This window comes from Erinaceus europaeus, chromosome 1 (genome assembly GCF_950295315.1).
Source record: "Erinaceus europaeus chromosome 1, mEriEur2.1, whole genome shotgun sequence".
In the NCBI taxonomy this organism is placed as follows: domain Eukaryota; kingdom Metazoa; phylum Chordata; class Mammalia; order Eulipotyphla; family Erinaceidae; genus Erinaceus; species Erinaceus europaeus.
The window spans coordinates 20021487-20165665 of NC_080162.1; the positions used below are offsets into that span (position 1 = coordinate 20021487).

At 41.1% G+C, this 144179-nt stretch overlaps 1 protein-coding gene and 1 long non-coding RNA gene across 5 annotated transcripts; one reads left to right on the plus strand and one right to left on the minus strand.

Annotated features, from left to right (window-relative positions):
- Window positions 1-3668: 3668 nt before the first annotated feature.
- TET1 (tet methylcytosine dioxygenase 1) lies at window positions 3669-119161 on the plus strand. 4 transcript variants are annotated; one of them, XM_060196037.1, is made up of 13 exons: window positions 3670-3840; window positions 18536-20554; window positions 37262-37315; window positions 69195-71526; window positions 80816-80906; window positions 81458-81551; window positions 85226-85437; window positions 93742-93892; window positions 94201-94287; window positions 100060-100149; window positions 105126-105263; window positions 109135-109483; window positions 118506-119161. In XM_060196037.1, the coding sequence occupies exons 2-13, from the start codon at window positions 18659-18661 to the stop codon at window positions 119159-119161; spliced, it is 6150 nt and encodes a 2049-aa protein (XP_060052020.1). In that variant the 5' UTR covers window positions 3670-3840; window positions 18536-18658. The 4 variants fall into 4 exon arrangements, with proteins under 4 accessions (XP_016044084.1, XP_060052020.1, XP_060052191.1 ...); XM_016188598.2 differs by lacking the exon at window positions 94201-94287 and having other exon boundaries at window positions 3669-3840; XM_060196208.1 differs by lacking the exons at window positions 3670-3840; window positions 18536-20554 and adding an exon at window positions 36533-36710.
- On the minus strand, window positions 32855-34819 carry LOC132540345 (uncharacterized). The gene is made up of 2 exons (XR_009551503.1): window positions 34753-34819; window positions 32855-34592 (listed from the first exon to the last, which is right to left on the minus strand). It is a non-coding gene; the product is annotated as an uncharacterized LOC132540345 (long non-coding RNA).
- Window positions 119162-144179: the final 25018 nt, after the last annotated feature.

Sequence of the window (144179 nt, forward strand, 5' to 3'; positions counted from 1 at the left end):
ACTGGATTCTCAACCATGAGCTCCCTAGTTCAATCCCTGGCAGCACATGTACCAGAGTGATACCTGGTTCTTTCTCTCTCTCTCCCCTCCTATCTTTCTCATGAATAAATAAATTGTTAAAAAAAAAAAAGTGGGAGTCCCGCAGTAGCCCAGCAGGTTAAGCGCACCTGGCACAAAGCACAAGGACCTGTATAAGGATCACAGTTCGAGCCCCCGGCTCCCCACCTGCAGGGGAGTGACTTCACAGGCGGTGAAGCAGGTCTGTAGGTGTCTATCTTTCTGTCCCCCTTCTCTCTCCATTTCTCTCTGTCATATCCAACAAGGACGACATCAACAATAACTACAGCAATAAAACAAGGGAAACAAAAGGGAATAAATAAATATTAAAACTATGGTGGTTATCTGTTATCTTTGGGAAGTGGGAGGATAGGAATGTAGAACCTTGGTGATGAGTATTGTAACCGGCTATTAATCACAAATAAAAATCAAGAAAAAAAATCAGACACAATTCTTGTCATTTTATTTTGTTTTAAAGTTATGGCTTCCTTTAAATATTTATTGAGGGAGTAACCAAAGCACTCCAAAAAAAAAAAAATTATTGAGGCGGTTGGGCAGTAGTGCTGTGGGTTAAGTGCATGTGGCACAAAGCACAAGGACTGGCCTAAGGATCCAGGTTTGATCCCCTGGCTCCCCACCTGCAGGGGAGTCGCTTCACAGGCAGTGAAGCAGGTCTGCAGGTGTCTATCTTTCTCTCCCCCTCTCTGTCTTCCTCTCCTCTCTCCATTTCTCTCTGTCCTATCCAACAAGGACGACATCAACAACAACAACAATAGTAACTACAACAACAAACAAAGTCAATAAAAGGGAAAATAAATACTAATGAAAAATAAAAAATATTTATTGAGAGAAAATGGGGGAATGGAGAACCACAACATTACTCTGATACACATACTACTTAAGATCAAACTAGGGACCCCTTACTTCAAAGTCCAACACTTTATTCATTGTGCCACCTCTCAGGCTTCACCAATTTTTCCATTTTGTTGTTATTGTTGGTGTTGCTGGGTAGGACACAGAGAAATTGAGAGAGGAGGGGAAGTCAGAGACGGGGAGAGAAAGATAGAAAGATAGACACCTACATATTTGCTTACTGCTTGTGAAGAGAGATGCTCCCTGGGAGGTGGGGAGCCTGGGGCATGAAGTGGGATCCTTATCCTTGCTTTTCGAGTCATGTGCATTTAACCCATTGTACCACTGCCTGACCCCCTCTTCACATATTAATTTTTTTTATTATCTTTATGTATTTATTGGATAGAGACAGCCAGAAATCAAGAGGAAGGGGGAGATAGAGAGGGAGTGAGGTCTAGGAGGTGGCACAGTGTTTAAAGTATTAGACTATTAAGCATGAGTTCAATCCCTAGCACCCAGAGTGATGTCTCATTCTTTCTCTCTCTCATCCTGTCTTTCTCATTAATAAATAAATGAATATATATATATATATATATATATATATATATATATATATTTGTACCACTGCTTTAAGTCTCACAAAGCTTTCCTCTTTGTAGTTGGGGACTGGGGACTTGAACTCAGGTCCTTGCACATTGTATTATGTGTGCTCAAGCAGCTGTTCCACCACCAGCCCTAGACTTCACACATTTCTTTCTTGTGTTGCCTTGCCTTACCTTGCTTTGCTTTAGGATTTAGTTTACTTAAGTCGAGAGAGAGAGAGAGAGAGAGAGAGAGAGAGAGAGATCAGAATACTTATGGTCGTGAGGAGAAAAAGTCCTATTGCCTTACTCACTAGGCCATAATGTTACATTTCTCTCTTCTCCCATCCAAGTACTAATCAGGCCGGAACATTTCTCTCTTCTATCAAGGTATTTAATCTAACTTAGCAATGAAAACACTGCAATGCAGTCATTAGCTTTTTGTGCTTGCCAACTTGGAATTTTTTGCTTTAGGGTATAAGGCAAATTTCATTCATTTCAGTAGCCTGAACCCAACCTCAAGAATAAATTTGAATGCATCACTCAGTGAGATGGGTGGTCAGCTTGTAAGTCTTTCTTAAAAGAACAATCTGGTTTCACTTAATAAAGCAAGGATAACAAAGAAAATCCATGTATATATGGAATTAGAGTGATATATAAGGCAATAAGAAACAGAATCCTTCTCAGGTGGAGTTTGACCTGGGAGATGATGGTTCTTTGAACAGCATTTTCCTTACCATTGTGACCTTATCAGTGATCTGAGTCCCTGTCTGTGTAATGACTGACAACCATAAAACATTTATTTAGGGAGAAAGACAGATGCTCCAAACAGTCTTAATTTTGGTTTAATGTTCCTGTTGAGTCTTCCCAACACTGGTATTTCCCTTCTTCTCCCTCCCATCTTTCCTCTTCTTTCCTTCCCCAGACCACTCACTGCTCAGCTTTCCCTTATGGAGGCGCAGGTGATTGAACCTGAGAACTTTGGTGCTTCAGGCATGAAAGTTTGTGGTCCCCCCCCCCATAACCATTACACAGCCTCCCCAACTTGCATTTTATTTCTTTTCTTTAAATTTTTTATATTTATTTATTTTCCCTTTTGTTGCCCTTGTTGTTTTTCATTGTTGTTGTAATTATTGTTGTTGTTATTGATGTTGTCATTGTTGGATAGGACAGAGAGAAGTGGAGAGGAGGGGAAGACAGAGAGGGGGAGAGAAAGACAGACACCTGCAGACCTGCTTCACTGCTTGTGAAGGGATTCCCCCTACAGATGGGGAGCCAGGGGCTGGAACCAGGACCCATAAGCCAGTCCTTGCACTTCCCACCAAGTGTGCTTAACCTGATGCGCTACTATCTGATTCCCTTTTCTTTCTTTCTTTTCTTTTCTTTTTTTAAACAATTGATTTATTTATTCATGAGAAAGGTAGGAGGAGAGAAAGAACCAGACATCACTCTGGTACATGTGCTACCGAGGATTAAACTCAGGATCAGAATCCAATGCTTTATCACTGTGCCACCTCTCAGACCAGGGACCACCGTACTTTATTACTTTATTAATAAAGTGAATATTACCACGGCAGGGGTGGGTGGATGGGGGTTCAAGGCTAAATAATTAACAAAATGTTTTAAGGACCTTTGCAGACAGACATAAAAGCTTGAATCATTGGAGCACATCGAACATCTGCTTGGTCTTGAGTACAATATTCTGATTTGTAGTCAGCGCGTTATCCATTGCAGCACTGGCCCTGCACACTGAGTACAATATTCTATTGCTCGTGATCCAGAAACTGTTCAGGCTGTCATTTCTGACCCAGCCAGCCCTCACCCTTTAGTATCTATAAACATTCAATTCAGAAATCCCCCCCACCAAAAAAAAGCCTTTTTCTTAGTCCAAGAGCTTCTTGGTAAGACGATCTTGACATTCCTCTCCCACTCCGAAAAACTCTACATGAGTAAAAATAATAATAAGTAAAAAATTAAAGAAAATGAGGAGGCCAAGGGTGAGGAGGAGGGGTCGCGAGGGAGAGTCCTACTCCAATTTGGGGAATCCAGTTCACGTTTTGCTTGTAGCTCAGCGGTGCGGGGTCCCGACCAAGCGAAGCCCTAGTTTCACCCCCCAGGTCGGTCCCCGGGCGATGCTGCTACTCCGGGGGGCCGACCCGGCGGGCAGTGGCGGCGCGGTGCGATCCGGAGACGCTTTGTGCGCGCAGCCGCCGGTCCCGTAGCTCCAGGGTCTGCCCCCCGGGCCGCCCCCTGCCCTGCCCCAGTCATGAAACTCTACCTGCCTCTCCACCGACCTTTGGGAAGCTGCAGCCCGTCCCGGGGGCTGGAGCCCTGACAGTGCGGGGAGCCGGTAGGTGACCTCCCCTGGCCGGCCCGCGCCTCTCCCTCACGCCCGGGTCCGAGCTGCAAAGTTGTGGGGATGAGCTGCAGTTGCAAAGTTTGTCCGAGTCTTGAGTCCGGGTGTGTGTCTGTGTGTGTGTGTGGGGGGAGCACGCACCGCACTGGGGTCCCGAGCCCGCCGGGGGTGGGGCAATCGGAAAGGGGGTGCACTCGGCTCAACTGGACGCGGGTCTGCGCCTGGTCCGGAGGGTCCCCGAGGGTCGCCCGGGGTGGGGGTATCTCCTTCCCCGCTCGGGCCGGGGGTCCCTCCAGGCGCTTTTGTTGTGGGTGGTAAACAATGCCCGGGACCGGAGGAGTCCGGCCGGGTGGGAGCTGGGGCTGCACGGGCGGCGGGGAGAGTGTGGCCTGGAGAGCGGTGCGCGGTGCGCGGGCCGGCGCCCCGTCCTAGGTGAGCCCCGGTGCGGGCCCCGTGGGGAGCGCGGAGAGTGGGGGCCGCCTCGCTGTCAAGCGCACCCCCAGACTGCTCTCCAGCGCACCCCGACTGCTCTCCAGCGCACCCCCAGACTGCTCTCCAGCGCACCCCCAGACCTGCTCGCCAGCACGCTGGCTGGGAAAGCCCCCGCGCCTTCTGCTCTCCGCCTTTCAGGGCAGGGCACCGAGGCTCTGGGGGGCGAAACTTGGGGAGAGAGGGAGTCTTGCCAGAGGTTGGCCTGGGGCTGCACGGGGCAGGGGCACACGGGGAAAGAGTTCGTGTTCTGTCAACATGGCTTTTAAAGGGCTCTGGGAAGCGCCGCCCGGTCGCCGTGCACCGGAGTTGCGATGGCTCGGCTCCCCTCGGGCGGGGTCCCGGAGCGCTCGGGGCTGGGGGTGGGGGGCCGGGGCCGGGGCCGCCGCCACTTCACGTGTCGGGGACGGAACCAGCCAGATCTCTGCGTTTTTCTCCTTGTATTTCCTTCCTTCCGCCCTCCCTCCCTCTCTTCCTTCTTTCCTCCCTACCTCTCTCCCTCTCTTCCTTCTTTCCTCCCTCTCCTTCAGCCCCCATCCCCCTACCGGATTCCTCCTGTAGTCAGGAGAGCTATGCACATTCCAACAGTTTTTCTTTTCCTTTTCCCCCTTTTTTCTTTATTTTTCCTATTCTTTATTATTATTATTTTTCTTTTCGTTTTCTCCTCCTCTTCCTCCTCCTCCTTTTTACAAAAAGTAGTCAGGAAGATGCTGCGGCTCCAGCAACCTTTCCCGGTGAATGGGAAACCCACTTCGAGCCTTTCCAACCCAGTGAAAGTTAATGGGTCATCAAGAGAACATTTTGCTTGAACTGGGAATCTTCCTCCTCCCCCTCCCCGTCCCCAAGTCTTGTCTTCCCAAATTAACATTTTGCTTGGGTCTCTCGAATGCTTCCTCCCCTCCACCCACGTTCCAATCTCCGCCATAAAATGACCTGCGAAATATGTCATGTAAAGTTCACTTTATGAAGAAAACTGCTCAACGTATTGAGCGAGAAGATGAGGGTACCAAGCTTAGTGTCGGCGTCAGGGTATCACAACCTCTGGGCAGACCTGAACCGAAATGTGCTCACCCTGCCCCCCCATATAAACTAATATTAAAACGATACTTTTTTTTTTTTAATAAACCAGATTACTGTTCAGTTATAAGGCGGGGCTGGAAGGGGTGAACCTGGGTCTTTGTAGCCTCAGGCTGAAAGTCTGTGTGTGTAACCATTACGCTGTACACCCACCACCCTAACCCTTTTTTAGGCCTCAGAGTGCTGGAAAGAATATGGAAACGACCTTTGCCTACCAGTTGAAGCAAAAGTTATTCAGGGCATTTTAGGAATTTATGACTACAATTAAATGATGAGGGTCATAGAGATAGGTATGAAAATTATAACTGCTTAGAGATTAGTCAATATTGTTTCCTAGAACGAAAAATACTGAAATAACATAATTTAGGCCACGTAATCAGTTTTATAAGTATTTGCTTATACGGGTTAAAAACCAAGTCCATTCCCCCCTCAATTAAGGGATCATAATTAGGTCACTTGTCAACCTCTGACAGTCTTTAAGACCATGCTACAATTTAAATTAATCTTCAGAATCAAAGTAGACAAGAGGTGGCATACTCCAGTGAGTGGCCCCTTTTCTTTGCAAAGATTAGTAGCTTGCAACTCTGGGACCACCACTTATCATTTTAATGAGTATTAACTATCGCTCACTGCTCAGTCTTCAAGAATTGATAGTCCTGAGGGTGGGATCACCTTTGTCCCTGTCCTTTGTTTTCCTTCCTCCTCCAATCTTCTTTATCTGGTTTGTCCCGCCCTTCCCCCCACTCTCTTCAGCGTTAGTAACCCCCCCCCCAATTTCTCTTTACCCAACCCCCAAGGTCTATCTACCTTTAGTCTTTAGCATTTGGGTTCCTTTTTTCTTTTTGACTGTTTAGTTTTGTTAATATATATTTCTCTCCTTTCTTCTGTCTTTCAGATAGTTTCCTTTTTCTGTTTCCTAGACCCAAATATTTGATATTGCTCTTGCTTTTTGAAGAGTCAATCTCCATTTAACATTTTTTTTTAAATCACTTTTAGGCTTTTTTTTTCTTTTTTCTTTTTAACTCTCTGCAGGGCAGCAGGGGTGTTTTACATATGGAAGGAGGCTTTGACTAAATCTGCTGGCGTTCTAGTGTTTCCCAGAACTGCCTTTCCACGTCTGGAGGTTCTCTCAGACTTCCTGAGTGGTAGACAACCATCTAGGAGCAGCAAGCAGCCCACCGACCTCCCCTTCCCTTAGAATTTAGTTGCTGGAGGAAACTGAGCCAGGTGGTACTTTTAAAAAGAAATGTTTTAAGTCTTGAATTTCCTAGTCAAGCATATTCTTCAGTCCTAAGGAGCTGAATGGAATGACTAGGAAATCAGAAGTTTTTTCTCTCTCTCTCTCTCTCTCTCTTTTTTTTTTTTTTTTTTTTGTAAATATCACCTTTTTTTAGGGGGGAAGGGAGGGAAAGGGCACTGCTGTAGTTGGAAGGATCTGGGTCCTATTTTTATTTATTTATTTATTTTTACCAGAGAACTGCTTAGCTCTGGCTTATAGTGAGTGCTGGGGATTGAACCTGGGACCTATGGTACCTTGGACATGAAAGTCCTTTTTCATAACCATTATGCTATCTCTCCACCCTTAGGTAAAAATTTAAATGGATATTTGGGCCAGGTGGTTCAATCAGTTCAGCCACTTTCTGCCTGGGAGACTTTAGAAGATGCAGAATGAGGCATGCTAATTGGAGCACACTCTGGCACTATCAGATTTTTTCTTTACAGACAACGGGTGATGTTTAGGAAATAACTTTCCATTTTCTAGAAAGGATGAGTCAATAATTATAAGAAAGACTCTTTGTAAGAAAGTGTAAGCAAGGTCAAATAATATTGAGGCCAAATTTTTGATTTTACTCATTGGTCAGGTTAGTTAGAAAAGTGTGTGAATAATTAGCAAATCCTTACCTGGCCTTGGTTAGCATATCTACCCTGTAACCTGCACCTCCCACTTCTTCAATCTGTCTTGGCCCACCCTCACTTCTTGGGGGGTGAGGAAGGGGAGGGTGGTGATAGCCAAGGCTTCACTACTTCAGAATGACTCTTAGAGATAGAGGCAGAGTGAGAGGAAAAACACCTGGCACCATAATTTATGCAAATGACCCTCATACCTATTTTGAATTCCTAGGTCCAATCTCCAGCACCACCATATATAATCCAGAGATGAGCAGTGCTCTGGTAAGAGGGTGGAGGCAGGCAGAGAGAAAGAGAGAGACAAAGGGACACCACAGGACCAAAAATTTGTCCTTGGGGGCTGGGCTCAAATCTCAGTCACAGGCATATTAACTTTTTTTTTTTTCTTTACAAGACCACTGCTCAGTTCTGGCTTATGGTGGTATGGGGGATTGAACCTGGGCACATGATAAGAGTTTTTTTTTTTTTTTAAATATATGTATATATATTATATTTATTTATTCCCTTGTGTTGCCCTTGCTTTTATTGTTATTATTGTTGTTGTTATTGATGTCATCATTGGCAGTGAAGTGGGTTTGCAGGTGTCTTATCTTTCTCTCCGTCTTCCCCTCCTTTCTCAATTTTTCTCTGTCCTATCCAACAACACCAATAACAAAGATGGAAAAAGATGACCTCCAGGACTACTGGACTCCACACAAAGACATTTTAAGGAAAAAAACAAAAACTATGATTGAGTTCTTGGTGTCCTTTGGTAAAGATATTTGTTAAATATGAATATTCTTATGCAACACTTTAAAATGCATATGTATGTATGTATGTATTTATTTTTAAATTTATTTCTTTATTGGGGAATTCATGTTTTACATTCAACAGTAAATACAATAGTTTGTACATGCATAACATCCCCCAGTTTCCCATTTAACAATACAATCCCCACTATGTCATTTATCATCCTTCGCATATGTATTTATTAATGAGAAAAATAACAGGAGTCCTCCAGGAGGTGTTGCAGTGGATAAAGCACTAAACTCTCAAGCATGAGGTCCCGAGTTCAATCCCCGGCAGCACATGTACCAGAGTGATGGCTGGTTCTTTTTCTCTTATCTTTCTCATGAATAAATAAACTCTTAAAGAAGAAAGGCGGGAGTCGTGCTGTAGCACATCAGGTTAAGTGCACGTGGAGCAGAGTAAGGATCCTTGTTCCAGTCCCCCCCCCCCCTTGCAGGGAAGTCGCTTCACAAGCTGTGAAGCAGGTCTGCAGGTGTCTGTCTTTCTCTCCCCCTCTCTGTCTTCCCCTCCTCCATTTCTCACTGTCCTATCCAACAACGATGACATCAATCACAATAATAATAACTACAACAACAATAAAAAAGGGCAATATAAAGGAAAAAAATAAATATTAAAAAAAGAAAAGAAAAAGGGGGCCGGGTGGTGGCACACCTGTTTAAGTGCACATGTTACAATGTTACCCAGGTTCCAGTCTTGTTCCCCGCCTGTAGGGGGAAAGCTTTGCAAGCTTTGCAGTGCTGCAAGTCTCTCCCTCTCCCTCTCCCTCTCCCTCTCCCTCTCCCTCTCCCTCTCCCTCTCCCTCTCCCTTTCCCTCTCAATTTTTGCCTGTCTTTATCAAATAAATAAAGATTTAAAAAAGAAGAAGAAAAACAAGAGGAGAGAGAAAGAAGCAGACATTACTCTGGTACATGTGCTGCCAGGGATTGACCTGGAAAAGTCAATGCTTTAGCCACTCCACCACCACAATTTTTTTTTTTATATATATAGAATCAGAAAAGAAAAAAAGAATTTATAGGCTGACATCATCAATTAAATGCACAAGACCCCTATTCCTGGGCCTGCTGTATGTTTACTGATAGGGACACTTCTTTCCTCTGCTCTCATCTCACTGCACAGCTATTTCTCCAGCACTTGGACTATTCAAGTAGGGTAATAGAAGAAAAATGACTTTGAGAAATATCGAGCTGTGTTTTCTTTTCTTTTAAAAAAAATTAAAAAAAATATTTATTTTCCCTTTTGTTGCCCTTGATTTTTATTCTTGTAGTTAATATTGTTGTTGTTATTGATGTCATTTTTGTTGGATAGGACAGAGAAATGGGGAGAGAAGAGGAAGACAGAGGGGGAGAGAAAGGTAGACAGACACCTGCAGACCTGCTTCACCACTTGTGAAGTGACTTCCCTGCAGGTGGGGAGCCAGGGGCTCGAACCTGGATCCTTACGCTGGTCCTTGCCCTTTGCACCACCTGAGCTTAACCTGCTGCGTTACTGCCGGACCCCCTTAATTTAATTTTTAAAATTTTATTATATTTTATTTTGTTTTTTTAACCAGAGCACTACTCAGCTCTGGCTTTTGGTTGTGTGGGGACCTGAACCTGAGATTCTGAAGCATCAGGAATGATGAGAGTCTTTCGGTATAACCATTCTGCTTCTCCCCAGCTTAAGGTTTATTTATTGTGATCGGAGAGATGGCACGGTGGATAAAGCATTAGATTCTCAACCATTAGGTCTTAAATTCAATCCCTGGCAGCACATGTACCAAAGTGGTATCTGGTTCTCTCTCTCGCCTATCTTTCTCATTAATAAATGAATAAAATCCTTTAGAATTATTTATTTATTTTTTAAATTTTAAAAAATATTTATTTTTCCTTGTTGTTGCCCTTGTTGTTTTTCATTGTTGTTGTAGTTATTATTCTTGTTGTTGTTGCTGTCATCGATGTTAGAGAGGACAGAGAGAAATGGAGAGAGGAGGGGAAGACAGAGAGGAGAGAAAGATAGACACCTGCAGACCTGCTTCACTGCCTGTGAAGCCACTGCCCTGAAGGTGGCGAGCCGGGGGCTCAAACCGGGATCCTTACACAGGTCTTTGCGCTTTGCGCCACACGCTCTTAACCCGCTGCCCTACTGCCCGACTCCCATGAATTATTTATTACCTGGAGCCAGGAGGTGGCGTAGCGGGTTAAGCACACATGGTGGAAAGCACATGGACCGGCATCAGGATGCCAGTTCGAGCCCCTGCCTCCCCACCTGCAGGGCCTAAGCTTCACAGGCAGTGACTCACGTCTGTAGGTGTCTTTCTCTCCCCCTTTCTTTCTTCCCCTCCTCTTTGGATTTCTCTCTGTCCTATCCAACAACGACAGCAATAACAACAATAACAAGGATGACCATAAATAAGGGCTAATCTTCTCTGTATCTTTCCAATTTTAGTATATGTACTGCTGAAGTGAGCACAGGTTTCCTGTTCTTTATCCCTGTGGGAGTGTGGACCAAAATTGTTCTCCTCCTCCTCCTTCCCAGAGCACTGCTCAACTCTGGCTTATGGTGGTTTGGGGGATTGAACCTGGAACTTTGGAATCTCAGACTCTGTTGGATAATGGATAACCATTATGCTATCTACACGCCCCCCCCCTTCCCCCCTGCTCTGGGTCAAAATTCTTTATGGGGTACAGAACTTGGCTGATCTGGCCTCTGTAACTGCTTCTCTGCTGAGCATGGATACTGGCAGTTCTATCCATACCCCAGCCTGTTTCTTTATTCTCTTTATTATTATTATTATTATTATTTTTTATTGTTGTAGTTATTGATGTCGTCATTGTTGGATAGGACAGAGGACAGAGAGAAATGGAGAGAGGAGGGGAAGACAAAGAGGGGGAGAGAAAGACAGACACCTGCAGACCTGCTTCACTGCTTGTGAAGTGACTCCTCTGCAGGTGGGAACCGGGGGCTCTAACCGGTATCCTTACGTAGGTCCTGGCGCCTCGCGCCACGTGGGCTTAACCCGCAGCGCTACCGACCGACTCCCACCAGCCGGTTTCTATCTATCCCTCATGAGATAAGGCTCTGGGGTGTTTTTTTTTTTTTTAATTCTGTGCATTGAAAAGTTTGAGACCTTCAATTTTTCCCCTCATTTAATTAGTGATTTATATGACTACAAGTTAATAAAAGTGTACATAAACACCATTTCCACCACCAAAAGACTGTCCCATCCCATCTTCCCCACCCCTCCCAGTGAAGCCTAACATCCACCATCAATCAACCCAGAGATTTTTACTTTGGTGCCCTACTCCAAACTCAGTCAAATGCTGCTTTGAGTTTCCCTTTCTGTTCTTCTTCTCAACTTCTGAAGTATTTTATTTTATTTTATTTTAATGAGAGATATATAGAGCAAGATATAGAGAGACCAGATCTCTGCTCAGCTCTGGTGTATGGTGGTGCTGGAGGTAGGACCTGGGACCCTGTGGCCTCAGGCATGAGTCCTTTGCATAACCATTATGCTGTCTCCCAACTCATCATTTATTAATGATGGGGGGAGGGGCAGAGAGAATCAGATCTTGAGTCTGGCACTTGTGGTCCTGGGGATCAAACTCAAGATGTCACACTTACAAATCTTGTACTCTACAACTGGGGTGCTACATTGAACCTGCTAAGTAAAATGGACTGCGTTGCCACCACCTGTGAGTTATTCAGTATATAAACATATGTTCACATTTATTCCCTTCAGGGCTATCTCTCGGGCTCAGTGCTTGCACTAGGAATCCCTTGCTTCTGGTGACCATCTTTTCCCCCATCGTTGCTGTTATTGTTTTTGGATAGGACAGAGAAATTGAGAGAGGAGGGGAAGACAGAGAGGGGGAAAGATAGACACCTGCAGACCTGCTTCATAGCCTGTGAAGCGACTACCCTACAGGTGGGGAGCAGGGGGGCTTGAACCGGGATCCCTCAGCGGGTCCTTGTGCTTTGCGCCACATGCGCTTAACCCACTGCGCTAAAGCCCGACTCCCATTTTTTCCTTTCCTTTCCTTTTCTTTCCTTTCCTTTCCTTTTCTTTTTTTTTCATATATTTTACTTATTTATTGGATAGAGACAGCTAGAAATCGAGAGGGAAGGTGGTGATAGGGAGAGACACAGAGACACCTGCAGCTCTGCTTCACCGCTTGCAAAGCTTTCCCCCTGCAGGCGTGGACTGGGGGTTCAAACCCAGGTCCTTGCTCACTGCAACACGTGCGCTCAACCAGGTGCGCCACCACCCAGCCCCCATTTTTTTCTTTTCTTTCCTTTCTTTTTTTCTTCCTTCCTTCCTTTTTTTTTTTTTTTTTAAAGAATTTATTTATTCATTCATGAGAGAGATGGGAGGAGAGAAAGAACCAGACTTCACTCTGGTACACGTGCTGCTGGGGATAGAACTCCGGACCTCATGGTTGAGAATCCAATGCTTTGTCCACTGTGCCACCTCCCGGACCACCTTCCTTTTTTTTTTTTTTTTTAAAGATTTTATTTATTTATTCATGAGAAAGATAGGAGAGAGAGAAAGAACGAGTTCTCTCTCTCGTACATGTGCCACTGGGGTTTGAATTCCGCACCTCTCGCTTGAGAGTCCAGTGCTTTATCCAGCGCGCCACCTTCCGGACCACCAGCATATTTCTTTTATTTAAAGCAAAACCTGGCAGGGGTGGTAGACAGTTTAATGGTTATGCAAATAGACCCTCTTGGCTGAGGCTCAAAAGTCTCATAAGCCAGAACTGAGCAGTGCTGTAGTAAAGCAACAATGAAAACATTTATTTATGAAAGCGAAAACCAAAGCATTATTCTAGAATTTGTGACCTGATGCTTTAGAGAGTCCAGTGCTTTATCTACTACACCACCTTGCAGCTACTATTATTACTTTAAAATTGTTATTTTACCAGAACATGGTTCAGTTCTACCTATTGGTGGTGCCTGTGATTAAAGCTGACAATTTATTGTCCTCTGGAAGATGGCATAGTGTATAATGGTTTGGACTCTTCAAATCTCAGGTCCAGAGATCAATTCCTAGCATCACATCTGCCAGAGTGATGTTTTTGTTCTCTCTTTTCTCATTAATAAGTAAATAAAATTGTTATAGAAAGATTACTTAAATTTTTTATCTATGGGGAAAATGATTTACTTATTTTTATAAATTTATTTATTTATTTATTATTGACTAGAGACAGAGAGAAATTAAGAGGGGATGGGGAAGTAGAGAAGGAGAGGGACAGAGAGATACCTGGAGCCCTCCTTCACCATCCATGACATTTTCCCTTGCAGGTGGGGACCAGGGGCTTAAACCTGGGTTCTTGTGAACCATAATGAGTGTGCTTAACTAGGTGCACCACCGCCTGGTCACTTAAATGATTTATTTATTTATTTTGATGAGAGACAAAGGAAGAGAGCAGAGTGAGACTAGAACACTGCTTATGGTTGTGTTGGGGATTAATCCTGGGACCTCTGACCCTCAAGTTTGAGTGTTGCATTACCACTGTGTTATCCCCCTGTGTTATATATATATTTTTTTTCTTTATTTTTTTTCTTTCAACTGCTCTCCTCCCAGGCCAGCTCAGCCCAACCCAGGGAACAACTCAGTTTATCACAAAACAAGGTTACATTTTATCAGTGGAGCCAGCGATAATGAAAATTAGGATACTGTGAGAGCTTATTTTGTTTCTGATTGTCTCGACTTCTTTGGCTGGGTGTACAAATTGGTTTCTCTCCTGCAGTTGAAGCTTTTCAGGGGTCATTGGCCTCTTTCAGAATCTCATAAAAAAGGTTCTTACCATTTAAAAAGGCCTCATCTTCTCAATCTATGTTTCTCATACCTTTTCAATTTCCTTGTCAGGCTCCTTTTTTTAGGAGATAAGGTTTGAATGATAAACATTATCTTAATTACAAGTCTGAATTTCTAATGCACTTCAATTAAAAAATGTAAAAGAGTTTAGAAGAGGCAGATCAATTTTAAAACTGTTTTCAAAAGCAGATCCCATGACCCCCTCTGGTATATACAGATTACTTGCCTACATAGATTAATTTGAATTTTTGTGGCTGACTGCAATACCTAGATTATATGCATCTGATAATTTTTTTAGCAGTGTGATCTTAATATAAGAGATAAATAATGCTCATACTGTTATTGTTGAATTTCTAGACAATGGAATGAATTGCTTATCATTTATTATTAAATGAAAGAAATCTTAAATATTTCTTTATTTATTTATTCCCTTTTGTTGCCCTTGTTGTTTCTTTTTGTTGTTGTAGTTACTATTGTTGTTGTTATTGGATAGGACAGAGAGAAGTGGAGAGAGGAGGGGAAGGCAGAGGGGGAGAAAGATAGACACCTGCAGACCTGCTTCACCACCTGTGAAGCAACTCCTTTGCAGGTGGGGAGCTGGAGGCTCGAACCGGGATCCTTCCACCGGTCCTTGCTCTTTGCCACCTGCGCTTAACCCAATGCACTACCACCCGACTCCCATATGAAAGAAATCTTATGAAGAGAAATGACCAGTGGTCTAGCAGATAGTGCAGAGGATAAAGCATTGGACTTTCAAGTGTGAGGTCCTGATCTCAGACCTTGGCAATAAATGTACCTGAGTGATGATTGGCTCTTTCTTTCTCTTCTGTTCTTTCTCATTAATAAATAAAATCTTAAAGAAAAAAATCAAGGTTGGGGAGATGCTATAACAGCTCTGCAAAAAGACTTTCATTCCTGAGGCATTAAAGGTCTCAGGTTCCATCCTCAGCACCACAGTAAACCAGAGTTGAGCAGTTCTCTGATTGCAAAACAAAGCAAGACCAACCAATCAACCAAGCAAAAAAACCACAATGATTTTTGGCAGAACTATACTATTGTTAAAAAGGTATTTTTTATAGTTGATATTTCCATTTATTATTATTTGCCTCCAGGGTTATTGCTGGGCATCAGTGCCTGCATCATGAATCCACTGCTCCTGGAGGCTATTTTTTCCCTTTTGATGTCTTTGTTGTTGGATAGGACAGAGAGAAATGTAGAGAGGAGGGGAAGATAAAGAGGGGGAGAGAAAAATAGACACCTGCAGACCTGCTTCACCGCCTGTGAAGTGACTCCCCTGCAGGTGGCGAACGGGGGGCTGGAACTGAGATCTTTACTTCGGTCCTTGCGCTTTGCGCCATGTGTGCTGAATCCGCTGTGCTACCGCCCGACCCCTATTATTTTTTTAAATTAGAGGATTAATGTTTTACATTTGACAGTAAACACGATAGTTTGTACATGTAACATTTGTCCATATAGCAATACAACCCATGTTCCAGTACCTGAACCCCCCCTTCAAAATTTTTTGTTAATAAGAGAAATAGAGGGAGAGGGTCTCAGCGGTGGTACACCTGATTAAGTGCACACATTACAATGAGCAAGCCCCTGGTCCCCACTTGAAGGTGAGAAAACTTCATAAATGGTAAAGCGAGTCTGGAGGTGTCTCGTCTTTCTCCCTCCCTGTCTCCCTCTACCCTCTAAATTCTTCCTTCCTTCCTTCCTTCCTTCCTTCCTTCCTTCCTTCCTTCTTTCCTTTCTTCCTTTCTTTTTTTTTATATTTACTTACTTATTTATTCCCTTTTGTTGCCCTTGTTGTCTTATTGTTGTAGTTATGATTGATGTCCTTGTTGTTGGATAGCACAGAGAGAAATGGAGAGAGGAGGGGAAGACAGAGAGGGGGAGAGAAAGATAGACACCTGCAGACCTGCTTCACCGCCTGTGAAGCGACTCCCCTGCAGGTGGGGAGCCGGGGCTCTACCAGGGATCCTTATTCCGGTCCTTGTGCTTCGAGCCACATGCGCTAGGTCAGCACTCTTATACATGCTATTACATCTAAGTATATAATTTTTCATCATAATCACGATTGTAGTTATGTTTCCAAGCTGGAAACTGAAGGTCTTTCCCTGTCCTATCCAACAACGATGACATCAAAAACAACAGTAATAACTACAACAATAAAAAAAGGGCAACAAAAGGGAATAAATAAATAAAAAAATATTAAAAATAATTTTAAATAAAAAAGGTTTATCTAGGGAGTTGGGCTGTAGCACAGCGGGTTAAGCGCAGGTGGCGCGAAGCACAAGGACCGGCATAAGGATCCCGGTTGGAACCCCGGCTCCCCACCTGCAGGGGAGTCGCTTCACAGGCGGTGAAGCAGGTCTGCAGGTGTCTATCTTTCTCTCCTCCACTCTGTCTTCCCCTCCTCTCTCCATTTCTCTCTGTCCTATCCAACAACAACAACAATAAAACAACAAGGGCAACAAAAGGGAATAAATAAATAAAATAAATATTTAAAAAAATTTTTAAAAATGTAAAAAAAAAAGGTTTATCTAAAAAAATAATAAGAAGAGGGAGTTGGGCGGTATCACAGCGGGTTAAGCGCACGTGGTGCCAAGCGCAAGGATGGGCGTAAGGATCCCGGTTCAAGCCCCCAGCTCCCCACCTGCAGGGGAGTCGCTTCCCGGGTCTGCAGGTGTCTCTCTTTCTCTTCCCCTCTCTGTTTTCCCCTCCTCTCTCCATTTCTCTCTGTCCTATCTAACAATGACGACATCAATAACAACAACAAAAATAACTACAACAATAAAACAAGGGGATAAATAAGTAAATAAATAAATAAGCAGAAACATTTAAAAAATAATAATAAGAAGAAGAATTAGGTTGCTGGTAAGAAATTGTAAAAATGGTGGGAAGGACTTTTGGGGAGGCTGTTGACACTTTGGTGGGAACACACATGAAGAGGTATGAATTGTACCCCTAAGATAGCCTTGTCAATCAGTGCTTCAGTAAACAAGCAAGTCACAGAATAAAGGGATTATATTATTTTGGAAAAGATGTTTTTTCCATATCTAGGACCTTGCACATTTGCCACTTCACTTCTCTAAGACTGTTTTTCATTCAGAGAGTGAAAGATGCAGAGAGGGAAGACACCACAGTACCAAAATGTCCTCACGTGTCACAGCACCTCCCATGTGCTGCCAGACTTCTGATGTGGTGTCCTGCCCATTGGAAAGAATATGTCTGACCAGCGCGGGACAGAGTTTCTTACTGTGTTTATGGTAGAAGCATAGAAGTTGAGAGGGGAAGGGCAGTTCAGGAGGGAAAATAGAAAAACACGGAGGCCAGGTGGTGGCACACTTAGTTAAGCGCACAAACTACAGTGCACAAGGACCAGGGTTCAAGTCTCCGATCCCCACCTGTAAGGGGAAAGATTCATGAGTGGTGAAGCAGGGCTGCAGGTGTCTCTTTCTCTCTCTATTTCCCCCTCCCCTCTCAATTATTCTCTGTCTTTTTTTTCTAATAAATAAGTAATTTTAAAAAAGCATGTCAAAACAAATATTATAAGGGGCCAGTGGATGGTGCACCTGGTTAAGCACACACCATGGTGCATAAGGACCCAGATTCAAGCCGCTGGTCCCCACCTGCAGGGGGAAAGCTTCATGAGTGGTGACTTAGGGCTGCATTAGAATTAGAGCATTAGAATTAGAATTAGATAAAGTAAAAAATTTTACATTGTCTCAATTGCCACAGACTATATAATTTTTAAAATTATCTTCATTTATTGGAAAGAGCCAGAAATCGAGAAGGAAGGGATGATAGAGAGGGAGAGAGACCAAAAGACATCTACGGTCTCACCTCACCATTCATGAAGCTTTCCTCCTGCAGGTAGGGACCAACGTGGGTCCTTGTTCACTGTAACACGTGCGCTCAAGGAGGTACAGCGGCAGCCGGCCCTCTGCACAGATTATATAGAACTTGACTGCAGACCAGTTTTTTTGCCTGTGCTTTCTTGCAACTCCAACAACCTCTCAACTGTTTAAAGAATCTTCACCCAGTCTGTTGTCACATTTTTTTATATGCAATTTTTCTATAGTCTTGATGGGATGTTTTGTATAATGAATTTTCTTCTTTTAATCTATGTATCTGTCATCTATCGATTCTTCTTTGCTTCCGTCCTTTCTCTCTCTCTGTATTTTTGTTTTTGTTTTTTGCCTCCAGGGTTATCGCTGTGGCTCGATGCCTGCACTAGAATCCACTGTTCCTGGAGGTTGTTTTCCCCCACTTTGTTGCCCTTGTTGTTATTGTTATTGCTGTTGTGTTGCTGGATAGGACAGAGAGAAATGGAGAGAGAAGGGGAAGATAGAGAGGGGGTGACACCTGCAGACCCGCTTCATCACTTGTGAAGCCACACCCCTGCAGGTGGGGAGCCAGTGGCTCAAACCAGGATCCTTACACTGGTCCTTTCTTCACACCATCTATGCTTAATCAGCTGTGCTACTGCCCGACCCCCCTGGGTTTAAAATATATTTAAGTATTTTTATACCTATTATATTTTTAATGCCTAAAACATGGTCTATTTGAAATGAGAGAATGTATAGGAAAAAGACTCACTTCCTTTATTTGTTTATTTTTCAGAATCAAACCTTTGTACAACCTAGCTCAACCATGGTATATCCAGATTCTCCTCAGAAGTGAGACTTTCCAAAGGACCCATGACTCTGTTCCTCACACCTTTTCATTTTTTCATACCCTCTAACTATGTCTCGATCCCGTCATGCAAAGCCTTCCAAATTGTTCAGGAGGGAAGAACTAGACAAAAAGAAAACCAGCCAATTGAAGAAGACATCCAAGTTGGTCAACAAGAATGTATCAGTGAAGACTGTGGACCCTGGAAAATTAAAGCAGTTAGTTCATGAGAGGAATGTTCAGAAGAAAGTAGAGCCCAAATCACCTGTGCCTGTCAGAGGCCTCCTGACAAGAGCTGGGGCAGCACGGATGAATTTGGATAAGACTGAGGTTCTTTGTCAGAACCCCGAGTCCTTAACTTGCAATGGGTTTACAATGTCTCTCCGAAGCACCTCTCTTAGCAGGCGACTGTCCCAACCTCCAGTGATCACAGCCAAACCCAAGAAAGTCCCACCTCCTAAGAATTTAGAAAAGCATCTTGAGTGTCATTCTAAGGTAATTACTGATATAGGAGGACCAGAAAATGATTCAGTCTTCGTGCAAGACCTTTCAGTCCCTCCTCATGAAAAGAATCTTACTGGTACACAAAAGGCACCTTCAATTACAGGTGAAAGTGAAGAGACCACCCATTCTAGTTTTCAAAGGGATGAGGATTCCAAAATAAATACCCCCACTCACAGCAGCCCAGTGGCCGAGGTCTTTTCTGGGTCATTGGAAGGAATGCACAACAGTGAAGGACAATTCTCTAAAGAGACGTTAAATGAGATCAGCAAGCCCCAGAGGATGTTTACTCAGGATACCATATGTGCTTCTTTGCTCCAACGAGCAGCCCTCAAGGTTACCTCTGAAGAAAACCCCAACATTCAGTTAGAAGATTTAGGTTCAAGAGTAGAATCTCTTAAGCTATCTGATCCTTACCTGGATCCCATCAAAAGTGAACATAATTGCTACCCCACCTCTAGCTTTAAGAAGGTCATGCCTGAAATGGACCTTAAAAACTGTTTCACTATTGGTGGGTCAATATATCCTACCTCATTAATAAAACTAATCTTGTCAGGACCAGTACAAGAAACCCTTGGTGCTAAATCAGATCAGCAAGCGATCCTTAAAGTTACGTCAGATCAACAGGAGACTGCACATACCACTCCTGTCCTAGGACAGGCCTTTACTGCTGTGCCACCTCAGTGGCAAGTTCCTGGTGCTAATCTAGTTCTTGGAGAGGCTCTGGGTGAGACTCCAGGGCCACCAGAGATTCCTGGTACAACTGTAGCTCAAGGACAGGTCTTTGGTGCTATCTTAGATCAACACATCCTTGGTGTGGGTGCTGGTATTGTCTCAGACCCACCTGTGTTTCTTTCTGCTCCTCCAAATCCACTTGCTACCTTTAATGCTTTGACACAGTGGCCTGACGCCCAGGGCGCTGTTTCATATGGACTTGAGGCCCAGGGTGCTATGCAGGTTTTGCCCTTTGACTCAAGTCATAATCCTCAACTGTCATTAAACTCAGAGATGAGTTTGGTACCTCCAGCAATAACCATTAGCAATAAAGAGAAAGAGGAGCAGGTCACTGGCAGCTTTCTACCAGCGAATGCTCCGGGGTTCACAATAGCCCCTGAGAGAGGACTTCACCATACTTCACAGGGCATTGTCCAACTCTCCCACACTGGCCTCAGCAAGTTGGAAGGAGGGAGCAGCCAAGTCAGCCTGGCCAACATGGTTGGCACTGATACCACTGCAGTGACTACACCAGTGTCACTTGCCACTGCTGTCTCTTCTTCCTGTACAACTTTGTTACCCGCTTTGGAAAAGAAGAAAAGAAAGCGGTGTGGGGTCTGCGGGCCTTGCCAGCAGAAGACCAACTGTGGTGAATGTACCTACTGCATAAACAGAAAGAACAGTCATCAGATCTGTAAGAAGAGGAAATGTGAAGAACTGAAAAAGAAGCCATCAGCCACTATGCCTTTGGAGGTAAGTAAATGCTCAAAGTTCCGGAGGCTTGGTAGATGGATTGTAGTGGAAATACTTTGTTTCCCTGGGCCTGGTGGTGGCACATCTGACTGAGCACAAGGACCTGGGTTTGAGGCCCCAGTCCCCACCTGCAGGGGGAGAGCTTCACGAGTGGTGAAGCGGGGCTGTTGGTGTCACTCTGTCTCTCTCCCTCTTTATCTTCCCCTTCCTCTCCATTTCTAGCTGTCTCTGTCTAATAAATAAATAAAGAAAATAATTTTAAAAAAAGAAACAATTGGGGTGTCGGGCTGTAGCGCAGCGGGTTAAGCGCAGGTGGCGCTAAGCTCAAGGACCGGCGTCAGGATCCCGGTTCGAACCCCGGCTCCCCACCTGTAGGCAGGTCCCTTCACAGGCGGTGAAGCAGGTCTGCAGGTGTCTGTCTTTCTCTCCCCCTCTCTGTCTTCCCCTCCTCTCTCCATTTCTCTCTGTCCTATCCAACAACGACATCAATAATAACTACAACAATAAAACAACAAGGGCAACAAAAGGAAATAAATAAAATAAAATAAATTAAAAAAAATAAATAAAAAAGAAACAATTTCTTTCACTGACATATTCTACTTCCCTGAAATGCTGATTGAGATTATCTATTAAGTGGCCTGGGAGGTGCTACAGTGCATAAAGCACTGAACTTTCTCTTCTTTTTTTTTTTTTCTACCAGAGCACTGCTCAGCTTGGGTTTATGTGGGACAGGGCATTGAATCTGGGACATCAGAGCCTGTGGCATAACCATTATGCTATCTACCCCTGCCCAGGCATTGGACTATCAAGCATGAGGTTCTGAGTTCAATCCCCTGCAGCACTTCCTAGGCCATAATTTTTTGCTCATCACTTTGTTTATAATACCACAACTAGGGAACAAATGTACTCTAAAAGAGGTGAATTTTTAAAAAAATTATCTTTTATTGTTGCCCTGGTTGTTTTTTTACTGTTGTTGTTACTGACCTGGTTGCGTGCCTGTTTTGCCATTTTCTTGACCCACGTATAAGCCACAGTAGACCACGTGGGTACTAAAGCACTGGGAGGTGTTAGTGCTGTAGTGTGCCTTCCCTTCTCTGGCTCTTTCTACTTCTTTTTATCTTTCTTTTTAAATATTTATTAATTCCCTTTTGTTGCCCTTGTTGTTTTATTGTTGTAGTTATTCTTATTGTTGTTATTGATGTCGTTGTTGGATAGGACAGAGAGAAATGGAGAGAGGAGGGGAAGACAGAGAGGGGAAGAGAAAGACATCTGCAGACCTGCTTCACTGCTTGTGAAGGGTCTCCTCTGCAGGTGGGGAGCCGGGGGCTCAAACTGGGATTCTTATGGTGGTCCTTGCGCTTTGTGCCACGTGCGCTTAACCTCCTGTGCTACCCCCTGATTCCCTCTCTGTCTCTTTCTAACTTTTCTTAACCCTTTTGTTTCCCCTTTTAAAAAAATATTTATTTACTCCCTTTTGTTGCCCTTTTTTTTTTTCTTTCTTTATTTATTTAAGAAAGGATTAATTAACAAAACCATAGGGTAGGAGGGGTACAGTTCCACACATTTCCCACCGCCCAATCTCCATATCCCACCCCCTCCCCCGATAGCTTTCCCATTCTCTATCCCTCTGGGAGCATGGACCCAGGGTCATTGTGGGTTGCAGAAGGTAGAAGGTCTGGCTTCTGTAACTGCTTCCCCGCTGAACATGGGCGTTGACTGGTCGGTCCATACTCCCAGTCTGCCTCTCTTTTTCCCTAGTAGGGTGGGTCTCTGGGGAAGCTGAGCTCCAGGACATATTGGTGGGGTCTTCAATCCAGGGAAGTCTGGCCGGCATCCTGATGACACCTGGAACCTGGTGACTGAAAAGAGAGTTAACATACAAAGCCAAACAAATTGTTGAGCAATCATGGACCCAAAGCTTGGAAAAGTGGAGAGGAAGTATTAGGGAGGTACTCACTGCAAACTCTAGTGTACTTCTGCTTTCTTACTTTGGTGCCATACTCCAAACTCAGTCAATTTCTGCTTTGCGTTTCTACTTTTTTTTTTTACATGCATAACATTCCCCAGATTCCCATTTAACAATACAACCCCCACTATTTCATTCATCATTTTTCATGGACCTGTATTCTCCCCACCCACCCACCCACCCCAGAGTCTTTTACTTTGGTGTAATACTCCAATTCCATTTCAGGTTCGACTTGTGTTTTCTTTTCTAATCTTGTTTTTCAACTTCGGCCTGAGAGTGAGATCATCCCTATTCATCCTTCTGTTTCTGACTTATTTCACTCAACATGAACTTTTCTTTTTTTTTAATAATTACTTTCCCTTTTGTTGCCCTTGTTTTATTGTTGCTGTTGATGTCGTCATTGTCAGATAGGACAGAGAGAAATGGAGAGAGGAGAGGAAGACAGAGATGGGAAGAGAAGGATAGACACCTGCAGACATGCTTCACCGCTTGCGAGTTGGCTCCCCTGCAGGTGGGGAGCCGGGGCTTGAACTGGGATCTTACGCTGGTCCCTGCGGTTTGCGCCATGTACGCTTAACCCGCTGCACTACTGCCGGGCTCCCGCCCTTGTTATTCTATTGTTGTAGTTATTATTGTTGTTGTTGATGTCATCATTGTTGGATAGGACTGAGAGAAATGGAGAGAGGAGGGGAAGACAGAGAGGGGGAGAGAAAGACAGACACCTGCAGACCTGCCCCACTGCTTGGGAAGCTTTCCCCCTGCAGGTGGGGAGCAGGGGCTTGAACCTGGGTCCTTGCATACTGTAATGTATGCACTTAACCAGGTGTGCCACTGCCTGGACCCTCGCACAGGGAGTTTCTAACTCTATACCTAACACATCCAAATCTTTTCAAACTGTATTATCTCGGGAGTCGGGCAGCAGCGCAGCGGGTTAAGCGCAAGTGGTGCAAAAGTGCGAGGACCGGCATAAGGATCTGGGTTCAAGCCCCCAGGTCCTCACCTGCAGGGGTGTCGCTTCACAAGCGTGAAGCAAGTCTGCAGGTGTCTGTCTTTCTCTCCTCTCTCCATTTCTCTCTGTCCTATCCAACAACGATGACATCAATGATAAGTACAATAAAACAACAAGGGCAACAAAAGGGAATAAATAATAAATAAAAATATTTTTTAAAAAGCAACGTGTATTATCTCATTTCCAAAAAATTTCTGCTTCTTCAAACTTGAAGTTTTTGATACAGTATATATATACCAAAGCACTGTTCAGCCCTGGTGTATGGTGGTGCTGGGGATTGAACTTGGGATATCTAATGCTTTCAGCATGAGGGTTTGTTATATAAACTGCTATACTATCTCCCTTACTTCAAGTATTTATGTGACTTTAAAAAAATATTTATTTATTCATTCCCCTTTGTTGCCCTTGTTTTAATGTAGTTATTATTGTTGTTGTTGATGTCATCGTTGTTGGATAGGACAGAGAGAAATGGAGAGAGGAGGGGAAGACAGAGACGGGAAGAGAAAGACAGACACCTGCAGACCTGCTGCACCGCCTGTGAACTAAGCGACTCTCCTGCAGGTGGGGAACCAGGGGCCTGAACCGGGATCCTTTCGCTGGTCCTGGCTAAGTTCACACATTACCGTGCACAAGGATCCCGGTTCAAGTCCCTGTCCCCACCTGCAGGCAGAAAGGTTCACAAGTGGTGAAGCAAGGTTTCGGGTGTCTCTCTCCTCTATCTCCCCCAACCTGCTCCCCACCTGTAGGTCTATCTTTCTCTCCCCCTTTCTCAATTTCTCTCTCTCTCTATCCAATAATAAATAAATAAATATTAAAAAGAAAAATAAAAAAAAGAGGAGAGACACATAAAAGAGACAGCTGCAGCACTGCTTCACAGCTAGTGTTGCTTCCCCCCTGCAGGTGAGGACCGGGTGCTCGAACCTGGGACCTCCTGCATGGTAGGTAACGTGCACTTTATCAGGTGTGCCACTGTGTGCCTTCACTCTAGCTCAGTTTTTAATTAATTAATTAATTAATTTTTATTTATAAAATGGTAATATTGTCAAGACCATAGGATAAGATGGGTGCAACTCTACACAGTTCCCACCACCAGAACGCCGTATCCCATCCCCTCTCCTGTGAGCTTTCCTATTCTAAAAAGGTAGAATGGTGAGACACTGTATCTCCAAAACTTCCTCTAATGCAGTGGGATCTGGGTTGCATGCGCGGCAAAGTAAGCCCACCATTCAGGTGAGCTATTTTTCTGGTCTGCTTTTATAGGTTTCCACTTTCTTTTTCTTAAGATTTTTTATTTTATTATGTTATTATTAGAATTTTAATTTATTTATTCCCTTTTGTTGCCCTTGTTGTTTTTATTGTAGTTATAATTGTTGTCATCGTTGTTGGATAGGACAGAGAGAAATGGAGAGAGGAGGGGAAGACAGAGAGGGAGAGAAAGTCGCTTGTGAAGCGACTCCCCTGCAGATGGGAAGCCGGGAGCTCAAACCCTGATCATTACGCTGGTCCTTGAGCTTTGAGCCACCTGTGCTTAACCTGTTGCGCTACCATCTGACTCCATTACTATTATTATTATTATTATTACCTCCAGGGTTATTGCTGGGGCCCAGTGCCTACACCATGAATCCACTGCTCCTGGAGGCCATTTTCCCCTCTTTTGTTGCCCTTGTTGTTGTAGCCTTGTTATAGTTATTTTGTCGTTGACGTCGTTTGTTGTCGGATAGGACAGAGAGAAATAGAGAGCCAGGAGCTTGAACTGGGATCCTTATGCCGGTCCTTGTGCTTTGGGCCACTTGTGCTTAACCTGCTGCGCTACCACCGGACCCCCTTATTGTTTATTTGCCTCCAGGGTTATCGTTGGGACTCAGTGCCTGCACCACGAATGCACTGCTCCTGGAGGCTATTTTTTCCCCTCTTGTTGCCTTTGTTTATCGTTTCTGCTATTATTATTGTTGTTAGTAGTATCGTTGTTATTGTTGTTGGATAGGACAGAGAGAAATGGAGAGAGGATGGGAAGACAGAGGGGGAGAGAAAGACAGACACCTGCAGACCTGCTTCACCACCTGTGAAGCGACTGCCCTGCAGGTGGGGAGTCGGAGGCTCAAACCGGCATCCTTACGCTGGACCTTGCACTTTGTGCTATGTGCGCTTAACCTGCTGCGCTACTGCCTGGCTCCCCACATCACTGTTTTTTAAACTTGAAATGAATGGAACTGGGGATTATCCTTATGTTTAACTTAAAAACTGGTGCAGTGTGTTTTGATACATACCCCACATCATGTAGTCTTAGGTGTGAAAATAGGCCTATTTGTTCATTTATTATTAAGAGGAATGAGAGAATGAGGATCATGCAGAATGAGAGGATCAAAGGACTCAATTTTGAAATATGGTGGTGCCAGGTATTGAACTTGTAGCTTCCAAGGTCTCCGGCACATACATGCTGAACTGGCTCTCCGACCCAAAATGAATCTATCTGTAAACCTGAGACAGTCACATCCATGGAGCAGAGATGCGATGAAGAAAGGGTCTGACATAGTTCTTGCTTCCTAGAGGGTCATTTATATGTGGTTATGGTTACATCCCTGAGGAGATTTACATAGTAATTTGATACTTTCAGCTATTTATCTTTTGCTACTTGAGTCACATTCATTGGAGGGAGTAGCCGAAGTCCGCACTAGTAGCCGGTGTAACCATTTTGCAGTAACTGCAAAAGAATTTTTCCTCCTGGAGGATTAAATTGTATTATGAATGAATTGGTCTCACGGTTCCCATGTGACATTGAATTGTGGTTGTAGTTTCAGTGTCACAGTCATTTTCCTGCCCTTATATAATGAGAGGGCTTTGGCATTTCTATTGTTTTCTAGAAATTTTCTCTCTATGGGTTATTTTTGTATTTCACATGCAAGACCATTTTGTGGTGAGATTTCCATTTAAGGGCCAAAAAGTAGAATCCAGGCAGGACAAAGTGCGAGGACAAGCCAGCAGAAGACCACAGTTGTTTCAAATGTGAACTTTCTAATGGAGCTAGCAAAGTTTAGGTTTTGAGAAAAAACTTGCAGGTGTGTTTATTTATTTATTGTACTAGCTCCTTCTACTCTTGCTGGAATGACTTGTTTGGGACTTAATATAGAGTTATTAGGCAACACAAAAATTGCTTTTATTTATTCACCTATTTCCATTCCCTAAGGAACAAAAATCTAAAAAACTGAAAAAACAAAGAGAGAGAGAGAGAGAGATTAAGTGTTTAGTGTCTAGGAGGTAGATAGCAGGACCTAACTCATATAAGGCAGGGCCCATTCTTTTTTGTTTGCTTCCAGTGTTATCTCTGGGGCTCAGTAGCTGCACTACAAATCCACTGCTCCTGAAGGCTGTTTTCCCCCATTTTGTTGTTGTTATTGCTATTATTGTTGTGGGATAGGATAGAGAGAAACTGAGAGAGGAGGGGAAGAGACGGGGAGAGAAAGACACATGCAGACCTGCTTCACCACTCATGAAGCGACTCACCTGTAGGTGGGGAGCTGGGGGCTCCAACTGGGCTTTTTTTTTTTTTAATTTCATCTGCACATCATAAAAATCTCTCTCTAAATAAATAATAATGGAATAAAAATAATACCATTAATATCCTGAGAAGTAGTGTAGTATATAAAGTGTTAGATTCTTTAGTGTGAGGTCTTGCCTTTAGTCCCAGGCCTCTCATGTGCCACAGTGATGCTCTGCTCTGGGTCTCGCTTCCTCTCTCTCTAGTGCTTCAGGCATGAATGTCTTTTTTGGATAACCTTTGTGCTAGCTCCCCAGCCCTCATCCTTAGTAAATTAGAAACAACTTTTTTTATGCTGTAATTAACTTTTTTTCTTTATTGGGGAGATTAATGGTTTACAATTGATAGTAAAATACAGTAGCTTGTACATGTGTCACATTTCTCAGTTTTCCACATAATAATCTATCCCCATAGATAGATAATTGATTCCTTCAACTGTTGCTTGTCTGAGAAGGTTTTTATGTCTCCATCTAGTTTGAATGACAGTCTAGCAGGATACAGTAATCTTGGTTGAAAACTTTTCTCATTGTGCACTGGATAGATATCTTGCCATTCCCTTCTGGCCTGTAGTGTTTGTGTAGAGAAAACTGTTGCTAATCTTATGGGTTTCCTCTGTAGGTGACTCTTTGTTTTTCTCTTGCAGCCTTCAGGATCCTTTCTTTATCCTTATTCCTTTTCATTCTAAATATGATGTGTGTTGGTATCTTTAAGTCTGGGTTCATTCTGTTTGGGACCCTCTGGGCTTCTTGAACCATTATTTCCTTTATGTTGTCTAGATTAAAGAAGTTCTCATCTATTATGTCCTGTAGAATGCTTTCTTAGGGAGTTGGGCGGTAGTGGAGTGGGTTAAGTGCAGGTGGTGCAAAGCACAAGGACCAGCATAAGGATCCTGGTTTGAGTCCCTGGCTCCCCACCTGCAGGAGAGTTGCTTATTTCACAAGTGGTGAAGCAGGTCTGCAGGTGTCTATCTTTCTCTCTTCCCATCTCTGTCTTCCCCTCCTCTCTCCATTTCTCTTTGTCCTATCCAACAACGATGACATCAAGAACAACAACAATAACTACAACAACAAAACAACAAGGGCAACAAAGGGGAATAAATAAATAAATTTTAAAAAAAAGAATGCTTTCTTCCCGGCAGAGGGTAGATAGCATAATGGTTATGCAAACAGACTCTCATGTCTGAGGCTCCCCACACCACCATAAACCAGAGCTCCTGTGACTAATTCCTTAGCTAGTGTTTGGATGTTTATCTTATTCTTCTGTGTTTCTACCTTTGGGGGGGCTTTTAGTTGGACTTTTGTCCTGGTTCATTTCTCCATTATTCCTCCATGGTTAAACCATTATACATTATTATGAGGTCCTTCTCTTAATAATTTTCAGTCCACTGATCACTTACCTGGATTGACTTGTGTCTAGGTAAGGTACTTTAAGAGTTCACAGTTGTGGAAATTAACAGTTGTTTCAATGTTATCTCAATCCCTGAGTTGAAGCACAGTGGCTATTAATGCCTCTTATTTATTTATTTATTTTCCCTTTGCCTTTTTTTTAAATTTATTTTTTATTTAAGAAAGGATAAATTAACAAAACCATAGGATAGGAGGGGTACAACTCCACACAGTTCCCACCACCCAATCTCCATATCCCATCCCCTCCCCTGATAGCTTTCCCATTCTCTATGCCTCTGGGAGCATGGACCCAGGGTCATTGTGGGTTGCAGAAGGTGGAAGGTCTGGCTTCTGTAATTGCTTCCCCACTGAACATGGACTTTGACTGGTTGGTCCATACTCCCAGTCTGCCTCTCTTTCCCTAGTAGGGTGGGTCTCTGCGGAAGTGGAGCTCCAGGACACATTGGTGGGGTCTTCAGTCCAGGGAAGCCTGGCCGGCATCCTGATGGCATCTGGAACCTGGTGACTGAAAAGAGAGTTAACATACAAAGCCAAACAAATTGTTGAACAATCATGGACGCAAAGGTTGGTTGGAATAGTGGAGAGGAAGTGTTGGGGGAGTACTCACTGCAAACTCTAGTGTACTGCTTTCAGGTATATATTTTGCACTAGTTTATGGATACGTGTGAACATATGCTCTCTCTCACAGAACCTGGTCTATATCTAGGTTTTGGGACTTTGTTAGAAAGTGAACCACCTGGGATGGAATTAGAGAATACTATGAAAGGAAAGGTCTCACCCAAGTAATGAAGCTGAAGGGTTGTCATTCCACACCTGACGTCTCTGGACACAGTCTGAGCTGAAGCATGTTGAGGTGGCAATTGTTGCATTGATTAGGTTGCGATTGGCAGATACAATATTATTTGATATGGATTGGGAGAGGCATGCGGGAAAGTGGGCCCTATCCAAGGGTTCCAGAACTGGGGGAAATATAGGCTCTATAGTGGAGATGTGAGGTTCCTGCTGTCTTAGGGTTCAAAAAGACAATGGATAGTTATTGTTATCATCACATTATTTGGTAATTGGGTTAACTTTGAAAATTCCTTTTGTTAGGGTTTGCTGTATAGTACCCAGTATCTTGTATATAGCTGTGCCACCGGTTGCTTCTGATCTACTTGGTCTAGGCTTTTGAGAGAGTCTGCATATCAAATACACAGCCTATATATTAAAAAGACTCAGTCTGTGTTTTTTTTTAACTTTATTTATTTATTTATTTATTTAAGAAAGTATTAATTAACAAAACCATAGGGTAGGAGGGGTACAGTTCCACACAATTCCCACCACCAATTCTCCATATCCCACCCCCTCCCCTGATAGCTTTCCCATTCTCTATCCCTCTGGGAGCATGGACCCAGGGTCATTGTGGGTTGCAGAAGGTAGAAGGTCTGGCTTCTGTAATTGCTTCCCCGCTGAACATGGGCGTTGTCAGTCTGTGTTTTAAAAACTTCATACAATTAATTTTCCCCCTCTCATATTAATGAACTAGTGATTTATATGACTACTCTTTACTAGGAGTGTAAACACCCATTCCCACCACCAAAAGACTGTGTCCCATCCCACCCACCCACCCACCCCCCACCGGCCCAGGAAGCCGTATGTCTACCCCTCATCACAGGGTTTTTACTTTGGTGCCCTACTTTCAATTTAGTCAGATCCTGCTTTTAGTTTCCCTTTCAGATCTTCTTTCTCAACTTCTGTTGATGAATGGGATCATCCCATTTATCTTTGTGACTTAGCTCACTTAACATAATTCCTTCTAGCTCTGTCCAAGATGGGTCAGAGAAGGTGGGTTCATTGTTCTTGATAGCTGTATAGTATTCCATTGTGTATATATACCACAGCTTTCTCAGCCTTTTTTTTTTTTTTTTTTTACCAGAGCACCGATCAGCTTTGGCTTATGGTAGTGCGGGGGATTGAACCTGTGACTTCAGAGCCTCAGGCAAGACAGTCTGTTTGCATAACCATTATGCTATCTATCCCTGCCCTGGTCTTTTTTTTTTTTTATTGTTGTTGTAGTTATTATTGTTACTGTTTTTTTGTTTTTTTTCCTTTCACCAGAGCAGTGCTCAGCTCTGTCTTATGGTGGTGGTGGTGGGGGGGGATTGAACCTGGGACTTTGGAGCCTCAGGCATTAGAATCTCTTTGCATAACTATTATGGTATCTACCCCTGCCCATTATGCTATCTTCCACCCCTCCCCCATTGTTGCTGTTATTAATGTTCTTGGATAGGACAGAGAGAAATGGAGAGATGAGGGGAAGACAGAGAAGGGGGAGAAAGATAGACACCTGTAGACCTGCTTCACAGCCTGTGAAGCGACTCACCTGCGGTTGTTGATCCAGGGGCTGCAACCAGGATCCTTACCGAGGTCCTTGTGCTTAGCCAAGTATGCTTAACCCACTATGTTATTGCCTGACTCCCAAAATCCTCTTTTGTTCTTTTTCTTCCCTGCAGGATATGGTAGCCTGATGGCTTTTTACCTATAAGTAGGTTTTTTAGCTTAGTCGCTCACGCCTGACCAAGAGATAAAGCAGAGTGGGGGAGAGATTGCATAGTGGTTATGCAAGTAGACTCTCACACCCCAAAGATCCAAAGCTCCAGGCTCAATTCAACTTCTCTGCCAAGCTAGGCAGCACTGCCAGGCCCTGTTAGCTTCTAAACAAGTCCTGTTTATAGCCTGTAGGTCCTGAGGCAATTTTTCACCATGCTCTCACCAGGAGAACAATGTGGAAAGGCTCCCACTGTACAGTCCCATCGCTAGACCATAGTGTAGATCTTCTCCTGAGTTTCCTGGTCAGTTTTCTCTGCCTCCTGATGTCAGCACAGGGCTTCCCGACTGCTGCCCCAGCCTCCGAGGGCAGTTGCAATTGGAGACTCACAATCGCATTTGGTGAGTCATATGGGAGTCCTCTCCTCCCTTCAGTAGTCTTTTTGTTGGTAAAACGGACTGCAGGTGGCTCCTCAACTGGCAAACTGCCCGACTGTTACCAGCCACTCAGGAGTAGATATGGGCGTTAGCCCCAGGAATCTCTCCTTAGGCTCCTCTCTGTCCATGAGCCATATGTGTTTTCACTCACTGGTGATTTGGTGGGTTCCCAACATAGTCCTGGTCTCGTCTTGTGGTAGTCTGAGGTGATCTTTGATATTCCTTGTTCTTTACAGAAGTTTCTCAGCTGGGTAGAGCTGGAGGTCTGGGCAGAGTTGTGGTCTCTGGATGCTCTGGGATTTGGTGGTTTCCCAAAGTAGTTGTAGGCCTATATTATTGCGGTCCCAGGTGCTCTCCTTTGGTTTTCTTTTCCTTTCCTTTCCTTCTTTTTAAAAATTTTCTTTTTTTAAAATTTATATATTTTCCTTTTTATTGCCCTTTTTTATTGTTGTAGTTATTATTGTTGTTGTTGCTGCTGTCTTCATTGTTGGATAGGACAGAGAGAAATGGAGAGAGGAGGGAAAGACTGGGAGGGGGAGAGAAAGATAGACACCTGTAGATCTGCTTCTCCTGCAGGTGTGTGTGTGGGGGCTGGAACCGGGATCCTTAGCCAGGTCCTTGCACTTTGTGCCACATGTGCTTGACCCACTGCGCTACTGCCTGACTCCTTCCTTCCTTCCTTCCTTCCTTCCTTCCTTCCTTCCTTCCTTCCTTCCTTCCTTCCTTCCTTTCTTCCTTTCTTTCTTTCTTTCTTTTTTTTCTAAAGTTAGCTACTAACTTGAGAAAGTTTGCCAGAGGGGGTGGAGTGGATATTAGAGAACTGGCTCTGTAGGGGGCAATAGGGTTAAGATAAGCCTCAGAGAAGGAAGTCAGGGAAGGAAGCTAGGGAAAGGCTGTACTAGTGGATCAGGCATCCCATAGCCAGACCCAAAAAGCTCTCCAGTGTTTTAGCCTTTCAGGTTCTTGTGTCTCATAAAAGACACAATCCAATTAATTTTAAGATCACCGTTACAGTTGTGAAAAGAATGGATATCTTTTTATTATTCTTATTCCTATTGTTTGAGGGTTCACAAAAAAGATAATACTTAGCACAGGTGGCCCAAAGCGCAAGGACCAGTGCAAGATCCCGGGTCAAGCCCCCAGCTCCCAACCTGCAGGGGAGTCGCTTCACAAGTGGTGAAGCAGGTCTGCAGGTGTCTATCTTTCCCCCTCTGCCCTCCCCTCCTCTCTCCATGTCTCTCTGTCCTGTCCAACAACGACATCAATGATGACTACAACAATAAAACAGCAAAGGCAACAAAAGGGAATAAATAAATAATAAAGAAAAATTCAACAAAAAATACTTGGAATATCTTTTTTATTCTTAAAATTTATTTATTTATTTATTTATTTATTTATTTATTTATTGCCTCCAGGGTTATTGCTGGGGCTCAGTACCTGCACCATGAATCCACTGCTCCTGGAGGCTATTTTTTCCCCCTTTTGTTGCCCTGCTTGTTTTATCATTGTTGTAGTTATTATTATTGTTTTTATTGCTGTCGTTGTTGTTGGACAGGACAGAGATATAGAGAGAAGAGGGGAAGATAGAGAGGAGGAGAGAAAGACACCTGCAGACCTGCTTCACCGCTTGTGAAGCGACTCCCCTGCAGGTGGGGAGCTGGGGGCTGGAACGGGGATCCTTATGCAGGTCCTTGCGCCCCGCGCCATGTGCGCTTAACCCGCTGCGCTACCGCCCGACTCCCGAATATCTTTTTTTTAAAGTTTCTTAAAATTTTTTTTTTATTATCTGTATTTATTGGATAGAGTCAGTCAGAAATCAAGAGGGAAGGTGGAGATAGATAGGGAGGCAGAGAGACAACTGCAGCCGTGCTTCACCACTTATGAAGCTTTCTCTATGCAGTTGGGGACCAGGGGCTTGAACCTGGGTCCTTGCATAGTGTAACATGTGCGCTCAATCAGGTGCACCACCACCTGGCCCGTCTTTCTTTTTTTCTTTCTTTATCTTTCTTTCTTTCTCTTCTTTTTCTTCTCTTCCTCCTCCTCCTCCTTTTTTTTTTTTTTTTTTTTTTTAACCAGAACACTGCTCAGCTCTGATTTATGGTGATGTGTGGAGGATCGAACCTGGGACTATGGATCGATCCTCAGGAATGGGACTCTGCATAGCCAGTATACTATCTACACCTCCACCCTGGACTATTTTTTTTAAATCGTTTTTTTGTGGTTGTTATTATTATTATTGTTGTTGTTGTTGATGTTGTTGTTGAAGTGACGCCCCCACAGGTGGGGAGCCAGGGGCTGGATCCGGGATCCTTACGCAGGGTCTTGTGCTGCGCCATGTGCGATTAGCCCACTGTGCTAAGCTCAACCCCAGTACATGGTACTTTTAAAATACACTTCAAGAAAATATTATTATTGTGGTTTGGGAGGTGGTGCAGTAGATAAAGCACTGGATTCTCAAGCATGAGGTCCTGAGTTCAGTCCTGGGCCCCTCAGTAATAACTGGTTCTTTCTCTTCCTTTCCTCCTATTTTTCTCATTAATAAATAAATAAAATCTTTTAAAAATTCTTCAGTTTTGTTGCTTACCAAATCCAGTACACTTACCTTTTTTTTGTTTTTATTTATTTATTTATTTTAAGAATTTGTTTATTTATTCATGGGAACGATAGGCAGAGGGAGAAAGAGCCAGATAGCACTTAGGCACATGTGCTGTTTGGGATGAAACTCAGGACTTCACGCTTGAGAATCCAGTGCTTTACCCACTGCGCCACCTCCTGGACCACTGTTTTTATTTTTATTATTTTTATTACCTATTATTATTATTTTTTTCTATTCGTGGTTATGGCTTATTACACTATAAGATTTCAGAGGTAGGGCTGGGGAGATAGCAGAATAGTTACCCAAGCAGTAATCACCATACCTCTCACAGTTTTTTCCTCCTACCATAGCACTGCTCAGCTCTGGCTTATGGTGGTGCAGGGGGTTGAACCTGGGCCTCTGGAGCCGAGGCGTGAGAGTCTCTTTGCATAACCATTATGCTATCTGCCCTGCCCTTTCATAAAGTCATTGAGTAGTCATGGTTTGGCTACTTTTTAAATTTTTTGGCAAGTTCATGTTATCTATATTCCACAGTTTAGTGAAACCATCTGGTAGATATCTTCTTCTTTTTTTTTTTTTTTTTTGCTTTACCAGAACACTGTTCAGCTCTGGCTTATGGTGGTGCAGGGGATTGAACCTAGGGCTTTGGAGCCTCAGGCATGAGAGTCTGTTTGCATAACCATTATGCTATCTACCCTCTGCCCAGGTAGATATCTTTTTACCTCTTTACTTCACTGAGCATGATCGCCTCTGGTTCCATCCATTTAGTTCTGTATCTTTTTTTTCTTTAAACCAAAGCACTGCTTAGCTTATGGTGGTAAGGGGATTGAACCTAGGGCTTCAGAGTGTCAGGCATTCTCAGTCCCTGCAGAATCATTATGCTATCTACCCACCCCCATATCATTTTAAGTATAGGGCAGTGTTCCATTGATTGTATATTCCATGACTTCTCTATCTAGTCACCCATTGATAGGCAGTTAGGTTTTTTTACACCTAACATTTTGAATATGATTTAATTCAAAGCAAACAGCTGTTATCTTCAAATAGTGCAATTTCCCCCTTAAGAGCTTAAATTTTCAAATCTTGTATGTGCTGCTGTTTTCTGCCCATTTCATGGTTCATAGAATTCTTAGATAGAGTGTGCTCAATGTTCTTATACTTGCTCTTATATATGTGGGTAGGACAGAATCCACTGGTTTTGATACAAAATAGCCTTGCTAATATTTGTTAAGAATTCTGAGAGTGATTGGATAAACGAGAGGGAGTTTCAAGTGGGAAAAAAACGTATGTTGGAGGTCCTCTTCCAATAAGTAGAGTCTGCTTTTGTGGCAAACCCAAGACCAGGAAAGGGTGATGAAAGCCAGACCTCCCAGCTCTCCTGACTTGTGGTTGTGGGAATGTTCTGAATACAACTGCAAGTGGATAAACCATCTTTGGCTGAACAATTAGGGCAACCCCCCCTGATAGCCACCCCCAAATATGTTGTTGAAGCTTTCTTCCTGCAAGGATGGAATTGGGGCTATCTTCTCAAGATCTGTGCAGCTGTCAAGGTGGTTATAATGGAGATGTGTTTGGCCTCAGTACTGTATTTTGGCAGTGACCTTGAGACATGCTAGCTCACAGCTGCTACTCTTGTCTCACTCTGCTGCTGCCATTGCCAGGGGACTAAACGTGGAGAGCCAGACTTTTCTGGCTCTGTTTTTCTGAGGGTCTGGCAAGTTCTAACCATGGTCTCCTGCTCTTCCAGGACCCCCACACTTGGCAGGAGGACAGGCTGGGTGTATGAATGTGGATGACTGCTTGTTCAACCACTGATAGTCACTCGGTAGTGTGTGGCTCTGATCACCAGCCTGGTGCATAAAGAGGCTCTGCTCTAATGGGCTCTGTGGAGATGCTCAGTGTCTGTTGATTTCGTGGAGATAAAAGAGCCAAAGTTGTTCCTTAAGTCCCAGAGGGACAAGTCTTTCTTCTAAAGAGAAAGGATTTCCTTGGGAAATAAAGGTTGTCAGAAATGTTCAGAGCAAGAGAGAAATCTTCCTCCTTCCTCCTTCCTTCCTTCCTTCCTTCCTTCCTTCCTTCCTTCCTTCCTTCCTTCCTTCCTTCCTTCTCTAGGCACTTTAGGCAAGTGTATTTTTCAACCCCCTCCCCCCTTGTACTTGTTCTGTCCTTAATCCTTGTAAGTGACTTTATTTATTTATTTTAAAAAATCTGCCTTTGTCATTGGACATTTATTGACAGAAATCAAACTGCTGTGTTTCTGGGCAAAGTGCCTGCTGCAAAGAGGTGTGGTTCCCGAGGAATGTGACACACAGCCCAACAGCTGAGCCTACACTGTCCTCACATAACCTCCCTGCCTTCAATATCACCAATATTTAGTCTTGCCTTATAAAGTAAAAATGCACAATACCTTCCAGAGTTTCAGCAAGCCCAGATGCCCCCCTCAGCTCAATTATATCTCCTGTACGTTGGAGGCAGGGCTGCTCCCCCCTCCCCCTCCCAGACCTGCCCTGGGAGCAGTCAAGAGGTTACTAATCAGGGAGAACATCGCCATCGATCCCCGATGGTGCCGACCTGGAGGATTTGTGTGCATTGTTTTTGCTGAAGCCTCCTGTGATTTCGGCGCGACCAGATCCTCTACAACGAACTCCATGTCGCAGCTTGTGGCTGCCTGTGTCCTGTGGTGAGAGCTGAGCCGCACAGGAGATCCTTTGTCTAGGAAGGCTAGGCAGAGAAGATCACTTTGGAGTTGCTAAGCTCTGCATTGCCATTGGCTGCACTCTTTGTGGGGCTGTTTTTGCAAAAGGCATGCCCAGCACGTCTACAGTGCTGGCAGGCCAGGGCTGCCTTTAAACACCATGATAATAATACCAAAAAGCAGTTTGCAGAACTGTTCCACTGTAGAGGCTTCCTCTGCAGAAGCAAGCAAGATGGCTACCTCGTGGGCTTCGCTGTGAAGAATGCAGAGGCTAATTAAGACAGACTTTAAGGGGGAACAAGGGTATTTCCCTACTTCATCTTCATGCAAGTCTTTTTTTTTTTTTTCCCCCAGTGACTTTTAAAGTATACATTTTACAGAAGCTCTTTAGGCTGTACCTGAAAAACATGTTGATGATTTAAAATGATATAGCTAGTTTTACAGAGAAATAACCAAAACAATTTTTGGAGGGTGGGAGCTAAAAAAAAATTTTTTAAACGGAGGCTTATTTTGCAATTTCATTTTTTTTTTTTTAGGTTATAAAAGAAAACAAGAGGCCCCAGAGGGAAAAGAAGCCTAAAGTTTTAAAGGTAATCAGCTGTTGATTAAATAATATTTATTTTTTTCATTTTATATAGTATTTTTTTCTGTCACATAGGGGTAGATTTGAAGTATAGTGGGTGTGAATTAGCCCCAATTTTCAGTAGCTAAATGAATTTTTACCAAATGAAAGTGTTTTTTCTTTTTTATGTACTGCATTATGTGACTAGTAGTATCTTTATTTTCAACTCCACTCAAGTGTGCAGAAAGAAGAAGTTTATATGCAAAATGTGCTTTTTCTTCGTTTTCCTTTTTCCTTTTTTTTTTTTTTACTAGTTCCCTTTATAGCATCTGCATTTATGTCTTGCACCAGTGTATAAACTTAGGTTCATAAGGGGGAAAATGCACGATTTGAAGTTGACAGCTATGCTTCTTTGTGATTCTAATAGACCTTCTATTAAATCCTAATGTAAAATGTGTATTTTTTTTCTTTCCAAAGGAATTGGTCCTTAGAGACTTATTTCAACTTAAAGTGTTTGAGTGATTGAAATTTTGCAGCCAGACAATAATTGCTTACTTCAAAATTCTCACAACATCTTTGATTTTTGGCATTCATAGAGCTGAGGAATATATATGCTTTCTTTATTTTCAGTAGTTTGCCTAGTGACTAACAACCTAATTCACTTACTTACAAACTAGCAATCTGTTAAGAGCTTTGCACAATATTTAGAGGGGTTAATTTAAAAACATATGATATTAGTAAAAGTTCAAGGCCATCTTCAGTTTGGCAATTAGGTACTTATGTGTTCCTGATTTCAAGTGCTATGTTGCTGTCAGAAATGTAAACAACTGAGCAGGCAGCCTTTTAAATTCAGACGACACATTAAGCATCAAAACTACTGGTCTTCAAAATTGTATTGTGTATATAATATCAAATGTTTATGTTTTTGTTTTTTTCTTTATGAGGGGATTAATGGCTTACAGTTGACAGTAAAATACAGCCATTGGTACATGTGTAAAATTTCTCAGTTTTCCACATACCAATTCAACCTCCTCTAAGTACTCCTCTGCTATCATGCTCCAGGACCTGAACCCTCCCCACTACCCCAGAGTCTTTTACTTTGTTGCAATACAATTTTTTGTAAAAATTATCTTCTTCATTTATGTATTGGATAGAGAGCGGTAGAGACAGAGAGACACCTGCAACACTGCTTCACCACTTGCAAAGCTTTCTTCCTGCAGGTGGGGACTGGGGCCTGAACTTGATGTAAATAGCTCTCAAATTTGGGAAAGGATCAGGTTGTGGGGGGGGTCTTAAAAGAGTATAGTATGGCTTAGACAAACTATTATAGACTAGGCTTGATAATGAAATAACCACCCATTTTTGCTAGGAATTAGAATTTGGTTTGGTTTAATTTTATGTTTATTTTGTTGGTCTGTGAGTGCCCTTTTCTAAAATAAATTTTGGAAGTAAATATACTGTGTGTTGTTATTTGAATCATGACTTTTTTTTTAAAAAAAGTTTATTTTAATGAGAAAAAGATACGCAAACATATAGGCAAACAAGAGCAAGAGAAAGAACAGAACAGAGTACTGTTGAACCTGAGAGCTTAGAGCCTCAGACATAAAGGTTTCTTCACATAATCTTTATGTTGTTTCACGCAGCCGATGGCTGTGTATGTGTGTGTGTATTTATATTAGTGTGTGTCATTGGTGATTAAATTTCATGTGTTACTGCAAGCAGAAGAAAATAGCTGCTCATTAGGGGCCAGGTGGTGGCACACCTGGTTGAGCGCACATGTTATAGTGCACAAGGACCTTGGTTCAAGCCCCCAGTCCTCACCTGTAGAAAATAGGTGCTCATTTCCCTTTATAGTTAGGGGTTGTCGTAGCTCCTAGAAGGATCTTTGTGGTTGTTGTTGTTCTGATATATTTTCCTTATCTAGTAGAGCTCCCCTCACACCATGCAGGAGTCTTCTGGTTCAGAGACCTCATACCACTTGGGAGCATCATGTCTGTGGAGGAAGCTCTGTGGATGGTGGAACAATCCTGTGATGTCTCTCCTTTGTTTCTCTCTCACACTCTCTTTTTTTAATATTTATTTATCTATTTTCTCTTTTGTTGCCCTTGTTGTTTTTATTGTTGTAGTTATTATTGATGTCATCGTTGTTGGATAGGACAGAGAAATGGAGAGAGGAGGGGAAGACAGAGAGGGGGACAGAAAGTTAGACACCTGCAGACCTGCTTCACCGCTTGCGAAGCAACTCCCCTGCAGGTGGGGACCCGGGGGCTTGAACCGGGATCCTTAGCCAGTCCTTGCTCTTAGGGCCACATATGCTTAACCCGCTGCGCTACCGCCCGACTCCCGTTTCTCTCTCTCTTTTTAATTAAGAAAGAAAAATACAAGTCCAGGAATGGTAAAATAGTGTTAGGATATTATTTTGCAGTACGAATACTAAAGTACTTTCAGATTTGAGCTTAATCTGTGTAAAACACAGCTAGACTACTGTATAACCTTAAATTAAGAGATATTAAGCCAGGGGGTGGGCGGTAGCACAGTGGGTTAAGCGCACGTGGCTCAAAGCGCAAGGACCTGTATAAGGATCCTGGTTTGAGCCCCGGCACCCCACCTGCAAGGGAGTTGCCTCACAGGCTGTGAAGCAGGTCTGCAGATGTCTGTTTTTCTCTCCCCCTCTCTGCCTTCTCCTCTCTCCATTTCTCTCTGTCGTATCCAACAACGAATGACATCAACAACAACAATAATAACCACAACAAGGCTACAACAACAAAGGCAACAAAAGAGGGAAAAATGGCCTCTAGGGTCAGTGGATTCATGGTGCAAGCACTGAGCCCCAGCAATAACACTGGAGGCAAAAAAAGAAAAAAAAGAGAGAGAGAGATTAAGCCAAATCCATGGTTGAGGCAAGAGGGTGGGACAAACAGTATAACATTTATTTTAAAGTTCTGTGTGAGGACTGAACATTTCATCATTTCATCAATAGACCCGGTGCTAAAGAAAAAGAAAAAAAGAAAAAAAAAAAAGAAAATGCATCATGACCTTTATCAACACCCAAAATAAAGAAATAAAATATTTAAAACACCAACAAAAAGGTAATAAAAATGGATGTAAGAATGAAATGTCTTCCTTTAAATTTTGAACCCGCTGCTAACTACTGAATCCAGTGGTGGGCTGAAATTTTCAAGTGTTTTTTTTGGGTTGGATGGTAGCTCATAGGGTTATGCAAACATATTACCGTGGACAAGGGCCCTGGCTCCCCGCCTGTGGGGACAGTACACCAGCGGGGAAGCAAGTACTTCACGTGTCTGTCTCTCCCTCTATCTCACCCACCACTCTCAGTTTCTCTCTGTCCTATAAGAAATACAAACAGAGGGAGTCGGGCTGTAGCTCAGCGGGTTAAGCGCAGGTGGCGCAAAGCACAAGGACCGGCATTAGGATCCCGGTTCGAGCCCCCGGCTCCCCACCTGCAGGGGAGTCGCTTCACAGGCGGTGAAGCAGGTCTGCAGGTGTCTATCTTTCTCTCTGCCTCTCTGTCTTGCCCTCCTCTCTCCATTTCTCTCTGTCCTAACAACGACAACATCAATAACAATAATAACTACAACAACAATGAAAAACAACAAGGACAACAAAAGAGAAAATAAATTAAAAAATATTAAAAAAAAAAAAAAGAAATAGAGACAGAAAAAAAAAATGGAAAGAATGAGCGCCATGAGTGATAGATTTGTAATGCCAGCACAAAGTCCCAGCAGAATCCCTGATGGTGGGGGGTGGTTGTCTTGGGGCAGGGTTGGGAGATATGTGTATATATTTTAGGTGGGGGAGACAGCGTAATGGTTTTGAAAAGAGACTTATGCCTGAGGCTCCAAAGTCTCAGGCACAACCCTCCCAGAAGCCAGATGAACAGTGCTCTAGTTTAAAATAATTTTAGATTTATTTTTGAATATTTGTTTTATTTATTAATGTGTGGGTGGGTGGGAACCAGAGTATCACTCTGGCATATGAGATGCCAGAAATAGGTCTCAGGACCTCAAGCCTGATGGTCCAACATTTGTCCCCAAAGCACTACCATTTCTTTTCTTTTCTTTTCTCTTCTGTTCTTTTCTTTTTCTTTCTTTTCTCTTCTTTCTTAATTTTTTTAAATATTTATTTTATTTATTTATTCCCTTTTGTTGCCCTTGTTGTTTTATTGTTGTAGTTATTATTGTTGTTGTCCTTGTTGGATAGGACAGAGAGAAATGGAGAGAGGAGGGGAAGACAGAGAGGAGGAGAGAAAGACAGACACCTGCAGACCTGCTTCACCGCCTGTGAAGCGACTCCCCTGCAGGTGGGGAGCCGGGGTTCGAACCGGGATTCTTATGCCGGTCCTTGTGCTTTGCGCCACCTGCGTTTAGCCCGCTGCACTACAGCCCAACTCCCCTCTTAATTTTTTTTAACAATTCATTTATTCGAGAGACAGACAGGCAGAGAGAGAGAAAGAACCAGACATCACTCTGGTACACGTGCTGCTGGAGATTGAACTCAATGACCTCATGGTTGAGAATCCATTGCTTTATCCACTGCGCCACCTCCCAGACCACAGCACTCCCATTTCTTTCCCCTTTCTCTACCCCTTCTCATTTATTTATTTATTTTCCCTTTGTTGCCCTTGTTGTCTTATTATTGTTGTAGTGATGATTGTTGTTCTTATTGATGTTGTCATTGTTAGGACAGAGAGAAATGGAGAGAGGAGGGGAAGACAGAAATGGGGAGAGAAAGATAGACACTTGCAGACTTGCTTCACCACCTGTGAAGTAATTCCCCTGCAGGTGGGGAGTGGGGGCTCGAACCTGGATCCTTACGCTGGTCCTTGCACTTTGTGCCACATGCGCTTAACCCGTTGTGCTACCACCCGACTCCCATCTACCCCTTCTGTTATCCCGTCTTGGTGCCATTTCCCTTCTCTTTTTCCCTTCCTTTCTTCTCCTTTTTTAAAAAAAATTTAAAAACATTTATTTCTTTACTCCCTTCTGTTGCCCTTGTTGTTTTATTGTTGTAGTTTTTATTGTTGTTGTTATTGATGTCATCATTGTTGGATAGGACAGAGAGAAATGGAGACAGGAGGGGAAGACAAAGAGGGGAAGAGAAAGACAGACACCTGCAGACCTGCTTCACTGCTTGTGAAGTGACTCCCCTGCAGGTAGGGAGCGCGGGGCTCGAACTGGGATCCTTATTCTGGTCCTTGCACTTTGCGCCACCTGCGCTTAACCTACTGTGCTACCACCTGACTCCCCCTTCTCTTTTTTAAAAAAGGCACCCATGTCCACTGTGCTATAATTGTTTCCTGACCTTTTGAGTAAGGTAGATGTGTGAAATAATTTCAGGTCCTGGTTCAGAAATTATACTCCTCCCACACTTCCTCCCTTGTGGTGAAGGGCCTCCAGCAGTGCCTCCCACATTGTCGGGTTTGTGCTCTGCCAAGTGGGCTACCTTCTAGCCTTGATGCATGTTTTCAAACGAGAACTAAGTCACCAGGGATATAGTCCAAGTGTTTCTTCAAAGGTTCTGCATGCTCAGAACTCAAGAGTTCAGGCTCCATTTTGCCACTGCGGTAAATAAAGAGCTGAGCACTGCCCTGGTGTCTCTCCCAGAAAAGTCAATGTAGGGATGAGGGGTAGTTCATATAGTAGGGAACATAATTTACTGTGTGCAAAGCTCCAGGTTCAGGGTGTGTGTTGGGGGGAGATAGCATAATGGTTATGCAGAGACTTTCATGCCTGAGGCTCCAAAGTCCCAGGCTTAATCCCCTGCACCACCATAAACAAAACAAAACAAAACAAAACAAAACAAAACCCTCCTGGTTCAAACCCCCAGACCAAAAGAGGACACCAAGTAAAGGGCAAGTTTCATAATCAGTGCTGTGGTATCTGCTCTCTTTCATCCTCTTTTTTTGGGCCTTACGCTCTAAATATAGAGAATGAATTCACATATGAATCCTATTCGTCCTGATTTGCACGCCGCACTGACTTTCAGAATACTTAGTGTTGTCATTGTCAGAGACACAGTATAAGACTCACTAAATATTCTTCACTGGACATTTTTATTTTTAGAAACATTTAAATTTATTTACTAATTATTTAGTGAGTAGAAAGAGAAATTGAGAGGAAACAGGGAGCCAGATGGGAGGGAGGGAGAGAGACAGTTTATGAATTGGGGGGTGGGTAAATAGCATAATGGTTATGCAAAGAGACTGTCATGCCTGAGGCTCCAAATTCCCAGGTTTAGTCACCTGTACCACCATAAGCCAGAGCTGATCATAAGCCAGAGCTCTGGAGAGAGAGAGAGAGAGAGAGAGAGAGAGAGAGAGAGAGAGAGAGAGATATGGAGGAAACCTGCAGCATTGCTTCACTGCTCATGGTTTCCCATTTTCATGTGGGTACTGGGATCTTGAACCTGAGTCCTTGTGTGTTGTTCTCATTTAGCAGCGACAGCACCCCAGTAAACCTCATTGGTTTGACAAAGCTCCTTGTGCTCAACTAAGTGGACCACTGCTACACCTCCAACATTATTATTAACATTCAATAATTTCTCCCCCTCCTTCAATAGTTACTTTTTTTTTTTGCCTCCAGGGTTATCACTGGGGCTTGGTGCCTGCACTACAAATCCATTGCTCCTGGAGGCTATTTTTTACCTTTTGTTGTCCTTGTTGTTTATCATTGTTATTGTTGCTGTTATTATTATTGGATAAGACAGAGAAAGGAGAGGAAGACGGGAGAGAAAGAGACACCTACAGACCTGCTTCACCACCTGTGAAGCGACCCCCCCTGTAGGTGGGGAGCAGGGGGATCGAACCGGGATCCTCACGCTGGTCCTTGTGCTTTGCGCCATATGCGCTTAACCCATTGCGCCACTACGCGGTCCCCATTAATTACTTTTAAAGTTCTGTTCATTTATTAGAAAACCAGAGCATCATTTCGCCACATGTGGTCTCAGGGGTCGAACTGGGGTCCCATGCCTACAAATCTGATGTTCCACTTATTGCACAACTTCCTGCACTGCTCAACAAATATTGTAACTAATTAAAAAGTTTTTTATGCAACAGGGGCCTCAGACAATTTGTCTTTTTCAGGCCTAGCCGCCACCCACACACCCCACCAACCCCCACACACTTTAACATGGTGGATTTTGAATCTGGGCTTTGCACATGGCAATGCAGGCATATGCCACACAGTAATCTATTTCTCCACAGCTCTATCCACTGTACCATCTCCCGACCTCCTGCAGGTGAGGAGCTGGGTATTTGAACTGTGATCTTTACGACATTCTTTGCGCTTTGCGCCATGCGCTCTTTTTTTTTTTTTTTAATATTTTTATTTATTCCCTTTTGTTGTTATTGATGTCGTTGTTGTTAGATAGGGCAGAGAAATGGAGAGAGAAGGGGAAGACAGAGAGGGGAGAGAAAGATAGACACCTACAGACCTGCTTCACCACTTGTGAAGTGACTCCCCTACAGGTGTGGAGCTGGGGGCTCGAACTGGGATCCTTACGAGGGTCCTTGCGTCGCACCACGTGCGCTTAACCCGATGCGCTACCGCCCGACCCCACACCGTGTGGTCTTAACCTGCTGAGCTGTCGCCGCAGCCCCCAATGTATTCCTTTTAAAGCACTATAAATTAGATACAGTTGAGCTACTTTGTTTACTTTATAAATCCATCAAGCTACAGGAAAGGAAAATAAGTTACTAAAATATTTTTTTCTCTCAGCTTATTTATTTATAACTTTGTTTCAGTTAGTGAAATAAATCTTCCTAAAGAGAAACTTTTCTTAACTCTGGTTATATTGTAACATTCCATAAATTATGCAAAATCAACATGTTGCAAATATAAGTGATCAGATACCAGGCTTGTCTATTGTTGGGGGTGGGGACAATTTGATAGAATGCTTGGAAAAGTGAATTTCAAGGAATCCCAGACTTATGAATATAATGTGTGTGCGTGGGGGGTGGCATGTGACAGAGGCTATGAATGGGGAGGATATCCACAGTGGAATACTAGCTTAAATACACGTCATAGACTCTGAATAACTTCAAGATTCAACACGTTTCTTGTTTCCTTCATTATGTCTTGAGTTGGCAAGAACTGTCAAAGATCTGTGCTCATCCATCAGTGTTTATTCACACGATCAAAGTAACACATGGGATTTATGGTTTGCATACCCAGAAATTACAATACAGTATTTTGCCCAGAAATGATTAGACTGATTTCATGGCTGTGTTCTTCATAGCCAGTTCTCACAGTCAAATTATTCATTTTTCATTGGAGCACTTACAGTTCCATCAACTCAAGACTCATGGCCATTCTGTTACTTTGAGGAATGACCCTAAGACAGAGGAAGAGTGAAGCAGGATGAATGTGAAAAGTTACATGCGGGCTAAAAAAAAAAAATTAAAAAAGAATAAAAGAAAGTCTGCTGAATTAAAATCTTGAGTTCTTAAAAGAACTTGAGCTTTATTTATTTATTTATTCATTGGATAGAGACAGATAAACTGAGATGAAAGGGAGATCAAGAGGGAGAGAGACAGACAGATACCTGCAGACCTGCTTCATCACACATGAGGCTTTTCCCGCTGCAGGTGGGGGGGGGACCAGGCACTTGATCTTCAGTCCTTATGCACCGTAATGTGAGCGCTTAACTTGCTGCACCACTGCTTGGTCCCCAGAATGTAAGATTTTTATCTTTTCTCCTACTGCTTCTCTGATGTGTTTTGACAGTGTTTGTTTATTACTGATTTTTCTGAATTCTACCTTTACATGCATGTCTCTTCATGTACTGCCTATTATATATTCTCAATAGTTGGTTACTACTAAGAGCCAGATACGCAATTATTTTATTAATTATTTTAATTTTATTAATTATATTAATGTTATTAATTATTTTCTTATTTTATGACTTATAGAGACCTAAATTGAGAAGGAAAAGAGAACTTGGGGGTAGACACCTATAGGACTGCTTTGTCACTCATGAAGCTTCCCCCCTGCAAGTAGGGACCAGGGGCTTGAACCCAGGTCCTTGTGCACTGCACTGTATGCGTGCTGCCTGATGCAGCTGAGCTGTGCTCTGGCTTAAAAAACAAAAAAAGAAGATTTAAGGACAAGATTTAGCCACCATACTAGCTTATACTATGGTATCTTTTATGACTTGTTCTGATGCTATATATACCAATAGTTACATACACTGATAACTTACCTTCTTCCTGTTTGAAATAAATAGTTCTTTTCTGCTTGTGATAATTTTTACAAGAAGGGTTGGGGTGATAACACAGTGGTTTAGGAAACAGACTCTCATGCCTGATACTAGCAACCCCCAGGTCCTTTCCCTGTTCACTAACATAAGCCAAAGCTGAGCAATGCACTAGTCTTAAAATATATATTAATTATAATAATATACTGTCTAGGTGGTGTAGTAAATAGGTGTATATAGGTGGTGTAGTAAATAATGAGGTCCTCAGCTCAATCCCTGTCATCATATGTGTCAGAATGATATTCTGATTTTTACCTATCTTGTTAATATATATATATATATATATATATATATATATATATATATATATAAAACTTAAAAAAAATATTTATTCCCTTTTGTTGTCCTTGTTGTTTTATTGTTGTAGTTATTATTGATGTCATTGTTGTTGGATAGGACAGAGAGAAATTATTGATGTCATTGTTGTTGGATAGGACAGAGAGAAGTGGAGAGAGGAGGGGAAGACAGAGAGGGGGAGAGAAAGATAGTCACCTGCAGACCTGCTTCACCGCCTATGAATCTTTGTCTTTTTGTTTGTTCTGCAAGTTCATATATATCTGTTCTCTAGATTCCACATGAGTGACACCATCGAGTAGTTCAATCTCATTTTTTTTTTCCCTAGGGTTACCACTTGGTCTCTGTGTATGTACTGCAAATCCACTGCTCCTGGAGGCCATTTTTTCGATTCTGTTGCCCTTGTTATTGCTGTTGTTATTGTTGGATAGGACAGAGAGAAATCGAGAGAGAAGAGGAAGACAGACCTGCTTCACTGCTTGTGAAGTGGTCGCCCGTGGGGGGTGTGTGAAGTGCGATTCTTATGCTGGTCCTTGCACTTTATGCTTAACCCCCGGCGCAACTGCTCAACCCCTTTCTCTCATCTCTTTATTTGTTCCACTGAGCTAGTTACTTCCATTTAAATCTGTTTTGTCCCAAAGGACTTTGATCACAGAGTTGTATTCCATGGAATATATATACCCCATAACTTCTTTATCCTGTAACCTGTCAATGGGAATTTTGGCTATGCACACTTTCTGGCTATTTTGAGTAACGCATAAAGGTGTCTATGTTCCTTTCAATTATTGTTATAGTGTCCTTTGGATAAATGCCTGAGAGTGATATTGCTGATCATTAGGTAATTCCATATCTATTTTTTTTCAAATTATTCTCATTGTTTTTAATAGAAGAGAGATACAGAGACACAGAGCTAGGCAGAGGCACTGAAGTCCTACTGCACTGTGGCTGATGGTGGTTCTGGGAATTGAACCTGGGCCCCGAGAGCCTCAGGCAGGAGAGTCTTTGCAGAACCATCACACTGTCTCCCCAGCTTTATTATTATTATTTAACTTAAAAAATTATCTTTGTTTATTGGATAGAGACAGCCAGAAATCAAGGGGGAAGGGGGAAATAGAAAGGGAGAGAGACAGAGACACCTACAACGCTGCTTACACTTGTGAAGCTTTCCCCCTGCAGGTGGGGACCGGGGACTTGAACCTGGTCCTTGTCTACTGTAACGTCTACTCAACCAGGTGCACCACACAAGCCCCTTATTATTTTTATCATCGTCATCATCATCATCATCATCATTTCCTCAGAACCTGCTCAGTTCTGGCCAATGGTGGTTTTGGGGATTGAACCTGAACCTCAGATTCTTCCAAAGGGGTTACACCTGTTTCTATTCCCACCAGCAGTGAAGTAAGAGTTCTATTTTTTTTTTCTTCCACCTCTCCAACAACTGGCACTTCTTTTATTCTAGACGTAAGCCATTCTCTCAGGTGTGAGATGCAATCTCAGTGTAGTTTATTTTATTTTATTTATTTATTTTTTATTATTTATTTTCCCTTTTGTTGCCCTTGGTGTTTTTTTTATTGTTGTTGTAATTACTATTATTGTTGTTGTTGATGTTATTGTTGTTGGATAGGACAGAGAGAAATGGAGAGAGGAGGGGAAGACAGAGAGGGGAAAAGAGAGACACCTACAGACCTGCTTCACCATCTGTGAAGCGATTCACCTGCAGGTGGGGAGTGGGGGGGCTCGAACCGGGATCCTTACGCTGGTCCTTAGGCTTCATGCCACGTGCGCTTAACCCGCTGTGCTACTGCCCGACTCCCCCATCTCAGTGTAGTTTTAATTTGTACATCTCAAATGATAAATGAAGTGGAGTGTTTTCTTCATGTCTATTTCTTCATTAGAAAGCTGTTTCTTGGGGCCAGGTGGTGGTGCACCTGGCCCAGTGCTCACATTACAGTGCACAAGGACCTAGATTCAAGCCCCTTGTCCCCACCTCCTGTGGGAAATCTTCAAGAGTGGTAAAACAGGTCTGCAGGTGTCTCTCTCTCTCTCTCTCTCTCTCCCCCCCATCCTAAATTTCTCTCTGTCTCTATCCAATAATAAATGAATATATTTTAAAAAATGAAATAATGGTGGGGGTAGATAGCATAATGGTTATGAAAACAAACTTTCATGCCTGAGGCTCCGAGGTCCCAGGTTTAATCCCCCACACTACCTTCAGCCAGAGTTGAGCAGTGCTCTGGTAAAATAAATAAATAAATAAACAGGTGGGGAGCTGGGGGCTCAAACCGGCATCCTCACGCCTGTCCTTGCACTTCGTGCCACATGTGCTTAACCTGCTTTGCTACCGCCTGGCCCTCTTGTCTTGCAGTTCTTTATAGATGTTTGACACTTAGTCACTTGTCTAATGTATGATTGCAAGTATCTTCTCATTTACTCAACTTCTGGTTATTCTTGTGTATTTTGCTTTAAATGTGCAGAGGCTTTTTAGTTTGATGTAGTCCCAGTGATTGACTCTTGTTTTAATTTCCCATGCCCATGGGGTTGAGTCTCCAAATCCCTCTTTGATGTGAAGATCCTGCAATGTTTCACTGATTATTTTCTTCGGTAAATTTATACATTCTTGTCTAACACTCAGATCTTTGCTCCCTTTTGATTTGAATTTGGTGTATGGTGCTATTAAGTGGTGGTATATATTTCAATTTCCTATATTGGGCTATTCAGTTTTCCCAGCACTATTTTTTTTTAATATTTATTTATTGCCTTTTGTTGCCCTTGTTGTTTTTATTGTTGTAGTTATTATTGTTGTTGTCATTGTTGGATAGGACAGAGAGAAATGGAGAGAGGAGGGGAAGACAGAGAGGGGGAGAGAAAGATAGACACCTGCAGACCTGCTTCACCGCCTGTGAAGGGACTCCCCTGCAGGTGGGGAGCCCCCAGCACTATTTTTTTGAAGAGAACTTGAAAGAGTTATTTGTTTGTTTATTTATTTATTTATTTATTGCCATCAGGGTTATTGCTGGGGTTTAGTGGGTGCCGGCACTATGAGTCCACTACTGGTGACCATTTTTCCTTTCCTTTTTTTCTTTCTTTAAAAAATTTGGGGGGTCTAGCGGTAGCGCAGCGAGTTAAGCACACGTGGTGCGGAGCGCAGGGACTGGTTTAAGGATCCCGATTTGAGCCCCGGCTCCCCACCTGCAGGGGCATCTCTTCACAGGTGGTGAAGCAGGTCTGCAGGTGTCTGTCTTTCTCTCCCCCTCTCTGTCTTCTCCTCTCTCCATTTCTCTCTGTCCTATCCAATAACGAACGATATCAACATCGACAACAACAATAATAACCACAACAAGGGCAACAAAAGGGGGCAAAAAAAATTTGATAGAACAGAGAGCAATTGAGGGGGGATGGGGAATGTAGACAGAGAGATAAATACCTGCAGACGTGCTTCACCACTCATGAAGCATCCTCCACTTCAGGTGTGGTTTGCAGACTCAAACTCTGTCCTTGTGCAGGTCCTTCCACATAACAGTATGTGTGTTTAACCAGGTGTGCCACCATCTGGCCCCTAGAAGTATTTATTTATATGAAAGAGAGAGAGGGAGAGGCGAAAGGAAGGAGGGAGAGAGAGAAGAGAATCCAGAGTAGTTTTCCAGAACTTGCCGTGTGAGGGGTCAAGCCTGGAGCCTCTTCTTTCAAGACCAGCACTCTACCTGCTAGAAACTTTTTTTTTTAATTTGAAAAGTCTGCTAAATTTATATAAAACGGTGCCAGTTTGCATTCTCACTAGCACCGGCTGAGAGATCCAATTTCTCTACACCCTGAACAGTACTTGCTTCTGTGTCTTGTTGTTTTCCTCCTGGTGGGAATCACAGATGGTTAATGACACTAAGATTTTCTTCATGTCTATTTGCTATTTCCTTAAGTTACTGTTGTAGGCTCTTTCTACTTTTATTTTCCTTTAGAAGTTTTATTCATTTTCACAAGAGAGAGAAAACTGCACTGCAGCACTGGGGTATAGCAGTGCTGCAGGTCTCTCTCCTTGCTGTTTTTTTTTTTTTTTCCTCAATTTTATTTTGGGTAGGACAGAGAGAACTTGAGAGGACGAGGGGAAGATAGCGAGGGAGAAAGAAAGAGAGAGAGAGAGAGAGAGAGAGATCGGCAGGTGGGGAACCAGGTGCTCCATCCAGGATCCTTGCGCTTAGTATTATGTGTGCTTAATCTGGTGTGCCACTGTCCAGCCCCTGATTTTTTATTTTTTCAATTTTACAGAGCATTCTTTATGGGTGTGCTGGGGATTGAATCTGGGATCTCAGGGCTTCAGGCATGAAAATTATTTGCATAACCATTTTGCTATGTCCCCAGCCCTCAATCAGCTCAACCTTTTGTTTACTTGCTACCAGGGTTCTTACTGAGGCTTAGTGCCAACATGCATTGGTACCACCAGCCCTTTTTTTCTTTCCACCCTTTTAGATGAGACACAGTGAAACTGAGAGAGGAGGCAAAGACAGAGAGGGAGAGAGTAAGACACCTGCAGATCTGCTCTACCGCTTGTGAAGTAGTGTGGGGAGCAGGGCTTGTACCCAGGTCCTGGTGTCTGATAACATGTGCTCATCTCAGTACACCACTGCCCAACTCCACCAGCTCCATTTTTTCCAAATGGTTTTTACTAATGTGAACGTTTCACTATTTTAAACGTAGCCATTGAGTCAGTATTTTTTTGTGGTCTGACAATTATGAATGAAGTCACTCCAACTTCTTATTTTCTGTCAAATGCAGAGGTGGGAGTAGTTAGAACACTCACCCTGGAAAGCCCCTTCTTTGTCATGTCTCAGGTTCCAGTCCTTGACCCTCACAGCACTGAGAGGAGCTTTAGTGGTCTAGTCTGTCTGCCTCTTTGTCTCTTATCTGAGAAAAAGGGAAAAGTGAAGCTCTAGTGAAGCTCTACACACACATACACACACACACACACACACACACACACACACACACACACGTTTGGGAAGTGCTTCTTCTGGCAGTACGGGGGATTTAACCTGAGACTTCAGAGCCTCAGACATGACCATTAGTTATAAAACCATTAAACCATCACTCTGGCTTTCCTACTAATTTTAGCATCTATAAGTTATTCTTTTTTTTAAAATAATTTATTTCTTTATTGAGGAATTAATGCTTTACATTCAACAGTAAATACAATAGTTTGAACATGCATAACATTCCCCAGATTCCCATTTAACAATACAACCCCCACTATTTCATTCATCATTTTTCATGGACCTCTATTCTCTCCACCCACCCACCCACCCCAGAGTCTTTTACTTTGGTGTAATATTCCAATTCCATTTCAGGTTCGACTTGTGTTTTCTTTTCTGGTCTTGTTTTTCAACTTCGGCCTGAGAGTGAGATCATCCCATATTCATCCTTCTGTTTCTGACTTATTTCACTCAACATGATTTTTTCAAGGTCCATCCAAGATCGGCTGAAAACGGTGAAGTCACCAGTTTTTACAGCTGAGTAGTATTCCATTGTGTATATAGACCACAACTTGCTCAGCCACTCATCTGTTGTTGGACACCTGGGTTGCTTCCAGGTTTTGGCTATTACAAATTGTGCCGCCAAGAACATATGTGTACACAGATCTTTTTGGATGGATGTGTTGGGTTCCTTAGGATATATCCCCAGGAGGGGAATTGCAGGGTTATAGGGTAGGTCCATTTCTAGCCTTCAGAGAGTTCTCCAGACTGTTCTCCACAGAGGTTGGACCAATTGACATTCCCACCAGCAGTGCAGGAGGGTTCCTTTGACCCCACACCCTCTCCAGCATTTGCTGCTGTTACCTTTTCTGATATATGACATTCTCACAGGAGTGAATTGATATCTCATTGTTGTCTTGATTTGCATTTCTCTGACAATCAGAGACTTGGAGCATTTTTTCATGTGTTTCTCAGCCTTTTGGATCTCTTCTGTGGTGAATATTCTGTCCAAGTCCTCCCCCCATTTTTGGATGGGGTTATTTGTTGTCTTGTTGTTGAGTCTGGCAAGCTCTTTATATATGTTGGTTATTAAACTCTTATCTGATGTATGACATGTAAAGATCTTCTCCCATTCTGTGAGGGGTCTCTTGGTTTGGGTAGTGGTTTCTTTTGCTGTGAAGAAGCTTTTTAATTTGATGTAGTCCCATAGGTTTATACTTGCCTTAGTCTTCCTTGTAATTGGATTCATTTCATTGAAAATGTCTTTAAAATTTATGCGGAAAAAAGTTCTGCCAATATTTTCCTCTAAGTATCTGATAGTTTGTGGTCTAACATCCAAGTCCTTGATCCACTTGGAATTTACTTTTGTATTTGGTGAAATACAGTGATTCAGTTTCATTCTTCTGCATGTTTCAACCCATTGTTTCCAACACCATTTGTTGAAGAGACTCTGCTTTCCTCATTGAATAGTCTGGGCCCCTTTGTCAAAAATTAGATGTCCATACGTGTGGGGCCTCATTTCTGGGCTCTCAATTCTATTCCACTGGTCAGTGTGTCTGTTCATGTTCCAGTACCAAGCAGTTTTGATGACAATGGCCCTATAATACAGTTTGAGATCTGGGAGTGTGATGCCTCCGGTTCTGTTCTTTTTTCTCAAGATTGTTTTGGCAATTCTAGGTCTTTTCTGGTTCCAGATAAACATTTGTAGCATTTATTCTATTCTCCTAAAAAATGTGCTTGGGATCTTGATGGGGATAGCATTAAATTTGTAGATGGCTCTGGGTAATATATTCATTCTGATGATGTTAATTCTTCCAACCCAACCCATGAACATGGAATATCTTTCCACTTCTTTGTGTCTTTTTCAATTTCTTTGAGTAGTGACTCATAATTTTCAGTATACAAGTCTTTCACTTCTTTGGTTAGGTTTACTCCTAGATATTTTATTGTTTTTGTTGCTATAGAAAAAGGAACTGATTTCTGGATTTCAATTTCTTCTAACTTAGTGTTTGCATAGAGGAATGCCACTGACTTTTGAATGTTAATTTTATAGCCTGACACCTTACTGTATTGCCTGATGATTTCCAAAAGCTTCTTGCTGGATTCCTTAGGTTTTTCCATGTATACTATCATGTCATCTGCAAATAAGGAGAGTTTGACTTCTTCTCTTCCAATCTGTATCCCTTGAATTCCTTGCTCCTGCCTGATTGCTATGGCAAGAACTTCCAACACTATGTTGAATAGTAATGGTGATAGTGGGCAGCCCTGTCTAGTACCTGATCTGAGGGGAAATGCTTCCAGTTTTTCACCATTGAGTATGATGTTGGCTGTAGGTTTGCTATATAGAGACTCCACTATCTTCAGGAATTTTCCATCTATTCCCATTTTTTGTAGTGTTTTGATCATAAAGGGATGTTGTATTTTGTCAAGGCTTTCTCTGCATCTATTGATATGACCATGTGGTTTTTGGTCTTGCTTTTGTTGATGTGGTGGATCACATTGATTGATTTACTTATATTAAACCAACCTTGCATGCCTGGGATAAACCCCACTTGGTCATGATGAACAATCTTTTTGATATACTGCTATATCCGGTTGGCTAGAATTTTGTTCAATATTTTCGCATCTATGTTCATTAGAGATATTGGTCTGTAGTTTTCTTTTTTGGTTGTGTCCCTGTCTGCTTTTGGTATCAGGGTGATGTTGGCTTCATAGAAGCTGGCAGGGAGTATTCCAGTGTCTTCAATCTTCTGGAAGACTTTTAAAAGTAGAGGTATTAGTTCTTCTTTGAAAGTTTTGTAGAATTCATTTGTAAAACCATCTGGTCCAGGACTTTTATTTTTGGGGAGATTTTTGATAACTGTTTCAATTTCATTAGCTGTGATGGGCCTGTTCATGTTATCCACTTCCTCTTTACTTAGTTTTGGAAGTTGGTAGGTATCTAGGAAATCATTCATTTCTTCCAGGTTCTCTAGCTTGGTGGCATATAGTTGTTCATAGAAGCCTCGCATGATATGTTGAATTTCTGCAGTGTCTGTTGTGATATCTCCTCTTTCATTTACTATCCGATTTATTTGGGTCTTCTCCCTTTTTTGTTTTGTGAGTCTGGCTAAAGGTTTGTCCATTTTGTTTACTCTTTCGAAGAACCAACATTTACTTTCGTTGATCTTTTGTATGGTTTTCCTGTTCTCAATGCTATTTATTTCTGCCCTAACTTTAGTGATTTCTGTCCTTCTGGTTGCTTTCTATAAGTTATTCTTACCTTTCATAATTTTTATGTTTTATTAATTTTTATTACATTATTTTTGTTATCATCAAGGTTTCACTACTCTAGGCTGAAAATTTTTCCGCTTTTTTTTGTGTTTTGTTCTTTCTTTTTTTTAATTTTTAGTTTTAGAATTTATTTATTTAAAATTTTTTATATTTATTTTTGTTGCCCTTGTTTTATTTTTGTAGTTATTATTGTTATTATTGATGCCATTGTTGTTGGATAGGACAGAGAGAAATGGAGAGAGGAGGGGAAGACAGAGAGGGGGTGAGAATGACAGACACCTGCAGACCTGCCCCACTGCTTGTGAAGCAAGCGAGTCTCCTGAAGGTGGGGAGCCGGGGGCTCGAACTGGGATCCTTATCTCGGTCCTTTTGATTTCAGCCACGTGTGCTTAACCTGCTGTGCTACCACCCGACTTCCTTATTTATTTATTAATAAGAAAGATAGGAGAAAGAACCAAACATCACTCTGGTACATGTGCTGCTGGGGATTGAACTCAAGACCTCATGCCTGAGAATCCAATGTTTTACCCCTGAGCTACCTCCCAGACCACTGTTGTTTCTTTTTTCACTAGAGCACTTCTTAACTCTGGCTCATTGTGGTACTGGGGATTGAACCTGGGACAACAAAGCTGTAAGCATGAGAATCTTGTTGCGTAACCATTATGCTATCTCTCCCACCTACTCTACTCCATAGCTTTTTTTTTTTTTAAGATTTTATTTATTTATTAGTGAGGAAGATAGGAAGAGAGAGAGAAAGAACCAGACATCACTCTGGTGTATGTGCTGCTGGGGATTGAACTTTGGGACTTCATGCTTGAGAGTCCAGTATCTTTCCACTGAGCCATCTCCCGGACCACCTCCATAGTTTATTGCTCGGGCTTGATCCCTGCATGAACCAATGCTTCCTGGAGACGCCTTCTATCCTTCTCTCTTTCCTTTTCTCTTCCTTTCTTTACATTTTTTATTATCTTTATTTATTTATTGGATAGAGACAGAAATTGAGAGGGAAGGGAGGGATAGAGAGGGTAAGAGACAGAGAGATACCTGCAGTACTGCTTCACCACTTGTCAAGCTTTCCCCCTGCAGGTGGGAACTGGGGGCTCGAACCTGGGTCCTTGCTTATTGTAACATGTGCGCTCAACCAGGTGGCCCGCCACCCTTCCCTTCTGTTTTTCCATAGAGGTTGTGAAACTGTTCAAAATAGGAGAGACACAACAGCACAGTTCCATGGCTTTCCCTGTGCTGGTGCTTCTATGTCCTGAGTAGAGGATTGAACTCTGGTCCTTGTGGATGGCACTATGCCCTGTATCTGGTGGACTATATCCCAGCCCCCAACACTATTATATTTGTGTACTATAACCTATAAACCTGGTAATTAAAGAGTTAAGAAAAATTTGCCATGCTAGATTCTAAGAGTTAAAGACTGCTTCTTGGGAAGCAGAAAGAATCAAGGTAAGGTGGGTAATTAAGCAAAGGTTTATGAATCATTAGTAGAGTTAGTGCAGAGGTAGTTTATATTTGGCATAAGATGGACTCCATACCCTTGAAGACCTCATTTAACCTTGAGATTCTCTCATCGGCTTAACCAGAAAACACAGATGGCCACTTCATAACTTACTTAACTACTAAGCTAGTGTAGTTAGGATTTCATATCAGAGCCATTTAGCTCTGGTTTATCTTGTCACATGAATAATAAAATTCAGCCAACACTGTAGGCAAATGACAAATGTAAATATTCTTAAAAAAAAACAAAAAAACCCTAGGCCTGAAAGAAGTTGCCACTTTCATGTAGCTGCATTCCTACTTCTTTGAAATAAATATGTTTAGCTCAAGGTGATTTCTTTAAATTTTTTTTAAATGTTTTTGTTTTTATTATTTATCTATTACTGAATAGATGCAGAGGGAAATTGAGAGGGGAAAGTCACAAATAGACACCTGCAGCCCTGTCTAACCACTCATGATTCTTTACCCCTGCAGGTGGTGACCAGGGTTTGAGTATAGGTCCTTGCTCACTGTAATATGTACAGTTAACCAGGTACAACACCGTCTGGCCCCTATAACTTTTGATACTATATATAGAAGACTATTGCATTTGCTGCTGTAGTCATTTTGTTGTACAAAATACACTTAAAAAAAGTTTTTATATTTAATTATTCCCTTTTGTTTCCCTTGTTTTATTGTTGTACTTATTATTGATGTTGTTGTTGGATAGGATAGAGAGAAATGGAGAGAGGAGGGGAAGACAGAGGGGGAGAGAAAGACAGACTCCTGCAGATCTGCTTCACCGCCTGTGAATCAACTCCCCTTAACCCGACTCCCCTTAACCCACTTTGCTACTGCCCGATTCCCACACTTTTTTCTCTTTTGCTTGTAGGGTTATTGCTCACCTCAGTGCCTGCACTTGAATCCAGTGCTCCTGGAGGCCATTTTTCCCTTTTGTTGGCCTTGTTGTTTATCTTTGTTGTTATGTTTTTATTTATTTTTATTTATTTTTTACCTTTTTAAATTGTTTTTAAATTTTTTAACCAGATGAAACATTCTCTACCATTGTTGATCCAAGTTGAGGGCAAGGCCCTATGGGGGCCCACAAATGGGTCTATTGTGTTGTTCCTGATAGAAATGACCAGTAAAAATGGAGAGAGAGATTTATTCACAGTCTAGGCTCATCATGTATGTCTCTTTGGGAATCTCAGGACTCCCTGATTAGGTCCCCAGAATTTTTCCCCCCTTTAAGTAGCTTTTAATATGGGTCATTTTTGAGTTTGTATGTGGCAAGGACAACTCATTCTGTCATTGTTTACCATTTTTAATCCAGCTTTTAGTTCCTCTGATTGCTTTTTCCCAAGCTGATGTATTTGAATCAGTTTTGCAAGTAAAATTCCAAGAGACCTTGTAGGAATTACTTCATTATTAATGTCCAAATGTGTAACATCTGCTGGGACTTCTTCCTGCACAGAGCCTTGTGTTTTCAAAACTAGTACTAGATTCTTTGGTTGTTGTCTCATTTGTTAGCGGTATTAAAATGATTTTACAACAAGGCACAAAAGTCCACCTACAGCTTTCAGAAAAGTGCAAAATAGAGGTTCTTTAGAATCTGCTTGTAATGTGTGATTCATAAAAGGGAGGTGAGAAAACACAAAACCAGTGTTCACAGTTTGGAAAACCATTTCCTACTGAAAGCCTAACACTGGTCTTTGGTAGTTTAGATGTTCATCCTCAGTTGTTTGACATAACAGTTGGATGATTTTCTGTTTCAGTAAGTATCAAATCTTTTGAGACCTGTGTGATTCTAAATTTTGTCCTTTTTTCCGAGTTGTGTTTTTATTCTTTTGTTCCTCTCTCTCTCTCTCTTTCTCTCTCTCTCATCACCAGCTCTGTAGCTAAGTTGTCTCTCAGTCACTACGGAATTATCCACTTCCTGCAGCCTTTTTTTTTTCTTTCTATTTTATTTGACAAGGTTGACAGAAACTGAGAGGTGAGGGGAGATAGAGAGAGATTGGAGAGAGAAAGATAGATACTGGTGAAGCAGCCCCATGCAGTGCGGAGTGGCAGCTTAAGCCCAGGTCCTTGCACATGGTGATCTGTGTGTTTAACCGGGTGATCTCCTGTCTGACCCCCAACCTTATTTTTCTTTATTGGAATTATTCCTTTATATTTAAGATATTATTCAGGAGTCAAACTATATTACAGTTTCAGAGTTGAATTAAAAAAAAAAAATTTTATTAGGGGGGATTAATGGTTTATAGTCGGATTTGAATTTTTTTATTGCTGTCAAGGGGATACTGGTAGGAACAGGCAACATGTGGTGTTCTCACCTTTATAGATGTAATCGGATGTAAATTTGAGTATTTATTAATGATTTAATTAACAATTTTTTAAAAATATTTTTTTATTTATTGGATAGAGACAGCCAGAAACTGACAGGGAAGGGGGAGATAGAGAGACAGAGAGACACCTGCAGCACTGCTTTACCACTCGTGAACCTTTCCCTCTGCAAGTGAGGACAGGGGGCTCAAATCTGGGTCCTTGTACATTGCAACATGTGAGCTCAAGCAGGGGCACCACCACCCAGCCCCCTATGCTTTTATTTTTATTTATTCATTTATTTATTTATTTATTTATTGCAGTGGATTCTTTTTTTTTTTAAATAAAGGATACATTAACAAAACCATAGAGTAAGAAGGGTACAATTCCCATAACCCGATCTCCATATCCCATCCCCTCCCCTGATAGCCTTCCCATTCTCTATCCCTCCGGGAGTATGGATCCCGGGTCTTTGTGGGATGCAGAGGGTGGAAGGTCTGGCTTCTGTAATTGCTTCCCTGCTGAACATGGGCATTGACTGGTCGATCCATACTCCCAGTCTGCCTCTCTCTTTCCCTTGTAGGTTAGGGCTCTGAGGAACCTGGTGGCTGAAAAGAGAGTTAACATAAAAAGCCAAACAAATTGTTGAACAGTTATGGACCTAAAGGCTGGAATAGAGCAGATGAAGTGTTGGGGGTACTCCCTGCAGACTCTTGTGTACTTTTGCCCTAGTTTATGGATACGTGTGAACATATGCTCTATCTCAGGAGACCTGCTCTATATCTAGGTTTTGGGACTTTGTTAGGAAGTGAAACACCTGGAATGGAATTAGAGAATACTATGAAAGGAAAGGTCTTACCCGAGTAATGAAGCTGAAAGGTTGTCATTCCACACCTGAAGTCTCTAGACACAGTCTGAAGTGAAGCATGCTGAGTTGGCACTTGTTGCGTTGAGTAGGTTGCGATCTGCAGATGCAATATTATTTGATTTGAATTGAGAGCAGCATGCAGAAAAGTGGGCTCCACCCTAAGGTTCCAGGACTGGGGGAAATATAGGCTCTATAGTGGAAATCTGAGGTTCCTGTTGTCTTAGGGTTCAAGAAGACAATGGATAGTTATTGTTATCATCACATTATTTGGTAATTGGGTTAACTTTGTAAAGTCCCTTTGTTAGGGTTTGGGGTATAATACCCAGCATCTTGTATATAGCTGTGCTACCGGTTGCTTCTGTTCTCCCTGGTCTAGGCTTTTGAGAGAGTCAATATATCAAAGACTCAGCCTATGTGTTAAAAAGACTCTGTGTTTTAAGAAGTTCTAGACATATGATCAATTTTTCCCATCTCATTAATTAGTGGTTTATATAATGTTTACACTTTAATAGGATTGTACATAAACACCACTCCCACCACCAAAAGACTGTGTCCCATCCCCACCCCCCACCTGCCCCCCCACCCCCCGCTGTGCCGGGAAGCCCAATGGCCACCCTCCCTTTCACCACAGTGTTTTTACATTGGTTCCCTGTCTTTTATTTTTATATGTGGCACTTTGCACTATGAAATGCAAGATACCTTGATAACACATGTGACTGTGTTGTATCTCCAATGATATGAATCCAAACACTTGTTTTAATTATCTGTTCTTTAGCTCTAATTTTATTTGTTCTTCTCAAGGAATATCCTTCTGTATATTTAAATATTTTTATTGTTAAACAAGAATATACATATAGAAGTGTTTTATATTGGGGGCTGGGTGGTCAAGCACCTGGTAGAATGGAAACATTACAGTGAACAAGGAGCTGGGTACTCGGCTGGAGAGATAGCATAATAATCATGCACAAGACTTTGATGCCTAAGGTTCACAAGTCCCAGGTTTTTATTTTGCCTCCAGGGTTATTGTTGGGGCTCGGTTCCTGCACTACGAATCCACTGCTCCTGGAGGCTATTTCTTCCCTTTTGTTGCCCATCTTTGTTGTTATTGCTGTCTTTTTTGTTGGGTAGAACTGAGAAATCCAGAGAAGAGAGGAAGACAGAATGGGGGAGAGAAAGAGATACACCTGCAGACCTGCTTCACCACCTGTGAAGTGACCCCCCTGTAGGTGGGGAACCTGAGGGCAGAACCTGGATCCTTACACTGGTCTTGGCTTCTTGCCATGTGCATTTAACAAGCTGCACTACTGCCCAGCCCTCAAGTCCCAGGTTCTGTTCCCAGAACCACCATAATCCAGAACTGAGCAGTGTTCTGGTCTCTCTTTATCTTTCTGTTTATATATATCTCTCTTTCAGTACATAGGAAATTAAATGGGGGTGGGGTGGGGTGGGGGTGAGGGCCAGGTGGTAGCGCAGCGGGTTAAGCACACATGGTGCAAAGCACAAGGACTGGCATAAGGATCCCGGTTGGAGCCCCCCTGGCTCCCCATCTGCAGGGGGGGGTCACTCCACTGGCAGTGAAGCAGGTCTGCAGGGGTCTGTCTTTCATCCTCTCTGCCTTCCCACTCTCTCTCAATTTTTCTCTGTCCTATCTAGCATCAGCCACAACAACAACAAGGGCAACAAAATGTAGGGGGAATGACTTCTAGGAGGAGTGGGTAACAAAATGTAGGGGGAATGACCTCTGGGAGCAGCAGGTTCGTAATACAGGCCCGGAGCCCCAGCGATAACCCTGGAGGCAGAAAGAAAGAAAGAAAGAAAGAAAGAAAGAAAGAAAGAAAGAAAGAAAGAAAGAAAGAAAGGGAGAGAGAAAGAAAGGGAGAGAGAAAGAAAGAAAGAAAGAAAGGGAGAGAGAGAGAAAGAAAGAAAGAAAGAAAGGGAGAGAGAGAGAAAGAAAGGGAGAGAGAGAGAGAGAGGGAAAGAAAAAAAGGGAGGGAGAGAGAGAGAGAGAGAGAGAGAAAGAAAGGAATTGGGAGTTGTGGTGCTGGCATACTCTGTTGGGCACCTGTTACTGTGTGCAAGGCCCTAGGTTGAGCCTGCATTCCCCACCTGCTGGGGAGAAGTTTCAGAAGAGGTGAAGCAGGTCTGCAAGTGCCTATCTCCCTCCCCTCCACCCTCTCTATCTTTTCATCTTATATTTATTTATTTTCCCTTTCGTTGCCCTCGCTTTTTTTTTTGTTGTTGTTGTTGTAATTATTGTTGTTATTTATGTCTTCGTTGTTAGGACAGAAAGAAATGGAGAGAGGAGGGGAAGACAGAGAGGGGGAGAGAAAGATGGACACCTGCAGATCTACTTCACCACCTGTGAAGGGACTCGCCTGCAGATGGGGAGCCTGGGGCTTGAAATAGTTATGTCGGTCCTTGTGCTCTGCGCCACTTGAGCTTAACCTGTTGCACTACTGACCAACTCCCCATCCCCCCCCCTCTCTCTCTCTTTTAAAATTTCTTTATCGGGAATTGTTTTACATTTGACAGTAAATACAATAGTTTTTTAAAAATATTTATTTTATTTATTTATTCCCTTTTGTTGCCCTTGTTGTTTTATTGTTATAGTTGTTGTTGCTATTGATATCATTGTTGTTGAATAGGACAGAGAGAAATGAAGAGAGGAGGGGAAGACAGAGAGGGGGAGAGAAATTTAGCCAGAGTTTTATTTTCAACCACAATGAATAATGTATGATATGTCGTACTTCTTTTTAAGAATAATAATATATGACATGTTGTACTTCTTTTTAATGTGAGAAATACAGAGAAAAAGACTTGGAGGTCAGGTTGGGGAGTGCTGAAGCCAACAACCCCAGAGTGCTGCTCTGCTCTAGCTCATGATGGTACTTGGTATTGAGCCTGGGACCTTAGGCATGAGAGCTTTTTTCAGAATTGAAGTTTTTTTTAACCCTGTCCTTTCACGTGCATTCTAAAAGGTGTTCACCTTCTGCCCCATTTTTCCTTTCTTTTTATTTAAGGTATTTAAAAAAAAATTATCTTTATTTATTGGATAGAAACAGCCAGAAATTGAGAGGGAAGGAGGAGATAGACAGAGAGACACCTGCAGCCCTGCTTCACCACTCGCAAAGCTTTCCCCCTGCAGGTGGGGGCTAGGGTCTTGAACCTGGGTCGTTTCACACTGTAACATGTCACTCAACCAGGTGTACCACCACCTGGCCCCCCATTTTTCCTTTCTTTTTCTCTCTCTCTAGTTGATAAGCATTGGACTCTCAAGCATGACTTCCTGAGTTTGATCCTCGGCAGAACATGTACCAGAGTGATATATAGTTCTCTCTCTCTGTCTCTCTCTGTATCACTCTCTCTCTCTCTCCCCCCCTCCTTCCCTCCCTCCCTCCCTCTATCTCCCTCCTTCTATCCCACTCACTAATAAATAAACTATTAAAAAAAAAGATGAATAGTTATTTGCAGGTTTTATGGGAATAGGAAATGAGGAAATAGGCTAGAGGACATTGTCAATTAAAGTTGCTACCTTACAGGAGTCGGGCAGTAGCGCAGCAGGTTAAGCGCAGGTGGTGCAAAGCATAAGGACCGGCATAAGGATCCCAGTTCAAGCCCCCGGCTCCCCATCTGCAGGGGTGTCGCTTCACAGGCAGTGAAGCTGGTCTGCAGGTGTCTTTCTGTCTCTCTCTCTCTGTGTCTTCCCCTCCTCTCTCCATTTCTGTCTGTCCTATCCAACAAGGACAACATCAATAATTACAATAATAAAACAACAAGGGCAACAAAGGGAAAATAAATATTTAAAAAAATTAAGTTGCTACCTTACGAAAGACTGTGCTTCTGAAAATTGCCTAATGAATGCTCTTAGTGAGACTGGCATAGCTCTGTCCAGGTATATTGTGGTTACAGGAGATAGTCTATAAAATTTTCCAGTCTTAAAAATAAAGGAACTGCTTGTTGTACTGAAGAATATGAATTCTATTCTGGGGATTAGTGGTTCCTTGGCTTCATTACCCAGCTGCTCTTTGATTTAAGGAATGGGGTTGTGGCTATGTTAGAATCTGTGGTTTTTTAGACTCTTTTAGGGCAATGTGGATTGTTTAGACAGGTGTGCTTACTTTGCAGCCTACAGATAGGATATTTACATTTAAAATGAATTTCTTAAAATAACTGCATTGTCTTTTGTTGAAAACTTGGGCACGGTTGCTAATAATTGAGCTAGTGATTTTCTTTCCCATTAAATACTTTAAATTTAACAACCAATGCAAAGTAAACCCTTTTCCTATCCATATAGCTTTATTTTGGTATTTGATTACATTTTACTCTGACCTTTGAGAATCTGGCATCATGATAAAAATGTGCTACGTGGTAACAGACAATGATTTTCATAGACCGTGAGTATCAGCAATAAGTCAGTTTTTAAAATTAATTAGATGAGTGGTACAGTCACATATTTTGAGATATACCTGCACCTGCTTTTTAAATATTTATTAATTTTTTTACTATTATCTATAAGAGAGAGAGAAAAAAAACCAATAATCTCTCAAACACCTGTGATGTCAGGGAGCAAACTTGAGATCTCTTGCTCTCGAGTCCTATGGTTAGTTTATCGACTGAGCCATGTCTCTCTCTCTCTCTCACACACACACACACACACACATTTTATGAGCACACTGCTCAATTCTGGCTTATGTGAGCATGGTGGTCCTGGGGATTGAACCTGGGACCTTGGGATTAGGCACAAAAGTCTTTCTGCATGATCTTTATGCTCTCTCCCCAATACAGTAGAAATAGAGTATCAGAGACCGAACATCGCTTGCTTGGTAGGGTGTGTGCTTTGCAATGAACATGGTTTCTGGTTTGTGTTCTAACCTTGGCACCATGGCAGGTCTAGCACAGTGGTATCACTCACTCTCTTTCTGTTAATATCCCAAATAAATAAATGGTCTGGGAGTAATGGGGTTACACTCATGCCAGGCTCCTGTACAGCTCCAAAAAGAAATGTGTTTTGAAAATCTAGTTCACCCATTTTTTTTTCTTAATATAAAAATAAATATATGGTTCGGGGATATAGGCTAATGGTTATGCAAACAGACTCCCTAGTTCAGTCCCCTGCCCCTCCATAAACCTGAGCTTAGTTAGGTGTGCTCTGGGGGAAAAATAACAGTAAAAATAAATATACGTCCTGTGGCTGGAGAGAAGATCCAATATAGACCAGAACTTTCACTGCGACACTCTGTGTTTCATCTGGGACACTGCATATGCCAGAGTGGTGTTGTGGTTTACTTTATCCTTAAGTAAATATTCTCCTTTAACTTTTCTCATAAAATTGTTATTTTTTTTTTTTTTTTCACTAGGATTATCACTGGGGCTTGGTGTTGGCACTACTCCCTGTGGTCTTTTTTTTTTTCTTCTTTCTATTTTAGTTACAGGAAAGAGAGAAATTGGGAGGAGTCAGATATAGAGGGAGAGAGAGGCCTGGGGTTATGCCAAGAGACTTTATGCCTGGGGCTCCAAAGTCCCAGATTCAATCCCCAACACAACCTTAAGCCAGAGCTGGGCAAAGCTCTGGTAGCTCTGTGTGTGTGTCTTTCTCTCTGTCATTAAAAAAAAAAAAAATTAAGAAGGGGGGGGGGGAGAGAAAGACACTTACTGACCTGCTTCACCACTCATGACACATCCCTACAGGAGCCGGGGCTCAAACCCAGTCTATAACTGACATATTTCCACTGGCTGGTGCTTTCTTACAAATATATGATTTCAGGGGGCCAGATGGTGGCGCACTTGGTTAAGCGCACACATTACAGTGCATAAGGATCCAGGTTCAAGCCCCTGGTCCCCACCAGCAGGGGGAAAGTTTCTTGAGTGATGAAACAGGCCTGCAGGTTTCTGTCTCTCTCTCCCTCTCTGTCTCCCCCTCTCAATTTCTCTCTGTCTGTCTCTATACAATAATAAATAAATAAAACACAAAAATTAAAAACAAAAATAACCAAATATATGATTTCAGTGCCAGGCAATGACACATGTTACCATGCACAGGGACCTGAGTTCAAGCCCCCAGCTCTCACCTACAGAGGGGAAGCTTCATTTTCAGTACAGCAGTACTGCATATATATTTCCCTTTTCCTCTCCCTCCATCTCTTCCTGTCAGATCAAATAAAAAGAAAAATTAATGAAGAAAAAAATTGTTCCAGGAATGATGGATTCATCACATAGGTAATGAGCCCCTGTGATAACTCAAGTGGCTATAAAAAGAATACAAATAATAACTGAAAATAGAAATAACTATATGATAGATTTTGCCAATACTGCATTGTATAAGCTAAACCCAGTTCTTAGAATAGTTCAGTAAATAGTCAAAGACATAGAATTAGGCTCAGAAATGGTTCCCCACCAATAACAGGTTCTTATTGAGTGTGTGCACTCAGGCAGACTGGAGCTTTGAGATTAGGTAAAACATGGCAGACTGGTTTTAAGTGGTTAAATTTGGATATAGAATATAGGAGGTTTCTGTGAAGACTTGTGTGTTAAGAGATGGAATTTGGAGGGTAAAGTAGGTATGGGAAAGAAGTAAAATGCAGATGTGGTTGAGTTTTGATGCCTGGTGATTGCATCTATCAACAGTTTGCAGTTGGCTGATTTTGAAGTTTAGGAGAGTTTTATTGTAGTTATCAGCAGTTAGGTCTAGATTGACGTCAAGTATGTGGATAAATTGGGAAACTGGAGAAAAGTTAAAGGAGGCCTTCATGTATATTTGGACAAAGAAGTCAATGAAGGAGATGGAGGTGATGGCAGAAAAATCACATGAAAGTTATTGGAAAATTGAGTAGTAGAGGTTTTCTCTGTCTCTCTCTCTCTCTCTCTGCATCTCTCTAAAAAATTAAATTAAAAAGAAAGAAAGAAAGAAAGAAAAGTGAGTAGTAGTGTCATAATACTTGGAATTCTTGACAATTGGTATTTCCATGGTGATTCTTGGACAGCTTAAATGAGGTGGTAGAAACGCATATTTTTCTTTTAAAATTGTATTTTTTAAATTTTAGATCTGAATAAAGAGGGAGAGAGAGAAGAGGAATCACAGCATTATCTTTTTTTAAAAAAATATTTTCACTTTTTAAAATATTTATTTATTCCCTTTTGTTGCCCTTGTTGTTTTTTATTGTTGTAATTATTATTATTGTTGTTGTTATTGGCTAGGACAGAGAGAAATGGAGAGGGGAGGGGAAGACTATCTTTCAATGCAGCAGGGTTGGGCTTAAACATGTGCAAACAACACTCTATTCAGGTGCGCTACTCCAGAAGCAGATTTCTGATTAAGTAGTTAAGAATACTTGATTGTGGCTGGGGATGGGACACAAAGTGTCGGACTCAAAAGTACTAAATGCTAGTATGTTCCCCAGTACTGCATATGATAGAATGCTGTTCTGGTGTTCTCTCTCTCTCTCTCTCTCTTTCTCTTTCTCTCTCCTTCTCTCCCTCCCCCACCTCTATCAAATAAGTAAACTTCCAGAGAGAGAAAATACTGACCTGACAGCTCACTAGTTAGGGTGTGTCCCTTGCAATGCGTTTGACCTATGCCCAAGTCCAGACAGCATGTACGAGCAGCTATGATATCAGAGGAAGCTCTGGTCTGGTTTTTTTTTCTTTTTTCTTTCTTTCTTTCTCTCTCTCTCTCTGAATGAAGAAGCAGTCAGGAGTGGTAAAATTGCTCACCATGAGGCAATGGCTCTATAACAAACAGATAAACAGTTACTGAGGGTAAAGGAACTGGTAGATTAATGCAACTTGGGTCCCTGAGGTTCCTAGTTCAATACATGGCACTGACTTACTGCTTTCTCTCATGTGAAATTCTGTATTATCATGTGAGGGACTGGGTGGTGCTCACCTGGTTGAGCGCACATGTTAGAATGTACAAGGACCTAGGTTTAAGCCCCTGGTCCCCACCTGCAAGGGGAAAGCTTAGTGAGGGGTGAAGCAGGGCTGCAGGGGTCTCTCTGTCTCTCTCCCTCTCTATCACCTTTGAGCATGGTAAGATATGTGCTCAAACACATGTGTAAGCATTCTGGAACCAACGTTTCAAAATCTCTAAAATCTCAACACCTGGCACATTCTCTCTCTCATTTTTAAAAAGTAAATGTACTAAGTTTTTAAAACTTTTTTTTGTATTATGTTTACTTATTGGATACCTGCCAACACTGCTTTACGACTTGCAAAGGTTTCCCCCTGCAGGTGGGAGTGGGGGATCGAACCCGGGTACTTGCTCATTGTAACATGTGTGCTCAACCAGGTGCATCACCACCCATCATTCTCCATAAATTACAACAAAAATGGAAGTCTTCTCTGACTTAAAACCATTAGAAATGTTTACCTCACAAGTAATCTTACTGCACCTTTTTTGAAAAATATTTATTTATTTATTCTCTTCTGTTGCCCTTGTTATTTTTGTAGTAGTAGTAGTAGTAGTTGTTGTTGTTGATGGTGTCATTGTTGGATAGGACAGAGAGAAATGGAGACAGGAGGGGAAGGCAGAGAGGGGGAGAGAAAGACAGGTACCTGCAGACCTGTTTCACACCTGTGAAGCGACTTTCCTGCAGGTGGGGAGCCGGAGGCTCAAACTGGGATCCTTACACTGGTCTTTGCGCTTTGCGCCACGTGCGCTTAACCTGCTGTGCTACCACTCGACTCCCCTTACTGTACCTTTTTACAAAGAACATCCTTTAATTTTCTGCAGTCACTATCTATCATGTGTTCTCTTTTTTATTGGATAGAGTCAGAAATCCAGAGGGAAGAGGAAGACAGTTCCGTCAAAATATTTTCAAACCTTTCTTAGAATAGCAAAGTAACATCCTAAACTATATGCATGCATACGGTTATGATAATGGATGTTCCTCGTTTGTTTCTTCCTGCATATCTGTGAGTGGTACTTTAAGGATACCCTTAGTGTTGGTGAAATAGCTTATTTGGATAACCCACTGCTTTGCCATGTGCACAAACCAAGTTTGAACCCAGCCCTCACAACTTCTTCAGTACTGTGTTCTCTTTCACTCTTGCTGTCTCTGTCTTTAAGGCTTCTCTTAAAATAAAAAGTAAAAATAGTTTTGGAGAGACTTCGTATTTAGCTGCTATTAAATTATAAAGTTCTTGTAATGTTTTTTTTTAATCATCTTTATTTATTTATCGAATAGAGACAGGTAGAAATTGAGAGGGAATGGGGTGATAGAGAGGAAGAGAGACAGAGAGACACCCGCAACCCTGCTTCACCACTTGGGAAGCTTTCCCCCTGCAGGTGGGGACCAGGGAATCAAGCCTGGGTCCTTGTGCACTGTAACATGTGCGCTCAACCAGCTGCACCACCACCCAGCCCCGTGTTGTAATTTTTTGTCTGATATTTAAGAGATGGAATAATCCTGTTTTTTTGTTTGTTTGTTTTTTTACAGGCAAGTTTTGTCAATAAACCGGTAAATGGCCCCAAAACAGAATCCATGGAATACAGTAGATGTGGTCATGGGAAAGAACAAAGATTGGAACTGAACCCATGCCCTTTTGAAAATGTAGTCAAGAATGAAGAAATTAAGATTGGTATTGAAGTTGACAAGTGGCCTCAAAACAAGAAGTTACATTTACCCGATCATGTCAAAGGAGAGTTTAGGGCAATTGCGACAGAAGCTAAAAAGCTGAAAAACTATGAAGATGACTCCAAGAAAGTCCTACTTGCTGACCTCCTGGAACCTCAAAAATTATACGTACCAACTGTAAGAAATGGCATTAAAAATGTACACTGTTTACCAAGTGACGCAAATGTGTCCATTAAAAAGTGCAGTATTGAGGAATTTGGCAAGGCGATTGAAAATAATGCGTATAAATTGCTGAAAGACACTGCGAACCAAAACAATGCCATGAGCTCCATTGCTACAAATTCAAGCTGTGATCATCTCAAGGGGAGAAGTAATGTGTTAGTCTTCCAAAAACCTGGCTTTAACTGTAAGTCTTTCCTAGATCCTACAGACTTCAACATAAATAGTCATACTACTATACACAATGAATGTGATCAACCAAAAATTCTTGAGACAATACCAAGTAAAGACCCAAGAGATGGATCTCCAGTTCAACCAAGTCTTCTCTCCCTTATGAAAGACAGGAGATTAACACTGGAACAAGTGGTAGCCATAGAAGCTCTGACACAGCTCTCAGAAGCAACATCCGAGAATTCCTCACCATCAAAGTCAGAGAAGGACGAAGAAACACAGCAGAGAACAGCTAGTTTGCTTAGCAGCTGTAAAGCTATCCTTTATTCTGTCAGAAAAGACCTTCAGGACCCAGGTTTGCAAGGGGAGCCACAAAGCCGCCATCACTGCCCATCTTTGGAAAAACAAAGTTCATGCAGCCCAGTGGTGTTTAATGGCCAAAATACCTTTCCTAAGTTACCTACTAGCTTAGCTACAAACCAAGCATCCAGAACAGTGCAGGAATGCTCAAAGGCCACAAATTCAACATCTCTTCTCCTACCAAATTCACATTCATCAAAAATTGGCATCAATAAAAATGTCAGTCAAGGAAGAATTGCTTTTGATAACTGTTCAAAGAATGCCATTCAGGAAGCACCAACAATTAAGAAATCGGGGTTTTGTGACCAGGCACTGAACAGTAGTAAAAAGTTGGACTCCAAAGATGATTTACCATATCAAGATCCAGTTCATAGTAAAATAGAGGAAGATGTTGCAACACAGCTAACACAACTAGCTTCAATAATTAAATTTAATTATGTGAAACCAGAGGACAAAACAGTTGAAAGCATACCAACAAACCTTGGCTCGTCTAATGTACAGCAACAATATAGTACAGATAAGAGCGCAATTCAACAGAAACCATCAGCAAATGTACAAAACAACCATGGCTCGTCGATAAGAAGGCACAAGAATGCAGCCCAGAAAAAGACAAAATCTACACCTTCAAGAAACCGTCGAAAAAAGAAACCCCCCATTAAAAGTTGCCAAGAAAATGACCAAAAGAAATTGGAACAGTTGTCACAAGAGTATAGTAAGATGCACGATATTTGGATAGCTTCAAAATTTCAAAGACTTGGTCATTTTGGGCCACATGAGTTCCCTGTTCTGTTCGGGAAAATCCCTTCCTTCAGTGAAGTACGGAAACCAGTGATTCCCAAAAGTTCAACACTGGAACATAAAAAATCATTTCCTCCACTTGCTCAGATCAAATTCAAACGACAGTATGCTGATCTACCACAGGAACACACGATCAAGTTTGAACCATTAAACATTCTCCCTACTTCCCAGTTGAAAGCAGAATTGAATGAACAGGCATTTGCAGAAAATGTTTATACTTCTCAGGTCCAGCTAGCGGTGAATGCCAATCAAAAAACTTATCCTTTATCCCATGCCTCCTCTACAACTAACCAGTGTGCTAATGTGATGGCTGGAAATGACCAAACAAAGTTCCCGCAGGGTGTTAAAGACCAAGTCATACATCAAAGACTGCCAACGTCACCCGATTTCTCTCATGAAGCTGCCTTACCAGATCCAGCACAAATTCTCAGGAATGTAAATGTAGTATGTTCAGGTGGAATGACTGTGGTTTCTACCAAAAGAGAAGAAGATGTCTGTCCATCTGTTGTTGGAACACCAGAATTTTCCCCAGTGGGCAGTACACAGAAGAATTATACTGATTATGCCAGGAACTACTTGACTAACCCTATGAAAAACCTGGTGTCTACCACTAAAGATTCTGAATTACCAGTCTGCGACTGTCTTGGTAAGTGTGAACATACATTTGGTTATATCTCACTAATTACCTATTATTTACATAAATTGTCTCTTCTCAATTGAATTGTTTTGTTTTTATGTTTGGCATTTCATTTTTGCTTTATTTGTACACTTGATACAGACTGTGTCCATATTAATTTTTATTAAATTATTTTTGGATTTTTTAAAATTAGTGATTTCTTATCGATTTACAAAATCACGAGATAAGAGGGGTATAATTCCACACTGTTCCCACCAGAGTTCTATGTCCCATTCTTTACATTGGAAACTGTGGTGGTTCTCCCAAAGTCACAAATATGAGTTGAGTATTATTTCTATTAAGTGTCTGCCTATCTATCTATCCATCTATATTTTTGCCCATTCCCCCCCCCCCCCCCCCCCCGTGATCCTGCCTTCTCTTCCTTTTTAAGTCACACCTAGACCTATCACTACTTCTGAGTGTCCTTCCTTTTTTCCTCTTCTCTCTCTGGGTACTGGTGAAATAGGTCTTCCCCTAACATTTCTCCCCCTCTGGAATTATGAGCCAAGATTCTTTTTGGGGTGCAGAAGGTGGGAGTTCTGCCTTCTGTAATTGGTTCTCTGCTAGACATGGACATTGGCAGGTCTGTTCATACCCCCAGCCTGTTTCTCTCCTTTTCTAGTTGGGTAGGGCTCTGAATTGATGAGGCTCTGGAACAGATTGGTGAATTTGTCTGCCCAGGGACTTCAGAACGGAATCATAGTAGCATCTGCAACTTGGTATCTGAAAGGCAGTAAGTTAGAAGGTAGGAAAAACTGTTTAATAAACAGAAATTCTTAAAGTAAGAATAGAGTAGAAGAGAATAGAGATTTTAGGGTTGTAAGAAGCTAGGAAGCCTATTTGAGGTATGTTCCTAGGGATCCATGACTTTAGTTATTTTTGCTTGAGCTTGATAGTTAATATGGAGGTGGACTAGAAATTTTGTCTGGGAAGATGTTGTCAGAGTTGAGACTAGAAGCTGGATTAGGGCAGAGTATAGCTCTCACACTTGAACAAAATCTATAAATACAATGAACTCTTCACCACTTCATTTTGACCCTATATATGAAAAAAGGCACTTGACACACTTGATCAATCTCGGAGTCCACTCTGGGAATCTTCTGATTTTGTTTTGATAGATTGCAATTTCTTCTCAATTTAGAACTTTTTTTTTTTTCAAGGGGAAATTGCTGATTTCTCTCCAGGCTAAATGATGTTTATTTTGTTCATGGTAAAATTTAATTCCCTCATTACTTTATGGGCTGAAAGAAGACAGCATAATGGTTATACAAAAGTCTTTCATGCCTGAGGCTCCAAGGTCCCAGATTCAACCCCCAGCACCACCATAAACTAGAGCTGAACACTGATCTGGCCTTCTCTCATTCTCATTAAAAGAAAAGAAAGTTATTTTTTTAAAAATATTTATTTATTCACTTTTGTTGCCCTTGTTGTTTTATGTTGTAGTTATTATTGTTGTCTTCGTTGTTGGATAGGACAGAGAGAAATGGAGAGAGGAGGGGAAGACAGAGAAAGGGAGAGCAAGATAGACACCTGCAGACCTGCTTCACCACCTGTGAAATGACCCCCCCCAACCCCTCCCCCCCCCCTTAGGTGGGGAGCTGGGGGCTCAAACTGGGATCCTTACTCCGGTCCTTGCTTCCAGCCACGTGTGCTTAACCTGCTACTACCGCCTTACTCCCCCCACTTTTAAAAAAATCCCCCCCCTTTTGTTGCCCTTGTTTTTTATTGTTGTTTCCGATATTGTTGTTGTTGATGTCGTTGTTGGACAGAACAGAGACAAATGGAGAGAGGAGGGGAAGACAGAGAGGGAGAGAAAGACAGACACCTACAGACCTGCTTCACCGCTTCTGAAGCGACTCCCCTGCAGGTGGGGAGGGGGCGCTGGAACCGGGATGCTTACTCTGGGTCTTGCACTTCGTGCCACGTGTGCTTAACATACTGTGCTACCTCACCACCACCACCCCTTTTATTAATTTATAAAATTTGATTCTTGGGTAAGGCTCACGTGGTAGAACATACTTGTTACCCTTCAGCAGTACCCTGGTTCAAGTTCTATGCCACCACATAGCATCATGGGAAAGGCCTTAGTGTGTGTTATCTTGCCTTCTATTTCTGTCTACCTCTCTATCTCTTACCTTCTAGGTTGGGGGTGTGGCAGAAGGCTAGGGAGAAAGAAAAGGAATAGTACAATGACACAGTTGCAAAACCCTGATAATTCTTTTTCTTTTCAACATAGTAAGTTGTAAGATATAACTTGTACACATGGACCATATTTAACCTATATAAAAGCTGTCTGTAATTATTACCTCATTCAAGGACAAAAACTTTTTTTCCCTGTGCTTTGTAATGTAAAGATTATGCCCATAAATGAAAAAAAAATTTAATTTTGGCCAGTGAAGAATGTATATATACTTTGACATTTAAAATATCATACTGATCAATAAATTCGAATTTTATAGAAAAATATGCTAATTGCAGTCAAGGACTTATTAACAACTGATGTACTTATGTATTCTGTGATTTAGAACTTATTGAAAGATCTAAATATAGCAATACCTTAGAAATCTTACCAAAGGGAGTGCGGCGGTAGCTCAGTGATGCAAAGCGCAAGGACCAGCATATGGACGTAAGGATCCCCATCTGCAGGGGGAGTCACTTCATAGTTGGTGAGGCAGGTCTGCAGGTGTCTATCTTTCTCTCCTCCTCTCTGTCTTCTCCTCCTCTCTCCATTTCTCTCTGTCCTTCTGAGATCAGATGATATAGGGCGAGTTCAGGGTGGTATGGCCATAGACCATTTCTCCCTGTTTTATCCAAAAACGACATCAATAACAACAACAATAATAACTACAACAATAAAACAACAAGGTCAACAAAAGGGAATAAATAAATAAATAAATAAATAAATATTTTAAAGGGGGGGGGAGTCGGGCGGTAGCGCAGCGAGTTAGACGCATGTGGCGCAAAGCGCAAGGACTAGAGGAAGAATCCCAGTTTGAGCCCTGGCTCCCCACCTGCAGGGGCGTTAGTCACTTCACAAGCAGTGAAGCTGGTCTGCAGGTGTCTATCTTTCTCTCCTCCTCTCTGTCTTCCTCTCCTCTCTCCATTTCTCTCTGTCCTATCCAACAACAATGATATCAATAATAACTGCAACAATAAAACAAGGACAAAAAGGGAATACATACATACATAAATTAATTAATTTCTTAAAAAGTCCTACCAAGGTCTTCTGAGATTTTCTCAGGCAGACCTTATAGTAATGAATTAACTCAATTTTTGAAACATAAAAGTTTAATTTGAGTACTTATAGGTTAGTCACTCAACTACATGGCAATCAAATTTCATGCAATTATTCAAATGTATTTTCTACTTGATGTAAAAATAGGTGTAACAACAGGGAGATTAAATAGATTTAATTACTAAATTCATTAGGCCGCTTTAAGCCCCATTATTATTTTTGCTTTATGCTGTTTATGCTAAAAACTGAAATAACCTGTTTGGAACACAAATAGGCTTAATCATTAAAACAATCTTTCAAGGAAATGGTTCAGTCTCGAGTGAATTCATGGGACCGTAAATTCCATCCCAGGCAACACATTAGAATTGTTAAGCACTTGTAAAAATCAGTATTGGAAGTCTCGGGGGCCTGGCAGTGGCATACCTAGTATTGCAAACAATTGATAGTTGACAAGGATCCAAATTCAAACCCTTGGCCCCCACTTGTGGATACAATGGGAAATGCTTTATGCACTGGGAAGCAGTGCTACAGGTGTCTTTCTCTCACTCTCTCCCTGTCCCTTTCATATCAATTTCTCTGTCTCTTTCCAATAAATAAACTATTTAAAAAGCATTTCAATGAAATGTGTACGTCTTATTTAGAGCTGGTGAGACTGCATAATGGTTATGCAACAGCTTTTAAGCCTGAGGCTCCAAAATCCCTGGTTCAATCCACAGAACCACCGTAAATCAGAGCTGAGCAGTGTTTCCATAACAAAGCAACAACAAAATGCCGTATTTAAATTATGACACCAAAGCCTAGAGAGACATCACAATGATTATGCAAAAGACTTTCATGCCCAGGCTCTGAGGTCCCAGGTTCAATTCCCAGTACCATCATAAGTCAGAGCTAGGTAGTCGGGTGGTAGCAAAGTGGGTTAAGTGCAGGTGGTGCAAAGCACAGGAACAGGCGTAAGGATCCCAGTTTGAGCCCCGGCTCCCCACCTGCAGGGGAGTCACTGCACAGGCGGTGAAGCAGGTCAGCAGGTGTCTGTCTTTCTCTCCTTCTCTCTGTCTTCCCCTCCTGTCTCCATTTCTCGATGTCCTATCCAATAACAACAACATGACATCAACAATAACTACAACAATAAGGCAACAAGGGCAACAAAAGGGAATAAATAAAGATTAAATAATAATAATAATAAATCAGAGCTGAGCAGTTTTCTGATTTTCTCCACATTTCTTTCTGACTAAAAATAACACAAATAAAATATATGTATTTGAAAAATGTCACCTAAGTCTAGAGAAATAGCTCATTTAATGACACTGTTCATGCCCTCGTACTAGTGTGTCCTTCTCTCCCCCTCTGAGTGAAAAATAGACTTAAGGGCAATGAAATTGCATGTCTGCAATACCTTCATTCCACCAAATAAGTAAATAAAATAGCCTCAATTTCTAGATATCTTTTCATGTTATCTAGATGTGCCAGGAGGGAATTTACTGTCTTTTCATATCCCTTGCTGATGACAAAGCCTTGCCCTCCTTGTGCGTCTCCCAAGGGCTATCTTCTGAGGATTTCACCCTCTAAAGGGAGACAGTGTGGTTTGAGTAGAATTTAATCAGGAGAGTCAGAACTGGGACCAAGGAGATAAGAATGTAATAATTTTATTCACTCTGATCCCCGATCTGTAAAAAGATCTGCAAGTTGTAGCCGTGCCCTTGGCTTGTTATATTCAAAACTATTTTATAGAGGATAGAGATGTTATGCCCATTTTATAAATGAAGATACTGAGTTGTTAATGACTAAAGTGAAATTTAGAGATACACACATTCTCAATCCCAGGAAATATATTTGTGACCTTTGTTCTTCAAAATAAACTCTAATATTTTAAAGTTCCACTGAAACGATATATCTAGGTTATTCTAATTTTATTGTGTGCAGTTTAAATAGGATGATTATCTTTTTATTTTATTTTTAAACTTTATTTTATCTTTTGTTGCCCTTTTTTATTGTTGTTGTTATTGATGTCGTTGTTGTTAGATAGGACAGAGAAAAATGGAGAGAGGAGGGAAAAAAAGAGAGAGGGAGAGAAAGACAGACACCTGCAGACCTGCTTCACCGCCTCTGAAGCGACTCCCCTGCAGGTGGGGAGCCGGGGACCCCGACCGGGATCCTTCCTCCTGTCCCTGCGCTTTGCGCCATGTACGCTAACCCGCTGCGCTACCGCCTGACTCCTTTTATTTTTTAAATTTCTTTATTGGGGGGACTAAGATTATCATTTTCAAGACCCTTTCCTTTTATATAAAAATTCATCACAATGTAGAACTTAACACGACCTTTTATTCCTATTTATTTTTATTTATTTTTTTAATATTTATTTTCCCTTTTGCTGCCTTTGTTGCATAACATTGTTGTGGTTATTGATGTTGTTGTTGGATAGGAGAGCGAGAAATGAAGAGAAGAGGGGAAGACGGGGGTGGGGGGGGGAGAGAAAGACAGACACCTGCAGACCTGCTTCACCGCCTGTGAAGCGACTCCCCTGCAGGTGGGAAGCCGGGGACTGGAACCCGGATCCTTACGCCGGTCCTTGCGCTTTGTGCCACGTGCGCTTAACCCGCTGCGCCACTGCCCGGCTCCCTTATTCCTATTTATTTATGAGAGAAGGAGATTGAAGAGAAGCAGGGCATCACTCTGGCATCTGTAAAACTAGAGTCAGGACCTGGGGCCTCATTCTAGAGAGTCTATTGCTTAGTGCACCGCTTCAACACCTGAGGCTAAAGTGTAATTCTCGTGATCACTACCTGTGGGAATATTGTGTTCAATAGTAAGAGGAATACAAATCCCGACTCTTTATAAAACATGCCAAGTAGGACAATCATATCTAAAGGTTACAGCCCTTCCTTCCTTCCTTCCTTCCTTCCTTTCCTTCTTTCCTTCTTTCCTTCTTTCCTTCTACCATTATCTCTCTCGTCCCCTATCAGTATTTCTCTTTTCTGCTTTGGCTTGTCGTGTTAGTAGACAATCAATTTGGGATGTTTCCTGCCTCAAGAATGAAAGAATAATGAATTTCTCTCTCTTCTTCCTCTTCTTTTTTTTTTTTATTTCTTGTTTAAAAAATATTTTTATATCTATTTTCCCTTTTGTTGCCCTTGTTTTTTATTGTTGTTGCAGTTATTATTGTTGTTGTTATTGATATCATCCTTGTTAGATAGGACAGAGAGAAATGGAGAGAGGAAGGGAAGACGGGAGGGGAGAGATCGAGAGGGGGAGAGAAAGACACCTGCAGACTTGCTTCACCTCCTGTGAAGTGACTGCCCTGCAAGTAGGGAGCCAGGGGCTTGAACCGGGATCCTTAAGCGGGTCCTTGCGCTTTGCACCACGTGTGCTTAACCTGCTGTGCTATCACCTTACTCCCTCTTTTTCTTGTTTTAAATATTTATTTATTGGATAGACACAGCCAGAAACTGAGAAGGGAGGGGGTGCTAGGCAGAGAGACACCCGCAGCCCTGCTTCACCACTCCTGAAGTTTTCCCCCTGCAGGTGGGGACCAGGGACTCAAACCTGGGTCCTTACACACTGTAACATGTGCACTCAGCCAGGCGTGCCACCACCTGGTCCCTTTCTTTCTCTTCTTTAAATGTATTATTTATTTATTTATTTATTTTTAACAAAGGAAATACAGAGAGAAACCAAAGAACTACTCAGGTGTGGTTTATGACGGAACGGGGGACTGAATCTGGGACTTGAAAAGAGCATCAGGTCTGTCTTCCTCTCCCTCTCCATTTCTCTCTGCCCTATCTAACAACGATGATATCAATAACAACAATAATAACTACAACAATAAAAAGCAACACCGGCAACAAAAGGGAAAATAAATAAATATTAAAAAAAAAAAAAGAGCAGCAGGTTTGAAAATCTTTGATTTTTGACTTTTATGTCGTTGTTTGTTTATTTTTATGAGAAGACTACTCAATTCTGGTGTATAGTGGTACAGGGGATCGAACCCGGCACTTCAAATGAAAGTCTCTTGGATAACCATTGTACTATCTCCCCCACCCAGGGTAAAGAATTTGTGTTTTAGCAAAATAAGTATAACTAACCTCTAAATCAGGTTCCTCAAATCTAGCACTATGTGCATTTTATTCTTTATTTCTTTTCAGCCATTTTTTAAAATTTCTGATTAATAGTGGTTTACGAGATACTAAGTCTACGTGAATAAGGTTTACTTGACACTATATTCAGCACCAAAGAAAGGTCTGTGACTCCACCCTTCCAGTGGTAATCGAACAGTTGTCACCAAGCCTAGACACTGTTCGTTCATGTGTGTGTGTTTTCTTTTCTTTTCTTTTCTTTTCTTTTCTTTTCTTTTCTTTTCTTTTCTCTTCTCTTCTCTTCTTTTCTTTCTTTCTTTCTTTGTTTCTTTCTTTCTTTCTTTTCGTTTTTACATTTGAGATGGACTAATTATCTGTCACAGGGAGACTGTCTTTGTGTTGCTTTGTGGACTGCTGACTGGCATTCCGTGTCTCTATCTACTAGATAACACTATGCGGCAGACACATGTCTACTCAGTTATTAAACCAGAAATAGTGTCAAATTTTCTTTTGGGTGAAAAAAGGCACTGGTAGAGACCACTGTTGTACATAAAGAAAAACGGGGAGGGGGGGGCCGGTAGATAACAAAGAGACTCTCATGCCTGAGGCTCCAAAGTCCCAGGCTGAATCCCCCGTACCACCTTACGCCAGAGCTGAGCAGTGCTCTGGTAAAAAAAGAAAAATAAATAAATAATAAAGAAAAATAAGTTAAAACAGGGGAGTCGAGCCGTAGCACATCCAGCCGGTTAAACGCACGTGGTGCAAAGCACAAAGACCTGCATAATGATCCCGCGTTAAGCCCCTGTCTCCCCACCTGTGGGGAAGTCGCTTCACAAGCAGTGAAGCAAGTCTGCAGATGTGTCTTTTTCTCTCCCCCTCCTTTTTCTTCCCCTCCTCTCTCCATTTCTCTCTGTCCTATCCAACAACAACTACATCAGTAACAACAACAATAATAATTATAACAATAAAAAAACAAGAACAACAAAAGGGAATAAATAAATAAATATTTAAAATAAAGAAAATACTTTTTAAAAATACTGCAGAATTATTCCTAAATTATATTTGATCCTTAATTAAAATATTTAAATAGTATCATTTTAATATAGTTACTGTCTGGCCAGACATTCACTCCCCAGTAATTCTAGGTAGATATGATCCTAAGAAATTGAGTTAAAAATAGTTTTGTAAAAAAGAAACATAATTCTAACAGTACAGAAATATGATCTAGTGCCATAAATAGTCACACACCCTTTGTAGCTAGAAACCTGGAACAATTTATTAATTGAAGTAACATTTTTACTGACTTTAATCATTTTGAATTTGTGAAATTTAAATGTTTGAAAGCATGCCTTTTTTCTTATAAAAAAATGATTTCACCTCATTTATTACATTAAAAAATAAACAAGAGATATGAATATAGAAATGACCCACATCTTAGTTTTGTTTTTCTTACTCTTAAGTCTCAGAGCCAGAGTAAATTATGAATAGAATGCAAGTATCAAGTTATGTTGCAGGGCCTGTTGTCTTGGACTTGAATTTTTTTAAAAAATATTTATTTATTCCCTTTTGATGCCCTTGTTGTAGTTATTATTGTTGTTGTAGATTTTATCATTGTTGGATAAGAAAGAAAGAAATGGAGAGAGGAGAGGAAGACAGAGAGGGGGAGAGAAAGAGACACCTGCAGACCTGCTTCACCGCCTGTGAAGCGACCCCCCTGCAGGTGGGGAGCCGGGGGCTCGAACCAGGATCCTTACTCCAGTCCTTGTGCTTGGCACCACCTGCGCTTAACTTGCTGCACTACCACCTGACTCCCTGGACTTGAATTCTTAAAGCTTACCAAAACATTATCTATTCATTGTTCTTAATTTAACTAAAAATAAGTCAAAAGTAGTTCCTTCTTGCCCCTATGCAATTCTGTAACATTTTGGATCTAATAATCTTATTCCTTTCACAGATCGAGTTACACAAAAAGACAAAGGCCCATATTATACACATCTTGGAGCAGGACCAAGTGTGGCTGCTATCAGGGAAATCATGGAGAATAGGTGAGGAAATAATATTTCCCTGTTGAAATCATGTATTTCTATGGACACTACTCCACACAGAGAAACTAGCTCTGGGAGCAAACATGAGGTGAACGGATAGCCTTCAGGAGTCTGAGTTGGGTGTTTCTCATGCCTGGGAAGAAAAGAGTGTTCTGATGGCCATGCTAAATCACTTATCACATGAGTTGTTGAGGATACAACCAACCACACACAATGCAAGGCTATCTTTGTAAAACTCAGACGTATTTATTTTTATGTTGGCGTATTTACAGAGGCATAGTTCAAAGTTGCTGACATCAACACTGCATTCACATCCCTTTTGACTTTCTTGAGCCAGGCAATTTTAAGAGTGAACTTTAAGATAAGCCAAGGGGATAGGATAATATAAAAATCTCTGCCAAATGAAAGTCAATGTCTAACAAAGGCAAGTGATAAGCAGTCGTTGATATTTGTACTGTGAATCTATATCCGTCAGATAATCACAATCCTGTAAGTTAATGGCTTTAAATTTATATTACATGTATTTTCCCTTTGCTGTGTTTTTGACTCAGGTTTGGTCAAAAAGGAGATGCAGTAAGGATAGAAGAAGTAGTATATACAGGAAAAGAAGGGAGAAGTTCTCATGGTTGTCCAGTTGCTAAGTGGGTAAGTATTTTGTTTTCATACATTTTTCCAAACAAATTTATTCCTTCATTAAGACATGAACTAGAAGCACACTTGTTTTCATTACTCCCTGGAAAATTAGAAGTAAATTCTGTTTGCCTGGTTTTTTTTTTTTTTCTTAAGTACTATAGTAATTTTTTAAGAGGAATCAATTGACTTTTATTTATTTATTTTTACTTTTTAAAATATTTATTCCTTTTTGTTGCCCTTGTTTTATTGTTGTAGTTACTGATGTTGTTGTTTGGATAGGACAAAGAGAAATGGAGAGAGGAGGGAAGACAGAGAGGGGAGAGAAAGACAGACACCTGCAGACCTGCTTCACCACTTGTGAAGCGACTCCCCTGCAGGTGGGGAGCCAGGGGCTCGAACCTGGATCCTTATGCCGATCCTTGAGTTTTGCACCACCTGTGCTTAACATGCTATGCTACCGTCCAACTCCCACTTTTTATTATGTTTAAATACCCATATTTATGTTAACACAAGGCTGACTGCTACCTGGTAGGTAACATAGTGATACACCTGTGGGCCACCAAACATGAAGTCTTAGATTTCATGCCTGGCACCATGTATGCCTGGGTTGATGCTGTAAACTTTTCCTTTCTCTGTTGTGAAATAAATCAGATAAATCTGCACTGCTCAGCTCTGTCTCATGGTGACACCGGACATTTAATCTGGGTCCTTCAGAGCTTTAAGCATTAAAGTCTTTTCATAACAATTAAGCTATCTCCCCAACCTGTTTATTTGTTAACATGGGGGTGGGGGTGGGAGAAGGGAAGAAGGGTCTAGAGGAATGTCTCTGATAGTGTTGATACCAGGAATCGAACGTAGGACTCCATGTCTAGTCTTTTAGAGGCCGGGCAGTGGTGCACCGGATTATGAGCACATAGTACGAAGCGCAAGGACAAGCGCTGTGAGCCAGGTTTGAGCCCCTGGCTCCCCACCTGCAGGGGGCGTCGCCTCACAAGCAGTGAAGGAGATCCACAGGTGTCTGTCTCTCTCCCTATCTCCCCTTCCCCTCTCAATTTCTCTCTGTCCTATCCAATAGGAAGAAAGGAAGGGAGGGAGGGAGGGAAGGAAGGAAGGAAAGAAAGAGTTTTAATGTGGTCCCGGAGGTGGTGCAATGGATAAAGTGTTGGACTCTCAAACTGAGGCCCTGAGTTTAATCCCCCGCAGCACATCTACCAGAGTGATGTCTGGTTCTTTCTCTCTCTCTCTCTCCCCTCCTAAACCTCTCACTAATAAATAAATAAAATATTTAAAAAAGAAGTTTTAGAGACCATTCAGTCATTCAATGCAGTTGTAGTAGACAGCATAGACAAACTGCGCGGTGCACCCATTTCCATCTTTTATAGATTACTGTCTTCTAAAGTTCGTTCCATATCAGTATTCATAGGGGCATCATAATGAAGATAGTACAAGATAGACAGTAAATGGAAAAAAAATAATTTCGAGTTCGGCACTGGTACACCCGGTTAAGTGCACATAGGACTAAGCTCAAGGGCCTGCACAAGGATCCAGGTATATATTGCCTCCAGTGTTACACTGGGGCTCAGTGCCTGCACTACTAAACCACCTCTCCTGTGGCCATTTTTTCCATTTTTTTGATAGGACACAGATTGTTGAGGTGCGGGGAATATAGAGAGGGAGAGAAAGACACCTGCACATCTGCTTCACCGCTTGAGAAGCAACCTCCTGCAGGTAAAGAGCTAGCCATGCGCCTGTCCTTGCACTTCTTACTATGTGCACTTAACCCTAGGCCTCCAACAAATAATATTCAAATATATATATTCCCTTTTGTTGCCCTTGTTGTATTTTATTGTTGTGGTGGTTATTATTGTTGTTGTTATTGATGTCATCGTTGTTGGATAGGACAGAGAGAAATGGAGGGTGAGACAGACACCTGCAAACCCGTTTCACCGCCTGTGAAGCGACTCCCCTACAGGTGGGAAGTTGGGGGCTCAAACTGGGATCCTTACACAGGTCCTTGCTCTAACATTTTATGTTATTTTTAATGAGAACATTGCTTTTAAAAAATATAAATATAAAGGTTTTTTTAATATTTATTTTGTTTATTTTCCTTTTGTTGCCCTTGTTGTTTTATTGTTATAGTTGTTATTGTTGTTATTGATATCGTCGTTGTTGGATAGGACAGAGAGAAATGGAGAGAGGAGGGGGAGAGAAAGATAGACACCTGCAGACCTGCTTCACCGCCTGTGAAGCGACTCCCCTGCAGGTGGGGAGCCGTGGGCTTGAACGGGGATCCTTACACAGGTTCTTGTGCTTTGCGTTACGTGCACTTAACCCGCTGCGCTACCGTCGACTCCCCAAGTATATTTTTTTATATTTCATTTTAATTAGAGGGCTCACTTGGATAATGTGTTGCTTTGTCATGTTTGTGACCCAGGTCACAGCCCAGCCCTCACTCTATTGAAGGAATCTTTGGTGCTGTCTCTGTTCCTTTGTTAAGAAAATATTTGGGGAGTTGGGCAGTAGCGCAGCGGGTTAAGCACACGTGGCTCAGCGCAGTGATCAGTGTAAGAAAATATTTGGGGTGGGGGCGGTGATGGCGCACCGCATTAAGTACACATAGGACCAAACACAAGTACCCGAATAAGGATCCTCATTCGAGTCCCGGGCTCCCTACATGGTCTACATGAATCTCTCTCCTTCTCCATCGCCCCTTTCCCTCCCCCCACAATTTCTGTCATATCCAGTAAAATGAAAAAAAAAAAGTCTCCAGGAGCAGTGGATTTATAGTGCTGGCAAAGAGGCCCAGCGATATCCCAGGAGAGAAAAAAAAAAAAGGGTTTTTTTATGGGACAGAGAGGCTGAGATAAAGATAGACTAGAGCAGTCCTCTGCTCTATTTAATGGTGGTGCTGGTGACTGAACATGAGACTTCATGTTTAAGAGCCTAATGCTTTATTTACTGCAAAACCTCCCAGAATGCTAAATTAAATATATTCATTTCTTTCTTTCTTCTTCTTCTTCTTTTTTTTAATCAGAGAACTGCATAACTCTGGTTTATAGTGGTGCAGGGGCTTGAACATCAGACTTTGGAGCCTCAAGCATGAAAGTCTCTTTGCATAACAATTATGCTATCTACTCTCCCCAAATAATTATTTCTTAAAAGAGTCTAATATTTTCCCTTGTTTTTATTGTTGTTGTAGTTATTTATTGTTGTTATTGATGTCATCATTGTTGGATAGGACAGAGAGAAATGGAGAGAGGAGGAGAAGACAAAGAAGGGAGAGAAAGATAGACACCTGCAGACCTGCTTCACTTCCTGTGAAGCCACCCCCCTTCAGGTGGGATACCAGGGGCTCAAACCGGATCTGTATGCCAGTCCTTGCGCTTTGCGCCACATGTGCTTGACCCACTACTCGACCTCCTAAAAAGTCTAATTTTCTAGTTGCTAATAAGAGATAGAGATAGAGAGAAGCCACACTGTTGGGTTGTCAGAAAAATCATGACTCATATTTACCCAGAAAAACATCGAAAAATACAAAATGACTTTCCAGGCAATCTAGTATCTCTGCTGGGGTGAGACTTATAGCCCTGTACTTAAGAGTTCACTTTCTATAGGAGTATGCACAGTATTGAAGCTGATTTTTGTTTTGTTTGTTTTTCATAATGAAATATACTCTGCTTTCACAGGTTTTACGAAGAAGCAGTGAAGAAGAGAAAGTTCTGTGTTTGGTTCGGCAGCGTCCAAGCCATCACTGTTCAACAGCTGTGATCGTGGTGCTCATCATGGTGTGGGAAGGCATTCCTCTTCCCATGGCTGACAGCTTATACTCACAGCTTACAGAAAGCCTGAAGTCATACAATGGCCACCCCACGGACCGAAGATGCACCCTAAATGAAAAGTAATCAAATTTTGTTTCTCACTGCTTTGCTATACAGACCTCTCACTATGACGATAGCTTTACTCCTAAGTATGTAATATGGGATAATAGGACTTTAAGTATTGTGGAACTTAAAAGAAAGAAGGTTCCTTTAATGAGAGACTTGACTTCATACTCAATTAGACCATTATATAGTAGTCTCCTTTAGAATATTCTTTTTTGGGGGGTTGGGCGGTAGCGCAACGGGTTAAACGCACATGGCACAAAGCGCAAGGACCGGCGTAAGGATCCCGGTTCATGCCCCCGGCTCCCCATCTGCAGGGGAGTCGCTTCACAGGTGGTGAAGCAGGTCTGCAGGTGTCTGTCTTTCTCTCCTCCTCTCTGTCTTCCCCTCCTCTCTCCATTTCTCTCTGTCCTATCCAACACTGAACGACATCAACAACAACAATAATAACCACAACAACACTACAACAACAAGGGCAACAAAAGGGGGAAAAATAGCCTCCAGGAGCAGTGGATTCATGGTGCAGGTAGGGAGCCCCAGCAATAACCCTGGGGGCAAAAAAAAGAACATTCTTTTTTTTTTTTCTTGTTTTTTTTTTGGTTTTTGGCTTGTTTTTGTTTCTTTCTTAGGTGCCTGATTCCACTCTCTCCTGGGAGTGTGGAGTAGAGGGATTTTTCTTTTCTTTTTTTAAAATAAATTTCTTTTTATTTTGATTTTTTAATATTTATTTATTCCCTTTTGTTGCCCTTGTTTTATTGTTGTTGTAGTTATTATTGTTGTTGTTATATTGATGTCTTCGTTGTTGGATAGCACAGAGAGAAATGGAGAGAGGAGGGGGAGAGAAAGACACCTGCAGATCTGCTTCACCGCCTGTGAAGCGACGCCCCTGCAGGTGGGGAGCTGAGGTCTCGAACCCGCATCCTTATGCCGTCCTTGCGCTTCACGCCAAATTCGCTTAACCTGTGAAAGGACTCCCCTGCTTGTGGGGAGCCGGGGGCTCGAACGGGGATCCTTAGACTGGTCCTTGCGCTTCGCGCTGCGTGCGCTACCGCCAGAATCCCGGCAAACAATTTTTAACACTGTGAGTGCTCAACAATCACAGGAGTGTTGTAGAGAAGTGTTAGAGTTTGGAAGGAGACTGGGACTCCAGTCTCAGGTTGCAATAGGTCCTATACTCCAGAGAAGTCTGGCCAGGTGTGGAATGGCTATAAAGAAGGGCAGTCTGTGGTCACTGAAATGGCTCAGGTAAATCGTGGTGTGCGGCTTTGCCACATGTGTGGCGCAGGCTCCAACCAGTCCCCACTGAATTGGAAGAAGCTGCATTTGTTGTGGTCTCTTCCTCCTCTCCTCCCACTCCCCCTCTCTTTCCCTCTCCCACTCTCACTTCTTTTCCCTCTCCCTATCTGTCTCTGTGAATGGGTGTGGGATCATTGTGGCCCCTATATCACTTTTTCCCCTTTCTTTCTTTCTTTTCCCTTTCTTTTTTTCTTTTCTCTTTCTTTCTTTCTTTCTTTCTTTTTTTTGGCTAGAGACATAGAGAAGTTGTTCTGGAAGGGGAATGGAGATGGAGAGTGAGACAGAGCGATATCTGCAGCACTGCTCATGAAGCTTGCCAAGCTTTCCACCTGTGCGTGGATCCCAAGTCTTTATCCTGGGTCTTTGTACATGCTAATCTTTGCTTACTTCTCAGCCACCACTGCCTGGCCCCCCACCAGTATATTATAATTAGAATTATTGGTGCGTGGGTGTGGGCATAGCTTCTCATCACACCCTGATCGGGCTCTCTCGGCAAGATACTTTCTTCCTGAAACAAGGTCCTTTTCCACCATCATAGACCATGACCCAATGCCACTCCATCCCACCCTTTGCTTTGATGCAGTTCACTACACCCAGTCCAAAGCTGACTTGGTGTTTTCCCTTACTGTCCTTGTTTCTTAAGATCCACCTATAAGAAGACATGGACAGAATCTTTACTAATTTAAAATGTATGATGTATTTATGGCGGTGGGTAGAGAGAACCAGAGCATCACTGGTACATGCAGTGCCAGTGCTTAAGTTGGCACTTTCATTCTTGACTCTAAGGTTTATTCACTGCAGCTACTCCCAGGTTGCTTGCTGGCACAGTTCTTCTGGCACTGGTCTGATAATTTGCTTTCCAGCATTACTATTCTTTATGAGCGTCTCATAGTCAGCACTCTTCACTTTTAAAAAAAGAAAAGAAAAAAAGAAAAATCCCTCTACTCCACACTCCCAGGAGAGTGCTCCTCTCAGACTTGCCCCTAGCAATTCTGATACTATAGAGGCTGAATTCCAATGTAATTTCCACTGGTGTTGCTCAGACAAGTTTGGAGAGATCTCAGTGACACCTACCCAGTTTATAGCCTAGAGTGTCATGCCTTTCACTTCAGCATTGTATGGGTGTCGGATTATAATAGAATTGGACTGCCGAACCTGCTCACAGCATCCTCCGCAAACTTTTCTTTTCTTTTCCCTTTTCTTTTTCTTTCTTTCCTTCTCTTCTCTTCTCTTTTCATTCTTTTCTTTTAAGATTGTTTTACTGAGAGGTTAATGGCTTACAATAGAGTTATTGACACATGGGTGCAATTTCTCATCTCCCTGTGATGGTATTTGCAGAGCATTCTCACCCCCATTTAAGATCTTTTCCACTATTATGCACCAGGATGCCAGGCCCTTGTCCACTCCTTCTTTTCCCCTCCTTTCCCAGGGTCTTTTAATTTTGTGCGATACAAAAAGTTTCTTTCTTGCTAAGTGTTTTTATTATTTCCACTATGAGTGAATGCTGTCCTTTTGATCCTTACTATGGAAGTTTGTCTCAGTGGGTTTTAGGTCTGTTTCTATGCAAGTCTTTGCACATTTTGAGGTAACATTGCTGTGATTACAGAAAGATTTGGTTGATTTGTTTGTACCTGTGCAGTGATGTTTACTAATGGTGCTGGAGACTGAGCCTGGGAACGCTGGTGCCTTTCTATATCGCCCCTATCTGCCTCCCCTGCAGGCAGTCACAGGTTCTCCCCATTTGACCTTCTTGGTCCTTACTTTAATGTCTCTATCATGTCTTTTTTTTTTTTTTTAAATATTTATTTATTTATTTATTCCCTTTTGTTGCCCTTGTTTTATTGTTGTAGTTATTATTATTATTATCATCATCTCCAGCTCCACTTATACAAGAGCTGAACAGTGTCTTCATTAACAAAGAATATAGATAGATAAATAAATAAATAAATAAATAAAGGAGATAGCATATGGCTATGCAAACAGACTAATGCCTGAGGCTCTAAGGTCCCATGCGTAATCCTCCATACCACCATAAGCCAGTGTCTGAGCAGTAGTCTGGTGTCAAAAAATAAGAAATAAATCAACTAATTTAAAAAGTCATTGTCTTCTCCCCCTTTTTTCTTTGTAATGTTTTTGAATAATTTTTTCATTGGATAAAGACAGAGAAATTGAGAGAGGAAGAGAAGATAGATTGGTAGAGAGAGACAGAGAGACACCCGCAGCCCTGCTCTACCTCTTTGAAGCTTTCCCCCTACAGGTGGGACCAGGGGCTTGAACCTGGGTTCTTGTGCACTGTAATGTGAGTTCTTAATCAGATGGAGTATTGCCCCCCCCCTTTTTATAATATCTTTTAAATTATTTTTATTGGGCGGATAGATTGCATAGTGGTTATGGAAGGAGAAATTCTCCAAAGTCCCAAACTTAATCCCACACATCACTATAAGCTAGAGCTGAGCAGTGCTCTAGTATAAAAGAATATATATTTTAATATCGTTATTGGAGCTATTGTTGTCTTATCTGTTTTTTACACAGTTAAAGATACTCATAACTTTATTCTCAAATTTTCTGTTTTAATTTACTGGTTTCTAAACTGTATTTTAATTCATTACATAAATACTCCTAGGAGTTTGAGCTCTGTATAAACCATAACCACAGGAGTATATATTACTTCCTTGGTTTCATATGTTTGTAGTGTACACACTTGCCAATTTCCTGAGTGAAATAGGCTTTCTGTTCAATTTCATTTTACTTTTTGACATTCAAGCCCTTTTAAAAGAACAGTGTGACTTTATATGTACAAATATATAGCCATCCAATACTGGAGAATAATTTATCTGTCATTTTACATTAAAAAGGATGTTAAATATGACTTTTTATTTCTCTCTTCAGACATCCACTAATCAACAGGTTGTGTCTATTTCAGATCTGTTTTTTTCCCTATATACTAGGATTTACAAACATTTTAACTAAGGCAGATCTACATCCTGCTCATACCCATTCTCCCCCCTTCCTTTTCTTTTCTTTTCTTTCCTTTCTTCCTTAGAATTATTTATATTGGGGAGTGAGGGATAGGGAACAGCACAGTAGAGTGCTCATATTACCATGTGTGTGGACTCAGGTTCAAGCCCCCAGTCCTCATCTGCAAGGGAGACACTTCATGAGTGGTGGGGCAGTGCTGCAGGTGCCTCTATCTGCCTTATTCTCTTCCTTCTCCCTTTCTGTTGTACTTTGTCTACCAGAAAAGAATGAAAAATTTAAAAGGGGGACCTCTACTGCTATGGTAACCTCCTATGTGCATCTAGCTTCAGTAATAACCCTAGTGTGCCAACCACCCCTCACCCCCCAAAAAAGTGTGTGTGTTTTATGCAACCCAAGAGGTAGCCTAGTGGATATATCATTGGATGCTCAAGCATTGGGTCCTGGGTTCAATCCTGGCAATACATATGCCATCGTAAATTTTTTGGTCTCTTTCTACCTCTTCCAGATTGATATTTTAAAATTATTTATTTATGCGAGGCAGGAAGGCAAGAGCGAATTAGAACCCATATTCTGAGTACTTTTTTTCTCTCTCCTTTGAAAGAAAAAATGTGTGTGTGTGTATCACTATTTTATACAGTAGAGCACAGAGAAATTGAGGGGGGAGGAGAAAACAGAGGAAGAAAGACACCTGCAGACCTGCTTCACCACTGCTGCAGGTGGGCACCACCAGCTCCTTATGCATGACCACATGTGCGTTTACCACCCAACCCCCTAAACTTTCTTTTTTAAAAATATCGTTTATTTATTTATTTTGCATTGGGACAGAAATGAGCGGATATTGGGGAGATACAGAGAGAGAGTGACACATGCAGTACTGCTTTACTGCTAGGGAAGCTTTTCGCTACAGATGGGAACCAGGGCCTTGAACCTGAATTCTTTGCACAGTGTAACCTGTGCACTCAACCAGGTGTGCCACCACATGGACCCCAGACGTTTAAAAATTACCTATTTTCTGAGAGTCAGACGGTAGCGCAGCGGGTTAAGCACACGTGGCGTGAAGTGCAAGGACCAGCGGAAGGATCCCGGTTAAAGCCCCTGCCTTCTCACCTGCGGGGGAATCGCATCACAGGCGGTGAAGCAGGTCTGCAGGTGTCTGTCTTTCTCTCCCCCTCTCTGTCTTCCCCTCCTCTCTCCATTTCTATCCGTTCTAACAATCATGACATCAATAACAACAACAATAAAAAAAGGGCAACAAAAGGGAAAAGTAAGTAAATTTTAAAAAATAGATATTTTCTCTTCTGTGCAGGTTAGTCCAGAGTTTTTCTCATATCTCTCTCTGTTTCAAATTATTTTAAACAAAACATTATTGTTTTTAAAATATAATTTATTATTAGAAAGAGACAGAAATTGAGAGCAGAGTAGGAAATAGAGATGGAGGGAGAGAGAGAGAGAGAGAGAGAAAGACAGACAGAAGACTTGCTGCTCTGCTTCACTACTGCTTACCCTGCAGGTGGGTAACTTGAATCTGGGTTCTTGTGCACCATAATGTGAGCACTTAGCCAGGTGTGCTACTACCTGCCTCTCCCTTTTCTTATTTTATTTTATTTTGACCAGAGCACTGATCAGCTCTGGCTTATGGTGGTGCAGGGGATTGAATGGACTTCGGAGCCTCAGGCATGACAGTTTGTTTGCATAACCATTATGCTATCTACCCCTGCCCCCTTTTGTCATTTTTCTACATCAAACCTACAATGCCACTTTTCTTTTCATTTATTTATTTATTCCCTTTTGTTGCCCTTGTTTTATTGTTGCAGTAATTATTGTTGTTCTTATTGATGTCTTTGTTGTTGGATAGGACAGAGAGATATGGAGAGAGGAGGGGAGGGCAGAGGGGGAAAGATAGACACCTGCAGACCTGCTTCACTGCTTGTGAAGCGACTACCAAGCAGGTGGGGAAGCAGGGGCTCAAACCGGGATACTTAACTCCAGTCCTTGTGCTTTGCACCGCCTGCGCTTGACTTGCTGCACTACCGCCGGACTCCCCGACGTCACTTTTCATGTGAATCTTCCCTAAATAAATCTAATCTTGTACCCTCCTCCCACCGAAAGAGAAAAGACACTTAATTTATTATTTTTTTTCCTCTTAGAATTGAACATTAATTTAGAGAAGGTAAGGACTGGAAAGGAGAGGACGACATACATCACGCAGATATATAAAATTGGGGTGGGGAGGCAAAGTCTGAAGGGGACCCTCACTTAGCTTTCTTTCCCTAGCCAATGTCCCATTCGGCTCTTTTTACGTGCAGTGCTAGTAGTGAAAACTGCAGCCTCTCAAGGACCGGTGATGTTTGCCAACTTTGTATTTTCTCCTCACCCCTAAACATTTTATTTAAAAATTTAGTTAGGTGGCACAGTGCATAAACAATTGGAATTTCAAACATAATGTCGTGAATTTGATTCACAGATTAACAGGTGGCACTTTGTCTCTTTCAAATAAGAAATTGTAAATATTTAGGGGAAAAACATAGTTAGCACAGTGACTACAATATTGGACTGATAATCCTGAGGTCCTGAGTTTCATCTCTGGCATAGTATGTGCCTGCCTGTGATGCCCTCTTTGTCTTTTTTTTTTTTTTAATGGTTTGGTTTTTCTCAGGTATACTTTCTATTGTTTACACTATTGACAAAAGAAATTTTAATGCAGGAAACATTTATTTACTTTCATTTTTTTATTTTAATGTGAGAGACTAAGAAGAAGACCAGAGTGGTCCAGGAGGTGGCACAGTGGTAAAGCTTTGGACTCTCAAGCATGAGGTCCTGAGTTCGATCCCTGGCAGCACATGTGCCAGAGTGATGTCGGGTTCTTTCTCTCCGCCTATCTTTCTCATAAATGAATAAAATCTTTAGAAAAAAAAAAAAAAAGGAGAAGAAGAAGACCAGAGGACTGCTCATCTCTGGCTCACTGTGATTGATCCTGTGACCTGGGTGCCTCTAGTAGTAACGTCTGTTGCATAATTATTCTGCTGTCTCCCCAGTCCAACACTACTAAGTTAAATAATCTAATAGATGTGTTGAATCAGTGTACTAACCATTTGCACTCTCTTTTCCAGAGTGGTACTGTGGTTGTGTTATCCATGCCAGCACTGCATACTTTCCCTACCCTTCTCGCCTCACTCCCTCCGTCTTTTTTCCTTTGCAAGGACTCAGACATAAGTGCTTTCACTATGCTACTGCTCGTAGGCTAACTAAATTGATGTATTAATCAGAGAGGTAAGAATTGAGAAAAAGGGCTGAGGAGACAGCATTATGTTTATATATAAGATTTTCATGCTTGAGGCTTTGTGGTCCCAGGTTCAATCCCCAGGACCATCATAAGCCAGAGTTAAGCAGTGCTTTGTGGGTTTTTTTCCTCTCACTTCCCCAACCTTCCTCCTTCTATTACATTAAAAAAAAAAAAATTAAAAGAAAAATAAAAACTATATATGTAAAAAATAGAACTGATAACCTTGTATCACTCTCACACAGGCAATGAATGCTTGGGTTCATATTTAGGACCACACAATTGCTGCCCTCGGCTGAACCATCTCCCATGCTGCCTCCTTCCTCCTGTCCCCCATTCAGATAAACGGAGAGGGAGGAAATACTCTAATCCATTGGCTCCCCATGTAGTGATGGGCCTCTAACTTGAGCCATGTGTCTACATTTACCCTACTTCATTAACTATTTCTCTGACCCTCCCCAGCTTGATTTTTTATTTTCATTCTTTTCTTTTGAGACAGGGACACTAGCCAGGGCAGGTAGAGACAGACAGAGAGGTAAGAGACCGTAGCACTGTTTCCATCATTCACGAACTTTCCCCAAGTACTATTCATGGTGACCCCATGTCATGGTGTGGTCCAAACCCAGGCTCTATGCCCAAACAGGTGTGTGTGTCAGATGGGTTGGCTTTCTCCTGATCCCTGTCTGTAGATTTAAAATGTCGTGACTTCTGTCTGAGGTGTTATCCTGCTTTCTCAGTTCATTCCCTTGCAATTACCATCTTACAGTCGGACCTGCACATGTCAAGGGATGGATCCAGAGACTTGTGGAGCTTCATTTTCTTTTGGATGTTCGTGGAGTATGTATTTCAATGGCTGCAAATTTGGTAGAAGCCCACGTCCCAGAAGATTTAGAATCGATCCAAGCTCTCCCTTACATGTAAGTGTTCTTTTTTTTTTTTTATTAAACAATGAATACATAAATACATTCCTTTAAATATTTAAACAGAAAATGTTTAAATTCACTGATGATAGAAACAATATAAGCAAATAGTTTCCTATTTTAAATAAGTTAGGAAAAACCTTTAGGTATCTACCCAATCTCCAATTATCCCTGGATTCCTCCTCCCTTTCCCTAGAGAAAGTTATTATGAAAATAACCTAGAATTCTAAACTCAGCCAAAGTTCAAAGATTAAAGAAAACCATTTGCCAACATTTCAAAGACTCAGAAAGTTTACTACCCACAGACCTACTATGAAAGAATCACTAGCGGGCGTAATCCAGAAAGAAGATTTATGAAACCGGAACGAGTCTGTCCGGGACAACAGGCCGTGGTGAGCAAAGAAATTAGTCAACCTTACTGTTAAGTTGAAATAAGTTGAGTACTTACACTTTTCATTAAAATAATACCTTATAATTCCATACTCTTTTAACAACGTAGAGGTGGGAAGGGGGGGGCACCATGAGGAATAAAGTTACGTTTTTCTATGCTTTCTTTGGAGTGGGGAGACTTTCCTCTTTTTTTTCTTTTCTTTCTTTTTTTATTTTAAGATTTTAGATACTAACTCTGAGATCAGTGTTTTTCAAACTTTGAGCTATGACCACAAGTAAAAATTATTTTATATTACAAACCAATACATACATACATATATATATATAAACATATATATATATGTATATATATATATATATATATATATATATATATATATATATATATACACACACACTCAACTTTACATGTAAGTAATTCACAGTATCAGGGAACAACTTATCCATGTATCTCTCTAAGATTACATTAGAAAGTTAATGGTAATGATATATATATTTATTGTCAAGAATTTCTATGAAACAGTCTAAAATTTTCATATAATTTCACTATATTTTTGAATTGCTAATTTGACCAACTATATTTATCACAGAACTAGTGAGTCATGACTCACAGCTTGGAAAACACTGCTCTAGATGTTAGAAAAACACACATTTAAGCTAATATATGTTTGAAATTTTGTGTAGGTAAACAAAATAGAATATATAATGTATAGCTTTTAATTTTGGTAAAATCATTTTCAAAAGGAGACCCCCTCGAATCAACAGTGTTTAAAAGTCATTAAGATTCAGGATAAATAATATGCACTATAAATTAAAGACAATTATTATTAATCCAGCTATATATTTAATTCATCTTCTTTAAAAGCTCAGAATTAATAATGTTCTCTTTAAAGAGATAATTTAGATGGTCCCTGCTATGGGCACTAAGTAATTAAATTACTCAACATTTGTCCCTTGAAATTTTATTGCTATATATGAAGCCTAACATGAAATATAATGAACCTTTAGTGAAGCTAATACAAATCATACTTTGTCACATAGGAAAGAGGTGGCGCAGTGGATAAAATGTTGATCTCTCAAGCATGAGGTCCTGAGTTCAATCCCCAGCAGCACATGTACCAGAGTGATGTCTGGTTCTTTCAACTCTTCTATCCTTCTCATTAATAAATAAATACAATATTTAAAAAAAAAAAAAAAAAGGAAAGAAAGAGGTGCCATGTTCACAGATGGAGACTATGGTAACAAAATGTCATCTTAAAAAATCCAGTTTTTCCTAAATTATATATAGTGTACCTATTAGTATACAACTATATGAGCAATATGACATGGTTTCAAATATTTACTCTCTAGTAAAATTTTTATGTATTTTTATAGGACACAGGACGGTATCTCACTGGGTTAAATGCACATAATGCGGAGTGCTAGGACTGGGGCAAGGGTCCTAGTTAAAGCACCAAGCTCCCCACCCACAGGGAGGTTGCTTCGCAAGATGTGAAGCAGGTCTGCAGATCTCTTTTCTTTCTCTCCCCCTTTCTATCTTCCCCATCTCTCTCAATTTCTCTCTGTCCTTTCCAACAGTAATAGCAACAACAACAATGGAGAAAAGATGCCTGCCAGGAAAAGTGGATTCGTAGTGTGGCATTAATCCCCAGCCATATCCTCGGAGACAAAGATTTTATATATAAATATATATAGTACAGGGAGGCCAGAGGTTATGCATATGGTTACTCGGACATATCACAGTGAGCAAGGATCCCGAGCCCCTCGCTGCTCACCTGCCGGGGTATCACTTCTAAAGTGGTGAAGCAGTTCTGCAGATGTCTTTCTCTCCCTTCTATCTCCACTCTCCTCTCAGTTTTTCTGTCTTATCAAAAAGAAACAGAAAGTGAAAGGACAGGGTAAATAGCATAATGGTTATGCAAAGAGACTTTCATGTCTGAGGCTCCAAAGTTCCAGGTTCAGTCCCCCATAACATCATAACCCAGTGCTCTGATTAAAAAAAGGAAAATAAAAAAAAAAAGAATTATAGAAAGAGGAAAAAAATTGCTGCTGTGAGCAGTGGATCCATAATGTAGGCACTAAACCCCAGCGATAACCCTGGTGACTATATATATATATATCGCTGGGGTTTAGTATATATATATAAAATATGAGGTCAAGTTTTTACTGTTTTATGAGATCAGTTTTTCCTAAAAGTTACCGTTTATAACAAATAACTTATGTATAGTACTTATAACACAGGAAGAAGCAATGTTCATTTCCAGTATCTTCAGAAGGAAAGTATGCAGCTCAGAAGGCAAGGGTAAAGAAGGTGCAGTCTTGTAAACTGTGTCTAGAATTTTGATATATTATGAAATGATTGAAGAAGGAGAGAATCTTACAACATCTTCTGTCTGGCTGCTCTTAGATCAAAATTGGCCAAGAATGATGTAAGCAAGACTATTAAAATAACCCAGGAAAGGTTAGCAATAATTGTTAGTGACAGAGGAAGTGGTTCGTGTATTTGATTGTTACAGAGATTTTTAAACATTAGATGATGGTGCTACCTCTCACCATACAGTATGCTACAACAGAACCAGTTTTGTGGCAAGTAGGTTATGAATTCACTTTTTTTCTTCAGTGAATTCACTTTTTTTTTCCATCTTTTTTTATTCCCTTTTGTTGCCCTTGTTTTTTTATAATTGTTATTGATATTATCATTGTTGGATAGGACAGAGAGAAATGGAGAGAGGAGGGGAAGAGAGAGGGCAAGAGAAAGATAGACACCTGCTGACCTGCTTCAACTTCTTGTGAAGTGACTCTCCTGCTGATGGGGAGCCAGGGGCTCAAACCTGGATCCTTAGGCCCGTCCTTGCGCTTTGTGCCACCTGCGCTTAACCCGCTACACTACCACCCTGGGAGATATTTTTTTAAGAATTGATTTTTTTAATTAGCTTTATTTATGGATAGAAACAGCCAGAAATAAATATCAAAGGGGGTGATAGAGAGGGAGGGAGACAGAGAGACATCTGCAACATTGCTTCAGCATTGCCAAAGCTTTCTCTCTGCAGGTGGGGATTGGGTTCTTGAACCCATGTCCTTATACATTGTATCACGTGTGCCCAACAAGGTAAGCTGCAATCTGGGCCCGATACTTTCACACAGTAGTTTAGATTTTTTCTTTAATATATATATATTGATAACTTTATTTCCCATTATCCTAGCACAACAAAAGAAAGACCAGAGGAATAGTCAGGGTAATAAAGAAATGCATTGAGCAGTTCGAGCCCCCAGCTCCCCACCTGCAGGGGCGTTGCTTCACAAGTGGTGAAGCAAGTCTGCAGGTGTCTATCTTCTTTTTTTTTTTTAATTTTTTTTATTATCTTTATTTATTGGATAGAGACAGCCAGCAATCAAGAGGAAAGGGGTTGATAGAGAGGGAGAGAGACAGAGAGACACCTGCAGCCCTGCTTCACCCCTCATGAAGCTTTCCCTCTGCAGGTAGGGACCGGGGGCTCGAACCCGGGTCCTTGCGCATTGTAATACATGCGTTCAACCAGATGTGCCACCACCCGTCCCCAGGTGTCTATCTTTCTCTCCCACTCTGTCTTCCTCTCCTCTCTCCTTTTCTCTCTGGCCTATCCAACAATGATGACATCAACAACAATAATAACTACAACAACAATAAAAATCAAGGGCAATAAAAGGGAAAATAAATAAATAAATAACCTTTGAGATGCTGGAGTCTCACTCCTGCATGATTTCACCACCTCCCTGACTGCTTTATTCAGTGTCACAGACCAAGAGGTTTTCCATAGCACCAGGGCTTCCCGCACGGGCTATGGCAATTCTAGGTGGGACCAGTGCTGAAACTCTGGCCTCACACATGACACAGCATCCACCGAGCCAGGTGAAGTATCTTCCAACTTGCTGATAGCTTTTTGAAAAAGATTTGTTTATTCCCTTGACAGAAAGAGAGAGAGAGGAGAAGGAGAGTGTACTGCTCTGGCACGTGCTATGCTGGGACTGCAACTCAGGATTTTATCATTATCAGACCAGTAACCTAGTCACTACACTGGCTGAAAATTTTTTTTGAATTATATAATCTTGTCATAACCATTTTCCTTTTAAAAAACCTTTGTGCAGAATTTTGATGTGACATTACAGCTATCACATCCTCATTATTTGGAGCTACTATGATGACAGAAAGAACCCTATAGTTCTATTTATTTATTTATTTTTATGATTTTTTAATATTTATTTTCCTTTTTGTTGCCTTGTTTTTATTGCTGTAGTTATTATTATCGTTACTGATGTCGTCATTGTTAGACAGGACAGAAAGAAATGGAGAGTGGGAGAAAAAGACAGACACCTGCAGACCTGTGAAGCGACTCCCTGCAGGTGGGGAGCTGGGGGTTCGAACCAGCAACCTTACACCGGTCCTTGCACTTCGTGCTATTGAGCTACCGCCCAACTCCCAAACCTCTAGATTTATAACACCTATTTCTCTCCACACATGTAAACCTCATGGTGTAAGTTGTGTTGCATGAAGTTGCTCTGCATCTCTTTTACAGAAATTTACTGGGAAGGTAGCATAATGGTTATGCAAAAGACCTTTAGTGCGGGGGGCCCGCAGGGGCCATTGGGTTTAGGCGCAATTAGTACGAGACAGAAGGACACGGCAGAAGGGTACGCGCAAGGTGTGGGTTCAAGACCTGCACTCCCTGTAATGGGGTTGCTTCTCAAGCTGTGAAACAAGTCTGCAGGTATCTTCCTCTTCTCTCAGTTTCTCTCTGTCCTATGCAACAACAACAGTAACAACAATGGTGGTGGGGTGGGGAAAGGCCGCCAGGAGCAGTGGATTCATAGTGCAGGCACCGAGCCCCAGTGATAGCCCTGGCAGGGGAAAACATAAAGACCTTTAATGCCTAAGGCTCCCAGGTCTCAGGTTCAGTCCCCAGCACCATCATAACCCAGAGCTAGCAGTGCTCTGGTCTCTCTCTGTATCTATCTTTCTGTATCTCACTTTCATAGATAGATAAATAAAGTATTTATGAGTGGGGGCAGTTGATACTGTACCTCGTGGAGAACACACTTTACAGTGCGTAAGGGTCCAGGTACAAGCTCCTGGTCTGAACGTGCAGTGGAAAAGCTGCAGGTGTTTTCTTGTCTCTTTCCCTCTACCTCTCCTCCTACTCTCTCAATTTTTCTCTTTCTCTATCCAATAATAAAGACAGTTTTAAAAAATTACAGTACTCTCTCAAAAAACGTTTTTGTAAGATTTTATTTATTAATAGGAAAGAAAGGAAGAGAGAAAGAAGCAGACATCACTCTGGTACATGTGCTGCCCTGCGGGCATGGAAATGGAGGCCTCATATTTGAGAGTCCACTGTGCCACCTCCTGGACACTCAAGATTATTTCCTTTGCTGGTTTCCTTTGCCAGTTTGCTCCCTGGAGCCTCATCTTCATTTAGTTAAAGTGCTAATAATATGAATAAGTATAAATATTATTTGTATTTTAGCTGTGTGAGCAGTTTTATAACTTACCTCACGAGAACACTTACATTTGTAATTAACATATAACATAAAATTCACTCCCAAAGACTAACCTAATACTCAACCATGACTAGCAGCGTAGATTTTCAAAATACTCGTTACATTTCCTGTGGCAGCTGTTCCATTCTGGTAAGTATGAATTGTGCTTCAGCCACATAGCGGCAATAATTCATGACTCACTTTAATAACTTAAACTCCCATGTCATGAAACAACTTTTATGAACTGTTTTTTCCTATAGGAAAAGCACCTTGAAGATAATTTACAGAGTTTGGCTAATCAATTAGCTCCAGTTTATAAGCAGTATGCTCCAGTTGCCTATCAAAACCAGGTATGTTTGAGTTTTTTCTGGGTGCTTTTTTTTTTTTTTTAATATTGTATTTATTTATTTTGGATAGAGACAGAAGAAATTAGGAGGAAAGAAGAGGCTAGAGAGAGAGAGAGAAAGAGAGCCACTTACAGCACTGCTTCACCACTTGTGTAGCTTCCTCCCTGCAGGGGGGACCAGAGGCTTGAACCTGGTTCATTGCACACTGTTACATGTGTGCTCAACCAGGTGTGCCATGACTTAGCCCTCTGGCGTGGCTTTAAAAAAAAAAAAGAAGAAGGAGGCTGGTGAGATAGCATAATTGTTATGCAAACGAATTTCAGCTTCAGGCTCCAAGGTCTCAGGTTCAATCCTAGGCACCTTTATAAACCAGAGATGAGCAGTACTCTGGTAAAAGTAAATAGTACTTTCAAAAGTAAACAACAACAAAAAAACAAATTTGTTGCTTCTTCCCTGCCCTGCCCTTCTCCTCCCCTCTTCTTCCTTTCTCCTGCCCCTCCTCTTTTCTTGCCCTTCCCTGCCATCCCCTCCCCTGCCCTTCACCAGACCACTGCTCAGCGTGGGTTATGGTGATCTGGGTAACTCAGCCTGGAACATCAGGCATGAGAATCTGGGTAACTCAGCCTGGGACCTGGAACATCAGGCATGAGAATCTGTTTCCATAACCATTATGTTATCTCCCCTGCACCCCTATAAATTTTCTTTATTTGGGAGCTTGGTTTATGCAGGATGGATCCACTGCTACCAGTGGAGATTTCCAATTTTTTTGTTTTTATTATTACATTTTTTTTCAATTTGACTAGATAGAGGAAACATTGATAAGAGAAGCAGGAACTAGGAAGGGAGAAAGAGACGTGCTGCACTGGTGTACCACTTGTGAAGCTTCTCCCTGCAGCTGGAGAGAAGTTATTGGTATTGATGTCATTGTTAGATATGATGGAGAGAGGAGAAGACTGAGAGGGGTGGAGAGAAAGATAGGCGCCTGCAGACCTGCTTCACTTCTTGTGAAGCGACTCCTCTGCGGGTGGGGAGCCAGGGGCTTGAACCGGGATCCTTACGCCGGTCCTTGAACTTTGCCTTATATGTGCTTATGTACCAGAGTGATGTCTGGTTCTTCTGCTCTCTCTCCACCTATCTTTCTCATTAATAACATACAAATAAAATATTTTTAAAATCTTTAAAATTTTTTTAATTGGGGCCGGGTGGTGGCGCACCTGGTTGAGCGCACGTATTACAACACACAAGGACCTGGATTCGAGCCCCCAGTCATCAGCCTGCAGGGGGAAAGCTTTGTGAGTGGTGAATCAGTGCTGCAGGTGTCTGCCTCTGTCTCTGTCTCTCTCCTCTATCACCCTTTTCCCTCTTGATTTCTGGATGTCTCTATCCAATAAATAAAGAGTAAAAAATTTTTTTTAAATATTTTTAATTAAAAAGGAGATCTTCATTATTGTTATCATATTCAAAATAATCTCAAACATGTTAAGGGATGTAGATGTTAATTAACCTTCTATGGTAATCACTGTGTAATGCTTGTATATATCAAATCACTACATTATATAAGTTAAAGTATACACATGCTACATATCAATATCGCAGTAATGTTGGATTTTTTCCTTTTAATTTATTTAATGGGGGATTAATGCTTTACATTTGATAGTAAATACAATAGTTTTACGTGCATAACATTTCTCAGTTTTCCACATAACAATACAACCCCCGCTAGGTCCTCTGTCATCCTTTTCCAGGACCTGGACTCTTCCTCCATCCACACCAGAGTCTTTCACTTTGATGCAACACACCAACTCCAGTTCAGGTTCTAACTGTGTTTTCTTTTCTGATCTTGTTTTTTAACTTTTGCCTGTGAGTGAGATCATACCAAGAGCCCTGCTTAACTCTGTTTTTGTTGTTGTTGTTGTTGTTATTTTTGTTGTAGTTATTTTGTTATTGGATAGGACAGAGAGAAATGGATAGAGATGGGGAAGACAGAGAGGGGGAGAGGAAGATAGATACCTACAGACCTGTTTGACCGCCTGTGAAGCCACCCCCCTGTATGTAGAGAGCGGGGGGGGGGGGGCGGGGGGGGGGGGCTTGAACTGGGATCCTTAAGCCAGTCCTAGCGCTTTGCGCCAAGTGCAATTAACCTGTTACACTACTGCCCGACTCCCAGCTCTGTTTTCTTTTAATATTTATATATTTATTCTCTTTTTTGTTGCCCTTGTTTTTAATTTTTGTAGTTGTTATTGTTGTTATTGATTTCGTTGTTGTTGGATAGGACAGAGAAATGGAGAGAGATGGGGAAGAAAGAGAGGGAGAGAGAAAGACACCTGTACACCTGGTTTACTCTGCCTGTGACTCAACTACCCAGGTGGGGAGCCAGGGGCTTGAACAGGATTCCATAGCTAGTCCTTGCGCTTTGCACCATGTGTGCTTAACCCATTGCACTACTGCCCGATTCCCCCAGCTCTGTTTTTTATGGTTATGCCATGGACTGAACCTGGGAACTCAGAACATCAGGCATGAAAGTCTTTTTGCATAACCATTATGCTGTCTCTTCCAGTCTGAGACCTTGTTTTTTATTAATTTATTTAGTTCTTAAGACCAGTTTAATATTAAAGTCTAGTGGGTTATCTTTATATATCTCAGTCTGAGAAAACTTTTTAAAAAATTTTTATTTATTCCCTTGTGTTGCCCTTGTTTTTATTGTTGTAGTTATTATTGTTGTTGTTATTGATTGTTCTTATTGTCATTGTTATTGGATAGGACAGAGAGAAATGGAGAGAGGAGGGGAAGACAGAGAGGGGGAGAGAAAGACAGGCACCTGCAGACCTGCTTCACCGCCTGTGAAGCGACTCCCCTGCAGGTGAGGAGCCGGGGGCTCGAACAGGGATCCCTACTCCGGCCCTTGTTCTGTGCCACGTGGGCTTAACCCGTGCTACCGCCGGACTCCCCTGAGAAAACTTTTTTAAAATGATTTATTTATGTATAACTGGATCGAGGCAGAGAAACTGATAGAGGAGTGAAAGAGACAGAGAGACACCTGCAGCTCTGCTTTACCACTCCTAAAGCTTTCCCCTCTGTGGGGAGGGATCAGGGTCTTGAACCTGCATCTTAGTGCACTGTAATTTGTGTTCTTAACCAAGTGTACCACTGCTGGACCCTGAGAGAATTTTTTTGAATGTAAAGGCTTTTACAAAATATTAATGATTTTCAAACTTATAAGATATAGGGGCATGGCCAGACTTCCCTGGATTGAAGACCCAACCAATGTGTCCTGGAGCTCAGCTTCCCCAGAGCCCCACCCTACTAGGGAAAGAGAGAGGCAGACTGGGAGTATGGACCGACCAGTCAACGCCCATGTTCAGCGGGGAAGCAATTACAGAAGCCAGACCTTCCACCTTCTGCAACCCTCAATGACCCTGGGTCCATGCTCCCAGAGGGATAGAAAAAAAAAAAAAAGAATCTTATCATGGACCTGTACCGAGATCCATGAGGATAAAAAAAAAAAAAAAAAAAAAGATATAGGGGCATGACTCCACCTTTCCCATGACCAGAATTCTGTCTCCCCCTTCCCTCTATTGGTAACTCCATTAGTTCTCCCAAGATCACAGATATCAGATATGGGCTCACTATTATTTATATCACTATATTTTTATATATTTTCCCATTGTATCCTATGATCCTGCCTTCTCTTCCATTCTAAGTGACACCCACTTCTATTCTGAGTTTCGCTTTCCTCCTCCTCCTCCTCTTCCTCCTCCTTCTTCTTCCTCTTCTTGTTTCTCTTCTCTCTCTGGGTCCTGATGAAATTGAGTACAGGGCTGGTGCTCTTACCCTAACATTTCCTCCACTTGATCAGAATTCTTTATGGGGTAGAGAAGATGAAAAGTCTGTCTTCAGTAATTTCTTCTCCACTGAACATGGTTGTTGGCAAGAAATATGTTATTTGGGAATCAAGCGTAGTGCAGTGAGTTAAGCACGGTTTAAGGATCTCGGTCGAGCCCGGGCTCCCCACCTGCAATGGAGTCACTTCACAAGCCATGAAGCAGGTCTGCATGTGTCTATCTTCTCTCCCCGTCTGTTTTCCCCTCCTCTTTACATTTCTCTCTTTCTTACCTAATAACGACAACATCAATAACAACAATAATAACTACAACAACAATAAAAATAAGGGGAAAAAAAGGAAAAATTAATAAATAAATATAAAAATTTTAAAAAGAAATAAATATGTTATTTATTAATTGGATAGAGACAGAATGAAATGTAAGGGAGACAGAAATCTGTAGCATTAGTTTATCACTTGTAAAGCTTTCCACCTGCAGGTGGTAGCTGGTGCTTAAACCAAGGTCCTAGGGCATTGGAATATGTACACTTTATTAGATCTGCCCCACCCAGCCTCTTACCTTTTTTTTTCTAATATTTCTGTTTTTTCAAGAGAGAAATATTGAGTAAACAGCAAAGTTAGAGCACTGCTTGGCTGTAGCATAAGGTGGTGATTACAATCAGATCCTCTGAAATCTCAAGCATTCAAGTTTGGTGCTCTAGAACTCTAAAAGTTATTTCCTCACTGTGTGGTTTTTATTCTTCATTTAAAGGTAGTTCTGTCTTTTTTCTTTTTTTCAATTTTATTAGTGACTTTATATTGATTTACAAAGTTGTAAGATTATAGGGATATAATACTGCACTATTCATCCCACCAGAACTCTGTACCTACTCCCTTCTTTGGGAATTATAATAGTTCCCCCAAGGTTGAAGATGTGCATTGAATATATATATATTTGTCTTTTAAAACAACATAACATGTTGGCCAGCAGGCTGTACAGGGGATAAAGTATTGAACTCTCAAGCATGAAGTCCCTAGTTCAATCCCCAGCTTCATGTATAGCAAAATGATGCTCTGGTTCTCTCTCTCTCTTCCTCTTTCTCTTTCAAGTATAAACAAAATGTTTAAAATAAAAAAATGTCATACTGTTATTTTTTAGGTGGAATATGAACATGTTGCCCGAGAATGTAGACTTGGTAGCAAAGAAGGTCGTCCCTTCTCTGGAGTCACTGCTTGCCTAGACTTCTGTGCTCATTCTCACAGGGACATTCACAATATGAATAATGGAAGCACTGTGGTAAGTAGCTCAGACTTTCACCACCAGTATTTCCATCACTATATACTTAGGCTCAGGTCCATCGGTGTGGCTTCTGTAACTGTTCAGCATAAATGCATATACCAGAAGTATGTATCTAGATTACTTTTGACATACATATAGTACTGTTGTTATAGTCTTAAATTATGTATTTCATCATGTTTATGTTGTGTTTTCCTGGAAGTAGAAGTACATGATTATCAATTCAGTGCTATCAAATTTACAGATGGGAAGCTGATAACGTGTTTTTTGTTTGGTTGGGCTTTTTATTTTATTTTTATTTGTACCTCAGACTATTCAATGATATATATATACACACACACACACACATTTTAAGGTGGTGTTTTTTTAAAAAAAAAAAAACAGTGTCTATAATATTGTATATGCTTGTGCATGCCAGGTTTACTTCCATGAAAAGAATCAGATGCCAATAGTCTGAAGTCAAGTTATGTATTCAGTCCCAGGGAAATCCCACAGTAGTCCCTTTGCAAGGTATATGCATTTTTCTCCATGCACTTCTCTCTTCTCATCTAGGAATGTAAGAGTAGGAGGCAGAGATTGTTTTTACACAGCTCCCATTTGTTCGCTTTATCCAATCATTTTGACAATTTTAATAGACAATTTCTTATCCATCAACAGGCAGCCAGTCTTCCTTGTTTGATTAGTGAAGCTTAGTAGTGATAGATTAAGGATCCAAAACACTTTAGTGCTTATGCCACCTCTCTACTGCTATTGACCATAGTCATTGTGACCGTGGTCATTTCCAACATCATCACATTATGGTTAGGGTATTTTTCTTGAATTGCCTTCCATAGGATATCTACGATGAGGCTGAATTTAAGTTTAGAATGAGCTACATTTTTGGCTCCTGTTCTGTGTGCTTTCTCTTCTATTTCTCTTCTTATTCATTCAGAATATATCATAATATACAGTTCTCCCCTTGTATATAATCCTGAACTCCTAATCTACTTCCACGTAATTTTCTACTTATGCTTCCCCTGTCTAATTTTTGTCCCCTTCTTAGTGCCACCATGGATGAATAAAATTATTAAAGACTTATTGGTGGTAGATTCTAATTATTAACATGATTATTTTTAAAATTACTAATATTATACACAGTAGAGTTCAGTGTCCTTATTTAAGGCAGAACTATTTGTGTTTAAACTAATACACCACTAGCTAATATATTAGTATAGAATTGTGAGTGAAAATATTTCACCTTTACCTCTCAGTAAATGTACACACCACACCTGTCCCAGTTTAGTGACTAAATATTGATTGAGATACACTGACTTTGAAAATGACATTAGTAATTTCATTTATTTCCAGTCTAATAACATCAGTGTTTTTTTCAAATGAGCTATTAGCTGTTAGAGAAATGTTTTTATTGGAAATAAAAGCACAGTGTAGGTCACTGGGCGGTAGCACCCTGGCTGAGTGCACATATTACAGTGTGCAAGGACCAGGGTTCAAGATCCTGTTCCCCAACTTCAGTAGAAAAACTTTGCACGTGGTGAAACAGTGTTATAGGTGTCTCTTTGTTTCTCTTCCCCTCAATCACCCCCTTCCCTTTTGATCTCTGGCCGTCTGTGTTCAATAAATAAAGATAATAAAAAATTAAAAAGAAAGCACAGTGTATAGTTCAACCAATTATTTATTTATTCCCATTTGTTGCCCTTGTTTTATTGTTGTAATTTATATTGTTGTTCTTCTTGATGTCGTTGTTGTTGGATAGGACAGAGAGATATGGAGAGAGGAGGGAAAGAAAGAGAGGGAGAGAAAGATAGACACCTGCAGACCTTGTGAAGCGACTCCCCTGCAGGTGGGGTGCTGGGGGCTCCAACCAGGATCCTTATGCTGGTCCTTGGGCTTTGCACCACCTGTGCTTAACCCGCTGCGCTACCTCCCGACTCCGAGTTTGACCAGTCTTTCAGTGACATTTGATGCTTTATTGTTTTGGACAGGAATATCATAATGGCTATGCAAAAAAAAAAAAAAAAAAATTCTTGTGTAAGGCTACAAAGTCCCAGATTCAGTCCCCTTCACCACCATAAGTCAGAGCTAAGAAGTGCTCTGGTTTTAAAAAAAAAGTTACTATAAAAATATTAATATAGAAAAAATCTTAATACTTATTTCAAATCAAGGATGGGCTATATTTTCATTTCTCTAAAGTGAACATCTCAGTGTAATAAAAAGAATGGGGATAGGTCATATTAAGACAGAACTCTATTTTTTAAGCTAGTAAGTCACTTTTTTATATTAGTATAGAATTTTGAGTGAAAATATTTCATCTTTACTTCTCAGTAAATGTATATGTCATACCTCACCCAGTAGCCTGCTTCAGTACCCTTCAGTATTCAACGGATCCATTTGTTCCCCCAGCACTCTTCCTCTGCCGTCCACTCATCTCCATTTTGCCTTCAGAATCTTAAGAATTGACTTTTGCTTGTTAGTTTGCTACTTATTCTATTTTTATTTATATTTCTCAATGCTCTTTTAAATAGAAAAAAATATCACTGACAAAGAATACAGAAAAATATTGTAGATAATTGCACTTAAAGACAAAAGCTACAAGTTTTAAAAATTCATAAGTAAGCCCTTTCTTCCTGTGGGATGTGATTTTTATTTAATATAAATGAAGATAAGTATAGGCTAAAGTAATATCTTATTAATAGTTGATATAGTGGACCAGGTGGTGGCGTGCTTGTTTGAATCTACAGTGCTTGGTTGAATGTACATACTATGTGCAAAGAGCCAGTTTCAAACTCCATGTCCCCACCTGCATGGAGAAAGCTTTGTAAGTAGTGATGCAGTGCTACAGATGTCTCTCTTCCTCTCTATTTTTCCTTTTCCTCCTGATTTCTCTCTGTCTTTATCAAATAAATAAATATAGAAAAAAAACAGTTGATAATCATTTAACATTGTTTAAATTTATTTTTATGTCTTACTTTTTATTGGTTTACAAAATAGCAAGTGGTATGATTGTTAGATTTATTGATTTATGAAAGAGAAGGAGAGAATCAGAGTATCATTCGAATGTATGTGGTGCCATAGATTGAACTTGGGACCTCATGATTGACATTCCAGCCCTTCTTCCACTGCATCAACCACAAAACTCAGTGAACAATTCAGTAACCCTTCTTAAAAATTGTAGTCAATGAAAAACATGGAGAGTAACAAAAAGGATTTAATTTTTTAATATTTTATTTATTTATGAATGAATAATAATTATTATAGGAGGGCTAGAAGGAGAGAGAGAAAGAACCAGACATCACTCTGGTACATGTGCTCCCGGGGATTGAACTCAGGACCTCATGCCTGAGAGTCTTAATGCTTTATCCACTGCACCACCTCTTTCAGACCACAAATTTATAGTATTTTCAATTACATAAATAGGTGTGATATCCATTCCTTCAAAAATTAACTCAAGCCTGGGTGGTGGCGCACCTGGTTGAGTGCACATGTCACAATGCACAAGGACCCAGGTTCATGCCCCTGGTCCCCACCTGCAGGGGGAAAGCTTTGCAAGTGGTGAAGCAGGGCTGCAGGTGTCTCTTTGTCTCTCTCCCTCCCTATCTCCCCCTTCCTCTGGACTTCTGGCTTTCTCCAATAAATAAAGATAATAAAAAAATTTAAAAAGAGAAAGTAACTAAAAATTACATTGTCAGCATATAGCAAAATAATAAATCACTAAAATTTATTAGTACTTGGTGACTTGTAATATATTTACTATGTTAATCACCAGAGCAAATGGCACAAAAATAGGAATACAAGATCTTTTCACTACGGCAACTATAAGGTAAGAATAACTACTATGAATGTGTTTCCCATTTCCTGTTTACTTCCTAACTAGGTTTGTACTTTAACCAGAGAAGATAACCGTGAGTTGGGTGTCATTCCTCAAGACGAGCAGCTACATGTGCTACCCCTTTACAAACTTTCAGAAACAGATGAGTTTGGTTCAAGGGAAGGAATGGAAGCCAAGATCAAATCTGGGGCCATTGTGGTCCTTCAGCCCCACCGCAGAAAAAGAAAATGCTTCACTCAGCCGGTTCCTCGTTGTGGGAAGAAGAGAACAGCAATGCTGACAGAAGTGCTTGCCCATAAAATAAGAGTCATAGAAAAGAAATTCATTCCTCGAGTCAAGCGGAAGTGTAACTCAACAGCAAACAACAGTAAGACTTCATCGCTGCCACTTTTAGGTGAGACCTATGAACCCTGCTAGTTTTTTTAAGTATTTATTTATTTATTCCTTTTTGTTGCAGTTATTGTTGTTGCTGACTGTCGTTGTTGAACAGGACAGAGAGAAATGGAGAGAGGAGGGGAAGACAGAGAGAGAGAGAAAGTCGCTTGTGAAGCGATTAATCGGGATCACTTAATGCTATAACACAGATCAATATAGTAGGTGCAGAGTGTGAAATGGAGGAGGAAGCTCATTGAAGAATAAATCAAAGGGTTAAGAGGGGTGTCTGAGCATTGCGTCTTGGACTTTATAGACTGTTTAACCTTCATTCCTTCCTAGTGAGAGGAATATTGCTGTGCTTTCAAAGTAGAGAGTCAGGCCAACATTCTGGATACTGGGCTGGTTGACACTAAACTTAATTGAAGTAGATTATTAACATTAGGAGTTTGCAAAGTGGGCAAAGCATACTCCTTGCATGCATAAGTTCCCTGGTTCTATCTGTAATACGCCGAAGTACTCTGGTCAGTCACATGGCCAGGAGAGAGTTCACCTTGAAAGACAACTGCTGTTGTCATGGACAAGACTTGGATTAGAGCTCATGGCACTGGGGAAAGCTTTGATGCTTTGAGTTTCTCTTTTTCTCTTTCTTTTTTTTTTTAAGTGATTCATTTTTTTAAATTTATTTATTTAAAAAAGGAGACATTAACAAAACCGTAGGGTAGTAGTTTCTCTGTTTTTCTATTTGAAAAAAATTCTGCTTGGCACAATGTATCCTAAGCAACAATAAACAAATAAACCAACAAATAGAACATTAAATAATAAGATTTTCATAAAGATATAATCTAATAATTCAGGGTCATGGGCTGAAGTGGCTAATAGGAAGATGTGAGAAATGTCTGCTTCCTGCTATATTTTGAATGTAAATCATAATGGAATTTCTAAAGTTTAAATGTGGAGTGTTTGATAGAGCAAGATGCATCAAAATTTACTCTGATCTTCCTGAACTGATGAAAATTGGTATGTAAGGTGTGACCTGGGAGGTAGCACTGTGGATAAAGTACTGGACTCTCAGGTACAAAGTCCTGAGCTTTCTCTTTCTCATTAAAGAATAAATAAATCTTGGGGAATTTTTTTTTTTTTGATTGGACAAAAAAAAAGTTGAGAGGGAAGAGGAAGACCTAGGGAGTGAAAGAAAGGCACTTGCAGCCCTGCTTCACCGCTCAGAAGGATGGAGGTTTGAACCCACATTCTTGTGCAGCGTAACACGTGTGCTCAGCTGGTCTAGTCCCCTTGGAAAGTTTTGTTTTTTCTTTAATGAGATTTAAAAAATAATGAAGAGGGAGTCGGGCAGTAGCGTAGCCGGTTAACCGCATGTGGTACGGAGCACAAGAACTGGCGTAAGGATCCCGGTTCAAGCCCCCGGCTCCCCACCTGCAGGGGAGTCGCTTCACAGGTGGTAAAGCGGGTCTGCAGGTGTCTGCCTTTCTCTCCACCGCTCTCAGTCTTCTCCTCCTCTCTCCATTTCTCTATCCTATCCAACAACAATATCAATAACTACAACAACAATAAAAAAAAAAAAAGGAGCCAACAAAAGGGAAAGTAAATAAATATTTTTTTTAAAAAATAAAGAAAAAAATTGGTAGGTAAGATAGAGTGAATGAGTTCATAGAGAAATCTGAAAGAGATAGAAATAAAATTTGACCAAGGATATATCTTGTCCTCTGATGTTGACTTAATCTTTAAGAACAGATTTCTGAAGGTAACATCATCATTGGGCTACAACAAATAAATCTGAGGAATAATGAGATTAATAAAATTACTTGCCAGTTTGAACAGGTTTCAGAAATGAGCAGTCAGCAATTGAAACATTTAGGTCTGCAGAGGTAGGAGTAAAACCAGAATAATGTAGTATTTCAAGGTGTTAGTGAGTGCCAATTTAAGATATGTCCTTTGTCCAGTGAGATACTGAGATTTTTACCATGAGTATATTTCAGTAATCATTTGTCATTTAATATATTTGATTTGTTTTTCAAACGCCTGGGTTTGCTTGACTTGTCATCACTGCTCCTAGCAACCTGGTTCTGCCCACCCACCCATCCCCAATTCATTTAAGGGGTAGGAGACAGAGAAGACATCACAGCACATAATTCTGTGTGGTGGCTAGGGATACAGACCCCCTGGGCCTTGTGCATAGTAAAGGTCACGCTCTCCCAGTCCATCCCAAGATGTTTTTTAAGTTTTCTTTATATATATTTTTATTTATTTCCTTTTGTTGCCCTTGTTTTATTGCTGTAGTTATTATTGTTGTTGTTGATGTCATTGTTTTTGGATAGGAGAGAAATGGAGAGAGGAGGGGAACACAGAGAGGGGAGAGAAAGACAGACACCAGCAGACCTGCTTCACTGCCTGTGAAGTGACTCCCCTGCAGGTGGGGAGCCGGGGGCTGAAACCCGGATCCTTAAGTCGGTCCTTGTGCTTTGCGCCACGTGCACTTAACCCACTGTGCTACTACTGCCTGACTCCCCCAAGATTTTTTTTATATAAAGGAGTATGACAGAGAAAAATCAGATCATCAGCTGGCTTCAGTTTGTGCTATGCCAAGGATCAGAGTCAGAAGCAGGCCCATCCTATGCTTTACCTGTCAACCACCTTCCCAGCCAATGCATTTGAAAGTTATCAGAAATAATGCTAGAACACATCCCATGAGAGCTCACACATGCCAAGCACGTCATGTCTAATGAATAATACCTCAGGCACCAAGAGGTGTTTTTTTTTTTCCTAGTGGAAATCTTGAAGAAATGTTCAAAGTAAATGAATTACATAATGAACTCCATTTTTTTCTTTAGCTCTCTTAAAAATCCAATACATTTGTTTATTAGTGAGAGAGAACCAGATCTTCACTCTAGCATATGCAGTGCCAGGACTCGAAATTTTATAATTTCAAGTCCAGCTTCCTGGACCATAATTATTTTATTATTGCCACTGTTGATGTTGTTCGTTGTTGGATAGGACAGAGAGAAATGGAGAGAGGAGGGAAGACAAGAGAGGGGGAGAGAAAGATAGACACCTGCAGACCTGCTTCACCGCCTGTGAAGCGACTCCCCTGCAGATGGGGAGCCAGGGGCTTGAACCGGGATCCTTACACCAGTCCTTGCGCTTTGCACCACATCCGCTTAACCCACTGTGCCACTGCCCGACCCCCCAGGAATTTTCTTAATGCCAGTTAAGGGTTCACCTTCCTCTTATTGACCTCCTTTATTTGTTTGTTTGTTTGTTTGTTTGTTTGTTTTTACCAGAGCACCACTCAGCTCTGGTTTATGGTGGTGCAGGCGATTGAACCTGGTACTTTGGAGCCTCAGGCATGAGATTCTCCTTGCATAACCATTAAGCTGTCTACCCTCACCCTCCTCCAATTGTTTATTGTTACATTTGCATTGTTTGTTTAAATTAGTGTCCAAGGAAGGCATCAGACATTAAATTTCACTGTTATTTATCCTACACCATTTAAAAAATGTCCAACTTGCCTTTGGTTCCTATTATTATTAAAAACCATGTTCAGAGTTGGGGGTGGGGGGGTCAAGTGGTGACACCCAGTTGAGCACTCACATTACCATGTTTGACGACCCAGATTTAAGGCACCACTCTCCACCTGCGGGGGGGGGGGAGATCTCATGAATGTTAGAATAGATCTTCAAATGTCTTTCTTACTCCCTCTCTAGCTAGCCCCCTTCGCCCCCCCCCTTCAATGTCTCACTTTTCTGTCTAATAAAAAAGTTTGTGATGGGGGTGGCGGCCCACATAGTCCTGAAAAGATGAATACAGCATCACCTAAAAATAGCACTAGAATGCTGGAGAATTATCTCACCTAAGAATTGCTGTGTCATTTATGTGACCTAGTTCTGCAGCCACTATACACTACATGGGAGTGCTTCGGTTTTGTGGTGTCTTTCCCTCTCTCTGTCTCTGTCTGAGAAAGTTAACCTGAAGCAGTAATGTCCAATGATGACAAAATAATGACTACGATAAGAACAATATCTGTATTTTGTATACTGCTACTTTATATCAGGTATCATATGTGCCTCTTTTTTTTTTAATGTAAATATTGGTCCTTGGAGAGGCCAAGTAGTGTACACATTTTTATTTTTGTGGTTATTACTGTTATTGTTATTGATGTTGTCATTGTTGGATAGCTCAGAGAGAAATGGAGAGAGATGGGAAAGACAGAGAGGGAGAGAGAAAGACAGACACCTGCAGACCTGCTTCACCACCTGTGAAGCGATTCCCCTGCAGGTGGGGAGCCAGGGGCTCGAACCAGGATCCTTACACCGGTCCTTGCGCTTTGTGGCACCACGTGCGCTACCACCTGACTCCCTCTTTTTCTTTTTTTTCCAGAGCACTGGTCAGCTGTCACTTAAGTTGGTGCAGGGGATAGAACCTGAGACTTTGGAGCCTCAGGCTTGAAAAATCTTTTGTGTAACCATTATGCTGTTTCCCCTTCCCTAAACCTTTACCCATTTACTTTAGAAACATCTGTGATCATATGCTATATTCTTTGCACTAGGAGTACAGAATCTATCGGTCTTTTTAATTTGCTTGTTACTCTCTTCTTTCTAAATGGAAATACTGTCCTTGTCAATAAATTGTTCATTGTGAGATATGTTTTATTAAGGTGGAAACAATATATAATTAGTTTTATATTTATTGTTCCCCACCAGCTTTCAGCATACAAGTTCATTCCCAGGCATATTCCAGTGTTAATGTTTTAAATTAAGTATTATTTTGCAATTATGGTTTTAAACATTTTATTTTTTTGTTGCTTATTAATAAGGTATTTTCAACATTTGGGAATGCTTTCAAAGTTTCAAATTGTTCCATCTTTGATCAACTGACACTCCTCAAACTATCTTCTGAGTTCCCTTCCTCACCCAGAATTCCCCTTTTCTCCCTCACTGTCACTGATAACCTCTGAGATATTTGAAGCTCTTCTTGTATAATCCTACCATAAATGTAAAACCAGCCACTTCTGCAAAGGCTTCTCAAGCAAATATACAGCGTGAATTTGGATTATTCAAACTTAGAATTACAGGGGCCTTGTGGTGGCGCACCTGGGTGAGCGCGTATGTTACAATGCGCAAGGACCCGGGTTTGAGCCTGCAGACAGAAAGATTTTTAGAGTGCTGAAGCTGTCCTGCAGGTATCTCTCTCTCTATGTCTGTCTCTCTATGTATATCACTAAATACATTTTTAACAGTTTTATTTAAGAGAAAGAGTGGCAAAAGCACCACTTTGCTGTGAAATATGCAGTGACAAGAATTAAAACAGGCTGTATACATGCAAGTCCTGCACCCTGTCCTCTGAACCAGCTTTTCAACTACTACAAATATTTTTGTTTAGGTTTATTTATTTATTTAAAAAATTTTTTTTAATATTTATTTTATTTATTCCCTTTTGTGCCCTTGTTGTTTTTGTTTAGGTTTATTTTATGCTCACGTACCTGCTTTCTTCTTTCGTAGTAAGCAACAATCAGATCATTTTCTTTCCTTCCCCCCTTTTTAAATTTACTTCATTTTAAAAATTTTATTGTATTTACTTAGTTTTATTATTGGATAGAGACAGAGAAGCTGAAAGGAGGGGAGAAAATAGAGTAGGAGAGAGACACCCGCAACCCTGTGTCAACACTTGTGATTTTTTAAAATATTTATTTATCCCCTTTTGTTGCCCTTGTTGCTTTATTGTTGTAGTTATTATTGTTGTTATTGATGTTGTTGGATAGGACAGAGAGAAAAAGAGAGAGTAGGGGAAGACACAGGGGGAGAGAAAGAGAGACACCTGCAGACCTGCTTCACCGCCTGTGAAGGGACTCCCCTGCAGGTGGGGAGCAGGGGGTGGGGCTCACACCGGGATCCTTACTCCAGTCCTTGTGCTTTGCGCAGCATGCGTTTAACTCACTGTGCCACTGCCTGATTCCCCCCAATTTTTTTTTTTTTTTTTTTTAACTAGAGTACTGCTCAACTCTGGCTTATGGTAGTGAAGGTGACTGAACCTGGGACTTTGGAGCCTCAGGCATGAGAGTCTCTTTGCATAACCATTATGCTGTCTTTCCCTTACTCCCACTTGTGAAGTTTTCCCTCTGCAGGTGGGGACCAGAGAAATTTACTTCATTTATTACATTTGAAAAGCAAAGTTTTACATGAGATAGAAACGGTGAAAGAAAATTCAGAACAACACTTTGGCACAGGCAACACTGCAGATCAAACTAGAACCCTCAGGCCTCAAAGTCCAGTGCTCATCATTTCCCCAGCAACTCTCCTCACTGTTTTAAAGTTGTATTTATTTTGAGAGACAAAGTTCAGGCTGCTAGTTTGCATATGTGATGCTAAGGGCTAACGTCAGGGCTTCATGTAACCTGTGCGGAAGTCCTATAATCGTCATCTGAGTCACCTGTCCCTGCCTACTTATTTTTATCCTTGAGTCATTCTCAATAGTGTTCTACTTGTTATTTTAACTTTTACTCAGAGCTATGGTTGAGCAATGATCTTGTTAAAAAATTATAATGTAAAATAATTACTCTTTTTTTTTTTTATCCTGATTATTGCTCTGCTCTCAGGGGATTGAAGCTGGAGCCTCAGGCATGAGTTTTTGCATAGCCATGATGCTATCTCCTTCCAAAAATTTAAATTAATTAATTAATTTTTTACTTTACTGTTTACCTTATAAATGTACAGTTCCCTTACTCCCAAGCAACTTACTCATGCCTTTTTATTATATATGTGTATAGAGAGAGAGTGGGGGGGGGCACAGCCCTAGACCTCTTCCTGTGCAGCTCAATGTGCCGCTGGTACTCAAACACTGACACTACATGGCAAGGCATGCACCCTTCTGGTTGAGCTATATCCAAACTCCTACTTGTTACTTTATTATTTCTTTTATATATATATATTGATAGAGAGAAATTGAGAAGGGAGACACCTGCAACCCTGCTTCACTGGTACCGAAGCTTCTTCTCCTGGGTGGGAACTCAGGGCTTCAACCCAGGTCCTTCCTATGCTAACATGTGTTGGGTGTGCCACTGCCCATCTTCACACCCCCATTTATTCATCTTTGTATTATTATTATTTTATTTTCTTTGCCAGAACACTGCTAAGCTCTGGCTTATGGTAATATTGGAAATTGAACCTGAGATGTTTGGTGCCTCCATCTGAGAGCAATTTTGCATAAGCATTATACTATCTCTCCAGCCCCTGTGTACTTTATTATTTTATGGGACTAGTTGTGACCCACCTGGTAGACCACACGCTGCCATGCATGAGGACATGGGTGCTACAGCTGTCTGTCTTTCTCTACCTCTCTTCTGTTTTGTCTTTCACCCTCTATCATTAAGAGTGTGTGTGTGTGTGCGGGGGTGGAGGGGGTGCCCTCATGCAGTGGTGGTGTTTTGCAAGCCACAATCACAGTGATAAACTGGTGACTGGCCCTCACCATCCCCCCAAAAAAAAAAGTGAATGGGGGAGATAGCATAATAGTTATGCAAAGACTTTCATGCTTCAGGCTCTAAGCTCTCAAGGCCAGACCTGAGAAGTACTTTGGTAAAAAAATAGAGAAAAAAAAAATCTTAGAAGGCCAAAAAAAAAGAAAGAAAGAAAAAGAAAATACCTCACTCTGTTGGATAGTGTGCTACTTTGCCATGTGTGCAACCAAAGTTTGAGCCCAGCCCCCACCTCCCTGAGGCAAGCTTTGGCATTCTTCTTGCTTAGTTATTCTTCAAAGACAACAAGTGCAGAAAGGATATTGTGCTTCTTTTCTTTCTTTCTTTCTTTCTTTCTTTCTTTTTTTTTTTTTGTTGTTGTTGTTCTTGTCACTGTTTAAGGAATAAAAATGAGACACTGCAGCTTGCAATACATAGAGAAACAAGTCCTAGTTTAACTTTAGAGTTTCAGACAAAACAAACTTAATCACTGTGCCCCAAGCTATCACTTGTCAAGTAAAAAGAGGAGGACTTACCTTCAGATTTCTCCTTTTCCTTTAAGACTGCTTCAACCGCCTGTCCCATTTAAAGAGGAATGGAACAGCAGCCTAAGAGATGGATGCACAGTGCGGTGCCTAGAGTGTTGGACACTCACGAGGGAAGTCCCGATTCAGCCCCCGGCATAGCATGTGCTGGAATGAAGTTCTTTCTCCTTCTCCCCATTTTCCTTTCTTTTTTTCTCTTCTTTTTTATTGCTATTTATTTATTTTCCCTTTTGTTGCCCTTGTTGTTTTTCACTGTTGTTATAGTTATTGTTGTTATTGGTGTTGTCGTTGTTAGATAGGACAGAGAGAAATGGAGAGAGATGGGGAAGACAGAGAGGGGGAGAGAAAACTAGACACCTGCAGACCTGCTTCACCGCCTGTGAATCCACTCCTCTGTAGGTGGGGAGCCGGGGGGCTCGAACCACCATTTTCTTTTCTTAAATAATAGTAATCTTGGGGTAAAAGAAATGACAGTTGCTGTTGCAGCCGGGAAATGGTACAGTGGATGAAACTGTACTGGACTCTCTGTCTTGAGTTCCTAAGTTCGGTTTCTAGTTTGCATATGCCAAGGTGCAGAGTGATGCTCTCGTCCCCCCTCCCACAGTAACTAAATAAACTGTAGGGGCAGGTGGTGCTTCACATGGTTAAGTGTTCACATTATGATACACAGGGACCTGCGTTCAAGTCCCTGGTCCCCACCTGCAGTGGGAAAACTTAACAAGTGGTGAAACAGGGTTGCAGATGTCTCTCTGTCTCTTTCCCTCTCTATCTCCTCCTACCCTCTCAATTTCCCTCTGTCTCTAATAATAAATAATAAAGATTTAAATAAATAAATTTTTAAAAATTAAAAAAAAAACCCATACAAACCTAAATGAGTGCTGCAATCATATCACAGGGGTTTTCAGAAAGAAACAGCCCTGCACAATGCCTTCTGTCAAACAGTGACACTCCCGCAGCTGCTGGCGAGTGCACCGGAATTGCACAATCCAGTACAATGATTCCTCTTCCCACCTTGTCTACCCCTGTGACAGGTTCCCTGGTTTATTCTGAGCCTCCTGCAGGTCCATCTGAGCAACTAACTGCTAATCAGCCAAGCCAGCAACCACCTTTCATCAGCTCTCCTCATGAAGTTGCTTCCTCGATTGTTGAAGAAGATGAGCAACATTTGGAAGTAGAGGACCCTCTATCCGATGAGCCTCTCTCAGACGAGCCTGTCTTCCCTGCTAAGGGCAAACTGCCCCATCTTGACGAGTATTGGTCAGACAGTGAGCACATCTTCTTGAATCCCAATGTTGGTGGAGTGGCAATAGCACCCACCCACGGCTCCGTTTTGATCGAATGCGCGCGGAGAGAGCTTCATGCTACCACTCCAGTTCAGAAACCAGATCGAAATCATCCCACTCGCCTCTCCCTTGTTTTTTACCAGCACAAAAATCTGAATAAGCCCCAACATGGTTTTCAACTCAACAAGGTTAAATTTGAGACTAAAGCCACAAAGAATAAGAAAACAAAGGCCTGTGAGCAGAAATATCAGGCAGCTAGTGAAGGTTGTGAACTATCCCCTGGAGTGAATGAGTTGAACCAAATTCCATCTCATAAAGCATTAACGTTGACCCGTAACAATGTCGTCACTGTGTCCACTTATGCTCTCACACATGTTGCAGGGCCCTATAACCACTGGGTCTGAAGGCTTTTCTCTCCTTTTTCAATGCCTTTGCTAGTGCAGTATATTTTTTCAAGGTGCTGTTAAAAGAAAGTCATGTTGTCGTTTACTCTATTTTCATCTCACCCATTTGAAGGCTAAGGTAAAACACAAGAATGGGGGTGGGTATTTCTTAACTGTGACTATATTTTGAAATTGGTCGACGGTGCACATTTTAAGAAAAAAAATCAAGCTTTTATAGTTTTAAATACATAAATGTTTTGGTTAGGTGTTAACCCTGATAGTTTGGTGCTTTAAATTAAGTCTGTTTACTATGAAACAAGAGTCATTTTTAGAGGATTTTAACAGGTTTATGTTCTGTGCTGTAAAATCAAGATACACAGTGTTAACTCTACACAGCTCCTGGTGCTTAACCACATTGACACAGTTAAAAATAAGCTGATTTATTGTTTCATGGTGCCATCATTTCAGCATCTTCCAATCATTGCTAGGAAATCAGCATATTCCTTTGAAATAAACCAACAAACTATTTCCTCTCTTAAAATATCACTCCTGTATGAAAGCATTCATTGTCGTTAGTAATGGTTGGAGGCTGTTCATAAATTGTAAATATATATTTTAAAAGCACTTTCTATTTTTAAAGTAACTTGAAATAGTATAGTATAAGAATTCTATTGTGTATTGTTTGCGCATATTTGCATACAAGAGAAATCATTTATTCTTGCTGTGTAGAGTTCCATCTTATCTGCAGTGTGTATTCTAATGTATAAGGTTTGTTTTTATTGTGTTTCCTTTCAAATATTAGCTACTTATATAAAATAGGTCATGCAAAAATTGGTAATTATCTTTAAAGCTGAAGTTACGAGGTTTATTACCAGTACTGATCAATATTGTCTTTAGATGGAAGCAAAAGCGGTCTCTTCTGATTTACATACAGCCGCAGGCCCAAATTTACTTTCCTTTCAGCTTTTTCAGTTTAATCCATTCAAGATGTTTTCAAAAAGACGTGGACATATTAGGATTCGGAAGAGTCAAATGCTTATAATGTTTCAAGATGATAAATCACAAAAGTTAAATAGATAGAAGTCTACCCATTTCAAAGTACCTTCTTTGTTTTGAAAATCCTTCTAGTTTACAGTACAAATAAATTCTTGTAGAAATCTTTTGAAAACAAATTGCACACCCCAAACACACCATAGAAATGATCTTATTAAAAGTAAAGTAAAGTTAGTCCATTAAGAGCAGACCCAAAGTAGTGTATGTAAATAAGCATATTTATCTGGGGGAAAAATAACTTTCCTTCTTTTCCATATTCTAGGGAACAGGAAAGTAGGCATTCTATTTAGTGTTTTCAGTATTCTCCCCATTACTTTATTGACTCATCTTAATGAAAAACAAAAGGAATTGCTGAAACAAAATCTCTAGAAAAGAACTTCCAGTAAATACTTGATTCTGTTAAAATGTAGAGGTGCTATAACAATCGAAGTGTCAGATTCCTTGGGAGTTTGAAAAACCTGATGGTGCTTTTCCCTTGGAAATGCCATAGGAAGCTCACAACCTCTAATACTCACAATTTTGGTGCAAAAGGAAGCAATTCCATCAAGTTATCTAATGAAAAACTCATAACTTATATTTAATTGATGTATGGTGCAAGTATGAGCTTCAAGCTTTTGACTAATCCAATTAAAGGGACATGAAGGGATTGTAAATAACAGAGTGTTCATTGATAACTTCATCTACTGTCTGCCCAGCACAAGTAGTTTTCTGCTTCTTGAATATGTAAAGTAGGGTAATTCACTGACCTGTTTTAGTGTTTTGTGTGCCTTAGATTTCTGTTTAAAAACATGTACATTTTTGAGAACTTAAAGTTTCTTACATATCTAAGTATATAAACAAGTGATTGTTGTTTAAGCTGCTTCAATAAGATACAAGTATTAGACTATCAAGAATATACCCTTGTTATACTTCGCCTTAGACTATAGACAGTATCTCCCATAGAAATGATTTCCTTGCCAGTTTTAATGGATAAAGCTTTAAGACTTTATCAATCCACCATCTATCCATTCTTCCAGTTCATGCTTATTGGTTAACTGCAAAATCTGAGTGTAGCCTTTTTCTTTGATTCATACCTATAACATAAGAAAACTGAACAATTAAGATCCTAAAAGGTACTCAGATACTTTTTTCAATGCAAGAAGAAATTTCCTTCAGTATAACCCATTATGCTATATCTCCAGCAGTTAAATGATCCTGTCATTTTCAATAAATTCCTTAATCTACACTTGAAGTACTAATGCTGATTTAAGGAAATTTTGAGATTTGTCAAATTAGTTGTAGTATACCAAAACAAATCCATGACAATATACAGTCTCAACTAAAATGTGTCCATTCTTTTGGTACCATTAACTCTAAGAATGGCCCTCCTCAATGATAATCCCTCCCATGGTGGGAATCACATTGGATTCCTCCTTTGTTGGACTCTATAAATTTGCATACATTTAACAGTTTCTCATTCCATTGTCTGCCCTGTAATTTTGTTTTAATCTTTAGCCAATGTTCTGCAGCACTGTTAATTGTATGTTGTCTATAATCTTTCTTATGAAGCAACAAAATAAATTTATTTGAAATGACAATTTTACTCAGCAAACTGGTCATCTAACACCTTCAATTTTGTTTTACTATAATGATCACCTTTTGTCATCCCTTACATATCTCTCAAATTTGGTTTTCAACCTCTTACCTTTCTGTAGGCTATATTTTACCTCAGTGATTGAGTAAATAACCCACAAGTTATCCCAAACTAACTGCTGAACTATGTTAAAATCTTAGACACTGTAATGAAAGAATACTTCCTACTTACTTCAGAACCTACAAAATACTGCCCTTCAAGATACCATTTCTAATAGCCATCATTCAAACTTTTTTCTTTTGCTCATCAGTCTCACCTTTATCTTCTTTACAGTTGTGATACAACAGACCAAATATACCGTGTCATAGATTTAATTGAAATATATTATTGAAGAGTGAGGCTATGCTGGACATAAAAAGCTGTATAGCTCAATTTCTGCAGCATATTAGCAAAATATTTGCATCATAAATAACCTAACATTTTTTATTATGCAATCTGCATGGGGGTGAAATCATTTCATTTGTTAAATATAGAATTTAAACTAGATGAGATCCATAAGCAATTTACTTGAGACATAACCCCAATACATTCTTAATTGAATGTATACCCTTGTGTAAATGAGATATCAATTTAACTCTAAGTAACCTACTTTCTGATGTTATTTCCTTCAGTGGAATACTACTGATTATGGTTTCTTTCACAATAGCATGGATAATAACCCCAAACTATTTTTTAAGTCTAACATTTTAAAGCAAATTATATTGAGAACAAAGGTTTCACATTGCATGACAATTTCTATCAAGTATGGGTACAGCATTTCCCTTGAATGGACCCAGTAAACCAGTAGTATCTGTGACTTTTAATAATATATAGCTACCTTCTTATCACAGTTTCTTGATGCATGGAATTTTTTTTTTCTATATTCATACAATTGTGAGTTTTGATCTTTTGTAAAATCTTATGAAAATTGTGAAATAAGGTAGCATGGCAGTGACTTCTCACAGCACTGGAAGTCTCCTTAGAAGTTATCCAATCTGGGGGGGGGGGGTATAGCATAATGGTTATACAAAGAGACTTTCATTCCTGAGGCTCTCAAGTCCCAGGTTCAATCCCTCACACCGCCATAAGCCAGAGCTGAGCAGTGCTTAGGGTAATGTCAGTGTAATTATGTTTATAATTAGAACTTAAACAAATGAAGGCCACTCTTTGATTAAGAAGACTGCATAATAGAAACTCAGTTTCCTCACCCGGAGCATATTTTGTCACTATAAAATAGCCTTATTTTGTTCTGAGGTAAAAATAAAATGACGGGTTTTCTTTTCTTAGTAGTTCAAATGTTAGTAACATTAGATCAAGATTCTCATGCCTACAGAGTTCCATGGACATTTTTTGGGAAAGGTATTGGACTTTTTCCTGTGACAGTGTCCTGTTAACTCACCCTATAGAACGTGGCAATACTATTTGCTATTTTTATAAACAAATATATAAAACAGGCATATTTCCCCATGAAAAAAGTATTAAACATTAATAAGATTAAGTGGTTAAGATAATTATAGAAAGTATACTTCTATTGTATAAATTAACCATCGCTGTACAATCTATTCCTGACTCTTGCCTAGGTGACCTCATATAGCCTGTCTACACAGAATATTGTTTTTGTGCACAGCTCCTAAACTTGCCCCATATTATTATTGAACTTGTAACTTTGATGCCCGTTAATTATGTGAAATTAGTGCACTGATTCCTGAAGGAATCTGGATTTTTCCAAATTCACTTGTATTCTATGTGAAGCATATTTCTAACACGTTTATAAAATGAAGCCATTCATGCAATCCATAAAGTAGTATGCTCCTTATTAAAAGCTGGACTTGTATGTTCTTGAACTGTACTGAGATTCATTGGCATCGTTTTGCTTTTATTTTGTGTATACAATAGAGGCTAAGTTCTTCTGCTGATTTGAGAGACAATGGAAATGGTTCTCTTGAGAACACCACTACCTCCCAGATTGAACTCTACGTACTTTATCTTTGCAGTCCATTTGAATGACTGCTTCAATCCCTATTGTTTGTTTCAAAAGGTTATTACTTTAGTTTGCAATTGTCCAAAATTATTCCTTTTCTTTCCTTTTTTGTTCCCCCCCACCCCCCTCATTTGGTAGTTTGCACCATTTAATGTTTTTAGCTTTAAATATCTACCACTAGGGCTAAGGAGATAGCATAAAGATTATGCAGAGGACTCATGCCTGAGGCTCCACGGGTCCCAGGTTTAGTTCCTAGCACCATCATCAACTAGAACTGAACAGTGCTCTGGCAACAGAAACAACAACAAATAATAATGATAAATTAAAAATTTGCCACTAATCTTTTGGCTTCCTTTTCCATACTTACTATGGAACCTGTAATTCTGCCTGGGTCACCAGTTTTCCTTCTAGTTTGTTCAGTCATATTGCCTAAATTAAATTAAAATTTGGTCTAATGATGGAAAGTTATTCAGATAGCAAATATACTAGCTGGTTAACCATTCATGTATGAGGGCAACGTTGGAAACCCTGGGCTAAGGGGCTGGGCAAACCTGGAAGAGCACATATGTCACAATATGCAAGGACCCAGGTTCAAGCTTCCAGTCCCCACCTGCAGGGGGAAAGCTTCACAAGTGGCAAAGCAAGGCTGCAGACATCTCTGTCTCTTTCCCTCTCTATCTCTCCTTCTACCCTCTCAATTTCTGGCTATCTCTATCCAATAAATAAAGAAAGATAACTTTAAAAATTAAAGAGAGAGAGAGAGACCCTGGGCTAACAGCATAAACTTAGTTTTCCTAAATATAGAAATTTATACCTGGCAGGTATTATGAAAGGCACTTTCTCCTATTCATCAGGAAGAAATCTTGCTTCTAACAGAAAGTTTTCATTAAAGGAGTTTTCATTAAACTATTGAAAAAATTAAGTTTTTTTCATTTAGAGGAGTTTTCATTAAACTATTGGAAAAGAATTAGGTTTCTTCTCTTTTTGACAAGAAACTGCTTCTTACTACTATTCTTTCCTCATCTTACTAAAGTGGCAATGCCACTATGTGTATAGTCATTTTTTACCCAACGTTAATTCTTTCCTCTGAATTTTTAACTTTAATATTCAGTTATTTCTTCTCTCTGTTCTGTTCCCACTCCCCATGTGCCTTAAACACCAGTGCACATGGCACATTTTAAGAGAAGCAGTGCAGTGATCTTGATCTTGGCCAAGTTGTCTCTCATAAATCATTTTAAGAATGTCATCAAAAAGAATGAAGAGCTTTGATTCAGTTCCTTTCCGTTAGAGAAAAATTTACTTTTTAGGGATTGTGGTTATCAAACCACAGGCTCACATGCACTGTTGTCTTTCTCTAACAACTCTAAAAATAGTTGGCTCTCAGCTCAATCATGTTTGTTTCACATGAAATATATATAAGATGGTCTATGTTCTGTCACTATTTCTGTACAACTTCACTATTTCCTTGTAGTTTATCATACTGATTTATAAATTGATCAGTCACTCTGAATTGTCATATTTGATCTATACAATAGACAGCATTCCTTGTATTTAATTTCTCTGTATTCCAATTTTGTTGGAATTGGGTTTTTGGCAGAAACCATTCCATAATTTGAGTGAGAAAGATTAGAAAGTGAAGTAAAAGAAATTGTAAAGAGTTCTTGAAGATGAGCTATGTCCATCATCAGAAACTCTGGCTTTAAGTGCAATAGGGGAAGATAAGAGGGGAGAAAGGAAGAATTATGTGCCTATCCACAACTAGTTTACTCTTAATTCAACACCAAGAGATAGTTCTTAATATTTCTCTCCATCCACTGCATACCAGTTTTATCTGGAGAGTAATAAACATTCTGAAACCATGCTTAGCAGCATGAATTTATTACCTTATACTTTATTATGTTTTTTATTATCAAACTGCTTTTATAAATGCTTCTTTCCAACACTGACTATTAGACAGAGTACAGTGTCCCCAACTTAACTGAGGAATCTGTAGGTGGCAAGAATTGCCTTGCTGCAAGTTACTCTGAGACAATATTTAATATTTGCAGACCACTAAATACATTTCTGCTTCAAACTCTATGGCTGAGACTTTGCTATCAACTAGAGATTTATAACTGGACTAAAAAGTATATAAAATTTATCATATTTGAAAGGTGTTTCTGAAATGCTGCCCCTCCCCGCAGCTGTTTCCTTATGTATACTTCAGAAGTTCTCACAAAATCTCTAGGCTTCCACTTCAGGCTTTTATTTCTTACTCCTAAATAATAACTGCTTAAGAAAAAATTTACCCAACCCTCCCATGCACTATTTCACCACTCCCAGATTGCCTTTTCATTCATACGGATAGAGGAAGAGATGCCACACTTGTAATTACCGGGATTTACTGCACCTCTCCTAAGATGCCAGCACTGGGACCTGCATGGCCACGTGCATGTTCTGACATGCACTCCAGATGATAAGCTACCTCTCCAGACCCCAAAATTCTATGTCCTGGGGATCAGGAAGATGAATAAATGATTTTTTGTTCACACGATGCCGTGGGTTTCATTCGTGGCACCACATGGACAAAAACACTATGAGTGGCCATGTGAGGCACACCTGGTTACCATGCACAGAGCCAGCTTCAAGCTCGTGGGGCTTCCTGGCACCGAGAAAGCTTCCCGAGTGCTGAAACGGTGCTGCAGGTCTCTCTCTTCCTCTATTTTCTCTTCTCAATTTCTCTGTTCTGTCAAATAAAATAAAGTTAAAGAGAAAAACAGTATCATAATCAGTGAAGTGGTATTTTGGTCTCTCATACATACACATAAACACACAAAATAAAAAACACACAAAATAAAAAGTTCCATTTTTGAAAACTTCGTGAACCTGGTAGAAAGCAAAATGGTTATGTAAATAGACCTTAGTACCTGAGGCTCCAGTGTCCCAGGTTCAAACACCATAAGCCAGAACTGAAGTGAGTTCTCCTTAAAATAAAAATGATAGTAATAACTAAAAGGCTAGAACTAACAAAAAGCAGCTCATACTAATAGTTCAATGTACTTTTTATATTGAAATGTGGATTTTTTTTTTTTTTCTAAACTGGAGCTTTACTACTCAGGCTGATTTTTTTTTTTTCCTCAGAAAAATCGGAGGTGGACAGTGGGGGTTGGGTTTGGAGGTGGAACACAGCACTGAAGCTTCCACCAATGAGGTGAAAGACAATTTCAAAAGTGAGTTAAATACCAGGCCAAAATGCAGATTTCTTTTTTTAAAAACGACTTTTTTCTTTTTTAACTTTCTGCAAGAGAGAACTAGAATATCACCCTGACACTTGTGCTGCCAGGTATGAATACCAGCGCAGGAGGTCATCAACACCCTAGTCGCTGGGCCGCCTCCCACCCCACCCAGACCGTCTACAAGGCAGGAACTTCAGTTGAAGTTGAAAATGTGTTGACATGTCTCAACAAGAATGTGTTCCACTTATTTGAACTTGTTTTATATTAGTTTTTATTTTATTTCTAGCCATGTAAAATCTCTGGACTTAGAAGGTTAAGGGTCCGGAGAAAACTCACCTGGTAGGATATATACTTTACTTGGATTTGAGGCCTAGTACCATGGACAGATGATGGAGTAGTGCTGTGAGGTCTTCTCCCTACTTCAATGAAAAGTGAAACAGTAGATGGGGGGGAGGGTGCTCCTTAGTTGCAGTGTAACAAATGTGTGATGCCCCAGTGCTGCATATGTAAAAGGTAATAGTAATAAAAGGCTAACTGTTAGTACCTTTGTCCATAGAGTTAACAGAATCAGTGAGATATGATTGTAAAGCATTTAATAAGCTCTTTATAAAGAGGAAGGTCTTGACTATCCATATAATATGGGCTTCTAAAGAATAACCCAGGCCGTAAGGCCCTAAATAATCCGATAAATCTTGATTTTGCTGATTGGTCTCAGTAACTGCCTGTCCTCATCTATGCCTACTTAGAGTAATATTAAATGGCTGATGGCACAGAACTTTACAGAGGCATCTCTACAAAAAATATTTTTATCATGATGTATGGTCATATTTTTTTTAACTTTTATGAGGTAACGTTGTTAAAGGTGTTTTAAGAGAAATATTTTTCCAGATAATGGTTTTGTAGTAAAAACGAAGGACAATTTTTGTATTGCAATGTCTGGGTGGATGTTATCTTTGGGTTAGTGAGAAGTCACCAAGTGTTCCCTAAAGAAGAGCTTACAAAACTACCTGTCAGAAAGAAAACACAGCTTTCTACTCTCTTCACTTTATTATCCTGCTTTATTGTGACTTCCAAGTAGACTCCCATGCATGCCAATACTTTGGTTGAAAGAAGATGAGAGTCACTGGATGAAGTAAAATATTCATAAATTCTCCAAAGTGAAACAGTACTGAATTTCAAGTAGATAAATACCAATATCACACGCTATCCATGATTTTAATATTTTTCTTTTTGGAGTATATTTACTATTGAATATTTATTTTGTAGCTTTGATTTTTTTTTTCGCTTTGAGGGATTTATTTTAACCTATTTTTGCTATCCTACTGTAATAAATATTCCACACCATGAAATAATTTATTAAAAAGAATATTTTTAAAGTTTCACAAATACCTGCTTTGGGTTCTTAACATTACGAGAAAGCTATTTTAGGAAAAAGCACTTCATGTAGAAGGAAAGATAATCTGTATTGACTTCAATTCATAATCCGTATGTAGTGCTTTGCAGGCCAGGGAACACTGATTAGCAGTACTTGAAGCCTTGTGAGTTGGAATTGCATGTTACTTGAAAGATCTAATTAAGCTAAATTTTGGTGCACAGCAGTTGTACATGATTTCATGTTTATGTAGCAAAATGCATTTAAATGTATTAGTATTGAAATATACATGTAAAGATAGTTGTGGAAATGGTCTATTTTATTTTCCTTGTATGTCTCATTTGTTTAGAGCATAAAGATTCTTTTTAAAAATTGATTTAACTGAATAAGGCTAAATGAATATTGTAATTGAAATTATATTTTAAATCTTTGTCATGAGTTTTTAAAAAAAAACTATTACAAATTGTATCATTCCTGATTACACAGAACTTGTGGGTGGTTTTAAATAAATTTTATACTTCTATTTTGCACTAGTCTAATTTTTCTTTCCTCTTTAATATGCTTTAAACCATATCATATTTAAAGTAATTTGCATATGTTCAACTATTACAAATCATAAAATTTGATGTTTGGAGGTATCAAACTATAGGGATTGTTTTCAACAAAAAAACCCAGATGGAGACACTTATGGAATCATTAATAGTGCTGAAAACTGCAGTTTCGTGTAAAATATCTAATTCCCACAGTGATGTTAACAAGTTAAGTAAGGATCCTTTTTTACAAATCGGTGTTGGATTTTTTTTTTTGAGGTTTATTTATTAATTTGAAAAAAAGAATGAGAACCAAAGCATGGGAGCCCAGTAGTGGTGCCTATGTTGCTACATAGCAGTTCTGAAGTTTAAAGTTATTAAATCACAACCCTAATAGCTGTTAACCAACTTCAGCCAGACTGACCCATGCCCTCCCTTGGGGATCTCATTCGAATAAGCTTAACACAGTAAACGGTCACTAAATCTTGCACATAGTATGTCCACAGTACTTAAAATTTTACTTCCTAAAGTATTTGTTTGATCTGTATTGGGGGAAAAAATTGATAAATAGTAGTGTTTTTAGTAACAGTTCTCCCAGAAAAAGTAAGTTCCTTTGAACTCACTAGTTTGAAACCATCATCCTGGTAGTTCTTCCTTCAAGTAATATGAACAATTCCAGTTTGTTTTCTTCACTCCACCTTCTCCCAGGTTTACTTAGACAACTAGCAACTACATTTCTTTTTTTTTTTTTCTTTATTTATTGTATAGAAACAGCCAGAAATGGAGGGGTGGAGGAGGGAGATAGGGAGAGAGAGAGAGTCATCTGCAGCATTGCTTCACTTATGAGGCTCTCCCCCTGTAGGTGGGGACTGGGTGCTGAAACCGTGGTCCTTGCCCATTGTAAGGTGCGCTCAACCAGGTGCACCACTACCTGGCCCTTGAATACATTTTCCTGACTAAAAGAGAAACACTTGAGCTGGGCTTACCAAACAGACATGCGCAACGCCATCGGGTGTGGCAGAATGCCAACATAGAAGGGATCTGATGCCTCTACCACCTGCATCTCTGACATGGCTTCTGTAATTGCTTCCCCGCTGAACATGGGCATTGACTGGTCGATCCATACTCCCAGTCTGCCTCTCTCTTTCCCTAGTAGGGTGGGTCTCTGGGGAAGTGGAACTCCAGGACACATTGGTGAGGTCTTCAGTCCAGGGAAGCCTAGCCGGCATCCTGATGGCATCTGGAACCTGGTGGCTGAAAAGAGAGTTAACATACAAAGCCAAACAAATTGTTGAGGAATTTCATCTTTTAAACAGAAAAACAAGAAGTACTCTTTTCTGTTTTGCTCTCATTAAATAGCCTAAATAATACACTAATTAAATATTCAGCTCAGAAGATAACTCTAATGCTTTTAAATTTTCTCCAAGCCAAAGACATAGGACCTGCAATATTCCTCTAGTGACATGATTTCTAGCTCTTGTATTTGCTAAATACTTTCTAAATAATGCCGTACATTAGTTTTTTTAAGATAGAAAGTTAAAGAGAACACAGCAACAAAGCTTCTTTCAATGTCAGAAGAGCTAGATGCTGGTTTGAACCTGAGTGCTGCACATTTGTTTGAGTAATTTTTTTTTTTTCACCTTGAGCTAAAACAGCAGAATCCTTACCCTCATTCACAACTGGAAAAGAAGCTTGTACAGACTCACGGGTTCAGGATAAAAAGCCAAAAAGAATTGTTTTGGTTAGAGCAAGTTGCGTCTTTCAAAGTCTAGGCTAATCCAATGGCAAGAGATGATCTGTTGAGAAACGTTCATGATAGCATGCAGTTCAACAGTTTGTACAATCTCTCTGGCCAGGCATTCCTTATTTATGGGAATTTCCTTTTTTTTTTTTTCTCTAATGTTTTGTTATTTATTGGATAGAGACTGAAATTGAGAGGGAAGGAGATAGGAAGAGTGACAAACACCTGCATTTCTGCTTCACCACTCACAAAGCTTTCCCACACTGGTTGGAGGCCAGGTGCTTGAACCTGGGTCCTTGTCACTGTAACATATGCACTCAGTCAGGTGCTCTACCACCCGGCCCCCTGATATTCCTTATTTATGTGCCTGCAGCTTCTATAAATGCACAAATCAGGGATTTAAATGGGCCTCTCATTTTTTTTTTCACTTTCCACCAAGGTTACTGGGGCTCTGTGCATGGCACTATGAATCCACCATTTTCCTCTTTTCTTTTTTTCCTTTTAACCAGAGTACTGCTCAGCTCTGGTTTATGGTGGTGCAGGGACTGAACCTGGGACTTTGGAACCTGAGTAATGAGAGTACCTGCACAGCCATTATGCTATCCACCCCCGCCTCTTTTTTCCTCCCTTTCTTTCTTACATAGGGCAGGGGGTGATAGAGAGGGAGAGAGACAGAGATGCCTGCAGCACTGCTTCACCATTTGTCAAGCTTTCCCCTTGCTTGTGTGGACCAGGGGCTTGAGCCTGGGTCCTTGTGCATTCTAACACATGTACTCAACCAGGAGTGCCACCACCTGGCCCCTCTCCCCCTTTCTTGCTTTCCTTCTTTCTATTTTATTTGATAAGAGAGAAATTGAAATAAATAAATAAAAAGAAAAAAAAAGAAAGAAAGAAATTGAGGGCCGGTGGTGACGCACCTGGTTGAGTGCACATGTGACAATTCTCAAGGATCTGGGTTCGAGCCCCCAGTCTCCACCTGCAGGGGGAAAGCTTTGCAAGTGGTGAAGCAGGGCTGCAGGTGTTTTTCCATATCTCCCTCTTTATTACCTCTTTCCCTCTTCTGGCTGTCTCTATCCAATAAATAAAGATGTAAATATAATTTTTTAAAGAATTTATTTATTAATGAGAAAGATAGGAGAGAGAAAGAACCAGACATCACTCTGGTACATGTGCTGCCGGGGATTGAACTTGGGACCTCATGCTTGAGAATCCAATGCTTTATCCACTGTGCCACCTCCCGGACCATTAAATTTTTTTTTTAAAGAGAAATTGGGGGAGTCGGGCGGTAGGGCAGCGGGTTAAGCGCAGGTGGCACAAAGCTCAAGTACCAACATAAGGATCCTGGTTCAAGCCCCTGGCTCGCCACCTGCAGGGGAGTTGCTTTATAAGTGGTGAAGCAGGTCTGCAGGTGTCTATCTTTCTCTCCCCTCTCTGTCTTTCCCTCCTCTCTCCATTTCTCTCTGTTCTATCCAACAACCAACGACAGCAATAATAACTACAACAATAAAACAACAAGGGCAACAAAAAAGGAAATAAGTAAATAAATAAATAAACAAATATTTAAAGAAAGAAGGAAAGAAGGAAGGAAAGGTGGTGGAGAACCTTGTTAAGCTCACACATTACCGTGTGCGAGAACCCGGTTTGAGCCCCCGCTTCCCGCCTGCAGAGGGAAAGCTTCATGAGTGGTGAAGCACATTTTGTCTCTTTCCCTTTCTATCTCCCTTTCCCCCTCTAAATTTCTTTCTGTTTCTATCCAATAATAAATAAATAAAATATTAAAACTGGAAGGGAGAAAGGAAGTAGTAGTGCAGGCACCAAATCCTAGTGAAACCCTAATGGCAATTAAAACAAATAAAACAAGTGGTCCAGAAGGTGGTGCAGTGGATAAAACATTGTGCTCTCAAGTATGAGGTCCTGAGTTCAATCTCCGTCAACACATGTACCGTAGCGATGGCTGGTTCTTTCTTTCTCCTCCTACTCCTCTCATTAATAAATCAATTAATTAAGAAAGAAAGAAATAATAATGTGTATCAGAGACAAAGCAATGGCACACCTGGTTGAATGCATACATCATCATGTGCAAGGAACCAAGTTCAAGTCCCCTGTCCACTTGCAGGGGGAAAGCTAGCTCACCTCCATGTTAATTATAAGCTCAGGCAAAAAATGACCAAAGTCATGGTCCCCTAAGAACACACTTAAAATAGACTTCTTAGCTTTTTATCACCCTAAAAATATCTATTCTCACCTGCTCTAGTCCTACTTTTTGTTTCCTAGTTATTAAACATTTTGTCCTGCCTCATTATTTACTGCCTTTCAGACACCAAGTTGTAGATGCTACTATAATTCCATCCTGAATTCCATAGGCAGACAACCTCACCAATGTGCCTTGCAGCCCCCCAAAAAAATTTAATTTTAATACAATAAAAGTAAAAAAAAAAATTAAAAAGGGCAACAAAAGGAAAATAATGGCCTCCAGGAGCAATGGATTCAGATGCTACCCCTACTTGTTCCTCAGTCCTCTAGGGGTTACAAACAGGGTTCCTACCTGTTTCACTTACCTAAGCAGAAATAGAATAAAATTAGGAAAGATTACTGTATGTCGACACCATTCTAAGTATTTCCCTATATTCCTTTACACACTTAATAGTCAAGTAATACTCAATCAGAAAATTAGCCCAGGATCAGGGAGATAGCATAGCGGTTCTCCAAAAGAGAGGCAAAGAGAAAGAGTGAAAGAAACCAGTATCAAAGCTTCCTTCTGGGGGCTAGGTTTAAACCTGGGTCATGCAAATGAAAAGCAGCACACTCTCCAAGTGAACTATTGACAGTTTACTGATCCACAAAAAAAAAAAACTCACACCTGAGATCCTGAGGCCCCATGTTCGATCTGCAGCACTGTAATAAGCCAGATTTGAGCAGTGCTCTGGTTAAATAGTAATAATAATAATAACAGCAATAATGATAACAATCATAATATGAAATTGACATTATATAAGGAAAGAAGCCCAGAAACTTTACAAGCATGAAGTCTTAATTTCAATCCTTGGCATTACATGTTCAAAAGTGATGTTCTGGTTCTCTCTCTCCCTATTCAATAAATAAATAAATTTCTATAAAGAAAGGAAATTGCAAACTGTGCTGTTTAAATGCATCATGTTGAATAGGACAAGCCAGAAAGAGGAAGACCAATAATGAATGAACTCAATTATAGGTGGACCCTAAGAACATAGATCAGTGGGAGTTGGGTGGTAACGCAGCAGATTAAGTGCACCTGGTGCAAAGCGCAAGGACTGGCATAAGGACCCTGGTTCGAGCCCCCGGCTCCCCATCTGCAGTGGAGTCACTTCACAGGTGGTGAAGCAGGTCTGCAGGTCTACCTTTCTCTCCCCGTCTCTGTCTTCCCCTATTCTCTCCATTTTTCTCTGTCCTAGCCAACAATGATGACATCAAGAACAACAGCAATAAAACAACAATAGCAACAAAAGGGAATAAATAAATCTAAAAAAAAAAGAAAGAAGAAGTGTTTAAAAAGAACATAGATCAGTAAGAAAAACATATGGTGAAACCTGGAGTGGGGTGGTGCATTGCACTGAAGCCGCAAAGGCCTCTGGGGAAGGAGAGGAGCGACAGGATGAAGGGACACTGGAATCCTGTTATGTCTCCAGTTGCCAGTCAAGGGGAGATGAGAGGCTGTGCCTGTGTATTAATGACTATACTGTAAGCCATTAATCGCCCAGTTAAAAAAAGAAAAGAAAAAAAAAAGGGCAGGGGTAGATAGCATAATGGTTATGTAAAGAGACCCTCATGCCTGAGGCTCCAAAGTCCCAGGTTCAATCACCCGCACCACCATAAGCCAGAGCTGAGCAGTGCTCTGGTAAAAAAAAAGAAAAGAAGGGAGTCGGGCTGTAGCGCAGCGGGTTAAACGCAGGTGGAGCAAAGCACAAGGACCGGCATAAGAATCCTGGTTCGAACCCCGGCTCCCCACCTGCAGGGGAGTCGGGTGAAGCAGGTCTGCAGGTGTCTTTCTCTCCCCCTCTCTGTCTTCCCCTCCTCTCTCCATTTCTCTCTGTCCTATCCAACAACGACAACAACAATAATAACTACAACAATAAAACAACAAGGGCAACAAAAGGGAATAAATAAATAAAATTAAAAAAAAACATTTAAAAATGGGGGAAAAAAGAAAGGGAAGACATTATAAGGAAGAAATGAAATATAGGGAACGGGGGATTTGGAAGAAAGGGGGCAAGCATAAAGTTTTGTTCATGGGTTTGGTGTGGAACTATATGCCTGTAATCTTACAATCTTGTAAACCATTATTACCTCACTAACAAAAGTCATAGTAAATTAAAATTTAAAAAGGAAAGAAGGGGCTAGGAAGACAGCATAATGGTTATGCAGAAGACTCTCATGCCTGAGACTCCAAAGTTCTAGGTTCAGTCCCTCTGTCCCTGCACCACTATATGTCAGAGCTGAGCAGTGCTCTGGCAGCTCTCTGTGTGTATATTTCCCTTTGTCATCAAAAGTAAATAAATATAATACTTTTAAAAAGAAAAAGAGGGGAGTCAGGCGGTAGCGCCCCAGGTTGAGCACATATGGTGCAAAGCGCAAGGACTGGCGTAAGGATCCCAGTTCGAGCCCCCGGCTCCCCACCTGCAGGTGAGTTGTTTCATAAATGGTGAAGCAGGTCTGCAGGTGTCTGTCTTTCTCTCCCCCCTCTCTGTCTTCCCCTTCTCTCTCCATTTCTCTCTGTCCTATCCAATAACTACAACATCAGTAACAACAATAACTACAACAACAATAAAAAACAAGGGCAACAAAAGGAAATAAATATTTTTAAAAATTGATAAAAAGTAGATAAAATATTAAAAACAACAGGGACTAGGTGGTGGCACAACTGGTTAAGTTCACACATTACAGTGCACAAGGACCTAAGTTCAAGCCCCTGGTCCCCATATGCAGGAGGAAAGCTTCACAAGTGCTGAAGCAGGGCTGCAGGTGTCTCTGTGTCTCTCCCCCTATCTCCCCCTCCCCTTTCAATTTCTCTCTGTATCTATCCAATAATTAAACAAAAAATTAAAAATATTTTTAAAAAAAAGGATAAAGCCTGACATGGGACCTGTAGACATCAGGCATGAAAGTCCATTGCATAAACTTCTCTATTATCTCCCTCATCCAAATTATTTTATTTTATTTTTTTACCCAGAGAACCATTAGCTTTGACTATTAGCAATGCTAGGGATCAAACCTGTGACTTCTGCAAATGAGTTCTATGAACTACCAATGCACTTTTCTGTTTTTTAATCCTCGTTTATTGGACAGAGACAGCCAGAAATCAAGAGGGTAGAGGGGATGTAAAAGAGAGAGATTGCAGCACTGTTTCACTGGAATCCTGGTCCTTGAGAGCATATGTGCTCAATCATGTGTGCCACCACGGGACCCTACCAATGCGTTACCTACAGGACCTCTCCTCCTGTCCCTTCCCCTCCCTTCCTTTCCTCTCCTCTCTCCTCCTCTCCCCTTCCCCTCCCTTCTCCTCTTGTCTCCCCTTTCCTTTTCCCTCCTCTGTCCTCCCCACCCATCTCTTATTCTCTCCTCTTTTCTTTTTTCTAGAGCACTACAACAGCTCCAGCTTATGGTGGTACTGAGGGCTGAACCAGGGACCTCAGAACCTCAGGCATAAAAGTCTTTTTAATTGGGTGAAGGGTAGATAGCATAATGGTTTCTTCTTCTAGCGTTTGCCCTTCTTCCGTAGCCAGTCAACAGCGTCAGGTTGAGCCTGATGTAAAGTTTCGAGACCTCCTTTGAATCTGGAGAGGTGGCAGTCGTTGACTATGTGGGTCATAGTCTGTCTGGAGCCGCAGGGGCAGTTCGGGTCGTCTCTGGCTCCCCAGCGGTGGAACATAGCGGCGCCCGGCCATGGCCTGTTCGATAGCGATTGAGGAGGGCCCAATCATAACGTGCTAGGTCAAAGCCGGGTTGACGCTTGCAGGGGTCTGTGATGAGGTGTTTGTTCTTTACCTCAGCTGACTGCCAACTCTGTTTCCAATAGACTGGAACAGAGAAGTTCAGTGTAGGCGTAGGGGACCAGATTGGATGATGGGACGTCAAGCGTTGGTCAGGGTGGGCGAAGATATCCGCGTATATTGGCAGGTCCGGTCGAGCGTAGACGTGGGAAATGAACTTAGATGATGCCGCATCCCGACGAATATCTGGCGGGGCGATGTTGCTAAGAACTGGCAGCCATGGAACCGGGGTGGAACGGATGGTTCCAGAAATTATCCTCATGGAGGAATATAATTTGGAATCGACCAAGTGGACATGGGGGCTACGGAACCATACTGGGGCACAGTATTCTGCAGTGGAATAGCATAATGGTTATGCAAACAGACTGTCATGCCTGAGGCTCCAGAAGTCTTTTGAATAACCATTAAACTATCTCCCTGGTCCTCTACACACCTTCCTTCCTTCCTTCCTTCCTTCCTTCCTTCCTTGTTTACTTTCTCTCTCTCCCCCTTTCTCTCTCTCTCTCTCTCTCCCCCCTCAAGATTTTATTTATTTATTCAGAGAAAGATAGGAGAGAGGAAAAGAACTAGACATCACTCTAGTGTATGTGCTACCGGAAACATCAAACTCAGAACCTCATGTTTGAGAGTCCAATGCTTTATCTACTGTGCCACCTCCTGGACCTACCTACCCTCCTTTCTTCCCTTCCTCCCTCCCTCCCTTCCTCCCTCCTCCCATCCTCCCTCCCTCCCTTTCTTCCTCTCTTTCTTTCTTTCTCTTTTCTAGAGCACTGCTTATGGTGATACAGGAACTTCTGAGCTTTCTGGAATGACAATCATTTGTATAGCCATTATGTTAGCATCCCTGCCCTTTTTTCTTTCCTTTCTTTCCTTTCTTTTTTCCTGCTTCACTTCCTTCCTCTCTTTCTGATATGTGTGCTTATATTATGAGCTTTTCTTCTTCTTCTTTTTTTTTTTTGCTTTTAATTGTGAACTAAGATAAATCCTAAACATTTTCCTAATATCTGGCTTTGGCCTTCTAACGATTCCAGTTTCTCTCTCAATCTTTAAAAAAGTATAAGTGGTTTATTTACTTATTTTCATGACTGAGAGAGGGGACCCGAGAGACACTAGGACATTGTTCAGCTCTAGCATATGGTGGTGCTGGGGATTGAAGTTGGGCTGCAAAGATGCAACCTGCGATCACCACTGTGACTGTGACGGGCATTGTACTCGAGAGCAGTTGATCGCCTGAAAATGTCTCTCCACTGACTGTCTCCCGAAATCCCAGCTAAAATTTTCATTTAACAACTTCCTTTGTGTTCACAGAAATATCGCTGATTAACTTGATTTGGGCTTAATTTTGAGACACACTTACAGGACTGACTACTCAAGGATTATTTACTTGTATTTATTTATTTATTATTAGATAGAGACAGAGAAACTGAGAGGGGAGAGATACAGAGAGACAGAGAGAGACACCTGCAGCCCTGCTTTACCGCTCGTGAAGCTTCCTCCTTGTAAGACCAAAGGCTTCAGCCTGAGTCCTTGTGCCTTGTAATGTGTGTGAAGAAGAAGCCAGGTACGCCACCACCTGTCCCCCTCAAGGATTACTATTGAGCTGGGAAGACAGTGTAATGGTTGTGCAAATGAACTTCATGCCTGAGGCTCTGAGTCCCTAAGTTCAGTTGCCAGCAGCATCGCCATATACCTGAACTGAGCAGTGCCCGATGTCTGGTGCTACATGTAACATCATGATCCTCTGGTTTCTCTCTTTCTCTTCTTCTCTTTCATGTGAAATTCTATTTTCTTTTTATTTTAATTTCTTTAAGTTTTTTAATTATCTTTATTTACTTATTGCATAGAGCCATCCAGAAATCAAGAGGGAAGTGGGGTTCGAGAGGGAGAGAGACAGAGAGACACCTGTAGCACTGCTTCACCACTCTTGAAGCTTTTCCCCTGTAGGTGGGGACCAGGGACTCAAACCTGGTTCCTTGCACACTATAACATGTGCACTCGGGATTTGACTTCCGGAGATGAAGCTATGAGCAGCAGATTGCTTCCTCTCCTCTCCCGGATCAACTAGGAATACCAAAGGAGACCACCCGGACCAAAACAGGACAGGACTAGAATGACCTCAGGAACCCAGTAAATCACCCGTGAGTACAAACACGCGTGGCTGGTGACAGAGAGGAGAGAGGGGCCTAAGGAGAGATTAAGTGACTGCTAATAGTTCAGCAGTTTATCAGTGGAGACACCACCTCCAGTCTGCTCCACCAACAAGGGGACAGCTTAAGGGAGGAGAGGACTCCCCAGAGACTCCCCAAGTGCAACTCTGAGTCTCCATTGCTACTACCCTCAGAATCTGGAGCAGCAACAGGGAGGGACACCAGGGGACAGAGATCTAACCAGGAAACTCAGGAGAAGACCTATACCTTGGTGGCATAGCTGAGGGGCTGTGAAAGTCTCATTGCATAACCACTGGATTATCTCTGCCATACCCTGCTTTATCTCTTGGTCAGGAGTCAGTGATTAAGCTAAGAAGCCTATTGATAGTTTAAAAGCCCTCAGGCTCCCATAGCCTACAGGGAAGAAAAAAAAAAGAAAGAGGCTTTTAAACCACTGAGCTCCAACTCAGGGATTGAAACAACTGTTGACTTCCACCACTGTGAACCCTTTAATCAACTTACTTAGACACAAGTCAATCCAGGCAATAGTGATCAATAATTTGAAAAGTATTGATAAAGGGAACTCATAACATAATATATAAAATGGTTAAAACAACAAGAAGAAATATTGGAGAATCGAACCAGGACAAGAGTCCAGCTAAAAGTCCTCCAGAGTGTGAAGCACAAAATAACAGGTTCAACATCCAAACATTAGCTAAGGAAATAATAACAGGAGTGAGTAAAGAATTTGAAAAAATTGTAATCAGAAATGCAGGAACAACAAATGAGAATATGGAAGAAAATACTAATTATCTCATGGTTATTAGAGAGCTGAAAGCTGAAATCGCTGAGCTAAGAATGCAACTAGCTGAACAAGCTAAAACACTATCAGAGCAGGGCAACAAAATAGATGAACTCCAGAAAACAGTAGAGGGCAGAGAGAATAGAATCTATGAGGCTGAAGACAGAATTAGCAAGATCAAGGATGAATTAGAGACAACTAAAAAAGAAGTAAGAGATCTCAAAAAGAGATTAAGAGATGCTGAAAACAACAACAGAGTCCTATGGGATGACTTCAAAAGAAACAATATACGCATTATTGGCATACCAGATGAAGAAAGAGAAGGAGAGGAAGAAAGCATTCTCCAGGCCATAGTAGCTGAAAAGTTCTCTAGTCTAGACAACATCAAAGACATAAAAATTCAAGAAGCCCAGAGGGTCCCAAACAGAATTAACCCAGACCTAAAGACACCAGTACAGTAAGGTGTCAGGCTACAAAATTAACATTCAAAAGTCAGTGGCATTCCTCTATGCAAACACTAAGTTAGAAGAAATTGAAATCCAGAAATCAATTCCTTTTACTATAGCAACAAAAACAATAAAATATCTAGGAGTAAACCTAACCAAAGAAGTGAAAGACTTGTATACTGAAAATTATGAGTCCCTACTCAAAGAAATTGAAAAAGACACAAAGAAGTGGAAAGATATTCCATATTCATGGGTTGGAAGAATTAACATCATCAAAATGAATATATTACCCAGAGCCATCTACAAATTTAATGCTATCCCCATCAAGATCCCAAGCACATTTTTTAGGAGAATAGAACAAATGTTACAAATGTTTATCTGGAACCGGAAAAGACCTAGAATTGCCAAAACAATCTTAAGAAAAAAGAACACAACTGGAGGCATCACACTCCCAGATCTCAAATTGTATTATAGGGCCATTGTCATCAAAACTGCTTGGTACTGGAACATGAATAGACACACTGACCAGTGGAATAGAATTGAGAGCCCAGAAATGAGGCCCCACACCTATGGACATCTAATCTTTGACAAAGGGGCCCAGACTATTACATGGGGAAAGCAGAGTCTCTTCAACAAATGGTGTTGGAAACAATGGGTTGAAACATGCAGAAGAATGAAACTGAATCAGTGTATTTCACCAAATACAAAAGTAAATTCCAAGTGAATCAAGGACTTGGATGTTAGACCACAAAACTTTTAAATACTTAGAGGAAAATATTGGCAGAACTCTTTTCTGCATAAATTTTAAAGACATTTTCAATGAAACGAATCCAATTACAAGGAAGACTAAGGCAAGTATAAATCTATGGGACTCCATCAAATTAAAAAGCTTCTTCACAGCAAAAGAAACCACTACCCAAACCAAGAGACCCCTCACAGAATGGGAGAAGATCTTTACATGTCATACATCCGATAACCAACATATATAAAGAGCTTGCCAGACTCAACAACAAGACAACAAATAACCCCATCCAAAAATGGGGGTAGGACTTGGACAGAATATTCACCTCAGAAGAGATCCAAAAGGCTGAGAAACACATGAAAAAATGCTCCAAGTCTCTGATTGTCAGAGAAATGCAAATCAAGACAACAATGAGATATCACTTCACTCCTGTGAGAATGTCACACATCAGAAAAGGTAACAGCAGCAAATGCTGGAGAGGGTGTGGGGTCAAAGGAACCCTCCTGCACTGCTGGTGGGAATGTACATTGTTCCAACCTCTGTGGAGAACAGTCTGGAGAACTCTCTGAAGGCTAGAAATGGACCTACTCTATGACCTTGCAATTCCTCTCCTAAGGAACTCAACACATCCATCCAAAAAGATCTGTGTACACATATGTTCTTGGCAGCACAATTTGTAATAGCCAAAACCTGGAAGCAACCCAGGTGTCCAACAACAGATGAGTGCTTGAACAACTTGTGGTCTATATACACAATGGAATACTACTCAGCTGTAAAAAATGGTGACTTCACTGTTTTCAGCCGATGTTGGATGGACCTTGAAAAAATCATGTTGAGTTAAATAAGTCAGAAACAGAAGGATGAATATGGGATGATCTCACTCTCAGGCAGAAGTTGAAAAACAAGATCAGAAAAGAAAACACAAGTAGAACCTAAAATGAAATGGAATTGACGTATTGCACCAAAGTTAAAGACTCTGGGGTGGGTGGGTGGGGAGAATACAGGTCCATGAAGGATGATAAATGACATAGTGGGGGTTGTATTGTTTAATGGGAAACTGGGGAATGTTATGCATGTACAATCTATTGTACTTACTGTTGAATGTAAAACATTAATTCCCCAATAAAGAAATAAATTTAAAAAAAAAGAAAGGAAAAGCTGCCCATAGCAGTAAAATTACACATGCATCAGGCTCTGGTTGTAAGAAAGAAAGAAAGAAAGAAAGAAAGAAAGAAAGAAAGAAAGAAAGAAAGAAAGAAAGAAAAAAAGAAAGAAAGAAAGAAATGTGTGTGTGTGTATGTGTGTGTGTCTAAATTGTCAAAATGTCACAGGGCTTCACTGTGTTGCCCATGGCCTGGTATCCTTATCAGAAAGGTTCTGTTTTGATTTAATCGAAACCAAAAAAATGTAGAAGTATGGCTACTCCCAGAGAAGAGTATGGAAAGCATTCATAAAACACACAGAAATTTGGGCAAGGGTCACTTCAACCTCAACTCCAGGGTCCATACTGATGGAAGTAATCTGTTGAAAAACTCATAAGGACTGTGTAAGTCATCGAGTCACCTGTGGATCCTCATCTGGAAGTTATACCGAGTCTAGAGCCTTCACCACAGGGGATTTTCCTTGTATTGGTTCTCAGAGTCTTGGTAGCATCCGAACTGGTCCTTTAACTTTCAGAGTCTTCTCTTTTGCACCCCTCATCTAGTCAGCAAACACTTTCTCCAGGGACTTCACGTTGTGGCTGGCTAGTTTGATTTTTTAAAAAACTATTTACGGGAGTCGGACTGTAGCTCAGCAGGTTAAGCGTAGGTGGCCTAAAGCACAAGGACCGGCATAAGGATCCCAGTTTGAGCCCCTGGTTCCCCACCTGCAGGGGAGTCGCTTCACAGGTGATGAAGCAGGTCTGCAGGTGTCTATCTTTCTCTCCCCTTCTCTGTCTTCCCCTCTTCTCTCTATTTCTCTCTGTACTATCCAACAACAACAATAACTACAACAATAAAACAACAAGGGCAACAAAAGGAAATAATTATTAAAAAATTAAAAATATATATTTATTTATTTTCCTTTGTTGCCCTTGTTTTTATCACTGTTGTGGTTATTATTATTATTGTTGTTGTTGCCACATAGGACAGAGATGGAAAAAGGAGGGAAAGACAGAGATGGGGAGAGTAAGAGAGATACCTGCAGACCTGCTTCACCACTTGTGAAGAGACTCCCCTGCAGGTGGGGAGCCGGGGGTTCACACTGGGATCCTTATGCTCATCCTTGAGTTTTGTGCCACGTGCACTTAACCCGCTGCGCTATATAGCCCGATCCCAGGTCAGTGTGATCCTAATGCACTGGACTGCCACCTCTGGTTCCTCCAGGGCCTTCTGCGTATCTTTACATGCCATGCCTGTGTGTATGGCTTCCTGACCAACTTGCTCCTTGGGGAGAACAGCGGTGAGTCAGGAGCAGGAGTGGCCGAGCTCTCCACCGCACTAGCTCCCTTGCCTTCTGCAAAGTCTGTCTCTTTCTAGTTGAAAAACTCAAACTTGAGCAGTGAAGTCTCAGCTATGACAGAAAATAATACAGACATAAATACTGAAATAAATAATTTATTATATATGAGAGTGGGTTTTATATGAGACAGTGAGGAAAAGTGAGAGTGTCAAGCTATAGCACTACTCTGCTGGGAAACTTCAGGCATGAAGATTCGGAGCTGTATGTGTTGAGCTATTCCCCAGGACACTGGCTTGCTTAAGATTTTATCTGTATTTATTTCACATTAGACAAAGAGTTTCATATGCGGGAGGGAGAAAGAGGCAAGTTACAGCACCATTCATGTATATGTGATACTAAAGCTGGAACTCTTGCTTTAAGTATGTGAGTCTCTTACTCTACTAACCAAGCTATCTTCAGAGCATTTTGTCTCTTTATATTTGGCCAGGGCACTGCTCAACTCTGGTTTACACTGGACATTAAATCTGGGATCTGGAACCTCAACCATGAAAGCCTGGTGTGTAAACGGCTGTGCTGTCTTCCCAAGGCCCTGACACTATTAAAGGCGCTTTAAATCCAGAGCTGTTTCTTTCAACTTGACCTTCTCAAGTGTCTATGAATATGCTCACTCACTGAAACTTCAGTCCCTACATAATCACATTCAATTAAACATTTAGGACAGGCACACATGTGGTCAGTGAAATAAGTCACTTGGAGAGAGTGTGCTGCTTTGTCATGTGCACCATCCAGGTTCCAGTTCAGCCCCAACCACACAAAAGGAAGCTTTGATGCTGTGATCTCTTTTTTACCTCTCATCTGCCTCCCTGTTTTTCTGTCTCTGCCTGAAGGGAAACAAACAAACAAAAAACAAGATAAAACAGACATACCAAG

Bases quoted from the DNA above. Each gene is read 5' to 3' on its own strand.
- TET1 (XM_060196037.1), top strand. From the start codon at position 18,659: ATGTCTCGATCCCGTCATGCAAAGCCTTCCAAATTGTTCAGGAGGGAA. The intron at 93,893-94,200 runs GTAAGTGTTCTT...TACTACCCACAG, and splicing joins ATCCAAGCTCTCCCTTACAT to ACCTACTATGAAAGAATCAC. The intron at 109,484-118,505 runs GTGAGACCTATG...CCCCTGTGACAG, and splicing joins TTCATCGCTGCCACTTTTAG to GTTCCCTGGTTTATTCTGAG.